Here is a 144,179-nt window from a genome sequence, read left to right as displayed (position 1 = left end):
GCGGAATTCCGAGAAAAATGGAAGAGTTCCGAAACATTTTTAAACTTCAGCCGAATTCCGAGAACAATAGAAGAGTTCCGAAGCATTTTTAAACTTCACGGAATTCCAAGAACAATGGAAGAGTTCCGAAGCATTTTTAAGCTTCAGCGGAATTCCGAGAAAAATGGACGAGTTCCGAAGCATTTTTAAACTTCAGAGAATTTCCGAGAACAATGGAAGAGTTCCGAAGCATTTTTAAATGTCAGCGGAATTCCGGGAACAATGGAAGAGTTCCGAAGCATTTTTAAACGTCAGCGGAATTTCGATAATAATGGAAGAGTTCCGATGCATTTTTAAACTTCAACGGAATTCCGAGAACAATGGAAGAGTTCCGAAGCATTTTTAAACTTCAGAGAAATTACGAGAAAAATGGAAGAGTTCCGAAGAATATTTAAACGTCAGCGGAATTCCGAGAACAATGGATGATTTCCGAAGCATTTTTAAACGTCAGCGGAATTCCGATAACAATGGAAAAGTTCCGAAGCATTTTTAAACATCAACGGAATTCCGAGACCAATGGAAGAGTTCCGAAGCATTTTTAAACTTCAGCAGAATTCCGAGAACAATGGAAGAGTTCCGAAGCATTTTTAAACTTCAGAGGAATTTTGAGAACAATGTAAGGGTTCCGAAGCATTTTTAAACTTCACTGAATTTCGAGAACAATGGAAGAGATCCAAAGCATTTTTTAGCTTCAGAGAAATTCTGAGAAAAATGGAAGTATTCCGAAGCACTTTTAAACATCAGCAGATTTCCGAGAACAATGGAAGAGTTCCGAAGCATTTTTAAACTTCAGTGGAATTCCAAGAACAATGGAAGCGTTCCAAAGCATTTATAAACTACAGCAGAATTCTGAGAACAATGGAATAGTTACGAAGCATTTTTAAATGTCAATGGAATTCCGAGAACAATGAAAGGGTTCCGAAGCATCTTTAAACTTCAGCGGAATTCCGAGAAAAATGGAAGAGTTCCGAAACATTTTTAAACTTCAGCAGAATTCCGAGAACAATGGAAGAGTTCCGAAGCATTTTTAAACTTCAACGGAATTCCGAGAACAATGGAAGAGTTCCGAAGCATTTTTAAACTTCAGCAGAATTCCAAGAACAATGGAAGAGTTCCGAAGCATTTTTAAATGAAAGCGGAATTCTGAGAACAATAGAAGAGTTCCGAAGCATTTTTAAACTTCATGGAATTCCAAGAACAATGGAAGAGTTCTGAAGCATTTTTAAGCTTCAGCGGAATTCCGAGAACAATGGACCAGTTCCGAAGGATTTTTAAACTACAGAGAAATTCCGAGAACAATAGAAGAGTTCCGAAGCATTTTTAAGCTTCAGCGGAATTCCGAGAACAATGGACGAGTTCCGAAGGATTTTTAAACTACAGAGAAATTCCGAGAACAATAGAAGAGTTCCGAAGCATTTTTAAACGTCAGCGGAATTCCTGGAACAATGGAAGTGTTCCGAAGCATTTTTAAACGTCAGCAGAATTTCAATAACAATGGAAGAGTTCCGATGCATTTTTAAGCTTCAACGGAATTCCGAGAACAATGGAAGAGTTCAGAAGCATTTTTAAACTTCAGCAGAATTCCGAGAGCAATGGAAGCGTTCCGAAGCATTTTTAAACTTCAGAGGAATTCTCAGAACAATGTAAGAGTTCCGAAGCATTTTTAAACTTCACTGAATTCCGAGAACAATGGAAGAGTTCCAAAGCATTTTTAAGCTTCAGAGAAATTCCGAGAACAATGCAAGAGTTCCGAAGCACTTTTAAACATCAGAAGATTTCCGAGAACAATTCAAGGGTTCCGAAGCATTTTTAAACTTCAGCGGAATTCCAAGAACAATGGAAGCGTTCCAAAGCATTTATAAACTTCAGCGGAATTCTGAGAACAATGGAAGAGTTCCGAAGCATTTTTAAATATAAACGGAATTCCGAGAACAATGAAAGTGTTCCGAAGCATTTTTAAACTTCAGCAGAATTCCGAGAAAAATGTAAGAGTTCCAAAACATTTTTAAACTTCAGTGGAATTCCGAGAACAAAAGAAGAGTTCCGAAGCATTTTTAAACTTCATGGAATTCCAAGAACAATGGAAGAGATCCGAAGCATTTTTAAGCTTCAGCGGAATTCCGAGAACAATGGACGAGTTCCGAAGGATTTTTAAACTTCAGAGAAATTCCGAGAACAATGGAAGAGTTCCGAAGCATTTTTAAACGTCAGCGGAATTCCGGTAACAATAAAAGAGTTCCGAAGCATTTTTAAACGTCAGCGGAATTTCAATAACAATGGAAGAGTTCCGATGCATTTTTAAGCTTCAACGGAATTCCGAGAACAATGGAAGAGTTCCGAAGCATTTTTAAACTTCAGCAGAATTCCAAGAACAATGGAAGAGTTCCGAAGCATTTTTAAATGAAAGCGGAATTCTGAGAACAATAGAAGAGTTCTGAAGCATTTTTAAACTTCATGGAATTCCAAGAACAATGGAAGAGTTCTGAAGCATTTTTAAGCTTCAGCGGAATTCCGAGAACAATGGACGAGTTCCGAAGGATTTTTAAACTACAGAGAAATTCCGAGAACAATAGAAGAGTTCCGAAGCATTTTTAAGCTTCAGCGGAATTCCGAGAACAATGGACGAGTTCCGAAGGATTTTTAAACTACAGAGAAATTCCAAGAACAATGGAAGAGTTCCGAAGCATTTTTAAGCTTCAGCGGAATTCCGAGAACAATGGACGAGTTCCGAAGGATTTTTAAACTACAGAGAAATTCCGAGAACAATAGAAGAGTTCCGAAGCATTTTTAAACGTCAGCGGAATTCCTGGAACAATGGAAGAGTTCAGAAGCATTTTTAAACTTCAGCAGAATTCCGAGAACAATGGAAGCGTTCCGAAGCATTTTTAAACTTCAGAGAAATTCCGAGAAAAATGGAAGAGTTCCGAAGAATATTTAAACGTCAGCAGAATTCCGAGAACAATGGATGAGTTCCGGAGCATTTTTAAACGTCAGCGGAATTCCGATAACAATGGAAATGTTCCGAAACATTTTTAAACATAAACGGAATTCCGAGTACATTGGAAGAGTTCCGAAGCATTTTTAAACGTCAGCGGAATTCTGAGAACAATGGAAGAGCTCCAAAGCATTTATAAACTTCAGCAGAAATCCGATAACAATGGAAGAGTTCCGGAGCATTTTTAAATGTCAACGGAATTCCGAGAACAATAGAAACGTTCCGAAGCATTTTTAAACTTCAGCGGAATTCCGAGAACAATGGAAGAGTTCCGAAGAATTTTTAAACATCAGCGGAATTCCGAGAACATTGCAAGCGTTCTGAAGCATTTTTAAACATCAGCAGAATTCTGAGTGCAATGGAAGAGTTCCGAAGCATTTTTAAACATCAGCAGAATTCCGAGAACAATGGATGAGTTCCGAAGCATTTTTAATCTTCAGAGGAATTCTGAGAACAATGGTACAGTTCCAAAGCATTTTTAAACTTCAGAGAAATTCTGAGAACAATGGAAGAGTTCCGAAGCATTTTTAAACTTTAGCAGAATTCCGAGAACAATGGAAGAGTTCCCAAGCATTTTTAAACGTCAGAGGAATTCCGATAACAATGGAAGAGTTCCGAAGCATATTTACACGTCAACGGAATTCCGAGAACAATGGAAAAGTTCCGAAGCATTTTTAAACTTCAGTGGAATTCCGAGAACAATGGAAGAGTTCCGAAGCATTTTAAAATGTTAGTGGAATTCTGAGTACAATGGAAGAGTTCCGAAGCATTTTTAAACTTCAGCAGAATTCCGAGAACAATGGAAGAGTTCAGAAGCATTTTTAAATGTCAGCGGAATTCTGAGTACAATGGAAGAGTTCCGAAGCATTTTTAAACTTCAGAGGAATTCTGAGAACAATGTAAGGGTTCCGAAGCATTTTTAAACTTCACTGAATTCCGAGAACAATAGAAGAGATCCAAAGCATTTTTTAGCTTCAGAGAAATTCTGAGAAAAATAGAAGTATTCCGAAGCACTTTTAAACATCAGCAGATTTCCGAGAACAATGGAAGAGTTCCGAAGCATTTTTAAACTTCAGTGGAATTCCAAGAACAATGGAAGCATTCCAAAGCATTTATAAACTACAGCAGAATTCTGAGAACAATGGAATAGTTACGAAGCATTTTTAAATGTCAACGGAATTCCGAGAACAATGAAAGGGTTCCGAAGCATCTTTAAACTTCAGCGGAATTCCGAGAAAAATGGAAGAGTTCCGAAACATTTTTAAACTTCAGCCGAATTCCGAGAACAATAGAAGAGTTCCGAAGCATTTTTAAACTTCACGGAATTCCAAGAACAATGGAAGAGTTCCGAAGCATTTTTAAGCTTCAGCGGAATTCCGAGAAAAATGGACGAGTTCCGAAGCATTTTTAAACTTCAGAGAATTTCCGAGAACAATGGAAGAGTTCCGAAGCATTTTTAAATGTCAGCGGAATTCCGGGAACAATGGAAGAGTTCCGAAGCATTTTTAAACGTCAGCGGAATTTCGATAATAATGGAAGAGTTCCGATGCATTTTTAAACTTCAACGGAATTCCGAGAACAATGGAAGAGTTCCGAAGCATTTTTAAACTTCAGAGAAATTACGAGAAAAATGGAAGAGTTCCGAAGAATATTTAAACGTCAGCGGAATTCCGAGAACAATGGATGATTTCCGAAGCATTTTTAAACGTCAGCGGAATTCCGATAACAATGGAAAAGTTCCGAAGCATTTTTAAACATCAACGGAATTCCGAGACCAATGGAAGAGTTCCGAAGCATTTTTAAACTTCAGCAGAATTCCGAGAACAATGGAAGAGTTCCGAAGCATTTTTAAACTTCAGAGGAATTTTGAGAACAATGTAAGGGTTCCGAAGCATTTTTAAACTTCACTGAATTTCGAGAACAATGGAAGAGATCCAAAGCATTTTTTAGCTTCAGAGAAATTCTGAGAAAAATGGAAGTATTCCGAAGCACTTTTAAACATCAGCAGATTTCCGAGAACAATGGAAGAGTTCCGAAGCATTTTTAAACTTCAGTGGAATTCCAAGAACAATGGAAGCGTTCCAAAGCATTTATAAACTACAGCAGAATTCTGAGAACAATGGAATAGTTACGAAGCATTTTTAAATGTCAATGGAATTCCGAGAACAATGAAAGGGTTCCGAAGCATCTTTAAACTTCAGCGGAATTCCGAGAAAAATGGAAGAGTTCCGAAACATTTTTAAACTTCAGCAGAATTCCGAGAACAATGGAAGAGTTCCGAAGCATTTTTAAACTTCAGAGGAATTCTGAGAACAATGTAAGAGTTCCGAAGCATTTTTAAACTTCACTGAATTCCGAGAACAATGGAAGAGTTCCAAAGCATTTTTAAGCTTCAGAGAAATTCCGAGAACAATGCAAGAGTTCCGAAGCACTTTTAAACATCAGAAGATTTCCGAGAACAATTCAAGGGTTCCGAAGCATTTTTAAACTTCAGCGGAATTCCAAGAACAATGGAAGCGTTCCAAAGCATTTATAAACTTCAGCGGAATTCTGAGAACAATGGAAGAGTTCCGAAGCATTTTTAAATATAAACGGAATTCCGAGAACAATGAAAGTGTTCCGAAGCATTTTTAAACTTCAGCAGAATTCCGAGAAAAATGTAAGAGTTCCAAAACATTTTTAAACTTCAGTGGAATTCCGAGAACAAAAGAAGAGTTCCGAAGCATTTTTAAACTTCATGGAATTCCAAGAACAATGGAAGAGATCCGAAGCATTTTTAAGCTTCAGCGGAATTCCGAGAACAATGGACGAGTTCCGAAGGATTTTTAAACTTCAGAGAAATTCCGAGAACAATGGAAGAGTTCCGAAGCATTTTTAAACGTCAGCGGAATTCCGGTAACAATAAAAGAGTTCCGAAGCATTTTTAAACGTCAGCGGAATTTCAATAACAATGGAAGAGTTCCGATGCATTTTTAAGCTTCAAGGGAATTCCGAGAACAATGGAAGAGTTCCGAAGCATTTTTAAACTTCAGCAGAATTCCAAGAACAATGGAAGAGTTCCGAAGCATTTTTAAATGAAAGCGGAATTCTGAGAACAATAGAAGAGTTCCGAAGCATTTTTAAACTTCATGGAATTCCAAGAACAATGGAAGAGTTCTGAAGCATTTTTAAGCTTCAGCGGAATTCCGAGAACAATGGACGAGTTCCGAAGGATTTTTAAACTACAGAGAAATTCCGAGAACAATAGAAGAGTTCCGAAGCATTTTTAAGCTTCAGCGGAATTCCGAGAACAATGGACGAGTTCCGAAGGATTTTTAAACTACAGAGAAATTCCGAGAACAATAGAAGAGTTCCGAAGCATTTTTAAACGTCAGCGGAATTCCTGGAACAATGGAAGTGTTCCGAAGCATTTTTAAACGTCAGCAGAATTTCAATAACAATGGAAGAGTTCCGATGCATTTTTAAGCTTCAACGGAATTCCGAGAACAATGGAAGAGTTCAGAAGCATTTTTAAACTTCAGCAGAATTCCGAGAGCAATGGAAGCGTTCCGAAGCATTTTTAAACTTCAGAGGAATTCTCAGAACAATGTAAGAGTTCCGAAGCATTTTTAAACTTCACTGAATTCCGAGAACAATGGAAGAGTTCCAAAGCATTTTTAAGCTTCAGAGAAATTCCGAGAACAATGCAAGAGTTCCGAAGCACTTTTAAACATCAGAAGATTTCCGAGAACAATTCAAGGGTTCCGAAGCATTTTTAAACTTCAGCGGAATTCCAAGAACAATGGAAGCGTTCCAAAGCATTTATAAACTTCAGCGGAATTCTGAGAACAATGGAAGAGTTCCGAAGCATTTTTAAATATAAACGGAATTCCGAGAACAATGAAAGTGTTCCGAAGCATTTTTAAACTTCAGCAGAATTCCGAGAAAAATGTAAGAGTTCCAAAACATTTTTAAACTTCAGTGGAATTCCGAGAACAAAAGAAGAGTTCCGAAGCATTTTTAAACTTCATGGAATTCCAAGAACAATGGAAGAGTTCCGAAGCATTTTTAAATGAAAGCGGAATTCTGAGAACAATAGAAGAGTACCGAAGCATTTTTAAACTTCATGGAATTTAAAGAACAATGGAAGAGTTCTGAAGCATTTTTAAGCTTCAGCGGAATTCCGAGAACAATGGACGAGTTCCGAAGGATTTTTAAACTACAGAGAAATTCCGAGAACAATAGAAGAGTTCCGAAGCATTTTTAAGCTTCAGCGGAATTCCGAGAACAATGGACGAGTTCCGAAGGATTTTTAAACTACAGAGAAATTCCAAGAACAATGGAAGAGTTCCGAAGCATTTTTAAGCTTCAGCGGAATTCCGAGAACAATGGACGAGTTCCGAAGGATTTTTAAACTACAGAGAAATTCCGAGAACAATAGAAGAGTTCCGAAGCATTTTTAAACGTCAGCGGAATTCCTGGAACAATGGAAGTGTTCCGAAGCATTTTTAAACTACAGAGAAATTCCAAGAACAATGGAAGAGTTCCGAAGCATTTTTAAGCTTCAACGGAATTCCGAGAACAATGGAAGAGTTCAGAAGCATTTTTAAACTTCAGCAGAATTCCGAGAACAATGGAAGCATTCCGAAGCATTTTTAAACTTCAGAGAAATTCCGAGAAAAATGGAAGAGTTCCGAAGAATATTTAAACGTCAGCAGAATTCCGAGAACAATGGATGAGTTCCGGAGCATTTTTAAACGTCAGCGGAATTCCGATAACAATGGAAATGTTCCGAAACATTTTTAAACATAAACGGAATTCCGAGTACAATGGAAGAGTTCCAAAGCATTTTTAAACGTCAGCGGAATTCTGAGAACAATGGAAGAGCTACAAAGCATTTATAAACTTCTGCAGAAATCCGATAACAATGGAAGAGTTCCGGAGCATTTTTAAACGTCAACGGAATTCCGAGAACAATAGAAACGTTCCGAAGCATTTTTAAACTTCAGCGGAATTCCGAGAACAATGGAAGAGTTCCGAAGAATTTTTAAACATCAGCGGAATTCCGAGAACATTGCAAGCGTTCTGAAGCATTTTTAAACATCAGCAGAATTCTGAGTACAATGGAAGAGTTCCGAAGCATTTTTAAACATCAGCAGAATTCCGAGAACAATGGATGAGTTCCGAAGCATTTTTAATCTTCAGAGGAATTCTGAGAACAATGGTACAGTTCCAAAGCATTTTTAAACTTCAGAGAAATTCTGAGAACAATGGAAGAGTTCCGAAGCATTTTTAAACTTTAGCAGAATTCCGAGAACAATGGAAGAGTTCCCAAGCATTTTTAAACTTCAGCGGAATTCTGAGAACAATGGAAGAGTTCCGAAGCATTTTTAAACGTCAGAGGAATTCCGATAACAATGGAAGAGTTCCGAAGCATATTTACACGTCAACGGAATTCCGAGAACAATGGAAAAGTTCCGAAGCATTTTTAAACTTCAGCGGAATTCCGAGAACAATGGAAGAGTTCCGAAGCATTTTAAAATGTTAGTGGAATTCTGAGTACAATGGAAGAGTTCCGAAGCATTTTTAAACTTCAGCAGAATTCCGAGAACAATGGAAGAGTTCAGAAGCATTTTTAAATGTCAGCGGAATTCTGAGTACAATGGAAGAGTTCCGAAGCATTTTTAAACTTCAGCAGAATTCCGAGAACAATGGAAGAGTTCCGAAGCATTTTTAAACTTCAGAGGAATTCTGAGAACAATGTAAGGGTTCCGAAGCATTTTTAAACTTCACTGAATTCCGAGAACAATAGAAGAGATCCAAAGCATTTTTTAGCTTCAGAGAAATTCTGAGAAAAATAGAAGTATTCCGAAGCACTTTTAAACATCAGCAGATTTCCGAGAACAATGGAAGAGTTCCGAAGCATTTTTAAACTTCAGTGGAATTCCAAGAACAATGGAAGCATTCCAAAGCATTTATAAACTACAGCAGAATTCTGAGAACAATGGTAGAGTTCCGGAGCATTTTTAAACGTCAAAAGAATACCGCGAACAATGGAAAAGTTCTGAAGCATTTTTAAACTTCAGCAGAATTCCGATAACAATGGAAGAGTTCCGAAGAATTTTTAAACGTCAGCGGAATTCCGAGAACAATGGAACAGTTCCGAAGCATTTTTAAACGTCAGCGGAATTCTGTGTACTATGGAAGAGTTCCGAAGCATTTTTAGACTTCAGAGGAATTCTTAGTACAATGTAAGAGTTCCAAAGCATTTTTAAACTTCACGGAATTCCGAGAACAATGGAAGAGTTCCAAAGCATTTTTAAACTTCACGGAATTCCAAGAACAATGGAAGAGTTCCGAAGCATTTTTAAGCTTCAGCGGAATTCCGAGAAAAATGGACGAGTTCCGAAGCATTTTTAAACTTCAGAGAATTTCCGAGAACAATGGAAGAGTTCCGAAGCATTTTTAAATGTCAGCGGAATTCCGGGAACAATGGAAGAGTTCCGAAGCATTTTTAAACGTCAGCGGAATTTCGATAATAATGGAAGAGTTCCGATGCATTTTTAAACTTCAACGGAATTCCGAGAACAATGGAAGAGTTCCGAAGCATTTTTAAACTTCAGAGAAATTCCGAGAAAAATGGAAGAGTTCCGAAGAATATTTAAACGTCAGCGGAATTCCGAGAACAATGGATGATTTCCGAAGCATTTTTAAACGTCAGCGGAATTCCGATAACAATGGAAAAGTTCCGAAGCATTTTTAAACATCAACGGAATTCCGAGACCAATGGAAGAGTTCTGAAGCATTTTTAAACTTCAGCGGAATTCCGAGAACAATGGAAGAGTTCCAAAGCATTTTTAAACTTCAGAGAAATTCCGAGAACGATGGAAGAGTTCCAAAGCATTTATAAACTTCAGCAGAAATCCGATAACAATGGTAGAGTTCCGGAGCATTTTTAAACGTCAAAAGAATACCGCGAACAATGGAAAAGTTCTGAAGCATTTTTAAACTTCAGCAGAATTCCGATAACAATGGAAGAGTTCCGAAGAATTTTTAAACGTCAGCGGAATTCCGAGAACAATGGAACAGTTCCGAAGCATTTTTAAACGTCAGCGGAATTCTGTGTACTATGGAAGAGTTCCGAAGCATTTTTAGACTTCAGAGGAATTCTTAGTACAATGTAAGAGTTCCAAAGCATTTTTAAACTTCACGGAATTCCGAGAACAATGGAAGAGTTCCAAAGCATTTTTAAACTTCAGAGAAATTCTGAGAACAATGGAAGAGTTCCGAATCACTTTTAAACATCAGCAGATTTCCGAGAACAATGGAAGAGTACCGAAGCATTTTTAAACTTCAGCGGAATTCCAAGAACAATGGAAGAGTTCCGAAGCATTTAAAAACGTCAGCAGAATTTCGATAACAATGGAAGGGTTCCGGAGCATTTTTAAACGTCAATGGAATTCCGAGAACAATGGAAAAGTTCCGAAGCATTTTTAAACTTCAGAGGAATTCTGAGAACAATGTAAGAGTTCCGAAGCATTTTTAAACTTCACTGAATTCCGAGAACAATGGAAGAGTTCCAAAGCATTTTTAAGCTTCAGAGAAATTCCGAGAACAATGCAAGAGTTCCGAAGCACTTTTAAACATCAGAAGATTTCCGAGAACAATTCAAGGGTTCCGAAGCATTTTTAAACTTCAGCGGAATTCCAAGAACAATGGAAGCATTCCAAAGCATTTATAAACTTCAGCGGAATTCTGAGAACAATGGAAGAGTTCCGAAGCATTTTTAAATATCAACGGAATTCCGAGAACAATGAAAGAGTTCCGAAGCATTTTTAAACTTCAGCAGAATTCCGAGAAAAATGTAAGAGTTCCAAAACATTTTTAAACTTCAGTGGAATTCCGAGAACAAAAGAAGAGTTCCGAAGCATTTTTAAACTTCATGGAATTCCAAGAACAATGGAAGAGATCCGAAGCATTTTTAAGCTTCAGCGGAATTCCGAGAACAATGGACGAGTTCCGAAGGATTTTTAAACTTCAGAGAAATTCCGAGAACAATGGAAGAGTTCCGAAGCATTTTTAAACGTCAGCGGAATTCCGGTAACAATAAAAGAGTTCCGAAGCATTTTTAAACGTCAGCGGAATTTCAATAACAATGGAAGAGTTCCGATGCATTTTTAAGCTTCAACGGAATTCCGAGAACAATGGAAGAGTTCCGAAGCATTTTTAAACTTCAGCAGAATTCCGAGAACAATGGAAGAGTTCCGAAGCATTTTTAAATGAAAGCGGAATTCTGAGAACAATAGAAGAGTTCCGAAGCATTTTTAAACTTCATGGAATTCCAAGAACAATGGAAGAGTTCTGAAGCATTTTTAAGCTTCAGCGGAATTCCGAGAACAATGGACGAGTTCCGAAGGATTTTTAAACTACAGAGAAATTCCGAGAACAATAGAAGAGTTCCGAAGCATTTTTAAGCTTCAGCGGAATTCCGAGAACAATGGACGAGTTCCGAAGGATTTTTAAACTACAGAGAAATTCCGAGAACAATAGAAGAGTTCCGAAGCATTTTTAAACGTCAGCGGAATTCCTGGAACAATGGAAGTGTTCCGAAGCATTTTTAAACGTCAGCAGAATTTCAATAACAATGGAAGAGTTCCGATGCATTTTTAAGCTTCAACGGAATTCCGAGAACAATGGAAGAGTTCAGAAGCATTTTTAAACTTCAGCAGAATTCCGAGAGCAATGGAAGCGTTCCGAAGCATTTTTAAACTTCAGAGGAATTCTCAGAACAATGTAAGAGTTCCGAAGCATTTTTAAACTTCACTGAATTCCGAGAACAATGGAAGAGTTCCAAAGCATTTTTAAGCTTCAGAGAAATTCCGAGAACAATGCAAGAGTTCCGAAGCACTTTTAAACATCAGAAGATTTCCGAGAACAATTCAAGGGTTCCGAAGCATTTTTAAACGTCAGCGGAATTCCAAGAACAATGGAAGCGTTCCAAAGCATTTATAAACTTCAGCGGAATTCTGAGAACAATGGAAGAGTTCCGAAGCATTTTTAAATATAAACGGAATTCCGAGAACAATGAAAGTGTTCCGAAGCATTTTTAAACTTCAGCAGAATTCCGAGAAAAATGTAAGAGTTCCAAAACATTTTTAAACTTCAGTGGAATTCCGAGAACAAAAGAAGAGTTCCGAAGCATTTTTAAACTTCATGGAATTCCAAGAACAATGGAAGAGATCCGAAGCATTTTTAAGCTTCAGCGGAATTCCGAGAACAATGGACGAGTTCCGAAGGATTTTTAAACTTCAGAGAAATTCCGAGAACAATGGAAGAGTTCCGAAGCATTTTTAAACGTCAGCGGAATTCCGGTAACAATAAAAGAGTTCCGAAGCATTTTTAAACGTCAGCGGAATTTCAATAACAATGGAAGAGTTCCGATGCATTTTTAAGCTTCAACGGAATTCCGAGAACAATGGAAGAGTTCCGAAGCATTTTTAAACTTCAGCAGAATTCCAAGAACAATGGAAGAGTTCCGAAGCATTTTTAAATGAAAGCGGAATTCTGAGAACAATAGAAGAGTTCCGAAGCATTTTTAAACTTCATGGAATTCCAAGAACAATGGAAGAGTTCTGAAGCATTTTTAAGCTTCAGCGGAATTCCGAGAACAATGGACGAGTTCCGAAGGATTTTTAAACTACAGAGAAATTCCGAGAACAATAGAAGAGTTCCGAAGCATTTTTAAGCTTCAGCGGAATTCCGAGAACAATGGACGAGTTCCGAAGGATTTTTAAACTACAGAGAAATTCCAAGAACAATGGAAGAGTTCCGAAGCATTTTTAAGCTTCAGCGGAATTCCGAGAACAATGGACGAGTTCCGAAGGATTTTTAAACTACAGAGAAATTCCGAGAACAATAGAAGAGTTCCGAAGCATTTTTAAACGTCAGCGGAATTCCTGGAACAATGGAAGTGTTCCGAAGCATTTTTAAACGTCAGCAGAATTTCAATAACAATGGAAGAGTTCCGATGCATTTTTAAGCTTCAACGGAATTCCGAGAACAATGGAAGAGTTCAGAAGCATTTTTAAACTTCAGCAGAATTCCGAGAACAATGGAAGCGTTCCGAAGCATTTTTAAACTTCAGAGAAATTCCGAGAAAAATGGAAGAGTTCCGAAGAATATTTAAACGTCAGCAGAATTCCGAGAACAATGGATGAGTTCCGGAGCATTTTTAAACGTCAGCGGAATTCCGATAACAATGGAAATGTTCCGAAACATTTTTAAACATAAACGGAATTCCGAGTACAATGGAAGAGTTCCGAAGCATTTTTAAACGTCAGCGGAATTCTGAGAACAATGGAAGAGCTCCAAAGCATTTATAAACTTCAGCAGAAATCCGATAACAATGGAAGAGTTCCGGAGCAATTTTAAACGTCAACGGAATTCCGAGAACAATAGAAACGTTCCGAAGCATTTTTAAACTTCAGCGGAATTCCGAGAACAATGGAAGAGTTCCGAAGAATTTTTAAACATCAGCGGAATTCCGAGAACATTGCAAGCGTTCTGAAGCATTTTTAAACATCAGCAGAATTCTGAGTACAATGGAAGAGTTCCGAAGCATTTTTAAACATCAGCAGAATTCCGAGAACAATGGATGAGTTCCGAAGCATTTTTAATCTTCAGAGGAATTCTGAGAACAATGGTACAGTTCCAAAGCATTTTTAAACTTCAGAGAAATTCTGAGAACAATGGAAGAGTTCCGAAGAATTTTTAAACTTTAGCAGAATTCCGAGAACAATGGAAGAGTTCCCAAGCATTTTTAAACTTCAGCGGAATTCTGAGAACAATGGAAGAGTTCCGAAGCATTTTTAAACGTCAGAGGAATTCCGATAACAATGGAAGAGTTCCGAAGCATATTTACACGTCAACGGAATTCCGAGAACAATGGAAAAGTTCCGAAGCATTTTTAAACTTCAGCGGAATTCCGAGAACAATGGAAGAGTTCCGAAGCATTTTAAAATGTTAGTGGAATTCTGAGTACAATGGAAGAGTTCCGAAGCATTTTTAAACTTCAGCAGAATTCCGAGAACAATGGAAGAGTTCCGAAGCATTTTTAAACTTCTGAGGAATTCTGAGAACAATGTAAGGGTTCCGAAGCATTTTTAAACTTCACTGAATTCCGAGAACAATAGAAGAGATCCAAAGCATTTTTAAACTTCAGTGGAATTCCAAGAACAATGGAAGCATTCCAAAGCATTTATAAACTACAGCAGAATTCTGAGAACAATGGAATAGTTACGAAGCATTTTTAAATGTCAACGGAATTCCGAGAACAATGAAAGGGTTCCGAAGCATCTTTAAACTTCAGCGGAATTCCGAGAAAAATGGAAGAGTTCCGAAACATTTTTAAACTTCAGCCGAATTCCGAGAACAATAGAAGAGTTAAGAAGCATTTTTAAACTTCACGGAATTCCAAGAACAATGGAAGAGTTCCGAAGCATTTTTAAGCTTCAGCGGAATTCCGAGAAAAATGGACGAGTTCCGAAGCATTTTTAAACTTCAGAGAATTTCCGAGAACAATGGAAGAGTTCCGAAGCATTTTTAAATGTCAGCGGAATTCCGGGAACAATGGAAGAGTTCCGAAGCATTTTTAAACGTCAGCGGAATTTCGATAATAATGGAAGAGTTCCGATGCATTTTTAAACTTCAACGGAATTCCGAGAACAACGGAAGAGTTCCGAAGCATTTTTAAACTTCAGAGAAATTCCGAGAAAAATGGAAGAGTTCCGAAGAATATTTAAACGTCAGCGGAATTCCGAGAACAATGGATGATTTCCGAAGCATTTTTAAACGTCAGCGGAATTCCGATAACAATGGAAAAGTTCCGAAGCATTTTTAAACATCAACGGAATTCCGAGACCAATGGAAGAGTTCTGAAGCATTTTTAAACTTCAGCGGAATTCCGAGAACAATGGAAGAGTTCCAAAGCATTTTTAAACTTCAGAGAAATTCCGAGAACGATGGAAGAGTTCCAAAGCATTTATAAACTTCAGCAGAAATCCGATAACAATGGTAGAGTTCCGGAGCATTTTTAAACGTCAAAAGAATACCGCGAACAATGGAAAAGTTCTGAAGCATTTTTAAACTTCAGCAGAATTCCGATAACAATGGAAGAGTTCCGAAGCATTTTTAAATGTTAGCGGAATTCCGGGAAAAATGGAAGAGTTCCGAAGCATTTTTAAATGTCAGCGGAATTTCGGTAATAATGGAAGAGTTCCGATGCATTTTTAAACTTCAACGGAATTCCGAGAACAATGGAAGAGTTCCAAAGCATTTTTAAGCTTCAGAGAAATTCCGAGAACAATGGAAGAGTTCCGAAGCACTTTTAAACATCAGAAGATTTCCGAGAACAATTCAAGAGTTCCGAAGCATTTTTAAGCTTCAGCGGAATTCTGAGAAAAATGGACGAGTTCCGAAGCATTTTTAAACTTCAGAGAAATTCCGAGAACAATGTAAGAGTTCCGAAGCATTTTTAAATGTTAGCGGAATTCCGGGAAAAATGGAAGAGTTCCGAAGCATTTTTAAATGTCAGCGGAATTTCGGTAATAATGGAAGAGTTCCGATGCATTTTTAAACTTCAACGGAATTCCGAGAACAATGGAAGAGTTCCAAAGCATTTTTAAGCTTCAGAGAAATTCCGAGAACAATGGAAGAGTTCCGAAGCACTTTTAAACATCAGAAGATTTCCGAGAACAATTCAAGAGTTCCGAAGCATTTTTAAACTTCAGCGGAATTCCAAGAACAATGGAAGCGTTCCAAAGCATTTATAAACTTCAGCGGAATTCTGAGAACAATGGAAGAGTTCCGAAGCATTTTTAAATGTCAACGGAATTCCGAGAACAATGAAGGAGTTCCGAAGCATTTTTAAACTTCAGCAGAATTCCTAGAAAAATGAAAGAGTTCCAAAACATTTTTAAACTTCAGTGGAATTCCGAGAAAAATAGAAGAGTTCCGAAGCATTTTTAAGCTTCAGCGGAATTCCGAGAACAATGGACGAGTTCCGAAGAATTTTTAAACTACAGAGAAATTCCGAGAACAATGGAAGAGTTCCGAAGCATTTTTAAACGTCAGCAGAATTCCGGGAACAATGGAAGTGTTCCGAAGCATTTTTAAACGTCAGCGGAATTTCTATAACAATGGAAGAGTTCCGATGCATTTTTAAGCTTCAACGGAATTCCGAGAACAATGGAAGAGTTCAGAAGCATTTTTAAACTTCAGCAGAATTCCGAGAACAATGGAAGTGTTCCGAAGCATTTTTAAACTTCAGAGAAATTCCGAGAAAAATGGAAGAGTTCCTAAGAATATTTAAACGTCAGCAGAATTCCGAGAACAATGGATGAGTTCCGGAGCATTTTTAAACGTCAGTGGAATTCCGATAACAATGGAAATGTTCCGAAACATTTTTAAACATAAACGGAATTCCGAGTACAATGGAAGAGTTCCGAAGCATTTTTAAACGTCAGCGGAATTCTGAGAACAATGGAAGACTTCCAAAGCATTTATAAACTTCAGCAGAAATCCGATAACAATGGAAGAGTTCCGGAGCATTTTTAAACGTCAGTGGAATTCCGATAACAATGGAAATGTTCCGAAACATTTTTAAACATAAACGGAATTCTGAGTACAATGGAAGAGTTCCGAAGCATTTTTAAACGTCAGCGGAATTCTGAGAACAATGGAAGAGCTTCAAAGCATTTATAAACTTCAGCAGAAATCCGATAACAATGGAAGAGTTCCGGAGCATTTTTAAATGTCAACGGAATTCCGAGAACAATAGAAACGTTCCAAAGCATTATTAAACTTCAGCGGAATTCCGAGAACAATGGAAGAGTTCCGAAGAATTTTTAAACATCAGCGGAATTCCAAGAACAATGCAAGCGTTCTGAAGCATTTTTAAACATCAGCAGAATTCTGAGTACAATGGAAGAGTTCCGAAGCATTTTTAAACATCAGCAGAATTCCGAGAACAATGGAAGAGTTCCGAAGCATTTTTAAACTTTAGCAGAATTCCGAGAACAATGGATGAGTTCCGAAGCATTTTTAAACTTCAGAGGAATTCTGAGAACAATGGTAAAGTTCCAAAGCATTTTTAAACTTCAGAGAAATTCTGAGAACAATGGAAGAGTTCCGAAGCATTTTTAAACTTTAGCAGAATTCCGAGAACAATGGAAGAGATCCGAAGCATTTTTAAACTTCAGCGGAATTCTGAGAACAATGGAAGAGTTCCGAAGCATTTTTAAACGTCAGAGGAATTCCGATAACAATGGAAGAGTTCCGAAGCATATTTACACGTCAACGGAATTCCGAGAACAATGGAAGAGTTCCGAAGCATTTTTAAACTTCAGCAGAATTCCGAGAACAATGGAAGAGTTCCGAAGCATTTTTAAATGTCAGCGGAATTCTGAGTACATTGGAAGAGTTCCGAAGCATTTCTAAACTTCAGCAGAATTCCGAGAACAATGGAAGAGTTCCGAAGCAATTTTAAACTTCAGAGGAATTTTGAGAACAATGTAAGGGTTCCGAAGCATTTTTAAACTTCACTGAATTTCGAGAACAATGGAAGAGATCCAAAGCATTTTTTAGCTTCAGAGAAATTCTGAGAAAAATGGAAGTATTCCGAAGCACTTTTAAACATCAGCAGATTTCCGAGAACAATGGAAGAGTTCCGAAGCATTTTTAAACTTCAGTGGAATTCCAAGAACAATGGAAGCGTTCCAAAGCATTTATAAACTACAGCAGAATTCTGAGAACAATGGAATAGTTCCGAAGCATTTTTAAACTTCAGTGGAATTCCAAGAACAATGGAAGCGTTCCAAAGCATTTATAAACTACAGCAGAATTCTGAGAACAATGGAATAGTTACGAAGCATTTTTAAATGTCAATGGAATTCCGAGAACAATGAAAGGGTTCCGAAGCATCTTTAAACTTCAGCGGAATTCCGAGAAAAATGGAAGAGTTCCGAAACATTTTTAAACTTCAGCAGAATTCCGAGAACAATGGAAGAGTTCCGAAGCATTTTTCAACTTCAGAGGAATTCTGAGAACAATGTAAGAGTTCCGAAGCAATTTTAAACTTCACTGAATTCCGAGAACAATGGAAGAGTTCCAAAGCATTTTTAAGCTTCAGAGAAATTCCGAGAACAATGCAAGAGTTCCGAAGCACTTTTAAACATCAGAAGATTTCCGAGAACAATTCAAGGGTTCTGAAGCATTTTTAAACTTCAGCAGAATTGCAAGAACAATGGAAGCGTTCCAAAGCATTTATAAACTTCAGCGGAATTCTGAGAACAATGGAAGAGTTCCGAAGCATTTTTAAATATCAACGGAATTCCGAGAACAATGAAAGAGTTCCGAAGCATTTTTAAACTTCAGCAGAATTCCGAGAAAAATGTAAGAGTTCCAAAACATTTTTAAACTTCAGTGGAATTCCGAGAACAAAAGAAGAGTTCCGAAGCATTTTTAAACTTCATGGAATTCCAAGAACAATGGAAGAGATCCGAATCATTTTTAAGCTTCAGCGGAATTCCGAGAACAATGGACGAGTTCCGAAGGATTTTTAAACTTCAGAGAAATTCCGAGAACAATGGAAGAGTTCCGAAGCATTTTTAAACGTCAGCGGAATTCCGGTAACAATGGAAGAGTTCCGAAGCATTTTTAAACGTCAGCGGAATTTCAATAACAATGGAAGAGTTCCGATGCATTTTTTAGCTTCAACGGAATTCCGAGAACAATGGAAGAGTTCCGAAGCATTTTTAAACTTCAGCAGAATTCCGAGAACAATGGAAGAGTTCCGAAGCATTTTTAAATGAAAGCGGAATTCTGAGAACAATAGAAGAGTTCCGAAGCATTTTTAAACTTCATGGAATTCCAAGAACAATGGAAGAGTTCTGAAGCATTTTTAAGCTTCAGCGGAATTCCGAGAACAATGGACGAGTTCCGAAGGATTTTTAAACTACAGAGAAATTCCGAGAACAATAGAAGAGTTCCGAAGCATTTTTAAGCTTCAGCGGAATTCCGAGAACAATGGACGAGTTCCGAAGGATTTTTAAACTACAGAGAAATTCCAAGAACAATGGAAGAGTTCCGAAGCATTTTTAAGCTTCAGCGGAATTCCGAGAACAATGGACGAGTTCCGAAGGATTTTTAAACTACAGAGAAATTCCGAGAACAATAGAAGAGTTCCGAAGCATTTTTAAACGTCAGCGGAATTCCTAGAACAATGGAAGTGTTCCGAAGCATTTTTAAACGTCAGCGGAATTTCAATAACAATGGAAGAGTTCCGATGCATTTTTAAGCTTCAACGGAATTCCGAGAACAATGGAAGAGTTCAGAAGCATTTTTAAACTTCAGCAGAATTCCGAGAACAATGGAAGCGTTCCGAAGCATTTTTAAACTTCAGAGAAATTCCGAGAAAAATGGAAGAGTTCCGAAGAATATTTAAACGTCAGCAGAATTCCGAGAACAATGGATGAGTTCCGGAGCATTTTTAAACGTCAGCGGAATTCCGATAACAATGGAAATGTTCCGAAACATTTTTAAACATAAACGGAATTCCGAGTACAATGGAAGAGTTCCGAAGCATTTTTAAACGTCAGCGGAATTCTGAGAACAATGGAAGAGCTCCAAAGCATTTATAAACTTCAGCAGAAATCCGATAACAATGGAAGAGTTCCGGAGCATTTTTAAACGTCAACGGAATTCCGAGAACAATAGAAACGTTCCGAAGCATTTTTAAACTTCAGCGGAATTCCGAGAACAATGGAAGAGTTCCGAAGAATTTTTAAACATCAGCGGAATTCCGAGAACATTGCAAGCGTTCTGAAGCATTTTTAAACATCAGCAGAATTCTGAGTACAATGGAAGAGTTCCGAAGCATTTTTAAACATCAGCAGAATTCCGAGAACAATGGATGAGTTCCGAAGCATTTTTAATCTTCAGAGGAATTCTGAGAACAATGGTACAGTTCCAAAGCATTTTTAATCTTCAGAGAAATTCTGAGAACAATGGAAGAGTTCCGAAGCATTTTTAAACTTTAGCAGAATTCCGAGAACAATGGAAGAGTTCCCAAGCATTTTTAAACTTCAGCGGAATTCTGAGAACAATGGAAGAGTTCCGAAGCATTTTTAAACGTCAGAGGAATTCCGATAACAATGGAAGAGTTCCGAAGCATATTTACACGTCAACGGAATTCCGAGAACAATGGAAAAGTTCCGAAGCATTTTTAAACTTCAGCGGAATTCCGAGAACAATGGAAGAGTTCCGAAGCATTTTAAAATGTTAGTGGAATTCTGAGTACAATGGAAGAGTTCCGAAGCATTTTTAAACTTCAGCAGAATTCCGAGAACAATGGAAGAGTTCAGAAGCATTTTTAAATGTCAGCGGAATTCTGAGTACAATGGAAGAGTTCCGAAGCATTTTTAAACTTCAGCAGAATTCCGAGAACAATGGAAGAGTTCCGAAGCATTTTTAAACTTCAGAGGAATTCTGAGAACAATGTAAGGGTTCCGAAGCATTTTTAAACTTCACTGAATTCCGAGAACAATAGAAGAGATCCAAAGCATTTTTTAGCTTCAGAGAAATTCTGAGAAAAATAGAAGTATTCCGAAGCACTTTTAAACATCAGCAGATTTCCGAGAACAATGGAAGAGTTCCGAAGCATTTTTAAACTTCAGTGGAATTCCAAGAACAATGGAAGCATTCCAAAGCATTTATAAACTACAGCAGAATTCTGAGAACAATGGAATAGTTACGAAGCATTTTTAAATGTCAACGGAATTCCGAGAACAATGAAAGGGTTCCGAAGCATCTTTAAACTTCAGCGGAATTCCGAGAAAAATGGAAGAGTTCCGAAACATTTTTAAACTTCAGCCGAATTCCGAGAACAATAGAAGAGTTCCGAAGCATTTTTAAACTTCACGGAATTCCAAGAACAATGGAAGAGTTCCGAAGCATTTTTAAGCTTCAGCGGAATTCCGAGAAAAATGGACGAGTTCCGAAGCATTTTTAAACTTCAGAGAATTTCCGAGAACAATGGAAGAGTTCCGAAGCATTTTTAAATGTCAGCGGAATTCCGGGAACAATGGAAGAGTTCCGATGCATTTTTAAACGTCAGCGGAATTTCGATAATAATGGAAGAGTTCCGATGCATTTTTAAACTTCAACGGAATTCCGAGAACAATGGAAGAGTTCCGAAGCATTTTTAAACTTCAGAGAAATTCCGAGAAAAATGGAAGAGTTCCGAAGAATATTTAAACGTCAGCGGAATTCCGAGAACAATGGATGATTTCCGAAGCATTTTTAAACGTCAGCGGAATTCCGATAACAATGGAAAAGTTCCGAAGCATTTTTAAACATCAACGGAATTCCGAGACCAATGGAAGAGTTCTGAAGCATTTTTAAACTTCAGCGGAATTCCGAGAACAATGGAAGAGTTCCAAAGCATTTTTAAACTTCAGAGAAATTCCGAGAACGATGGAAGAGTTCCGCAGCATTTTTAAACGTCAGCGGAATTCTGAGAACGATGGAAGAGTTCCAAAGCATTTATAAACTTCAGCAATAATCCGATAACAATGGTAGAGTTCCGGAGCATTTTTAAACGTCAAAAGAATACCGCGAACAATGGAAAAGTTCTGAAGCATTTTTAAACTTCAGCAGAATTCCGATAACAATGGAAGAGTTCCGAAGAATTTTTAAACGTCAGCGGAATTCCGAGAACAATTGAACAGTTCCGAAGCATTTTTAAACGTCAGCGGAATTCTGTGTACTATGGAAGAGTTCCGAAGCATTTTTAGACTTCAGAGGAATTCTTAGTACAATGTAAGAGTTCCAAAGCATTTTTAAACTTCACGGAATTCCGAGAACAATGGAAGAGTTCCAAAGCATTTTTAAACTTCAGAGAAATTCTGAGAACAATGGAAGAGTTCCGAATCACTTTTAAACATCAGCAGATTTCCGAGAACAATGGAAGAGTACCGAAGCATTTTTAAACTTCAGCGGAATTCCAAGAACAATGGAAGAGTTCCGAAGCATTTAAAAACGTCAGCAGAATTTCTATAACAATGGAAGGGTTCCGGAGCATTTTTAAACGTCAATGGAATTCCGAGAACAATGGAAAAGTTCCGAAGCATTTTTAAACTTCAGAAGAATTCCGAGAACAATGGAAATGATCCGAAGCATTGATAAACGTCAGCGGAATTCCGAGAACAATGGAAGAGTTCCGAAGCATTTTTAAACATCAGCGGAATTCTGAGTACAATGGAAGAGTTCCGAAGCATTTTTAAACTTCAGAAGAATTCAGAGAACAATGGAAGAGTTCCGAAGCATTTTTAAACTTCAGCGGAATTCCGAGAACAATGTAAGAGTTCCGAAGCATTTTTAAACTTCAGAGAAATTCTGAGAACAATGGAAGAGTTCCAAAGCACTTTTAAATGTCAGCAGAATTACGAGAACAATAGAAGAGTTCCGAAGCATTTTTAAGCTTCAGTGGAATTCCGAGAACAATGGAAGAGTTCCAAAGCATTTATAAACTTCAGCGGAATTCCGGGAACAATGGAAGAGTTCCGAAGCATTTTTAAATGTCAATGGAATTCCGAGAACAATGAAAGAGTTCCGAAGCATTTTTAAACTTCAGCGGAATTCCGAGAAAAATGGAAGAGTTCCGAAACATTTTTAAACTTCAGCGGAATTCCGAGAACAATAGAAGAGTTCCGAAGCATTTTTAAACTTCACGGAATTCCAAGAACAATGGAAGAGTTCCGAAGCATTTTTAAGCTTCAGCGGAATTCTGAGAAAAATGGACGAGTTCCGAAGCATTTTTAAACTTCAGAGAAATTCCGAGAACAATGTAAGAGTTCCGAAGCATTTTTAAATGTTAGCGGAATTCCGGGAAAAATGGAAGAGTTCCGAATCATTTTTAAATGTCAGCGGAATTTCGATAATAATGGAAGAGTTCCGATGCATTTTTAAACTTCAACGGAATTCCGAGAACAATGGAAGAGTTCCAAAGCATTTTCAAGCTTCAGAGAAATTCCGAGAACAATGGAAGAGTTCCGAAGCACTTTTAAACATCAGAAGATTTCCGAGAACAATTCAAGAGTTCCGAAGCATTTTTAAACTTCAGCGGAATTCCAAGAACAATGGAAGCGTTCCAAAGCATTTATATACTTCAGCGGAATTCTGAGAACAATGGAAGAGTTCCGAAGCATTTTTAAATGTCAACGGAATTCCGAAAACAATGAAGGAGTTCCGAAGCATTTTTAAACTTCAGCAGAATTCCGAGAAAAATGAAAGAGTTCCAAAACATTTTTAAACTTCAGTGGAATTCCGAGAAAAATAGAAGAGTTCCGAAGCATTTTTAAGCTTCAGCGGAATTCCGAGAACAATGGACGAGTTCCGAAGAATTTTTAAACTACAGAGAAATTCCGAGAACAATGGAAGAGTTCCGAAGCATTTTTAAACGTCAGCAGAATTCCGGGAACAATGGAAGTGTTCCGAAGCATTTTTAAACGTCAGCGAAATTTCTATAACAATGGAAGAGTTCCGATGCATTTTTAAGCTTCAACGGAATTCCGAGAACAATGGAAGAGTTCAGAAGCATTTTTAAACTTCAGCAGAATTCCGAGAACAATGGAAGCGTTCCGAAGTATTTTTAAACTTCAGAGAAATTCCGAGAAAAATGGAAGAGTTCCTAAGAATATTTAAACGTCAGCAGAATTCCGAGAACAATGGATGAGTTCCGGAGCATTTTTAAACGTCAGTGGAATTCCGATAACAATGGAAATGTTCCGAAACATTTTTAAACATAAACGGAATTCCGAGTACAATGAAAGAGTTCCGAAGCATTTTTAAACGTCAGCGGAATTCTGTGAACAATGGAAGACTTCCAAAGCATTTATAAATTTCAGCAGAAACCGATAACAATGGAAGAGTTCCGGAGCATTTTTAAACGTCAACGGAATTCCGAGAGCAATAGAAAAGTTCCGAAGCATTTTTAAACTTCAGCGGAATTCCGAGAACAATGGAAGAGTTCCGAAGCATTTTTAAACATCAGCGGAATTCCGAGAACAATGCAAGCGTTCTGAAGCATTTTTAAACATCAGCAGAATTCTGAGTACAATGGAAGAGTTCCGAAGCATTTTTAAACTTCAGCAGAATTCCGAGAACAATGGATGAGTTCCGAAGCATTTTTAAACTTCAGAGGAATTCTGAGAACAATGGAACAGTTCCAAAGCATTTTTAAACTTCAGAGAAATTCTGAGAACAATGGAAGAGTTCCGAAGCATTTTTAAACTTTAGCAGAATTCCGAGAACAATGGAAGAGTTCCGAAGCATTTTTAAACTTCAGCGGAATTCTGAGAACAATGGAAGAGTTCCGAAGCATTTTTAAACATCAGAGGAATTCCGATAACAATGGAAGAGTTCCGAAGCATTTTTACACGTCAACGGAATTCCGAGAGCAATGAAAAAGTTCCGAAGCCTTTTTAAACTTCAGCGGAATTCCGAGAACAATGGAAGAGTTCCGAAGCATTTTTAAATGTTAGTGGAATTCTGAGTACAATGGAAGAGTTCCGAAACATTTTTAAACTTTAGCAGAATTCTGAGAACAATGGAAGAGTTCCGAAGCATTTTTAAACTTCAGAGAAATTCTGAGAACAATGGAAGAGTTCCGAAGCACTTTTAAACGTCAGCAGAATTCCGAGAACAATAGAAGAGTTCCGAAGCATTTTTAAACTTCAGCAGCATTCCGAGAACAATGGAAGAGTTCCGAAGCATTTTTAAACTTCAGAGGAATTCTGAGAACAATGTAATGGTTCCGAAGCATTTTTCAACTTCACTGAATTCCGAGAACAATGGAAGAGTTCCAAGGCATTTTTAAGCTTCAGAGAAATTCTGAGAACAATGGAAGTGTTCCGAAGTACTTTTAAACATCAGCAGATTTCCGAGAACATTGGAAGAGTTCCGCAGAATTTTTAAACTTCAGTGGAATTCCAAGAACAATGGAAGTGTTCCAAAGCATTTATAAACTACAGCGGAATTCTGAGAACAATGGAAGAGTTTCGAAGCATTTTTAAATGTCAATGGAATTCCGAGAACAATGAAAGTGTTCCGAAGCATTTTTAAACTTCTCGGAATTCCAAGAACAATGGAAGAATTCCGAAGCATTTTTAAATGTTAGCGGAATTCCGGGAACAATGGAAGAGTTTCGAAGCATTTTTAAACGTCAGCGGAATTTCGATAATAATGGAAGCGTTCCGATGCATTTTTAAACTTCAACGGAATTCCGAGAACAATGGAAGAGTTCCAAAGCATTTTTAAGCTTCAGAGAAATTCCGAGAACAATGGAAGAGTTCCGAAGCACTTTTAAACATCAGAAGATTTCCGAGAACAATTCAAGAGTTCCGAAGCATTTTTAAACTTCAGCGGAATTCCAAGAACAATGGAAGCGTTCCAAAGCATTTATAAACTTCAGCGGAATTCTGAGAACAATGGAAGAGTTCCGAAGCATTTTTAAACTTCAGAGAAATTCTGAGAACAATGGAAGAGTTCCGAAGCACTTTTAAACATCAGCAGATTTCTGAGAACAATGGAAGAGTACCGAAGCATTTTTAAACTTCAGCACAATTCCAAGAACAATGGAAGAGTTCCGAAGCATTTAAAAACTTCAGCGAAATTCCGATAACAATGGAAGGGTTCCGGAGCATTTTTAAATGTCAATGGAATTCCAAGAACAATGGAAAAGTTTCGAAGCATTTTAAAACTTCAGAAGAATTCCGAGAACAATGGAAATGTTCCGAAGCATTGATAAACGTCAGCGGAATTCCAAGAACAATGGAAGAGTTCTGAAGCCTTTTTAAACTTCAGCGGAATTCCGAGAACAATGGAAGAGTTCCAAAGCATTTTTAAACTTCAGAGAAATTCCGAGAACGATGGAAGAGTTCCGAAGCATTTTTAAACGTCAGCGGAATTCTGAGAACAATGAAAGAGTTCCAAAACATTTATAAACATCAGCAGAAATCCCATAACAATGGTACAATGGTAGAGTTCCGGAGCATTTTTAAACGTCAAAAGAATACCGCGAACAATGGAAAAGTTCCGAAGCATTTTTAAACTTCAGCAGAATTCCGATAACAATGGAAGAGTTCCGAAGCATTTTTAAACATCAGCGGAATTCGAGAACAATGGAACAGTTCCGAAGCATTTTTAAACGCAGCGGAATTCTGAGTACAATGGAAGAGTTCCGAAGCATTTTTAAACTTCAGCAGAATTCCGAGAACAATGGAAGAGTTATGAAGTATTTTTAAACTTCAGAGGAATTCTGAGTACAATGTAAGAGTTCCAAAGCATTTTTAAACTTCACGGAATTCCGAGAACAATGGAAGAGTTCTAAAGCATTTTTAAACTTCAGAGAAATTCTGAGAACAATGGAAGAGTTCAGAAGCACTTTTAAACATCAGCAGATTTCCCAGAACAATGGAAGAGTACCGAAGCATTTTTAAACTTCAGCGGAATTCCAAGATCAATGGAAGAGTTCCGAAGCATTTAAAAACTTCAGCAGAATTCCGATAACAATGGAAGGGTTCCGGAGCATTTTTAAACGTCAATGGAATTCCGAGAACAATGGAAGAGTTCCGAAGCATTTTTAAACTTCAGAAGAATTCCGAGAACAATGGAAATGTTCCGAAGCATTGATAAACGTCAGCGGAATTCCGAGAACAGTGGAAGAGTTCCGAAGCATTTTTAAACGTCAGCGGAATTCTGAGTACAATGGAAGAGTTCCGAAGCATTTTTAAACTTCAGAAGAATTCCGAGAACAATGGAAGAGTTCCGAAGCATTTTTAAACTTCAGTGGAATTCCGAGAACAATGTAAGAGTTCCGAAGCATTTTTAAACTTCAGAGAAATTCTGAGAACAATGGAAGAGTTCCGTAGCATTTTTAAACTTCAGCTGAATTCCGAGAACAATGGAAGAGTTCCGAAGCATTTTTAACCTTCAGAGAAATTCTGAGAACAATGGAAATGTTCCGAAGCACTTTTAAACATCAGCAGATATCCGAGAACAATGGAAGAGTACCGAAGCATTTTTAAACTTCAGCGGAATTCCAAGAACAATGGAAGAGTTCCGAAGCATTTAAAAACTTCCGAAGAATTCCGATAACAATGAAGGGTTCCGGAGCATTTTTAAACGTCAATGGAATTCCAAGAACTATGGAAAAGTTTCGAAGCATTTTTAAACTTCAGAAGAATTCCGAGAACAATGCAAATGTTCCGAAGCATTGATAAACGTCAGCGGAATTCCAAGAACAATGGAAGAGTTCCAAAGCATTTTTAAACGTCAGCGGAATTCTGAGTACAATGGAAGAGTTCCGAAGCATTTTTAAACTTCAGAAGAATTCCGAGAACAATGGAAGAATTCCGAAGCATTTTTAAACTTCAGCGGAATTCCAAGATCAATGTAAGAGTTCCGAAGCATTTTTAAACTTCAGAGAAATTCTGTGAACAATGGAAGAGTTCCGAAGCACTTTTAAACATCAGCAGAATTCCGAGAACAATAGAAGAGTTCCGAAGCATTTTTAAACTTCAGCAGAATTCCGAGAACAATGGAAGAGTTCCGAAGCATTTTTAAACTTCAGAGGAATTCTGAGAACAATGTAAGGGTTCCGAAGCATTTTTAAACTTCACTGAATTCCGAGAACAATGGAAGAGTTCCAAAGCATTTATAAACTACAGCTGAATTCTGAGAACAATGGAAGAGTTCCGAAGCATTTTTAAATGTCAATGCAATTCCGAGAACAATGAAAGAGTTCCGAAGCATTTTTAAACTTCAGTGGAATTGCGAGAAAAATGGAAGAGTTCCGAAACATTTTTAAACTTCAGCGGAATTCCGAGAACAATAGAAGAGTTCCGAAGCATTTTTAAACTTCACGGAATTCCAAGAACAATGGAAGAGTTCCGAAGCATTTTTAAGCTTCAGCGGAATTACGAGAAAAATGGACGAGTTCCGTAGCATTTTTAAACTACAGAGAAATTCCGAGAACAATGGAAGATTTCCGAAGCATTTTTAAATGTCAGCGGAATTCCGGGAACAATGGAAGAGTTCCGAAGCATTTTTAAACGTCAGCGGAATTTCGATAATAATGGAAGAGTTCCGATGCATTTTTAAACTTCAACGGAATTCCGAGAACAATGGAAGAGTTCCGAAGCATTTTTAAACTTCAGCGGAATTCCGAGAACAATGGAAGCATTCCGAAGCATTTTTAAACTTCAGAGAAATTCCGAGAAAAATGTAAGAGTTCCGAAGAATATTTAAACGTCAGCGGAATTCCGAGAACAATGGATGAGTTCCGAAGCATTTTTAAACGTCAGCGGAATTCCGATAACAATGGAAAAGTTCCGAAACATTTTTAAACATCAACGGAATTCCGAGAACAATGGAAGAGTTCTGAAGCCTTTTTAAACTTCAGCGGAATTCCGAGAACAATGGAAGAGTTCCAAAGCATTTTTAAACTTCAGAGAAATTCCGAGAACGATGGAAGAGTTCCGCAGCATTTTTAAACGTCAGCAGAATTCTGAGAACAATGAAAGAGTTCCAAAGCATTTATAAACTTCAGCAGAAATCCCATAACAATGGTAGAGTTCCGGAGCATTTTTAAACGTCAAAAGAATACCGCGAACAATGGAAAATTTCCGAAGCATTTTTAAACTTCAGCAGAATTCCGATAACAATGGAAGAGTTCCGAAGCATTTTTAAACGTCAGCGGAATTCCGAGAACAATAGAACAGTTCCGAAGCATTTTTAAACGTCAGCGGAATTCTGAGTACAATGGAAGAGTTCCGAAGCATTTTTAAACTTCAGCAGAATTCCGAGAACAATGGAAGAGTTTTGAAGTATTTTTAAACTTCAGAGGAATTCTGAGTACAATGTAAGAGTTCCAAAGTATTTTTAAACTTCACGGAATTCCGAGAACAATGGAAGAGTTCCAAAGCATTTTTATACTTCAGAGAAATTCTGAGAACAATGGAAGAGTTCAGAAGCACTTTTAAACATCAGCAGATTTCCGAGAACAATGGAAGAGTACCGAAGCATTTTTAAACTTCAGCGGAATTCCAAGAACAATGGAAGAGTTCCGAAGTATTTAAAAACTTCAGCAGAATTCCGATAACAATGGAAGGGTTCCGGAGCATTTTTAAACGTCAATGGAATTCCGAGAACAATGGAAGAGTTCCGAAGCATTTTTAAACTTCAGAAGGATTCCGAGAACAATAGAAATGTTCCGAAGCATTGATAAACGTCAGCGGAATTCCGAGAACAGTGGAAGAGTTCCGAAGCATTTTTAAACGCCAGCGGAATTCTGAGTACAATGGAAGAGTTCCGAAGCATTTTTAAACTTCAGAAGAATTCCGAGAACAATGGAAGAGTTCCGAAGCATTTTTAAACTTCAGCGGAATTCCAAGAAAAATGTAAGAGTTCCGAAGTATTTTTAAACTTCAGAGAAATTCTGAGAACAATGGAAGAGTTCCGAAGCACTTTTAAACGTCAGCAGAATTCCGAGAAAAATAGAAGAGTTCTGAAGCATTTTTAAACTTCAGCGGAATTCCGAGAACAATAGAAGAGTTCCGAAGCATTTTTAAACTTCACGGAATTCCAAGAACAATGGAAGAGTTCCGAAGCATTTTTAAGCTTCAGCGGAATTACGAGAAAAATGGACGAGTTCCGAAGCATTTTTAAACTTCAGAGAAATTCCGAGAACAATGGAAGATTTCCGAAGCATTTTTAAATGTCAGCGGAATTCCGGGAACAATGGAAGAGTTCCGAAGCATTTTTAAACGTCAGCGGAATTTCGATAATAATGGAAGAGTTCCGATGCATTTTTAAACTTCAACGGAATTCCGAGAACAATGGAATAGTTCCGAAGCATTTTTAAACTTCAACGGAATTCCGAGAACAATGGAAGCATTCCGAAGCATTTTTAAACTTCAGAGAAATTCGGAGAAAAATGTAAGAGTTCCGAAGAATATTTAAACGTCAGCGGAATTCCGAGAACAATGGATGAGTTCCGAAGCATTTTTAAACGTCAGCGGAATTCCGATAACAATGGAAAAGTTCCGAAACATTTTTAAACATCAACGGAATTCCGAGAACAATGGAAGAGTTCTGAAGCCTTTTTAAACTTCAGCGGAATTCCGAGAACAATGGAAGAGTTCCAAAGCATTTTTAAACTTCAGAGAAATTCCGAGAACGATGGAAGAGTTCCGCAGCATTTTTAAACGTCAGCAGAATTCTGAGAACAATGAAAGAGTTCCAAAGCATTTATAAACTTCAGCAGAAATCCCATAACAATGGTAGAGTTCCGGATCATTTTTAAACGTCAAAAGAATACCGCGAACAATGGAAAATTTCCGAAGCATTTTTAAACTTCAGCAGAATTCCGATAACAATGGAAGAGTTCCGAAGCATTTTTAAACGTCAGCGGAATTCCGAGAACAATGGAACAGTTCCGAAGCATTTTTAAACCCAGCGGAATTCTGAGTACAATGGAAGAGTTCCGAAGCATTTTTAAACTTCAGCAGAATTCCGAGAACAATGGAAGAGTTATGAAGTATTTTTAAACTTCAGAGGAATTCTGAGTACAATGTAAGAGTTCCAAAGCATTTTTAAACTTCACGGAATTCCGAGAACAATGGAAGAGTTCTAAAGCATTTTTAAACTTCAGAGAAATTCTGAGAACAATGGAAGAGTTCCGAAGCACTTTTAAACATCAGCAGATTTCCCAGAACAATGGAAGAGTACCGAAGCATTTTTAAACTTCAGTGGAATTCCAAGATCAATGGAAGAGTTCCGAAGCATTTAAAAACGTCAGCAGAATTTCGATAACAATGGAAGGGTTCCGGAGCATTTTTAAACATCAATGGAATTCCGAGAACAATGGCAGAGTTCCGAAGCATTTTTAAACTTCAGAAGAATTCCGAGAACAATGGAAATGTTCCGAAGCATTGATAAACGTCAGCGGAATTCCGAGAACAGTGGAAGAGTTCCGAAGCATTTTTAAACATCAGCGGAATTCTGAGTACAATGGAAGAGTTCCGAAGCATTTTTAAACTTCAGAAGAATTCTGAGAACAATGGAAGAGTTCCGAAGCATTTTTAAACTTCAGTGGAATTCCGAGAACAATGTAAGAGTTCCGAAGCATTTTTAAACTTCAGAGAAATTCTGAGAACAATGGAAGAGTTCCGTAGCATTTTTAAACTTCAGCTGAATTCCGAGAACAATGGAAGAGTTCCGAAGCATTTTTAACCTTCAGAGAAATTCTGAGAACAATGGAAGAGTTCCAAAGCACTTTTAAACATCAGCAGATTTCCCAGAACAATGGAAGAGTACCGAAGCATTTTTAAACTTCACGGAATTCCGAGAACAATGGAAGAGTTCTAAAGCATTTTTAAACTTCAGCGGAATTCCAAGATCAATGGAAGAGTTCCGAAGTATTTAAAAACTTCAGCAGAATTCCGATAACAATGGAAGGGTTCCGGAGCATTTTTAAACGTCAATGGAATTCCGAGAACAATGGAAGAGTTCCGAAGCATTTTTAAACTTCAGAAGAATTCCGAGAACAATGGAAATGTTCCGAAGCATTGATAAACGTCAGCGGAATTCCGAGAACAGTGGAAGAGTTCCGAAGCATTTTTAAACTTCAGTGGAATTCTGAGAACAATGTAAGAGTTCCGAAGCATTTTTAAACTTCAGAGAAATTCTGAGAACAATGGAAGAGTTCCGTAGCATTTTTAAACTTCAGCTGAATTCCGAGAACAATGGAAGAGTTCCGAAGCATTTTTAACCTTCAGAGAAATTCTGAGAACAATGGAAGAGTTCCGAAGCACTTTTAAACATCAGCAGATATCCGAGAACAATGGAAGAGTACCGAAGCATTTTTAAACTTCAGCAGAATTCCAAGAAAAATGGAAGAGTTCCGAAGCATTTAAAAACTTCCGAAGAATTCCGATAACAATGGAAGGGTTCCGGAGCATTTTTAAACGTCAATGGAATTCCAAGAACTATGGAAAAGTTTCGAAGCATTTTAAAACTTCAGAAGAATTCCGAGAACAATAGAAATGTTCCGAAGCATTGATAAACGTCAGCGGAATTCCAAGAACAATGGAAGAGTTCCGAAGCATTTTTAAACGTCAGCGGAATTCTGAGTACAATGGAAGAGTTCCGAAGCATTTTTAAACTTCAGAAGAATTCCGAGAACAATGGAAGAATTCCGAAGCATTTTTAAACTTCAGCGGAATTCCAAGATCAATGTAAGAGTTCCGAAGCATTTTTAAACTTCAGAGAAATTCTGTGAACAATGAAAGAGTTCCGAAGCACTTTTAAACGTCAGCAGAATTCCGAGAACAATAGAAGAGTTCCGAAGCATTTTTAAACTTCAGCAGAATTCCGAGAACAATGGAAGAGTTCTGAAGCATTTTTAAACTTCAGAGGAATTCTGAGAACAATGTAAGGGTTCCGAAGCATTTTTAAACTTCACTGAATTCCGAGAACAATGGAAGAGTTCCAAAGCATTTATAAACTACAGCTGAATTCTGAGAACAATGGAAGAGTTCCGAAGCATTTTTAAATGTCAATGCAATTCCGAGAACAATGAAAGAGTTCCAAAGCATTTATAAACTTCAGCAGAAATCCCATAACAATGGTAGAGTTCCGGAGCATTTTTAAACGTCAAAAGAATACCGCGAACATTGGAAAATTTCCGAAGCATTTTTAAACTTCAGCAGAATTCCGATAACAATGGAAGAGTTCCGAAGCATTTTTAAACGTCAGCGGAATTCCGAGAACAATGGAAAAGTTCCGAAGCATTTTTAAACCCAGCGGAATTCTGAGTACAATGGAAGAGTTCCGAAGCATTTTTAAACTTCAGCAGAATTCCGAGAACAATGGAAGAGTTATGAAGTATTTTTAAACTTCAGAGGAATTCTGAGTACAATGTAAGAGTTCCAAAGCATTTTTAAACTTCACGGAATTCCGAGAACAATGGAAGAGTTCAGAAGCACTTTTAAACATCAGCAGATTTCCGAGAACAATGGAAGAGTACCGAAGCATTTTTAAACTTCAGCGAAATTCCAAGAACAATGGAAGAGTTCAGAAGCATTTAAAAACTTCAGCAGAATTCCGATAACAATGGAAGGGTTCCGGAGCATTTTTAAACGTCAATGGAATTCCGAGAACAATGGAAGAGTTCCGAAGCATTTTTAAACTTCAGAAGAATTCCGAGAACAATAGAAATGTTCCGAAGCATTGATAAACGTCAGCGGAATTCCGAGAACAGTGGAAGAGTTCCGAAGCATTTTTAAACGCCAGCGGAATTCTGAGTACAATGGAAGAGTTCCGAAGCATTTTTAAACTTCAGAAAAATTCCGAGAACAATGGAAGAGTTCCGAAGCATTTTTAAACTTCAGCGGAATTCCGAGAACAATGTAAGAGTTCCGAAGCATTTTTAAACTTCAGAGAAATTCTGAGAACAATGGAAGAGTTCCGAAGCACTTTTAAACGTCAGCAGAATTCCGAGAAAAATAGAAGAGTTCTGAAGCATTTTTAAACTTCAGCGGAATTCCGAGAGCATTGGAAGAGTTCCAAAGCATTTATAAACTTCAGCGGAATTCCGGGAACAATGGAAGAGGTCCGAAGCATTTTTTAACTTCAGCGGAATTCCGAGAACAATGGAAGAGTTCCGAAGCATTTTTAAACTTCAGTAGAATTCCGAGAACAATGGAAGAGTTCCGTAGCATTTTTAAACTTCAGCAGAATTCCGAGAACAATGTAAGAGTTCCGAAGAATTTTTAAACTTCAGAGAAATTCTGAGAACAATGGAAGAGTTCCGAAGCACTTTTAAACGTTAGCAGAATTCCGAGAAAAATAGAAGAGTTCTGAAGCATTTTTAAACTTCAGCGGAATTCCGAGAACATTGGAAGAGTTCCAAAGCATTTATAAACTTCAGCGGAATTCCGGGAACAATGGAAGAGGTCCGAAGCATTTTTTAACTTCAGCGGAATTCCGAGAACAATGGAAGAGTTCCGAAGCATTTTTAAACTTCAGTAGAATTCCGAGAACAATGGAAGAGTTCCGAAGCATTTTTAAACTTCAGAGAAATTCTGAGAACAATGGAAGAGTTCCGAAGCACTTTTAAACATCAGCAGAATTCCGAGAACAATGGAAGAGTTCCGAAGCATTTTTAAATGTCAGCAGAATTCCGAGAACAATGGAAGAGTTCCGAAGCATTTTTAAACGTCAAAAGAATACCGCGAACAATGGAAGTGTTCCGAAGCATTTTTAAACTTCAGCAGAATTCCGATAACAATGGAAGAGTTCCGAAGCATTTTTAAACGTCAGCGGAATTCTGAGTACAATGGAAGAGTTCCGAAGCATTTTTAAACTTCAGCAGAATTCCGAGAACAATGGAAGAGTTCCGAAGTATTTTTAAACTTCAGAGGAATTCTGAGTACAATGTAAGAGTTCCAAAGCATTTTTAAACTTCACGGAATTCCGAGAACAATGGAAGAGTTCCAAAGCATTTTTAAACTTCAGAGAAATTCTGAGAACAATGTAAGAGTTCCGAAGCACTTTTAAACATCAGCAGATTTCCGAGAACAATGGAAGAGTACCGAAGCATTTTTAAACTTCAGCAGAATTCCGATAACAATGGAAGGGTTCCGGAGCATTTTTAAACGTCAATGGAATTCCGAGAACAATGGAAAAGTTCCGAAGCATTTTTAAACTTCAGAAGAATTCCGAGAACAATGGAAATGTTCCGAAGCATTGATAAACATCAGCGGAATTCCGAGAACAATGGAAGAGTTCCGAAGCACTTTTAAACGTCAGCAGAATTCCGAGAACAATAGAAGAGTTCTGAAGCATTTTTAAACTTCAGCGGAATTCCGAGAACATTGGAAGAGTTCCAAAGCATTTATAAACTTTAGCGGAATTCCGGGAACAATGGAAGAGTTCCGAAGCATTTTTTAACTTCAGCGGAATTCCGAGAACAATGGAAGAGTTCCGAAGCATTTTTAAACTACAGTAGAATTCCGAGAACAATGGAAGAGTTCCGTAGCATTTTTAAACTTCAGCAGAATTCCGAGAACAATGGAAGAGTTCCGAAGCATTTTTAAACTTCAGCGGAATTCCAAGAACAGTGGAAGAGTTCCGAAGCATTTAAAAACTTCAGCAGAATTCCGATAACAATGGAAGGGTTCCGGAGCATTTTTAAACGTCAATGGAATTCAGAGAACAATGGAAAAGTTCCGAAGCATTTTTAAACTTCAGAAGAATTCCCAGAACAATGGAAATGTTCCGAAGCATTGATAAACGTCAGCGGAATTCCGAGAACAATGGAAGAGTTCTGAAGCATTTTTAAACGTCAGCGGATTTCTGAGTACAATGGAAGAGTTCCGAAGCATTTTTAAACTTCAGAAGAATTCTGAGAACAATAGAAGAGTTCCGAAGCATTTTTAAACTTCAGCGGAATTACGAGAACAATGTAAGAGTTCCGAAGCATTTTTAAACTTCAGCAGAATTCCGAGAACAATGGAAGAGTTCCTAAGCATTTTTAAACTTCATCAAAATTCCGAGAACAATGGAAGAGTTCCGAAACATTTTTAAACATCAGCAGAATTCCGAGAACAATGGAAGAGTTCCGAAGCATTTTTAAATGTCAGCAGAATTCCGAGAACAATGAAAGAGTTCCGAAGCATTTTTAAACGTCAAAAGAATACCGCGAACAATGGAAAAGTTCCGAAGCATTTTTAAACTTCAGCAGAATTCCGATAACAATGGAAGAGTTCCGAAGCATTTTTAAACGTCAGTGGAATTCCGAGAACAATGGAACAGTTCCGAAGCATTTTTAAACGTCAGCGTAATTCTGAGTACAATGGAAGAGTTCCGAAGTATTTTTAAACTTCAGAGGAATTCTGAGTACAATGTAAGAGTTCCAAAGCATTTTTAAACTTCACGGAATTCCGAGAACAATGGAAGAGTTCCAAAGCATTTTTAAACTTCAGAGAAATTCTGAGAACAATGGAAGAGTTCCGAAGCACTTTTAAACATCAGCAGATTTCCGAGAACAATGGAAGAGTACCGAAGCATTTTTAAACTTCAGCGGAATTCCAAGAACAATGGAAGAGTTCCGAAGCATTTAAAAACTTTAGCAAAATTCTGATAACAATGGAAGGGTTCCGGAGCATTTTTAAACGTCAATGGAATTCCGAGAACAATGGAAAAGTTCCGAAGCATTTTTAAACTTCAGAAGAATTCCGAGAACAATGGAAATGTTCCGAAGCATTGATAAACATCAGCGGAATTCCGAGAACAATGGAAGAATTCCGAAGCATTTTTAAAGGTCATCGGAATTCTGAGTACAATGGAAGAGTTCCGAAGCATTTTTAAACTTCAGAAGAATTCCGAGAACAATGGAAGATTTCCGAAGCATTTTTAAACTTCAGCGGAATTCCGAGAACAATGTAAGAGTTCCGAAGCATTTTTAAACTTCAGAGAAATTCTGAGAACAATGGAAGAGTTCCGAAGCACTTTTAAACGTCAGCAGAATTCCGAGAACAATAGAAGAGTTCCGAAGCATTTTTAAACTTCAGCGGAATTCCGAGAACATTGCAAGAGTTCCAAAGCATTTATAAACTTCAGCGGAATTCCGGGAAAAATGGAAGAGTTCCGAAGCATTTTTAAACTTCAGTAGATTTCCGAGAACAATGGAAGAGTTCCGTAGCATTTTTAAACTTCAGCAGAATTCCGAGAACAATGGAAGAGTTCCGAAGCATTTTTAAACTTCAGAGAAATTCTGAGAACAATGGAAGAGTTCCGAAGCACTTTTAAACATCAACAGATTTCCGAGAACAATGGAAGAGTACAGAAGCATTTTTAAACTTCAGCGGAATTCCAAGAACAATGGAAGAGTTCCGAAGCATTTAAAAACTTCAGCAGAATTCCGATAACAATGGAAGGGTTCCGGAGCATTTTTAAACGTCAATGGAATTCCGAGAACAATGGAAGAGTTCTGAAGCCTTTCTAAACTTCAGCGGAATTCCGAGAACAATGGAAGAGTTCCAAAGCATTTTTAAACTTCAGATAAATTCCGAGAACGATGGAAGAGTTCCGCAGCATTTTTAAACATCAGCGGAATTCTGAGAACAATGAAAGAGTTCCAAAGCATTTATAAACTTCAGCAGAAATCCCATAACAATGGTAGAGTTCCGGAGCATTTTTAAACGTCAGCGGAATTTCGATAATAATGGAAGAGTTCCGATGCAATTTTAAACTTCAACGGAATTCCGAGAACAATGGAAGAGTTCCGAAGCATTTTTAAACTTCAGCGGAATTCCGAGAACAATGGAAGCATTCCGAAGCATTTTTAAACTTCAGAGAAATTCCGAGAAAAATGTAAGAGTTCCGAAGAATATTTAAACGTCAGCGGAATTCCGAGAACAATGGATGAGTTCCGAAGCATTTTTAAACGTCAGCGGAATTCCGATAACAATGGAAAAGTTCCGAAACATTTTTAAACATCAACGGAATTCCGAGAACAATGGAAGAGTTCTGAAGCCTTTTTAAACTTCAGCGGAATTCCGAGAACAATGGAAGAGTTCCAAAGCATTTTTAAACTTCAGAGAAATTCCGAGAACGATGGAAGAGTTCCGCAGCATTTTTAAACGTCAGCAGAATTACTGAGAACAATGAAAGAGTTCCAAAGCATTTATAAACTTCAGCAGAAATCCCATAACAATGGTAGAATTCCGGAGCATTTTTAAACGTCAAAAGAATACCGCGAACAATGGAAAATTTCCGAAGCATTTTTAAACTTCAGCAGAATTCCGATAACAATGGAAGAGTTCCGAAGCATTTTTAAACGTCAGCGGAATTCCGAGAACAATGGAACAGTTCCGAAGCATTTTTAAACGTCAGCGGAATTCCGAGAACAATGGAACAGTTCCGAAGCATTTTTAAACTTCAGCGGAATTCCAAGAACAATGGAAGAGTTCCGAAGCATTTAAAAACTTCAGCAGAATTCCGAGAACAATGTAAGAGTTCCGAAGCATTTTTAAACTTCAGAAGAATTCCGAGAACAATGGAAGAGTTCCGAAGCATTTTTAAACGTCAGCGGAATTCCAAGAACAATGGAAGAGTTCCGAAGCATTTAAAAACTTCAGCAGAATTCCGAGAACAATGGAAGAGTTCCGAAGCATTTTTAAACGTCAGCGGAATTCTGAGTACAATGGAAGAGTTCCGAAGCATTTTTAAACTTCAGAAGAATTCCGAGAACAATGGAAGAGTTCCGAAGCATTTTTAAACTTCAGCAGAATTCCGAGAACAATGTAAGAGTTCTGAAGCATTTTTAAACTTCAGAGAAATTCTGAGAACAATGGAAGAGTTCCGAAGCACTTTTAAACGTCAGCAGAATTCCGAGAACAATAGAAGAGTTCTGAAGCATTTTTAAACTTCAGCGGAATTCCGAGAACATTGGAAGAATTACAAAGCATTTATAAACTTCAGCGGAATTCCGGGAACAATGGAAGAGTTCCGAAGCATTTTTTAACTTCAGCGGAATTCCGAGAACAATGGAAGAGTTCCGAAGCATTTTTAAACTTCAGTAGATTTCCGAGAACAAAGGAAGAGTTCCGTAGCATTTTTAAACTTCAGCAGAATTCCGAGAACAATGGAAGAGTTCCGAAGCATTTTTAAACGTCAGCAGAATTCCGGGAACAATGGAAGTGTTCCGAAGCATTTTTAAACGTCAGCGGAATTTCAATAACAATGGAAGAGTTCCGATGCATTTTTAAGCTTCAGCGGAATTCCGAGAACAATGGAAGAGTTCAGAATCATTTTTAAACTTCAGCAGAATTCCGAGAACAATGGAAGCGTTCCGAGGCATTTTTAAACTTCAGAGAAATTCCGAGAAAAATGGAAGAGTTCCTAAGAATATTTAAACGTCAGCAGAATTCCGAGAACAATGGATGAGTTCCGGAGCATTTTTAAACGTCAGTGGAATTCCGATAACAATGGAAATGTTCCGAAACATTTTTAAACATAAACGGAATTCCGAGAACAATGGAAGAGTTCCGAAGCATTTTTAAACGTCAGCGGAATTCTGAGAACAATGGAAGACTTCCAAAGCATTTATAAACTTCAGCAGAAATCCGATAACAATGGAAGAGTTCCGGAGCATTATTAAACGTCAACGGAATTCCGAGAACAATAGAAAAGTTCCGAAGCATTTTTAAACTTCAGCGGAATTCCGAGAACAATGGACGAGTTCCGAAGCATTTTTAAACTTCAGAGAAATTCCGAGAACAATGGAAGATTTCCGAAGCATTTTTAAATGTCAGCGGAATTCCGGGAACAATGGAAGAGTTCCAAAGCATTTTTAAACGTCAGCGGAATTTCGATAATAATGGAAGAGTTCCGATGCAATTTTAAACTTCAACGGAATTCCGAGAACAATGGAAGAGTTCCGAAGCATTTTTAAACTTCAGCGGAATTCCGAGAACAATGGAAGCATTCCGAAGCATTTTTAAACTTCAGAGAAATTCCGAGAAAAATGTAAGAGTTCCGAAGAATATTTAAACGTCAGCGGAATTCCGATAACAATGGAAAAGTTCCGAAACATTTTTAAACATCAACGGAATTCCGAGAACAATGGAAGAGTTCTGAAGCCTTTTTAAACTTCAGCGGAATTCCGAGAACAATGGAAGAGTTCCAAAGCATTTTTAAACTTCAGAGAAATTCCGAGAACGATGGAAGAGTTCCGCAGCATTTTTAAACGTCAGCAGAATTACTGAGAACAATGAAAGAGTTCCAAAGCATTTATAAACTTCAGCAGAAATCCCATAACAATGGTAGAATTCCGGAGCATTTTTAAACGTCAAAAGAATACCGCGAACAAAGGAAAATTTCCGAAGCATTTTTAAACTTCAGCAGAATTCCGATAACAATGGAAGAGTTCCGAAGCATTTTTAAACGTCAGCGGAATTCCGAGAACAATGGAACAGTTCCGAAGCATTTTTAAACCCAGCGGAATTCTGAGTACAATGGAAGAGTTCCGAAGCATTTTTAAACTTCAGCAGAATTCCGAGAACAATGGAAGAGTTATAAAGTATTTTTAAACTTCAGAGGAATTCTGAGTACAATGTAAGAGTTCCAAAGCATTTTTAAACTTCACGGAATTCCGATAACAATGGAAGAGTTCCAAAGCATTTTTATACTTCAGAGAAATTCTGAGAACAATGGAAGAGTTCCGAAGCACTTTTAAACATCAGCAGATTTCCGAGAACAATGGAAGAGTACCGAAGCATTTTTAAACTTCAGCGGAATTCCAAGAACAATGGAAGAGTTCCGAAGCATTTAAAAACTTCAGCAGAATTCCGATAACAATGGAAGGTTTCCGGAGCATTTTTAAACGTCAATGGAATTCCGAGAACAGTGGAAGAGTTCCGAAGCATTTTTAAACTTCAGAAGAATTCCGAGAACAATGGAAATGTTCCGAAGCATTGATAAACGTCAACGGAATTCCGAGAACAGTGGAAGAGTTCCGAAGCATTTTTAAACGCCAGCGGAATTCTGAGTACAATAGAAGAGTTTCGAAGCATTTTTAAACTTCAGAAGAATTCCGAGAACAATGGAAGAGTTCCGAAGCATTTTTAAACTTCAGCGGAATTCCGAGAAAAATGTAAGAGTTCCGAAGCATTTTTAAACTTCAGAGAAATTCTGAGCACAATGGAAGAGTTCCGAAGCACTTTTAAACGTCAGCAGAATTCCGAGAAAAATAGAAGAGTTCTGAAGCATTTTTAAACTTCAGCGGAATTCCGAGAACATTGGAAGAGTTCCAAAGCATTTATAAACTTCAGCGGAATTCCGGGAACAATGGAAGAGGTCCGAAGCATTTTTTAACTTTAGCGGAATTCCGAGAACAATGGAAGAGTTCCGAAGCATTTTTAAACTTCAGTAGAATTCCGAGAACAATGGAAGAGTTCCGTAGCATTTTTAAACTTCAGCAGAATTCCGAGAACAATGGAAGAGTTCCGAAGCATTTTTAAACTTCAGAGAAATTCTGAGAACAATGGAAGAGTTCCGAAGCACTTTTAAACATCAGCAGATTTCCGAGAACAATGGAAGAGTACCGAAGCATTTTTAAACTTCAGTGGAATTCCAAGAACAGTGGAAGAGTTCCGAAGCATTTAAAAACTTCAGCAGAATTCCGATAACAATGGAAGGGTTCCGGAGCATTTTTAAACGTCAATGGGATTCCGAGAACAATGGAAAAGTTCCGAAGCATTTTTAAACTTCAGAAGAATTCCCAGAACAATGGAAATGTACCGAAGCATTGATAAACGTCAGCGGAATTCCGAGAACAATGGAAGAGTACCGAAGCATTTTTAAACGTCAGCGGAATTCTGAGTACAATGGAAGAGTTCCGAAGCATTTTTAAACTTCAGAAGAATTCTGAGAACAATAGAAGAGTTCCGAAGCATTTTTAAACTTCAGCGGAATTACGAGAACAATGTAAGAGTTCCGAAGCATTTTTAAACTTCAGCAGAATTCCGAGAACAATGGAAGAGTTCCTAAGCATTTTTAAACTTCATCAAAATTCCGAGAACAATGGAAGAGTTCCGAAACATTTTTAAACATCAGCAGAATTCCAACAACAATGGAAGAGTTCCGAAGCATTTTTAAATGTCAGCAGAATTCCGAGAACAATGGAAGAGTTCCGAAGCATTTTTAAACGTCAAAAGAATACCGCGAACAATGGAAAAGTTCCGAAGCATTTTTAAACCTCAGCAGAATTCCGATAACAATGGAAGAGTTCCGAAGCATTTTTAAACGTCAGTGGAATTCCGAGTACAATAGAACAGTTCCGAAGCATTTTTAAACGTCAGCGGAATTCTGAGTACAATGGAAGAGTTCCGAAGCATTTTTAAACTTCAGCAGAATTCCGAGAACAATGGAAGAGTTCCGAAGTATTTTTAAACTTCAGAGGAATTCTGAGTACAATGTAAGAGTTCCAAAGCATTTTTAAACTTCACGGAATTCCGAGAACAATGGAAGAGTTCCAAAGCATTTTTAAAGTTCAGAGAAATTCTGAGAACAATGGAAGAGTTCCGAAGCACTTTTAAACATCAGCAGATTTCCGAGAACAATGGAAGAGTACCGAAGCATTTTTAAACTTCAGCGGAATTCCGAGAACAATGTAAGAGTTCCGAAGCATTTTTAAACTTCAGAGAAATTCTGAGAACAATGGAAGAGTTCCGAAGCACTTTTAAACGTCAGCAGAATTCCGAGAACAATAGAAGAGTTCCGAAGCATTTTTAAACTTCAGCGGAATTCCGAGAACATTGCAAGAGTTCCAAAGCATTTATAAACTTCAGCGGAATTCCGGGAAAAATGGAAGAGTTCCGAAGCATTTTTAAACTTCAGTAGATTTCCGAGAACAATGGAAGAGTTCCGTAGCATTTTTAAACTTCAGCAGAATTCCGAGAACAATGGAAGAGTTCCGAAGCATTTTTAAACTTCAGAGAAATTCTGAGAACAATGGAAGAGTTCCGAAGCACTTTTAAACATCAGCAGATTTCCGAGAACAATGGAAGAGTACAGAAGCATTTTTAAACTTCAGCGGAATTCCAAGAACAATGGAAGAGTTCCGAAGCATTTAAAAACTTCAGCAGAATTCCGATAACAATGGAAGGGTTCCGGAGCATTTTTAAACGTCAATGGAATTCCGAGAACAATGGAAGAGTTCTGAAGCCTTTCTAAACTTCAGCGGAATTCCGAGAACAATGGAAGAGTTCCAAAGCATTTTTAAACTTCAGATAAATTCCGAGAACGATGGAAGAGTTCCGCAGCATTTTTAAACGTCAGCGGAATTCTGAGAACAATGAAAGAGTTCCAAAGCATTTATAAACTTCAGCAGAAATCCCATAACAATGGTAGAGTTCCGGAGCATTTTTAAACGTCAGCGGAATTTCGATAATAATGGAAGAGTTCCGATGCAATTTTAAACTTCAACGGAATTCCGAGAACAATGGAAGAGTTCCGAAGCATTTTTAAACTTCAGCGGAATTCCGAGAACAATGGAAGCATTCCGAAGCATTTTTAAACTTCAGAGAAATTCCGAGAAAAATGTAAGAGTTCCGAAGAATATTTAAACGTCAGCGGAATTCCGAGAACAATGGATGAGTTCCGAAGCATTTTTAAACGTCAGCGGAATTCCGATAACAATGGAAAAGTTCCGAAACATTTTTAAACATCAACGGAATTCCGAGAACAATGGAAGAGTTCTGAAGCCTTTTTAAACTTCAGCGGAATTCCGAGAACAATGGAAGAGTTCCAAAGCATTTTTAAACTTCAGAGAAATTCCGAGAACGATGGAAGAGTTCCGCAGCATTTTTAAACGTCAGCAGAATTACTGAGAACAATGAAAGAGTTCCAAAGCATTTATAAACTTCAGCAGAAATCCCATAACAATGGTAGAATTCCGGAGCATTTTTAAACGTCAAAAGAATACCGCGAACAATGGAAAATTTCCGAAGCATTTTTAAACTTCAGCAGAATTCCGATAACAATGGAAGAGTTCCGAAGCATTTTTAAACGTCAGCGGAATTCCGAGAACAATGGAACAGTTCCGAAGCATTTTTAAACGTCAGCGGAATTCCGAGAACAATGGAACAGTTCCGAAGCATTTTTAAACTTCAGCGGAATTCCAAGAACAATGGAAGAGTTCCGAAGCATTTAAAAACTTCAGCAGAATTCCGAGAACAATGTAAGAGTTCCGAAGCATTTTTAAACTTCAGAAGAATTCCGAGAACAATGGAAGAGTTCCGAAGCATTTTTAAACGTCAGCGGAATTCCAAGAACAATGGAAGAGTTCCGAAGCATTTAAAAACTTCAGCAGAATTCCGAGAACAATGGAAGAGTTCTGAAGCATTTTTAAACTTCAGAGAAATTCTGAGAACAATGGAAGAGGTCCGAAGCATTTTTAAACTTCAGAAGAATTCCGAGAACAATGGAAGAGTTCCGAAGCATTTTTAAACTTCAGCAGAATTCCGAGAACAATGTAAGAGTTCTGAAGCATTTTTAAACTTCAGAGAAATTCTGAGAACAATGGAAGAGTTCCGAAGCACTTTTAAACGTCAGCAGAATTCCGAGAACAATAGAAGAGTTCTGAAGCATTTTTAAACTTCAGCGGAATTCCGAGAACATTGGAAGAATTACAAAGCATTTATAAACTTCAGCGGAATTCCGGGAACAATGGAAGAGTTCCGAAGCATTTTTTAACTTCAGCGGAATTCCGAGAACAATGGAAGAGTTCCGAAGCATTTTTAAACTTCAGTAGATTTCCGAGAACAAAGGAAGAGTTCCGTAGCATTTTTAAACTTCAGCAGAATTCCGAGAACAATGGAAGAGTTCCGAAGCATTTTTAAACGTCAGCAGAATTCCGGGAACAATGGAAGTGTTCCGAAGCATTTTTAAACGTCAGCGGAATTTCAATAACAATGGAAGAGTTCCGATGCATTTTTAAGCTTCAGCGGAATTCCGAGAACAATGGAAGAGTTCAGAATCATTTTTAAACTTCAGCAGAATTCCGAGAACAATGGAAGCGTTCCGAGGCATTTTTAAACTTCAGAGAAATTCCGAGAAAAATGGAAGAGTTCCTAAGAATATTTAAACGTCAGCAGAATTCCGAGAACAATGGATGAGTTCCGGAGCATTTTTAAACGTCAGTGGAATTCCGATAACAATGGAAATGTTCCGAAACATTTTTAAACATAAACGGAATTCCGAGAACAATGGAAGAGTTCCGAAGCATTTTTAAACGTCAGCGGAATTCTGAGAACAATGGAAGACTTCCAAAGCATTTATAAACTTCAGCAGAAATCCGATAACAATGGAAGAGTTCCGGAGCATTATTAAACGTCAACGGAATTCCGAGAACAATAGAAAAGTTCCGAAGCATTTTTAAACTTCAGCGGAATTCCGAGAACAATGGACGAGTTCCGAAGCATTTTTAAACTTCAGAGAAATTCCGAGAACAATGGAAGATTTCCGAAGCATTTTTAAATGTCAGCGGAATTCCGGGAACAATGGAAGAGTTCCAAAGCATTTTTAAACGTCAGCGGAATTTCGATAATAATGGAAGAGTTCCGATGCAATTTTAAACTTCAACGGAATTCCGAGAACAATGGAAGAGTTCCGAAGCATTTTTAAACTTCAGCGGAATTCCGAGAACAATGGAAGCATTCCGAAGCATTTTTAAACTTCAGAGAAATTCCGAGAAAAATGTAAGAGTTCCGAAGAATATTTAAACGTCAGCGGAATTCCGATAACAATGGAAAAGTTCCGAAACATTTTTAAACATCAACGGAATTCCGAGAACAATGGAAGAGTTCTGAAGCCTTTTTAAACTTCAGCGGAATTCCGAGAACAATGGAAGAGTTCCAAAGCATTTTTAAACTTCAGAGAAATTCCGAGAACGATGGAAGAGTTCCGCAGCATTTTTAAACGTCAGCAGAATTACTGAGAACAATGAAAGAGTTCCAAAGCATTTATAAACTTCAGCAGAAATCCCATAACAATGGTAGAATTCCGGAGCATTTTTAAACGTCAAAAGAATACCGCGAACAATGGAAAATTTCCGAAGCATTTTTAAACTTCAGCAGAATTCCGATAACAATGGAAGAGTTCCGAAGCATTTTTAAACGTCAGCGGAATTCCGAGAACAATGGAACAGTTCCGAAGCATTTTTAAACCCAGCGGAATTCTGAGTACAATGGAAGAGTTCCGAAGCATTTTTAAACTTCAGCAGAATTCCGAGAACAATGGAAGAGTTATAAAGTATTTTTAAACTTCAGAGGAATTCTGAGTACAATGTAAGAGTTCCAAAGCATTTTTAAACTTCACGGAATTCCGATAACAATGGAAGAGTTCCAAAGCATTTTTATACTTCAGAGAAATTCTGAGAACAATGGAAGAGTTCCGAAGCACTTTTAAACATCAGCAGATTTCCGAGAACAATGGAAGAGTACCGAAGCATTTTTAAACTTCAGCGGAATTCCAAGAACAATGGAAGAGTTCCGAAGCATTTAAAAACTTCAGCAGAATTCCGATAACAATGGAAGGTTTCCGGAGCATTTTTAAACGTCAATGGAATTCCGAGAACAGTGGAAGAGTTCCGAAGCATTTTTAAACTTCAGAAGAATTCCGAGAACAATGGAAATGTTCCGAAGCATTGATAAATGTCAACGGAATTCCGAGAACAATGGAAGAGTTCCAAAGCATTTTTAAACTTCAGATAAATTCCGAGAACGATGGAAGAGTTCCGCAGCATTTTTAAACGTCAGCGGAATTCTGAGAACAATGAAAGAGTTCCAAAGCATTTATAAACTTCAGCAGAAATCCCATAACAATGGTAGAGTTCCGGAGCATTTTTAAACGTCAGCGGAATTTCGATAATAATGGAAGAGTTCCGATGCAATTTTAAACTTCAACGGAATTCCGAGAACAATGGAAGAGTTCCGAAGCATTTTTAAACTTCAGCGGAATTCCGAGAACAATGGAAGCATTCCGAAGCATTTTTAAACTTCAGAGAAATTCCGAGAAAAATGTAAGAGTTCCGAAGAATATTTAAACGTCAGCGGAATTCCGAGAACAATGGATGAGTTCCGAAGCATTTTTAAACGTCAGCGGAATTCCGATAACAATGGAAAAGTTCCGAAACATTTTTAAACATCAACGGAATTCCGAGAACAATGGAAGAGTTCTGAAGCCTTTTTAAACTTCAGCGGAATTCCGAGAACAATGGAAGAGTTCCAAAGCATTTTTAAACTTCAGAGAAATTCCGAGAACGATGGAAGAGTTCCGCAGCATTTTTAAACGTCAGCAGAATTACTGAGAACAATGAAAGAGTTCCAAAGCATTTATAAACTTCAGCAGAAATCCCATAACAATGGTAGAATTCCGGAGCATTTTTAAACGTCAAAAGAATACCGCGAACAATGGAAAATTTCCGAAGCATTTTTAAACTTCAGCAGAATTCCGATAACAATGGAAGAGTTCCGAAGCATTTTTAAACGTCAGCGGAATTCCGAGAACAATGGAACAGTTCCGAAGCATTTTTAAACGTCAGCGGAATTCCGAGAACAATGGAACAGTTCCGAAGCATTTTTAAACTTCAGCGGAATTCCAAGAACAATGGAAGAGTTCCGAAGCATTTAAAAACTTCAGCAGAATTCCGAGAACAATGTAAGAGTTCCGAAGCATTTTTAAACTTCAGAAGAATTCCGAGAACAATGGAAGAGTTCCGAAGCATTTTTAAACGTCAGCGGAATTCCAAGAACAATGGAAGAGTTCCGAAGCATTTAAAAACTTCAGCAGAATTCCGAGAACAATGGAAGAGTTCCGAAGCATTTTTAAACGTCAGCGGAATTCTGAGTACAATGGAAGAGTTCCGAAGCATTTTTAAACTTCAGAAGAATTCCGAGAACAATGGAAGAGTTCCGAAGCATTTTTAAACTTCAGCAGAATTCCGAGAACAATGTAAGAGTTCTGAAGCATTTTTAAACTTCAGAGAAATTCTGAGAACAATGGAAGAGTTCCGAAGCACTTTTAAACGTCAGCAGAATTCCGAGAACAATAGAAGAGTTCTGAAGCATTTTTAAACTTCAGCGGAATTCCGAGAACATTGGAAGAATTACAAAGCATTTATAAACTTCAGCGGAATTCCGGGAACAATGGAAGAGTTCCGAAGCATTTTTTAACTTCAGCGGAATTCCGAGAACAATGGAAGAGTTCCGAAGCATTTTTAAACTTCAGTAGATTTCCGAGAACAAAGGAAGAGTTCCGTAGCATTTTTAAACTTCAGCAGAATTCCGAGAACAATGGAAGAGTTCCGAAGCATTTTTAAACGTCAGCAGAATTCCGGGAACAATGGAAGTGTTCCGAAGCATTTTTAAACGTCAGCGGAATTTCAATAACAATGGAAGAGTTCCGATGCATTTTTAAGCTTCAGCGGAATTCCGAGAACAATGGAAGAGTTCAGAATCATTTTTAAACTTCAGCAGAATTCCGAGAACAATGGAAGCGTTCCGAGGCATTTTTAAACTTCAGAGAAATTCCGAGAAAAATGGAAGAGTTCCTAAGAATATTTAAACGTCAGCAGAATTCCGAGAACAATGGATGAGTTCCGGAGCATTTTTAAACGTCAGTGGAATTCCGATAACAATGGAAATGTTCCGAAACATTTTTAAACATAAACGGAATTCCGAGAACAATGGAAGAGTTCCGAAGCATTTTTAAACGTCAGCGGAATTCTGAGAACAATGGAAGACTTCCAAAGCATTTATAAACTTCAGCAGAAATCCGATAACAATGGAAGAGTTCCGGAGCATTATTAAACGTCAACGGAATTCCGAGAACAATAGAAAAGTTCCGAAGCATTTTTAAACTTCAGCGGAATTCCGAGAACAATGGACGAGTTCCGAAGCATTTTTAAACTTCAGAGAAATTCCGAGAACAATGGAAGATTTCCGAAGCATTTTTAAATGTCAGCGGAATTCCGGGAACAATGGAAGAGTTCCAAAGCATTTTTAAACGTCAGCGGAATTTCGATAATAATGGAAGAGTTCCGATGCAATTTTAAACTTCAACGGAATTCCGAGAACAATGGAAGAGTTCCGAAGCATTTTTAAACTTCAGCGGAATTCCGAGAACAATGGAAGCATTCCGAAGCATTTTTAAACTTCAGAGAAATTCCGAGAAAAATGTAAGAGTTCCGAAGAATATTTAAACGTCAGCGGAATTCCGATAACAATGGAAAAGTTCCGAAACATTTTTAAACATCAACGGAATTCCGAGAACAATGGAAGAGTTCTGAAGCCTTTTTAAACTTCAGCGGAATTCCGAGAACAATGGAAGAGTTCCAAAGCATTTTTAAACTTCAGAGAAATTCCGAGAACGATGGAAGAGTTCCGCAGCATTTTTAAACGTCAGCAGAATTACTGAGAACAATGAAAGAGTTCCAAAGCATTTATAAACTTCAGCAGAAATCCCATAACAATGGTAGAATTCCGGAGCATTTTTAAACGTCAAAAGAATACCGCGAACAATGGAAAATTTCCGAAGCATTTTTAAACTTCAGCAGAATTCCGATAACAATGGAAGAGTTCCGAAGCATTTTTAAACGTCAGCGGAATTCCGAGAACAATGGAACAGTTCCGAAGCATTTTTAAACCCAGCGGAATTCTGAGTACAATGGAAGAGTTCCGAAGCATTTTTAAACTTCAGCAGAATTCCGAGAACAATGGAAGAGTTATAAAGTATTTTTAAACTTCAGAGGAATTCTGAGTACAATGTAAGAGTTCCAAAGCATTTTTAAACTTCACGGAATTCCGATAACAATGGAAGAGTTCCAAAGCATTTTTATACTTCAGAGAAATTCTGAGAACAATGGAAGAGTTCCGAAGCACTTTTAAACATCAGCAGATTTCCGAGAACAATGGAAGAGTACCGAAGCATTTTTAAACTTCAGCGGAATTCCAAGAACAATGGAAGAGTTCCGAAGCATTTAAAAACTTCAGCAGAATTCCGATAACAATGGAAGGTTTCCGGAGCATTTTTAAACGTCAATGGAATTCCGAGAACAGTGGAAGAGTTCCGAAGCATTTTTAAACTTCAGAAGAATTCCGAGAACAATGGAAATGTTCCGAAGCATTGATAAATGTCAACGGAATTCCGAGAACAGTGGAAGAGTTCCGAAGCATTTTTAAACGCCAGCGGAATTCTGAGTACAATAGAAGAGTTTCGAAGCATTTTTAAACTTCAGAAGAATTCCGAGAACAATGGAAGAGTTCCGAAGCATTTTTAAACTTCAGCGGAATTCCGAGAAAAATGTAAGAGTTCCGAAGCATTTTTAAACTTCAGAGAAATTCTGAGAACAATGGAAGAGTTCCGAAGCACTTTTAAACGTCAGCAGAATTCCGAGAAAAATAGAAGAGTTCTGAAGCATTTTTAAACTTCAGCGGAATTCCGAGAACATTGGAAGAGTTCCAAAGCATTTATAAACTTCAGCGGAATTCCGGGAACAATGGAAGAGGTCCGAAGCATTTTTTAACTTTAGCGGAATTCCGAGAACAATGGAAGAGTTCCGAAGCATTTTTAAACTTCAGTAGAATTCCGAGAACAATGGAAGAGTTCCGTAGCATTTTTAAACTTCAGCAGAATTCCGAGAACAATGGAAGAGTTCCGAAGCATTTTTAAACTTCAGAGAAATTCTGAGAACAATGGAAGAGTTCCGAAGCACTTTTAAACATCAGCAGATTTCCGAGAACAATGGAAGAGTACCGAAGCATTTTTAAACTTCAGTGGAATTCCAAGAACAGTGGAAGAGTTCCGAAGCATTTAAAAACTTCAGCAGAATTCCGATAACAATGGAAGGGTTCCGGAGCATTTTTAAACGTCAATGGGATTCCGAGAACAATGGAAAAGTTCCGAAGCATTTTTAAACTTCAGAAGAATTCCCAGAACAATGGAAATGTACCGAAGCATTGATAAACGTCAGCGGAATTCCGAGAACAATGGAAGAGTACCGAAGCATTTTTAAACGTCAGCGGAATTCTGAGTACAATGGAAGAGTTCCGAAGCATTTTTAAACTTCAGAAGAATTCTGAGAACAATAGAAGAGTTCCGAAGCATTTTTAAACTTCAGCGGAATTACGAGAACAATGTAAGAGTTCCGAAGCATTTTTAAACTTCAGCAGAATTCCGAGAACAATGGAAGAGTTCCTAAGCATTTTTAAACTTCATCAAAATTCCGAGCACAATGGAAGAGTTCCGAAACATTTTTAAACATCAGCAGAATTCCAACAACAATGGAAGAGTTCCGAAGCATTTTTAAATGTCAGCAGAATTCCGAGAACAATGGAAGAGTTCCGAAACATTTTTAAACGTCAAAGAATACCGCGAACAATGGAAAAGTTCCGAAGCATTTTTAAACCTCAGCAGAATTCCGATAACAATGGAAGAGTTCCGAAGCATTTTTAAACGTCAGTGGAATTCCGAGTACAATAGAACAGTTCCGAAGCATTTTTAAACGTCAGCGGAATTCTGAGTACAATGGAAGAGTTCCGAAGCATTTTTAAACTTCAGCAGAATTCCGAGAACAATGGAAGAGTTCCGAAGTATTTTTAAACTTCAGAGGAATTCTGAGTACAATGTAAGAGTTCCAAAGCATTTTTAAACTTCACGGAATTCCGAGAACAATGGAAGAGTTCCAAAGCATTTTTAAAGTTCAGAGAAATTCTGAGAACAATGGAAGAGTTCCGAAGCACTTTTAAACATCAGCAGATTTCCGAGAACAATGGAAGAGTACCGAAGCATTTTTAAACTTCAGCGGAATTCCAAGAACAATGGAAGAGTTCCGAAGCATTTAAAAACTTCAGCAGAATTCCGATAACAATGGAATGGTTCCGGAGCATTTTTAACCGTCAATGGAATTCCGAGAACAATGGAAAAGTTCCGAAGCATTTTTAAACTTCAGAAGAATTCCGAGAACAATGGAAATGTTCCGAAGCATTGATAAACATCAGTGGAATTCCGAGAACAATGGAAGAGTTCCGAAGCACTTTTAAACGTCAGCAGAATTCCGAGAACAATAGAAGAGTTCTGAAGCATTTTTAAACTTCAGCGGAATTCCGAGAACATTGGAAGAGTTCCAAAGCATTTATACACTTTAGCGGAATTCCGGGAACAATGGAAGAGTTTCGAAGCATTTTTTAACTTCAGCGGAATTCCGAGAACAATGGAAGAGTTCCGAAGCATTTTTAAACTACAGTAGAATTCCGAGAACAATGGAAGAGTTCTGAAGCATTTTTAAACTTCAGCGGAATTCCGAGAACAATGGAAGAGTTCCAAAGCATTTATAAACTTTTGCGGAATTCCGGGATCAATGGAAGAGTTCCGAAGCATTTTTTAACTTCAGCGGAATTCCGAGAACAATGGAAGAGTTCCGATGCATTTTTAAACTACAGTAGAATTCCGAGAACAATGGAAGAGTTCCGTAGCATTTTTAAACGTCAGCAGAATTCCGAGAACAATAGAAGAGTTCCGAAGCATTTTTAAACTTCAGCGGAATTCCAAGAACAGTGGAAGAGTTCCGAAGCATTTAAAAACTTCAACAGAATTCCGATAACAACGGAAGGGTTCCGGAGCATTTTTAAACGTCAATGGAATTCAGAGAACAATGGAAAAGTTCCGAAGCATTTTTAAACCCAGCGGAATTCTGAGTACAATGGAAGAGTTCCGAAGCATTTTTAAACTTCAGCAGAATTCCGAGAACAATGGAAGAGTTATGAAGTATTTTTAAACTTCAGAGGAATTCTGAGTACAATGTAAGAGTTCCAAAGCATTTTTAAACTTCACGGAATTCCGATAACAATGGAAGAGTTCCAAAGCATTTTTAAACTTCAGAGAAATTCTGAGAACAATGGAAGAGTTCCGAAGCACTTTTAAACATCAGCAGATTTCCGAGAACAATGGAAGAGTACCGAAGCATTTTTAAACTTCAGCGGAATTCCAAGAACAATGGAAGAGTTCCGAAGCATTTAAAAACTTCAGCAGAATTCCGATAACAATGGAAGGGTTCCGGAGCATTTTTAAACGTCAATGGAATTCCGAGAACAATGGAAGAGTTCCGAAGCATTTTTAAACTTCAGAAGAATTCCGAGAACAATGGAAATGTTCCGAAGCATTGATAAACGTCAACGGAATTCCGAGAACAGTGGAAGAGTTCCGAAGCATTTTTAAACGCCAGCGGAATTCTGAGTACAATGGAAGAGTTTCGAAGCATTTTTAAACTTCAGAAGAATTCCGAGAACAATGGAAGAGTTCCGAAGCATTTTTAAACTTCAGCGGAATTCCGAGAAAAATGTAAGAGTTCCGAAGCATTTTTAAACTTCAGAGAAATTCTGAGAACAATGGAAGAGTTCCGAAGCACTTTTAAACGTCAGCAGAATTCCGAGAAAAATAGAAGAGTTCTGAAGCATTTTTAAACTTCAGCAGAATTCCGAGAACATTGGAAGAGTTCCAAAGCATTTATAAACTTCAGCGGAATTCCGGGAACAATGGAAGAGGTCCGAAGCATTTTTTAACTTCAGCGGAATTCCGAGAACAATGGAAGAGTTCCGAAGCATTTTTAAACTTCAGTAGAATTCCGAGAACAATGGAAGAGTTCCGTAGCATTTTTATACTTCAGCAGAATTCCGAGAACAATGGAAGAGTTCCGAAGCATTTTTAAACTTCAGAGAAATTCTGAGAACAATGGAAGAGTTCCGAAGCACTTTTAAACATCAGCAGATTTCCGAGAACAATGGAAGAGTACCGAAGCATTTTTAAACTTCAGTGGAATTCCAAGAACAGTGGAAGAGTTCCGAAGCATTTAAAAACTTCAGCAGAATTCCGATAACAATGGAAGGGTTCCGGAGCATTTTTAAACGTCAATTGGATTCCGAGAACAATGGAAAAGTTCCGAAGCATTTTTAAACTTCAGAAGAATTCCCAGAACAATGGAAATGTTCCGAAGCATTGATAAACGTCAGCGGAATTCCGAGAACAATGGAAGAGTTCCGAAGCATTTTTAAACGTCAGCGGAATTCTGAGTACAATGGAAGAGTTCCGAAGCATTTTTAAACTTCAGAAGAATTCTGAGAACAATAGAAGAGTTCCGAAGCATTTTTAAACTTCAGCGGAATTACGAGAACAATGTAAGAGTTCCGAAGCATTTTTAAACTTCAGCAGAATTCCGAGAACAATGGAAGAGTTCCTAAGCATTTTTAAACTTCATCAAAATTCCGAGAACAATGGAAGAGTTCCGAAACATTTTTAAACATCAGCAGAATTCCGAGAACAATGGAAGAGTTCCGAAGCATTTTTAAATGTCAGCAGAATTCCGAGAACAATGGAAGAGTTCCGAAGCATTTTTAAACGTCAAAAGAATACCGCGAACAATGGAAAAGTTCCGAAGCATTTTTAAACCTCAGCAGAATTCCGATAACAATGGAAGAGTTCCGAAGCATTTTTAAACGTCAGTGGAATTCCGAGTACAATAGAACAGTTCCGAAGCATTTTTAAACGTCAGCGGAATTCTGAGTACAATGGAAGAGTTCCGAAGCATTTTTAAACTTCAGCAGAATTCCGAGAACAATGGAAGAGTTCCGAAGTATTTTTAAACTTCAGAGGAATTCTGAGTACAATGTAAGAGTTCCAAAGCATTTTTAAACTTCACGGAATTCCGAGAACAATGGAAGAGTTCCAAAGCATTTTTAAACTTCAGAGAAATTCTGAGAACAATGGAAGAGTTCCGAAGCACTTTTAAACATCAGCAGATTTCCGAGAACAATGGAAGAGTACCGAAGCATTTTTAAACTTCAGCGGAATTCCAAGAACAATGGAAGAGTTCCGAAGCATTTAAAAACTTCAGCAGAATTCCGATACCAATGGAAGGGTTCCGGAGCATTTTTAAACGTCAATGGAATTCCGAGAACAATGGAAAAGTTCCGAAGCATTTTTAAACTTCAGAAGAATTTCGAGAACAATGGAAATGTTCCGAAGCATTGATAAACATCAGTGGAATTCCGAGAACAATGGAAGAGTTCCGAAGCACTTTTAAACGTCAGCAGAATTCCGAGAACAATAGAAGAGTTCTGAAGCATTTTTAAACTTCAGCGGAATTCCGAGAACATTGGAAGAGTTCCAAAGCATTTATAAACTTTAGCGGAATTCCGGGAACAATGGAAGAGTTCCGAAGCATTTTTTAACTTCAGCAGAATTCCGAGAACAATGGAAGAGTTCCGAAGCATTTTTAAACTACAGTAGAATTCCGAGAACAATGGAAGAGTTCTGAAGCATTTTTAAACTTCAGCGGAATTCCGAGAACATTGGAAGAGTTCCAAAGCATTTATAAACTTTAGCGGAATTCCGGGAACAATAGAAGAGTTCCGAAGCATTTTTTAACTTCAGCGGAATTCCGAGAACAATGTAAGAGTTCCGAAGCATTTTTAAACTACAGTAGAATTCCGAGAACAATGGAAGAGTTCCGTAGCATTTTTAAACTTCAGCAGAATTCCGAGAACAATGGAAGAGTTCCGAAGCATTTTTAAACTTCAGCGGAATTCCAAGAACAGTGGAAGAGTTCCGAAGCATTTAAAAACTTCAGCAGAATTCCGATAACAATGGAAGGGTTCCGGAGCATTTTTAAACGTCAATGGAATTCAGAGAACAATGGAAAAGTTCCGAAGCATTTTTAAACTTCAGAAGAATTCCCAGAACAATGGAAATGTTCCGAAGCATTGATAAACGTCAGCGGAATTCCGAGAACAATGGAAGAGTTCTGAAGCATTTTTAAACGTCAGCGGATTTCTGAGTACAATGGAACAGTTACGAAGCATTTTTAAACTTCAGAAGAATTCTGAGAACAATAGAAGAGTTCCGAAGCATTTTTAAACTTCAGCGGAATTACGAGAACAATGTAAGAGTTCCGAAGCATTTTTAAACTTCAGCAGAATTCCGAGAACAATGGAAGAGTTCCTAAGCATTTTTAAACTTCATCAAAATTCCGAGAACAATGGAAAAGTTCCGAAACATTTTTAAACATCAGCAGATTTCCGAGAACAATGGAAGAGTTCCGAAGCATTTTTAAATGTCAGCAGAATTCCGAGAACAATGGAAGAGTTCCGAAGCATTTTTAAACGTCAAAAGAATACCGCGAACAATGGAAAAGTTCCGAAGCATTTTTAAACTTCAGCAGAATTCCGATAACAATGGAAGAGTTCCGAAGCATTTTTAAACGTCAATGGGATTCCGAGAACAATGGAAAAGTTCCGAAGCATTTTTAAACTTCAGAAGAATTCCCAGAACAATGGAAATGTTCCGAAGCATTGATAAACGTCAGCGGAATTCCGAGAACAATGGAAGAGTTCCGAAGCATTTTTAAACGTCAGCGGAATTCTGAGTACAATGGAAGAGTTCCGAAGCATTTTTAAACTTCAGAAGAATTCTGAGAACAATAGAAGAGTTAAGAAGCATTTTTAAACTTCAGCGGAATTACGAGAACAATGTAAGAGTTCCGAAGCATTTTTAAACTTCAGCAGAATTCCGAGAACAATGGAAGAGTTCCTAAGCATTTTTAAACTTCATCAAAATTCCGAGAACAATGGAAGAGTTCCGAAACATTTTTAAACATCAGCAGAATTCCGAGAACAATGGAAGAGTTCCGAAGCATTTTTAAATGTCAGCAGAATTCCGAGAACAATGGAAGAGTTCCGAAGCATTTTTAAACGTCAAAAGAATACCGCGAACAATGGAAAAGTTCCGAAGCATTTTTAAACCTCAGCAGAATTCCGATAACAATGGAAGAGTTCCGAAGCATTTTTAAACGTCAGTGGAATTCCGAGTACAATAGAACAGTTCCGAAGCATTTTTAAACGTCAGCGGAATTCTGAGTACAATGGAAGAGTTCCGAAGCATTTTTAAACTTCAGCAGAATTCCGAGAACAATGGAAGAGTTCCGAAGTATTTTTAAACTTCAGAGGAATTCTGAGTACAATGTAAGAGTTCCAAAGCATTTTTAAACTTCACGGAATTCCGAGAACAATGGAAGAGTTCCAAAGCATTTTTAAACTTCAGAGAAATTCTGAGAACAATGGAAGAGTTCCGAAGCACTTTTAAACATCAGCAGATTTCCGAGAACAATGGAAGAGTACCGAAGCATTTTTAAACTTCAGCGGAATTCCAAGAACAATGGAAGAGTTCCGAAGCATTTAAAAACTTCAGCAGAATTCCGATACCAATGGAAGGGTTCCGGAGCATTTTTAAACGTCAATGGAATTCCGAGAACAATGGAAAAGTTCCGAAGCATTTTTAAACTTCAGAAGAATTTCGAGAACAATGGAAATGTTCCGAAGCATTGATAAACATCAGTGGAATTCCGAGAACAATGGAAGAGTTCCGAAGCACTTTTAAACGTCAGCAGAATTCCGAGAACAATAGAAGAGTTCTGAAGCATTTTTAAACTTCAGCGGAATTCCGAGAACATTGGAAGAGTTCCAAAGCATTTATAAACTTTAGCGGAATTCCGGGAACAATGGAAGAGTTCCGAAGCATTTTTTAACTTCAGCAGAATTCCGAGAACAATGGAAGAGTTCCGAAGCATTTTTAAACTACAGTAGAATTCCGAGAACAATGGAAGAGTTCTGAAGCATTTTTAAACTTCAGCGGAATTCCGAGAACATTGGAAGAGTTCCAAAGCATTTATAAACTTTAGCGGAATTCCGGGAACAATAGAAGAGTTCCGAAGCATTTTTTAACTTCAGCGGAATTCCGAGAACAATGTAAGAGTTCCGAAGCATTTTTAAACTACAGTAGAATTCCGAGAACAATGGAAGAGTTCCGTAGCATTTTTAAACTTCAGCAGAATTCCGAGAACAATGGAAGAGTTCCGAAGCATTTTTAAACTTCAGCGGAATTCCAAGAACAGTGGAAGAGTTCCGAAGCATTTAAAAACTTCAGCAGAATTCCGATAACAATGGAAGGGTTCCGGAGCATTTTTAAACGTCAATGGAATTCAGAGAACAATGGAAAAGTTCCGAAGCATTTTTAAACTTCAGAAGAATTCCCAGAACAATGGAAATGTTCCGAAGCATTGATAAACGTCAGCGGAATTCCGAGAACAATGGAAGAGTTCTGAAGCATTTTAAAACGTCAGCGGATTTCTGAGTACAATGGAACAGTTACGAAGCATTTTTAAACTTCAGAAGAATTCTGAGAACAATAGAAGAGTTCCGAAGCATTTTTAAACTTCAGCGGAATTACGAGAACAATGTAAGAGTTCCGAAGCATTTTTAAACTTCAGCAGAATTCCGAGAACAATGGAAGAGTTCCTAAGCATTTTTAAACTTCATCAAAATTCCGAGAACAATGGAAAAGTTCCGAAACATTTTTAAACATCAGCAGATTTCCGAGAACAATGGAAGAGTTCCGAAGCATTTTTAAATGTCAGCAGAATTCCGAGAACAATGGAAGAGTTCCGAAGCATTTTTAAACGTCAAAAGAATACCGCGAACAATGGAAAAGTTCCGAAGCATTTTTAAACTTCAGCAGAATTCCGATAACAATGGAAGAGTTCCGAAGCATTTTTAAACGTCAATGGGATTCCGAGAACAATGGAAAAGTTCCGAAGCATTTTTAAACTTCAGAAGAATTCCCAGAACAATGGAAATGTTCCGAAGCATTGATAAACGTCAGCGGAATTCCGAGAACAATGGAAGAGTTCTGAAGCATTTTTAAACGTCAGCGGATTTCTGAGTACAATGGAAGAGTTCCGAAGCATTTTTAAACTTCAGAAGAATTCTGAGAACAATAGAAGAGTTCCGAAGCATTTTTAAACTTCAGCGGAATTACGAGAACAATGTAAGAGTTCCGAAGCATTTTTAAACTTCAGCAGAATTCCAAGAACAATGGAAGAGTTCCTAAGCATTTTTAAACTTCATCAAAATTCCGAGAACAATGGAAGAGTTCCGAAACATTTTTAAACATCAGCAGAATTCCGAGAACAATGGAAGAGTTCCGAAGCATTTTTAAATGTCACCAGAATTCCGAGAACAATGGAAGAGTTCCGAAGCATTTTTAAACGTCAAAAGAATACCGCGAACAATGGAAAAGTTCCGAAGCATTTTTAAACTTCAGCAGAATTCCGATAACAATGGAAGGGTTCCGGAGCATTTTTAAACATCAGCAGATTTCCGAGAACAATGGAAGAGTACCGAAGTATTTTTAAACTTCAGCGGAATTCCAAGAACATTGGAAGAGTTCCGAAGCATTTAAAAACTTCAGTAGAATTCCGAGAACAATGGAAGAGTTCCGTAGCATTTTTAAACTTCAGCAGAATTCCGAGAACAATGGAAGAGTTCCGAAGCATTTTTAAACTTCAGCGGAATTCCAAGAACAGTGGAAGAGTTCCGAAGCATTTAAAAACTTCAGCAGAATTCCGATAACAATGGAAGGGTTCCGGAGCATTTTTAAACGTCAATGGAATTCAGAGAACAATGGAAAAGTTCCGAAGCATTTTTAAACTTCAGAAGAATTCCCAGAACAATGGAAATGTTCCGAAGCATTGATAAACGTCAGCGGAATTCCGAGAACAATGGAAGAGTTCCGAAGCATTTTTAAACGTCAGCGGAATTCTGAGTACAATGGAAGAGTTCCGAAGCATTTTTAAACTTCAGAAGAATTCTGAGAACAATAGAAGAGTTCCGAAGCATTTTTAAACTTCAGCGGAATTACGAGAACAATGTAAGAGTTCCGAAGCATTTTTAAACTTCAGCAGAATTCCGAGAACAATGGAAGAGTTCCTAAGCATTTTTAAACTTCATCAAAATTCCGAGAACAATGGAAGAGTTCCGAAACATTTTTAAACATCAGCAGAATTCCGAGAACAATGGAAGAGTTCCGAAGCATTTTTAAATGTCAGCAGAAATCCGAGAACAATGGAAGAGTTCCGAAGCATTTTTAAACGTCAAAAGAATACCGCGAACAATGGAAAAGTTCCGAAGCATTTTTAAACTTCAGCAGAATTCCGATAACAATGGAAGACTTCCGAAGCATTTTTAAACGTCAGTGGGATTCCGAGAACAATGGAAAAGTTCCGAAGCATTTTTAAACTTCAGAAGAATTCCCAGAACAATGGAAATGTTCCGAAGCATTGATAAACGTCAGCGGAATTCCGAGAACAATGGAAGAGTTCCGAAGCATTTTTAAACGTCAGCGGAATTCTGAGTACAATGGAAGAGTTCCGAAGCATTTTTAAACTTCAGAAGAATTCTGAGAACAATAGAAGAGTTGCGAAGCATTTTTAAACTTCAGCGGAATTACGAGAACAATGTAAGAGTTCCGAAGCATTTTTAAACTTCAGCAGAATTCCGAGAACAATGGAAGAGTTCCTAAGCATTTTTAAACTTCATCAAAATTCCGAGAACAATGGAAGAGTTCCGAAACATTTTTAAACATCAGCAGAATTCCGAGAACAATGGAAGAGTTCCGAAGCATTTTTAAATGTCAGCAGAAATCCGAGAACAATGGAAGAGTTCCGAAGCATTTTTAAACGTCAAAAGAATACCGCGAACAATGGAAAAGTTCCGAAGCATTTTTAAACTTCAGCAGAATTCCGATAACAATGGAAGACTTCCGAAGCATTTTTAAACGTCAGTGGAATTCCGAGTACAATAGAACAGTTCCGAAGCATTTTTAAACGTCAGCGGAATTCTGAGTACAATGGAAGAGTTCCGAAGCATTTTTAAACTTCAGCAGAATTCCGAGAACAATGGAAGAGTTCCGAAGTATTTTTAAACTTCAGAGGAATTCTGAGTACATTGTAAGAGTTCCAAAGCATTTTTAAACTTCACGGAATTCCGAGAACAATGGAAGAGTTCCAAAGCATTTTTAAACTTCAGAGAAATTCTGAGAACAATGGAAGAGTTCCGAAGCACTTTTAAACATCAGCAGATTTCCGAGAACAATGGAAGAGTACCGAAGTATTTTTAAACTTCAGCGGAATTCCAAGAACATTGGAAGAGTTCCGAAGCATTTAAAAACTTCAGTAGAATTCCGAGAACAATGGAAGAGTTCCGTAGCATTTTTAAACTTCAGCAGAATTCCGAGAACAATGGAAGAGTTCCGAAGCATTTTTAAACTTCAGCGGAATTCCAAGAACAGTGGAAGAGTTCCGAAGCATTTAAAAACTTCAGCAGAATTCCGATAACAATGGAAGGGTTCCGGAGCATTTTTAAACGTCAATGGAATTCAGAGAACAATGGAAAAGTTCCGAAGCATTTTTAAACTTCAGAAGAATTCCCAGAACAATGGAAATGTTCCGAAGCATTGATAAACGTCAGCGGAATTCCGAGAACAATGGAAGAGTTCTGAAGCATTTTTAAACGTCAGCGGATTTCTGAGTACAATGGAAGAGTTCCGAAGCATTTTTAAACTTCAGAAGAATTCTGAGAACAATAGAAGAGTTCCGAAGCATTTTTAAACTTCAGCGGAATTACGAGAACAATGTAAGAGTTCCGAAGCATTTTTAAACTTCAGCAGAATTCCGAGAACAATGGAAGAGTTCCTAAGCATTTTTAAACTTCATGAAAATTCCGAGAACAATGGAAGAGTTCCGAAACATTTTTAAACATCAGCAGAATTCCGAGAACAATGGAAGAGTTCCGAAGCATTTTTAAATGTCAGCAGAAATCCGAGAACAATGGAAGAGTTCCGAAGCATTTTTAAACGTCAAAAGAATACCGCGAACAATGGAGAAGTTCCGAAGCATTTTTAAACTTCAGCAGAATTCCGATAACAATGGAAGACTTCCGAAGCATTTTTAAACGTCAGTGGAATTCCGAGTACAATAGAACAGTTCCGAAGCATTTTTAAACTTCAGCGGAATTCTGAGTACAATGGAAGAGTTCCGAAGCATTTTTAAACTTCAGCAGAATTCCGAGAACAATGGAAGAGTTCCGAAGTATTTTTAAACTTCAGAGGAATTCTGAGTACATTGTAAGAGTTCCAAAGCATTTTTAAACTTCACGGAATTCCGAGAACAATGGAAGAGTTCCAAAGCATTTTTAAACTTCAGAGAAATTCTAAGAACAATGGAAGAGTTCCGAAGCACTTTTAAACATCAGCAGATTTCCGAGAACAATGGAAGAGTACCGAAGTATTTTTAAACTTCAGCGGAATTCCAAGAACATTGGAAGAGTTCCGAAGCATTTAAAAACTTCAGTAGAATTCCGAGAACAATGGAAGAGTTCCGTAGCATTTTTAAACTTCAGCAGAATTCCGAGAACAATGGAAGAGTTCCGAAGCATTTTTAAACTTCAGCGGAATTCCAAGAACAGTGGAAGAGTTCCGAAGCATTTAAAAACTTCAGCAGAATTCCGATAACAATGGAAGTGTTCCGGAGCATTTTTAAACGTCAATGGAATTCAGAGAACAATGGAAAAGTTCCGAAGCATTTTTAAACTTCAGAAGAATTCCCAGAACAATGGAAATGTTCCGAAGCATTGATAAACGTCAGCGGAATTCCGAGAACAATGGAAGAGTTCTGAAGCATTTTTAAACGTCAGCGGATTTCTGAGTACAATGGAAGAGTTCCGAAGCATTTTTAAACTTCAGAAGAATTCTGAGAACAATAGAAGAGTTCCGAAGCATTTTTAAACTTCAGCGGAATTACGAGAAAAATGTAAGAGTTCCGAAGCATTTTTAAACTTCAGCAGAATTCCGAGAACAATGGAAGAGTTCCTAAGCATTTTTAAACTTCATGAAAATTCCGAGAACAATGGAAGAGTTCCGAAACATTTTTAAACATCAGCAGAATTCCGAGAACAATGGAAGAGTTCCGAAGCATTTTTAAACGTCAAAAGAATACCGCGAACAATGGAAAAGTTCCGAAGCATTTTTAAACTTCAGCAGAATTCCGATAACAATGGAAGAGTTCCGAAGCATTTTTAAACGTCAATGGGATTCCGAGAACAATGGAAAAGTTCCGAAGCATTTTTAAACTTCAGAAGAATTCCCAGAACAATGGAAATGTTCCGAAGCATTGATAAACGTCAGCGGAATTCCGAGAACAATGGAAGAGTTCCGAAGCATTTTTAAACGTCAGCGGAATTCTGAGTACAATGGAAGAGTTCCGAAGCATTTTTAAACTTCAGAAGAATTCTGAGAACAATAGAAGAGTTCCGAAGCATTTTTAAACTTCAGCGGAATTACGAGAACAATGTAAGAGTTCCGAAGCATTTTTAAACTTCAGCAGAATTCCGAGAACAATGGAAGAGTTCCTAAGCATTTTTAAACTTCATCAAAATTCCGAGAACAATGGAAGAGTTCCGAAACATTTTTAAACATCAGCAGAATTCCGAGAACAATGGAAGAGTTCCGAAGCATTTTTAAATGTCAGCAGAATTCCGAGAACAATGGAAGAGTTCCGAAGCATTTTTAAACGTCAAAAGAATACCGCGAACAATGGAAAATTTCCGAAGCATTTTTAAACTTCAGCAGAATTCCGATAACAATGGAAGAGTTCCGAAGCATTTTTAAACGTCAGCGGAATTCCGAGAACAATGGAACAGTTCCGAAGCATTTTTAAACGTCAGCGGAATTCCGAGAACAATGGAACAGTTCCGAAGCATTTTTAAACTTCAGCGGAATTCCAAGAACAATGGAAGAGTTCCGAAGCATTTAAAAACTTCAGCAGAATTCCGAGAACAATGTAAGAGTTCCGAAGCATTTTTAAACTTCAGAAGAATTCCGAGAACAATGGAAGAGTTCCGAAGCATTTTTAAACGTCAGCGGAATTCCAAGAACAATGGAAGAGTTCCGAAGCATTTAAAAACTTCAGCAGAATTCCGAGAACAATGGAAGAGTTCCGAAGCATTTTTAAACGTCAGCGGAATTCTGAGTACAATGGAAGAGTTCCGAAGCATTTTTAAACTTCAGAAGAATTCCGAGAACAATGGAAGAGTTCCGAAGCATTTTTAAACTTCAGCAGAATTCCGAGAACAATGTACGAGTTCTGAATCATTTTTAAACTTCAGAGAAATTCTGAGAACAATGGAAGAGTTCCGAAGCACTTTTAAACGTCAGCAGAATTCCGAGAACAATAGAAGAGTTCTGAAGCATTTTTAAACTTCAGCGGAATTCCGAGAACATTGGAAGAATTACAAAGCATTTATAAACTTCAGCGGAATTCCGGGAACAATGGAAGAGTTCCGAAGCATTTTTTAACTTCAGCGGAATTCCGAGAACAATGGAAGAGTTCCGAAGCATTTTTAAACTTCAGTAGATTTCCGAGAACAAAGGAAGAGTTCCGTAGCATTTTTAAACTTCAGCAGAATTCCGAGAACAATGGAAGAGTTCCGAAGCATTTTTAAACGTCAGCAGAATTCCGGGAACAATGGAAGTGTTCCGAAGCATTTTTAAACGTCAGCGGAATTTCAATAACAATGGAAGAGTTCCGATGCATTTTTAAGCTTCAGCGGAATTCCGAGAACAATGGAAGAGTTCAGAATCATTTTTAAACTTCAGCAGAATTCCGAGAACAATGGAAGCGTTCCGAGGCATTTTTAAACTTCAGAGAAATTCCGAGAAAAATGGAAGAGTTCCTAAGAATATTTAAACGTCAGCAGAATTCCGAGAACAATGGATGAGTTCCGGAGCATTTTTAAACGTCAGTGGAATTCCGATAACAATGGAAATGTTCCGAAACATTTTTAAACATAAACGGAATTCCGAGAACAATGGAAGAGTTCCGAAGCATTTTTAAACGTCAGCGGAATTCTGAGAACAATGGAAGACTTCCAAAGCATTTATAAACTTCAGCAGAAATCCGATAACAATGGAAGAGTTCCGGAGCATTATTAAACGTCAACGGAATTCCGAGAACAATAGAAAAGTTCCGAAGCATTTTTAAACTTCAGCGGAATTCCGAGAACAATGGACGAGTTCCGAAGCATTTTTAAATGTCAGCGGAATTCCGGGAACAATGGAAGAGTTCCAAAGCATTTTTAAACGTCAGCGGAATTTCGATAATAATGGAAGAGTTCCGATGCAATTTTAAACTTCAACGGAATTCCGAGAACAATGGAAGAGTTCCGAAGCATTTTTAAACTTCAGCGGAATTCCGAGAACAATGGAAGCATTCCGAAGCATTTTTAAACTTCAGAGAAATTCCGAGAAAAATGTAAGAGTTCCGAAGAATATTTAAACGTCAGCGGAATTCCGATAACAATGGAAAAGTTCCGAAACATTTTTAAACATCAACGGAATTCCGAGAACAATGGAAGAGTTCTGAAGCCTTTTTAAACTTCAGCGGAATTCCGAGAACAATGGAAGAGTTCCAAAGCATTTTTAAACTTCAGAGAAATTCCGAGAACGATGGAAGAGTTCCGCAGCATTTTTAAACGTCAGCAGAATTACTGAGAACAATGAAAGAGTTCCAAAGCATTTATAAACTTCAGCAGAAATCCCATAACAATGGTAGAATTCCGGAGCATTTTTAAACGTCAAAAGAATACCGCGAACAATGGAAAATTTCCGAAGCATTTTTAAACTTCAGCAGAATTCCGATAACAATGGAAGAGTTCCGAAGCATTTTTAAACGTCAGCGGAATTCCGAGAACAATGGAACAGTTCCGAAGCATTTTTAAACCCAGCGGAATTCTGAGTACAATGGAAGAGTTCCGAAGCATTTTTAAACTTCAGCAGAATTCCGAGAACAATGGAAGAGTTATAAAGTATTTTTAAACTTCAGAGGAATTCTGAGTACAATGTAAGAGTTCCAAAGCATTTTTAAACTTCACGGAATTCCGATAACAATGGAAGAGTTCCAAAGCATTTTTATACTTCAGAGAAATTCTGAGAACAATGGAAGAGTTCCGAAGCACTTTTAAACATCAGCAGATTTCCGAGAACAATGGAAGAGTACCGAAGCATTTTTAAACTTCAGCGGAATTCCAAGAACAATGGAAGAGTTCCGAAGCATTTAAAAACTTCAGCAGAATTCCGATAACAATGGAAGGTTTCCGGAGCATTTTTAAACGTCAATGGAATTCCGAGAACAGTGGAAGAGTTCCGAAGCATTTTTAAACTTCAGAAGAATTCCGAGAACAATGGAAATGTTCCGAAGCATTGATAAATGTCAACGGAATTCCGAGAACAGTGGAAGAGTTCCGAAGCATTTTTAAACGCCAGCGGAATTCTGAGTACAATAGAAGAGTTTCGAAGCATTTTTAAACTTCAGAAGAATTCCGAGAACAATGGAAGAGTTCCGAAGCATTTTTAAACTTCAGCGGAATTCCGAGAAAAATGTAAGAGTTCCGAAGCATTTTTAAACTTCAGAGAAATTCTGAGAACAATGGAAGAGTTCCGAAGCACTTTTAAACGTCAGCAGAATTCCGAGAAAAATAGAAGAGTTCTGAAGCATTTTTAAACTTCAGCGGAATTCCGAGAACATTGGAAGAGTTCCAAAGCATTTATAAACTTCAGCGGAATTCCGGGAACAATGGAAGAGGTCCGAAGCATTTTTTAACTTTAGCGGAATTCCGAGAACAATGGAAGAGTTCCGAAGCATTTTTAAACTTCAGTAGAATTCCGAGAACAATGGAAGAGTTCCGTAGCATTTTTAAACTTCAGCAGAATTCCGAGAACAATGGAAGAGTTCCGAAGCATTTTTAAACTTCAGAGAAATTCTGAGAACAATGGAAGAGTTCCGAAGCACTTTTAAACATCAGCAGATTTCCGAGAACAATGGAAGAGTACCGAAGCATTTTTAAACTTCAGTGGAATTCCAAGAACAGTGGAAGAGTTCCGAAGCATTTAAAAACTTCAGCAGAATTCCGATAACAATGGAAGGGTTCCGGAGCATTTTTAAACGTCAATGGGATTCCGAGAACAATGGAAAAGTTCCGAAGCATTTTTAAACTTCAGAAGAATTCCCAGAACAATGGAAATGTACCGAAGCATTGATAAACGTCAGCGGAATTCCGAGAACAATGGAAGAGTACCGAAGCATTTTTAAACGTCAGCGGAATTCTGAGTACAATGGAAGAGTTCCGAAGCATTTTTAAACTTCAGAAGAATTCTGAGAACAATAGAAGAGTTCCGAAGCATTTTTAAACTTCAGCGGAATTACGAGAACAATGTAAGAGTTCCGAAGCATTTTTAAACTTCAGCAGAATTCCGAGAACAATGGAAGAGTTCCTAAGCATTTTTAAACTTCATCAAAATTCCGAGCACAATGGAAGAGTTCCGAAACATTTTTAAACATCAGCAGAATTCCAACAACAATGGAAGAGTTCCGAAGCATTTTTAAATGTCAGCAGAATTCCGAGAACAATGGAAGAGTTCCGAAGCATTTTTAAACGTCAAAAGAATACCGCGAACAATGGAAAAGTTCCGAAGCATTTTTAAACCTCAGCAGAATTCCGATAACAATGGAAGAGTTCCGAAGCATTTTTAAACGTCAGTGGAATTCCGAGTACAATAGAACAGTTCCGAAGCATTTTTAAACGTCAGCGGAATTCTGAGTACAATGGAAGAGTTCCGAAGCATTTTTAAACTTCAGCAGAATTCCGAGAACAATGGAAGAGTTCCGAAGTATTTTTAAACTTCAGAGGAATTCTGAGTACAATGTAAGAGTTCCAAAGCATTTTTAAACTTCACGGAATTCCGAGAACAATGGAAGAGTTCCAAAGCATTTTTAAAGTTCAGAGAAATTCTGAGAACAATGGAAGAGTTCCGAAGCACTTTTAAACATCAGCAGATTTCCGAGAACAATGGAAGAGTACCGAAGCATTTTTAAACTTCAGCGGAATTCCAAGAACAATGGAAGAGTTCCGAAGCATTTAAAAACTTCAGCAGAATTCCGATAACAATGGAATGGTTCCGGAGCATTTTTAACCGTCAATGGAATTCCGAGAACAATGGAAAAGTTCCGAAGCATTTTTAAACTTCAGAAGAATTCCGAGAACAATGGAGATGTTCCGAAGCATTGATAAACATCAGTGGAATTCCGAGAACAATGGAAGAGTTCCGAAGCACTTTTAAACGTCAGCAGAATTCCGAGAACAATAGAAGAGTTCTGAAGCATTTTTAAACTTCAGCGGAATTCCGAGAACATTGGAAGAGTTCCAAAGCATTTATACACTTTAGCGGAATTCCGGGAACAATGGAAGAGTTTCGAAGCATTTTTTAACTTCAGCGGAATTCCGAGAACAATGGAAGAGTTCCGAAGCATTTTTAAACTACAGTAGAATTCCGAGAACAATGGAAGAGTTCTGAAGCATTTTTAAACTTCAGCGGAATTCCGAGAACAATGGAAGAGTTCCAAAGCATTTATAAACTTTAGCGGAATTCCGGGATCAATGGAAGAGTTCCGAAGCATTTTTTAACTTCAGCGGAATTCCGAGAACAATGGAAGAGTTCCGATGCATTTTTAAACTACAGTAGAATTCCGAGAACAATGGAAGAGTTCCGTAGCATTTTTAAACGTCAGCAGAATTCCGAGAACAATAGAAGAGTTCCGAAGCATTTTTAAACTTCAGCGGAATTCCAAGAACAGTGGAAGAGTTCCGAAGCATTTAAAAACTTCAACAGAATTCCGATAACAACGGAAGGGTTCCGGAGCATTTTTAAACGTCAATGGAATTCAGAGAACAATGGAAAAGTTCCGAAGCATTTTTAAACCCAGCGGAATTCTGAGTACAATGGAAGAGTTCCGAAGCATTTTTAAACTTCAGCAGAATTCCGAGAACAATGGAAGAGTTATGAAGTATTTTTAAACTTCAGAGGAATTCTGAGTACAATGTAAGAGTTCCAAAGCATTTTTAAACTTCACGGAATTCCGATAACAATGGAAGAGTTCCAAAGCATTTTTAAACTTCAGAGAAATTCTGAGAACAATGGAAGAGTTCCGAAGCACTTTTAAACATCAGCAGATTTCCGAGAACAATGGAAGAGTACCGAAGCATTTTTAAACTTCAGCGGAATTCCAAGAACAATGGAAGAGTTCCGAAGCATTTAAAAACTTCAGCAGAATTCCGATAACAATGGAAGGGTTCCGGAGCATTTTTAAACGTCAATGGAATTCCGAGAACAATGGAAGAGTTCCGAAGCATTTTTAAACTTCAGAAGAATTCCGAGAACAATGGAAATGTTCCGAAGCATTGATAAACGTCAACGGAATTCCGAGAACAGTGGAAGAGTTCCGAAGCATTTTTAAACGCCAGCGGAATTCTGAGTACAATGGAAGAGTTTCGAAGCATTTTTAAACTTCAGAAGAATTCCGAGAACAATGGAAGAGTTCCGAAGCATTTTTAAACTTCAGCGGAATTCCGAGAAAAATGTAAGAGTTCCGAAGCATTTTTAAACTTCAGAGAAATTCTGAGAACAATGGAAGAGTTCCGAAGCACTTTTAAACGTCAGCAGAATTCCGAGAAAAATAGAAGAGTTCTGAAGCATTTTTAAACTTCAGCAGAATTCCGAGAACATTGGAAGAGTTCCAAAGCATTTATAAACTTCAGCGGAATTCCGGGAACAATGGAAGAGGTCCGAAGCATTTTTTAACTTCAGCGGAATTCCGAGAACAATGGAAGAGTTCCGAAGCATTTTTAAACTTCAGTAGAATTCCGAGAACAATGGAAGAGTTCCGTAGCATTTTTATACTTCAGCAGAATTCCGAGAACAATGGAAGAGTTCCGAAGCATTTTTAAACTTCAGAGAAATTCTGAGAACAATGGAAGAGTTCCGAAGCACTTTTAAACATCAGCAGATTTCCGAGAACAATGGAAGAGTACCGAAGCATTTTTAAACTTCAGTGGAATTCCAAGAACAGTGGAAGAGTTCCGAAGCATTTAAAAACTTCAGCAGAATTCCGATAACAATGGAAGGGTTCCGGAGCATTTTTAAACGTCAATTGGATTCCGAGAACAATGGAAAAGTTCCGAAGCATTTTTAAACTTCAGAAGAATTCCCAGAACAATGGAAATGTTCCGAAGCATTGATAAACGTCAGCGGAATTCCGAGAACAATGGAAGAGTTCCGAAGCATTTTTAAACGTCAGCGGAATTCTGAGTACAATGGAAGAGTTCCGAAGCATTTTTAAACTTCAGAAGAATTCTGAGAACAATAGAAGAGTTCCGAAGCATTTTTAAACTTCAGCGGAATTACGAGAACAATGTAAGAGTTCCGAAGCATTTTTAAACTTCAGCAGAATTCCGAGAACAATGGAAGAGTTCCTAAGCATTTTTAAACTTCATCAAAATTCCGAGAACAATGGAAGAGTTCCGAAACATTTTTAAACATCAGCAGAATTCCGAGAACAATGGAAGAGTTCCGAAGCATTTTTAAATGTCAGCAGAATTCCGAGAACAATGGAAGAGTTCCGAAGCATTTTTAAACGTCAAAAGAATACCGCGAACAATGGAAAAGTTCCGAAGCATTTTTAAACCTCAGCAGAATTCCGATAACAATGGAAGAGTTCCGAAGCATTTTTAAACGTCAGTGGAATTCCGAGTACAATAGAACAGTTCCGAAGCATTTTTAAACGTCAGCGGAATTCTGAGTACAATGGAAGAGTTCCGAAGCATTTTTAAACTTCAGCAGAATTCCGAGAACAATGGAAGAGTTCCGAAGTATTTTTAAACTTCAGAGGAATTCTGAGTACAATGTAAGAGTTCCAAAGCATTTTTAAACTTCACGGAATTCCGAGAACAATGGAAGAGTTCCAAAGCATTTTTAAACTTCAGAGAAATTCTGAGAACAATGGAAGAGTTCCGAAGCACTTTTAAACATCAGCAGATTTCCGAGAACAATGGAAGAGTACCGAAGCATTTTTAAACTTCAGCGGAATTCCAAGAACAATGGAAGAGTTCCGAAGCATTTAAAAACTTCAGCAGAATTCCGATACCAATGGAAGGGTTCCGGAGCATTTTTAAACGTCAATGGAATTCCGAGAACAATGGAAAAGTTCCGAAGCATTTTTAAACTTCAGAAGAATTTCGAGAACAATGGAAATGTTCCGAAGCATTGATAAACATCAGTGGAATTCCGAGAACAATAGAAGAGTTCTGAAGCATTTTTAAACTTCAGCGGAATTCCGAGAACATTGGAAGAGTTCCAAAGCATTTATAAACTTTAGCGGAATTCCGGGAACAATGGAAGAGTTCCGAAGCATTTTTTAACTTCAGCAGAATTCCGAGAACAATGGAAGAGTTCCGAAGCATTTTTAAACTACAGTAGAATTCCGAGAACAATGGAAGAGTTCTGAAGCATTTTTAAACTTCAGCGGAATTCCGAGAACATTGGAAGAGTTCCAAAGCATTTATAAACTTTAGCGGAATTCCGGGAACAATAGAAGAGTTCCGAAGCATTTTTTAACTTCAGCGGAATTCCGAGAACAATGTAAGAGTTCCGAAGCATTTTTAAACTACAGTAGAATTCCGAGAACAATGGAAGAGTTCCGTAGCATTTTTAAACTTCAGCAGAATTCCGAGAACAATGGAAGAGTTCCGAAGCATTTTTAAACTTCAGCGGAATTCCAAGAACAGTGGAAGAGTTCCGAAGCATTTAAAAACTTCAGCAGAATTCCGATAACAATGGAAGGGTTCCGGAGCATTTTTAAACGTCAATGGAATTCAGAGAACAATGGAAAAGTTCCGAAGCATTTTTAAACTTCAGAAGAATTCCCAGAACAATGGAAATGTTCCGAAGCATTGATAAACGTCAGCGGAATTCCGAGAACAATGGAAGAGTTCTGAAGCATTTTTAAACGTCAGCGGATTTCTGAGTACAATGGAACAGTTCCGAAGCATTTTTAAACTTCAGAAGAATTCTGAGAACAATAGAAGAGTTCCGAAGCATTTTTAAACTTCAGCGGAATTACGAGAACAATGTAAGAGTTCCAAAGCATTTTTAAACTTCAGCAGAATTCCGAGAACAATGGAAGAGTTCCTAAACATTTTTAAACTTCATCAAAATTCCGAGAACAATGGAAAAGTTCCGAAACATTTTTAAACATCAGCAGATTTCCGAGAACAATGGAAGAGTTCCGAAGCATTTTTAAATGTCAGCAGAATTCCGAGAACAATGGAAGAGTTCCAAAGCATTTTTAAACGTCAAAAGAATACCGCGAACAATGGAAAAGTTCCGAAGCATTTTTAAACTTCAGCAGAATTCCGATAACAATGGAAGAGTTCCGAAGCATTTTTAAACGTCAATGGGATTCCGAGAACAATGGAAAAGTTCCGAAGCATTTTTAAACTTCAGAAGAATTCCCAGAACAATGGAAATGTTCCGAAGCATTGATAAACGTCAGCGGAATTCCGAGAACAATGGAAGAGTTCTGAAGCATTTTTAAACGTCAGCGGATTTCTGAGTACAATGGAAGAGTTCCGAAGCATTTTTAAACTTCAGAAGAATTCTGAGAACAATAGAAGAGTTCCGAAGCATTTTTAAACTTCAGCGGAATTACGAGAACAATGTAAGAGTTCCGAAGCATTTTTAAACTTCAGCAGAATTCCAAGAACAATGGAAGAGTTCCTAAGCATTTTTAAACTTCATCAAAATTCCGAGAACAATGGAAGAGTTCCGAAACATTTTTAAACATCAGCAGAATTCCGAGAACAATGGAAGAGTTCCGAAGCATTTTTAAATGTCACCAGAATTCCGAGAACAATGGAAGAGTTCCGAAGCATTTTTAAACGTCAAAAGAATACCGCGAACAATGGAAAAGTTCCGAAGCATTTTTAAACTTCAGCAGAATTCCGATAACAATGGAAGAGTTCCGAAGCATTTTTAAACGTCAATGGGATTCCGAGAACAATGGAAAAGTTCCGAAGCATTTTTAAACTTCAGAAGAATTCCCAGAACAATGGAAATGTTCCGAAGCATTGATAAACGTCAGCGGAATTCCGAGAACAATGGAAGAGTTCCGAAGCATTTTTAAACGTCAGCGGAATTCTGAGTACAATGGAAGAGTTCCGAAGCATTTTTAAACTTCAGAAGAATTCTGAGAACAATAGAAGAGTTCCGAAGCATTTTTAAACTTCAGCGGAATTACGAGAACAATGTAAGAGCTCCGAAGCATTTTTAAACTTCAGCAGAATTCCGAGAACAATGGAAGAGTTCCTAAGCATTTTTAAACTTCATCAAAATTCCGAGAACAATGGAAGAGTTCCGAAACATTTTTAAACATCAGCAGAATTCCGAGAACAATGGAAGAGTTCCGAAGCATTTTTAAATGTCAGCAGAAATCCGAGAACAATGGAAGAGTTCCGAAGCATTTTTAAACGTCAAAAGAATACCGCGAACAATGGAAAAGTTCCGAAGCATTTTTAAACTTCAGCAGAATTCCGATAACAATGGAAGACTTCCGAAGCATTTTTAAACGTCAGTGGGATTCCGAGAACAATGGAAAAGTTCCGAAGCATTTTTAAACTTCAGAAGAATTCCCAGAACAATGGAAATGTTCCGAAGCATTGATAAACGTCAGCGGAATTCCGAGAACAATGGAAGAGTTCCGAAGCATTTTTAAACGTCAGCGGAATTCTGAGTACAATGGAAGAGTTCCGAAGCATTTTTAAACTTCAGCAGAATTCCGAGAACAATGGAAGAGTTCCGAAGTATTTTTAAACTTCAGAGGAATTCTGAGTACATTGTAAGAGTTCCAAAGCATTTTTAAACTTCACGGAATTCCGAGAACAATGGAAGCGTTCCAAAGCATTTTTAAACTTCAGAGAAATTCTGAGAACAATGGAAGAGTTCCGAAGCACTTTTAAACATCAGCAGATTTCCGAGAACAATGGAAGAGTACCGAAGTATTTTTAAACTTCAGCGGAATTCCAAGAACATTGGAAGAGTTCCGAAGCATTTAAAAACTTCAGTAGAATTCCGAGAACAATGGAAGAGTTCCGTAGCATTTTTAAACTTCAGCAGAATTCCGAGAACAATGGAAGAGTTCCGAAGCATTTTTAAACTTCAGCGGAATTCCAAGAACAGTGGAAGAGTTCCGAAGCATTTAAAAACTTCAGCAGAATTCCGATAACAATGGAAGGGTTCCGGAGCATTTTTAAACGTCAATGGAATTCAGAGAACAATGGAAAAGTTCCGAAGCATTTTTAAACTTCAGAAGAATTCCCAGAACAATGGAAATGTTCCGAAGCATTGATAAACGTCAGCGGAATTCCGAGAACAATGGAAGAGTTCCGAAGCATTTTTAAACGTCAGCGGAATTCTGAGTACAATGGAAGAGTTCCGAAGCATTTTTAAACTTCAGAAGAATTCTGAGAACAATAGAAGAGTTCCGAAGCATTTTTAAACTTCAGCGGAATTACGAGAACAATGTAAGAGTTCCGAAGCATTTTTAAACTTCAGCAGAATTCCGAGAACAATGGAAGAGTTCCTAAGCATTTTTAAACTTCATCAAAATTCCGAGAACAATGGAAGAGTTCCGAAACATTTTTAAACATCAGCAGAATTCCGAGAACAATGGAAGAGTTCCGAAGCATTTTTAAATGTCAGCAGAAATCCGAGAACAATGGAAGAGTTCCGAAGCATTTTTAAACGTCAAAAGAATACCGCGAACAATGGAAAAGTTCCGAAGCATTTTTAAACTTCAGCAGAATTCCGATAACAATGGAAGACTTCCGAAGCATTTTTAAACGTCAGTGGGATTCCGAGAACAATGGAAAAGTTCCGAAGCATTTTTAAACTTCAGAAGAATTCCCAGAACAATGGAAATGTTCCGAAGCATTGATAAACGTCAGCGGAATTCCGAGAACAATGGAAGAGTTCCGAAGCATTTTTAAACGTCAGCGGAATTCTGAGTACAATGGAAGAGTTCCGAAGCATTTTTAAACTTCAGAAGAATTCTGAGAACAATAGAAGAGTTCCGAAGCATTTTTAAACTTCAGCGGAATTACGAGAACAATGTAAGAGTTCCGAAGCATTTTTAAACTTCAGCAGAATTCCGAGAACAATGGAAGAGTTCCTAAGCATTTTTAAACTTCATCAAAATTCCGAGAACAATGGAAGAGTTCCGAAACATTTTTAAACATCAGCAGAATTCCGAGAACAATGGAAGAGTTCCGAAGCATTTTTAAATGTCAGCAGAAATCCGAGAACAATGGAAGAGTTCCGAAGCATTTTTAAACGTCAAAAGAATACCGCGAACAATGGAAAAGTTCCGAAGCATTTTTAAACTTCAGCAGAATTCCGATAACAATGGAAGACTTCCGAAGCATTTTTAAACGTCAGTGGAATTCCGAGTACAATAGAACAGTTCCGAAGCATTTTTAAACGTCAGCGGAATTCTGAGTACAATGGAAGAGTTCCGAAGCATTTTTAAACTTCAGCAGAATTCCGAGAACAATGGAAGAGTTCCGAAGTATTTTTAAACTTCAGAGGAATTCTGAGTACATTGTAAGAGTTCCAAAGCATTTTTAAACTTCACGGAATTCCGAGAACAATGGAAGAGTTCCAAAGCATTTTTAAACTTCAGAGAAATTCTGAGAACAATGGAAGAGTTCCGAAGCACTTTTAAACATCAGCAGATTTCCGAGAACAATGGAAGAGTACCGAAGTATTTTTAAACTTCAGCGGAATTCCAAGAACATTGGAAGAGTTCCGAAGCATTTAAAAACTTCAGTAGAATTCCGAGAACAATGGAAGAGTTCCGTAGCATTTTTAAACTTCAGCAGAATTCCGAGAACAATGGAAGAGTTCCGAAGCATTTTTAAACTTCAGCGGAATTCCAAGAACAGTGGAAGAGTTCCGAAGCATTTAAAAACTTCAGCAGAATTCCGATAACAATGGAAGGGTTCCGGAGCATTTTTAAACGTCAATGGAATTCAGAGAACAATGGAAAAGTTCCGAAGCATTTTTAAACTTCAGAAGAATTCCCAGAACAATGGAAATGTTCCGAAGCATTGATAAACGTCAGCGGAATTCCGAGAACAATGGAAGAGTTCTGAAGCATTTTTAAACGTCAGCGGATTTCTGAGTACAATGGAAGAGTTCCGAAGCATTTTTAAACTTCAGAAGAATTCTGAGAACAATAGAAGAGTTCCGAAGCATTTTTAAACTTCAGCGGAATTACGAGAACAATGTAAGAGTTCCGAAGCATTTTTAAACTTCAGCAGAATTCCGAGAACAATGGAAGAGTTCCTAAGCATTTTTAAACTTCATGAAAATTCCGAGAACAATGGAAGAGTTCCGAAACATTTTTAAACATCAGCAGAATTCCGAGAACAATGGAAGAGTTCCGAAGCATTTTTAAATGTCAGCAGAAATCCGAGAACAATGGAAGAGTTCCGAAGCATTTTTAAACGTCAAAAGAATACCGCGAACAATGGAAAAGTTCCGAAGCATTTTTAAACTTCAGCAGAATTCCGATAACAATGGAAGACTTCCGAAGCATTTTTAAACGTCAGTGGAATTCCGAGTACAATAGAACAGTTCCGAAGCATTTTTAAACGTCAGCGGAATTCTGAGTACAATGGAAGAGTTACGAAGCATTTTTAAACTTCAGCAGAATTCCGAGAACAATGGAAGAGTTCCGAAGTATTTTTAAACTTCAGAGGAATTCTGAGTACATTGTAAGAGTTCCAAAGCATTTTTAAACTTCACGGAATTCCGAGAACAATGGAAGAGTTCCAAAGCATTTTTAAACTTCAGAGAAATTCTAAGAACAATGGAAGAGTTCCGAAGCACTTTTAAACATCAGCAGATTTCCGAGAACAATGGAAGAGTACCGAAGTATTTTTAAACTTCAGCGGAATTCCAAGAACATTGGAAGAGTTCCGAAGCATTTAAAAACTTCAGTAGAATTCCGAGAACAATGGAAGAGTTCCGTAGCATTTTTAAACTTCAGCAGAATTCCGAGAACAATGGAAGAGTTCCGAAGCATTTTTAAACTTCAGCGGAATTCCAAGAACAGTGGAAGAGTTCCGAAGCATTTAAAAACTTCAGCAGAATTCCGATAACAATGGAAGTGTTCCGGAGCATTTTTAAACGTCAATGGAATTCAGAGAACAATGGAAAAGTTCCGAAGCATTTTTAAACTTCAGAAGAATTCCCAGAACAATGGAAATGTTCCGAAGCATTGATAAACGTCAGCGGAATTCCGAGAACAATGGAAGAGTTCTGAAGCATTTTTAAACGTCAGCGGATTTCTGAGTACAATGGAAGAGTTCCGAAGCATTTTTAAACTTCAGAAGAATTCTGAGAACAATAGAAGAGTTCCGAAGCATTTTTAAACTTCAGCGGAATTACGAGAACAATGTAAGAGTTCCGAAGCATTTTTAAACTTCAGCAGAATTCCGAGAACAATGGAAGAGTTCCTAAGCATTTTTAAACTTCATGAAAATTCCGAGAACAATGGAAGAGTTCCGAAACATTTTTAAACATCAGCAGAATTCCGAGAACAATGGAAGAGTTCCGAAGCATTTTTAAACGTCAAAAGAATACCGCGAACAATGGAAAAGTTCCGAAGCATTTTTAAACTTCAGCAGAATTCCGTTAACAATGGAAGAGTTCCGAAGCATTTTTAAACGTCAATGGGATTCCGAGAACAATGGAAAAGTTCCGAAGCATTTTTAAACTTCAGAAGAATTCCCAGAACAATGGAAATGTTCCGAAGCATTGATAAACGTCAGCGGAATTCCGAGAACAATGGAAGAGTTCCGAAGCATTTTTAAACGTCAGCGGAATTCTGAGTACAATGGAAGAGTTCCGAAGCATTTTTAAACTTCAGAAGCATTCTGAGAACAATAGAAGAGTTCCGAAGCATTTTTAAACTTCAGCGGAATTACGAGAACAATGTAAGAGTTCCGAAGCATTTTTAAACTTCAGCAGAATTCCGAGAACAATGGAAGAGTTCCTAAGCATTTTTAAACTTCATCAAAATTCCGAGAACAATGGAAGAGTTCCGAAACATTTTTAAACATCAGCAGAATTCCGAGAACAATGGAAGAGTTCCGAAGCATTTTTAAATGTCAGCAGAATTCCGAGAACAATGGAAGAGTTCCGAAGCATTTTTAAACGTCAAAAGAATACCGCGAACAATGGAAAAGTTCCGAAGCATTTTTAAACTTCAGCAGAATTCCGATAACAATGGAAGAGTTCCGAAGCATTTTTAAACGTCAGTGGAATTCTGAGTACAATAGAACAGTTCCGAAGCATTTTTAAACGTCAGCGGAATTCTGAGTACAATGGAAGAGTTCCGAAGCATTTTTAAACTTCAGCAGAATTCCGAGAACAATGGAAGAGTTCCGAAGTATTTTTAAACTTCAGAGGAATTCTGAGTACAATGTAAGAGTTCCAAAGCATTTTTAAACTTCACGGAATTCCGAGAACAATGGAAGAGTTCCAAAGCATTTTTAAACTTCAGAGAAATTCTGAGAACAATGGAAGAGTTCCAAAGCATTTATAAACTTTAGCAGAATTCCGATAACAATGGAAGGGTTCCGTAGCATTTTTAAACGTCAATGGAATTCCGAGAACAATGGAAAAGTTCCGAAGCATTTTTAAACTTCAGAAGAATTCCGAGAACAATGGAAATGTTCCGAAGCATTGATAAACATCAGCGGAATTCCGAGAACAATGGAAGAGTTCCGAAGCACTTTTAAACGTCAGCAGAATTCCGAGAACAATAGAATAGTTCTGAAGCATTTTTAAACTTCAGCGGAATTCCGAGAACATTGGAAGAGTTCCAAAGCATTTATAAACTTTAGCGGAATTCCGGGAACAATGGAAGAGTTCCGAAGCATTTTTTAACTTCAGCGGAATTCCGAGAGCAATGGAAGAGTTCCGAAGCATTTTTAAACTACAGTAGAATTCCGAGAACAATGGAAGAGTTCTGAAGCATTTTTAAACTTCAGCGGAATTCCGAGAACATTGGAAGAGTTCCAAAGCATTTATAAAATTTAGCGGAATTCTGGGAACAATGGAAGAGTTCCGAAGCATTTTTTAACTTCAGCGGAATTCCGAGAACAATGGAAGAGTTCCGAAGCATTTTTAAACTACAGTAGAATTCCGAGAACAATGGAAGAGTTCCGTAGCATTTTTAAACTTCAGCAGAATTCCGAGAACAATGGAAGAGTTCCGAAGCATTTTTAAACTTCAGCGGAATTCCAAGAACAGTGGAAGAGTTCCGAAGCATTTAAAAACTTCAGCAGAATTCCGATAACAATGGAAGGGTTCCGGAGCATTTTTAAACGTCAATGGAATTCAGAGAACAATGGAAAAGTTCCGAAGCATTTTTAAACTTCAGAAGAATTCCCAGAACAATGGAAATGTTCCGAAGCATTGATAAACGTCAGCGGAATTCCGAGAACAATGGAAGAGTTCTGAAGCATTTTTAAACGTCAGCGGATTTCTGAGTACAATGGAAGAGTTCCGAAGCATTTTTAAACTTCAGAAGAATTCTGAGAACAATAGAAGAGTTCCGAAGCATTTTTAAACTTCAGCGGAATTACGAGAACAATGTAAGACTTCCGAAGCATTTTTAAACTTCAGCAGAATTCCGAGAACAATGGAAGAGTTCCTAAGCATTTTTAAACTTCATCAAAATTCCGAGAACAATGGAAGAGTTCCGAAACATTTTTAAACATCAGCAGAATTCCGAGAACAATGGAAGAGTTCCGAAGCATTTTTAAATATCAGCAGAATTCCGAGAACAATGGAAGAGTTCCGAAGCATTTTTAAACGTCAAAAGAATACCGCGAACAATGGAAAAGTTCCGAAGCATTTTTAAACTTCAGCAGAATTCCGATAACAATGAAAGAGTTCCGAAGCATTTTTAAACGTCAGTGGAATTCCGAGAACAATGGAACAGTTCCGAAGCATTTTTAAACGTCAGCGGAATTCTGAGTACAATGGAAGAGTTCCGAAGTATTTTTAAACTTCAGAGGAATTCTGAGTACAATGTAAGAGTTCCAAAGCAATTTTAAACTTCACGGAATTCCGAGAACAATGGAAGAGTTCCAAAGCATTTTTAAACTTCAGAGAAATTCTGAGAACAATGGAAGAGTTCCGAAGCACTTTTAAACATCAGCAGATTTCCGAGAACAATGGAAGAGTACCGAAGCATTTTTAAACTTCAGCGGAATTCCAAGAACAATGGAAGAGTTCCGAAGCATTTAAAAACTTCAGCAAAATTCCGATAACAATGGAAGGGTTCCGGAGCATTTTTAAACGTCAATGGAATTCCGAGAACAATGGAAAAGTTCTGAAGCATTTTTAAACTTCAGGAGAATTCCGAGAACAATGGAAATGTTCCGAAGCATTGATAAACATCAGCGGAATTCCGGGAACAATGGAAGAGTTCCGAAGCATTTTTTAACTTCAGCGGAATTCCGAGAACAATGGAAGAGTTCTGAAGCATTTTTAAACTTCAGTAGATTTCCGAGAACAAAGGAAGAGTTCCGTAGCATTTTTAAACTTCAGCAGAATTCCGAGAACAATGGAAGAGTTCCGAAGCATTTTTAAACGTCAGCAGAATTCCGGGAACAATGGAAGTGTTCCGAAGCATTTTTAAACGTCAGCGGAATTTCAATAACAATGGAAGAGTTCCGATGCATTTTTAAGCTTCAACGGAATTCCGAGAACAATGGAAGAGTTCAGAAGCATTTTTAAACTTCAGCAGAATTCCGAGAACAATGGAAGCGTTCCGAAGCATTTTTAAACTTCAGAGAAATTCCGAGAAAAATGGAAGAGTTCCTAAGAATATTTAAACGTCAGCAGAATTCCGAGAACAATGGATGAGTTCCGGAGCATTTTTAAACGTCAGTGGAATTCCGATAACAATGGAAATGTTCCGAAACATTTTTAAACATAAACGGAATTCCGAGTACAATGGAAGAGTTCCGAAGCATTTTTAAACTTTAGCGGAATTCCGGGAACAATGGAAGAGTTCCGAAGCATTTTTTAACTTCAGCGGAATTCCGAGAACAATGGAAGAGTTCCGAAGCATTTTTAAACTACAGTAGAATTCCGAGAACAATGGAAGAGTTCCGTAGCATTTTTAAACTTCAGCAGAATTCCGAGAACAATGGAAGAGTTCCGAAGCATTTTTAAACCTCAGCGGAATTCCAAGAACAGTGGAAGAGTTCCGAAGCATTTAAAAACTTCAGCAGAATTCCGATAACAATGGAAGGGTTCCGGAGCATTTTTAAACGTCAATGGAATTCAGAGAACAATGGAAAAGTTCCGAAGCATTTTTAAACTTCAGAAGAATTCCCAGAACAATGGAAATGTTCCGAAGCATTGATAAACGTCAGCGGAATTCCGAGAACAATGGAAGAGTTCTGAAGCATTTTTAAACGTCAGCGGATATCTGAGTACAATGGAAGAGTTCCGAAGCATTTTTAAACTTCAGAAGAATTCTGAGAACAATAGAAGAGTTCCGAAGCATTTTTAAACTTCAGCGGAATTACGAGAACAATGTAAGAGTTCCGAAGCATTTTTAAACTTCAGCAGAATTCCGAGAACAATGGAAGAGTTCCTAAGCATTTTTAAACTTCATCAAAATTCCGAGAACAATGGAAGAGTTCCGAAACATTTTTAAACATCAGCAGAATTCCGAGAACAATGGAAGAGTTCCGAAGCATTTTTAAATATCAGCAGAATTCCGAGAACAATGGAAGAGTTCCGAAGCATTTTTAAACGTCAAAAGAATACCGCGAACAATGGAAAAGTTCCGAAGCATTTTTAAACTTCAGCAGAATTCCGATAACAATGAAAGAGTTCCGAAGCATTTTTAAACGTCAGTGGAATTCCGAGAACAATGGAACAGTTCCGAAGCATTTTTAAACGTCAGCGGAATTCTGAGTACAATGGAAGAGTTCCGAAGTATTTTTAAACTTCAGAGGAATTCTGAGTACAATGTAAGAGTTCCAAAGCATTTTTAAACTTCACGGAATTCCGAGAACAATGGAAGAGTTCCAAAGCATTTTTAAACTTCAGAGAAATTCTGAGAACAATGGAAGAGTTCCGAAGCACTTTTAAACATCAGCAGATTTCCGAGAACAATGGAAGAGTACCGAAGCATTTTTAAACTTCAGCGGAATTCCAAGAACAATGGAAGAGTTCCGAAGCATTTAAAAACTTCAGCAAAATTCCGATAACAATGGAAGGGTTCCGGAGCATTTTTAAACGTCAATGGAATTCCGAGAACAATGGAAAAGTTCTGAAGCATTTTTAAACTTCAGAAGAATTCCGAGAACAATGGAAATGTTCCGAAGCATTGATAAACATCAGCGGAATTCCGGGAACAATGGAAGAGTTCCGAAGCATTTTTTAACTTCAGCGGAATTCCGAGAACAATGGAAGAGTTCTGAAGCATTTTTAAACTTCAGTAGATTTCCGAGAACAAAGGAAGAGTTCCGTAGCATTTTTAAACTTCAGCAGAATTCCGAGAACAATGGAAGAGTTCCGAAGCATTTTTAAACGTCAGCAGAATTCCGGGAACAATGGAAGTGTTCCGAAGCATTTTTAAACGTCAGCGGAATTTCAATAACAATGGAAGAGTTCCGATGCATTTTTAAGCTTCAACGGAATTCCGAGAACAATGGAAGAGTTCAGAAGCATTTTTAAACTTCAGCAGAATTCCGAGAACAATGGAAGCGTTCCGAAGCATTTTTAAACTTCAGAGAAATTCCGAGAAAAATGGAAGAGTTCCTAAGAATATTTAAACGTCAGCAGAATTCCGAGAACAATGGATGAGTTCCGGAGCATTTTTAAACGTCAGTGGAATTCCGATAACAATGGAAATGTTCCGAAACATTTTTAAACATAAACGGAATTCCGAGTACAATGGAAGAGTTCCGAAGCATTTTTAAACTTTAGCGGAATTCCGGGAACAATGGAAGAGTTCCGAAGCATTTTTTAACTTCAGCGGAATTCCGAGAACAATGGAAGAGTTCCGAAGCATTTTTAAACTACAGTAGAATTCCGAGAACAATGGAAGAGTTCCGTAGCATTTTTAAACTTCAGCAGAATTCCGAGAACAATGGAAGAGTTCCGAAGCATTTTTAAACTTCAGCGGAATTCCAAGAACAGTGGAAGAGTTCCGAAGCATTTAAAAACTTCAGCAGAATTCCGATAACAATGGAAGGGTTCCGGAGCATTTTTAAACGTCAATGGAATTCAGAGAACAATGGAAAAGTTCCGAAGCATTTTTAAACTTCAGAAGAATTCCCAGAACAATGGAAATGTTCCGAAGCATTGATAAACGTCAGCGGAATTCCGAGAACAATGGAAGAGTTCTGAAGCATTTTTAAACGTCAGCGGATTTCTGAGTACAATGGAAGAGTTCCGAAGCATTTTTAAACTTCAGAAGAATTCTGAGAACAATAGAAGAGTTCCGAAGCATTTTTAAACTTCAGCGGAATTACGAGAACAATGTAAGAGTTCCGAAGCATTTTTAAACTTCAGCAGAATTCCGAGAACAATGGAAGAGTTCCTAAGCATTTTTAAACTTCATCAAAATTCCGAGAACAATGGAAGAGTTCCGAAACATTTTTAAACATCAGCAGAATTCCGAGAACAATGGAAGAGTTCCGAAGCATTTTTAAATATCAGCAGAATTCCGAGAACAATGGAAGAGTTCCGAAGCATTTTTAAACGTCAAAAGAATACCGCGAACAATGGAAAAGTTCCGAAGCATTTTTAAACTTCAGCAGAATTCCGATAACAATGAAAGAGTTCCGAAGCATTTTTAAACGTCAGTGGAATTCCGAGAACAATGGAACAGTTCCGAAGCATTTTTAAACGTCAGCGGAATTCTGAGTACAATGGAAGAGTTCCGAAGTATTTTTAAACTTCAGAGGAATTCTGAGTACAATGTAAGAGTTCCAAAGCATTTTTAAACTTCACGGAATTCCGAGAACAATGGAAGAGTTCCAAAGCATTTTTAAACTTCAGAGAAATTCTGAGAACAATGGAAGAGTTCCGAAGCACTTTTAAACATCAGCAGATTTCCGAGAACAATGGAAGAGTACCGAAGCATTTTTAAACTTCAGCGGAATTCCAAGAACAATGGAAGAGTTCCGAAGCATTTAAAAACTTCAGCAAAATTCCGATAACAATGGAAGGGTTCCGGAGCATTTTTAAACGTCAATGGAATTCCGAGAACAATGGAAAAGTTCTGAAGCATTTTTAAACTTCAGAAGAATTCCGAGAACAATGGAAATGTTCCGAAGCATTGATAAACATCAGCGGAATTCCGGGAACAATGGAAGAGTTCCGAAGCATTTTTTAACTTCAGCGGAATTCCGAGAACAATGGAAGAGTTCTGAAGCATTTTTAAACTTCAGTAGATTTCCGAGAACAAAGGAAGAGTTCCGTAGCATTTTTAAACTTCAGCAGAATTCCGAGAACAATGGAAGAGTTCCGAAGCATTTTTAAACGTCAGCAGAATTCCGGGAACAATGGAAGTGTTCCGAAGCATTTTTAAACGTCAGCGGAATTTCAATAACAATGGAAGAGTTCCGATGCATTTTTAAGCTTCAACGGAATTCCGAGAACAATGGAAGAGTTCAGAAGCATTTTTAAACTTCAGCAGAATTCCGAGAATAATGGAAGCGTTCCGAAGCATTTTTAAACTTCAGAGAAATTCCGAGAAAAATGGAAGAGTTCCTAAGAATATTTAAACGTCAGCAGAATTCCGAGAACAATGGATGAGTTCCGGAGCATTTTTAAACGTCAGTGGAATTCCGATAACAATGGAAATGTTCCGAAACATTTTTAAACATAAACGGAATTCCGAGTACAATGGAAGAGTTCCGAAGCATTTTTAAACGTCAGCGGAATTCTGAGAACAATGGAAGACTTCCAAAGCATTTATAAACTTCAGCAGAAATCCGATAACAATGGAAGAGTTCCGGAGCATTTTTAAACGTCAACGGAATTCCGAGAACAATAGAAAAGTTCCGAAGCATTTTTAAACTTCAGCGGAATTCCGAGAACAATGGACGAGTTCCGAAGCATTTTTAAACTTCAGAGAAATTCCGAGAACAAAGGAAGATTTCCGAAACATTTTTAAATGTCAGCGGAATTCCGGGAACAATGGAAGAGTTCCGAAGCATTTTTAAACGTCAGCGGAATTCCGATAACAATGGAAAAGTTCCGAAACATTTTTAAACATCAACGGAATTCCGAGAACAATGGAAGAGTTCTGAAGCCTTTTTAAACTTCAGCGGAATTCAGAGAAAAATGGAAGAGTTCCAAAGCATTTTTAAACTTCAGAGAAATTCCGAGAACGATGGAAGAGTTCCGCAGCATTTTTAAACGTCAGCAGAATTCTGAGAACAATGAAAGAGTTCCAAAGCATTTATAAACTTCAGCAGAAATCCCATAACAATGGTAGAATTCCGGAGCATTTTTAAACGTCAAAAGAATACCGCGAACAATGGAAAATTTCCGAAGCATTTTTAAACTTCAGCAGAATTCCGATAACAATAGAAGAGTTCCGAAGCATTTTTAAACGTCAGCGGAATTCCGAGAACAATGGAACAGTTCCGAAGCATTTTTAAACCCAGCGGAATTCTGAGTACAATGGAAGAGTTCCGAAGCATTTTTAAACTTCAGCAGAATTCCGAGAACAATGGAAGAGTTATGAAGTATTTTTAAACTTCAGAGGAATTCTGAGTACAATGTAAGAGTTCCAAAGCATTTTTAAACTTCACGGAATTCCGAGAACAATGGAAGAGTTCCAAAGCATTTTTATACTTCAGAGAAATTCTGAGAACAATGGAAGAGTTCCGAAGCACTTTTAAACATCAGCAGATTTCCGAGAACAATGGAAGAGTAACGAAGCATTTTTAAACTTCAGCGGAATTCCAAGAACAATGGAAGAGTTCCGAAGCATTTAAAAACTTCAGCAGTATTCCGATAACAATGGAAGGGTTCCGGAGCATTTTTAAACTTCAATGGAATTCCGAGAACAATGGAAGAGTTCCGAAGCATTTTTAAACTTCAGAAGAATTCCGAGAACAATGGAAATGTTCCGAAGCATTGATAAACGTCAGCGGAATTCCGAGAACAGTGGAAGAGTTCCGAAGCATTTTTAAATGCCAGCGGAATTCTGAGTACAATGGAAGAGTTTCGAAGCATTTTTAAACTTCAGAAGAATTCCGAGAACAATGGAAGAGTTCCGAAGCATTTTTAAACTTCAGCGGAATTCCGAGAAAAAAGTAAGAGTTCCGAAGCATTTTTAAACTTCAGAGAAATTCTGAGAACAATGGAAGAGTTCCGAAGCACTTTTAAACGTCAGCAGAATTCCGAGAAAAATAGAAGAGTTCTGAAGCATTTTTAAACTTCAGCGGAATTCCGAGAACATTGGAAGAGTTCCAAAGCATTTATAAACTTCAGCAGAAATCCGATAACAATGGAAGAGTTCCAAAGCATTTTTAAACTTCACGGAATTCCGAGAACAATGGAAGAGTTCCAAAGCATTTTTATACTTCAGAGAAATTCTGAGAACAATGGAAGAGTTCCGAAGCACTTTTAAACATCAGCAGATTTCCGAGAACAATGGAAGAGTACCAAAGCATTTTTAAACTTCAGCGGAATTCCAAGAACAATGGAAGAGTTCCGAAGCATTTAAAAACTTCAGCAGAATTCCGATAACAATGGAAGGGTTCCGGAGCATTTTTAAACGTCAATGGAATTCCGAGAACAATGGAAAAGTTCCGAAGCATTTTTAAACTTCAGAAGAATTCCGAGAACAATGGAAATGTTCCGAAGCATTGATAAACATCAGCGGAATTCCGAGAACAATGGAAGAATTCCGAAGCATTTTTAAACTTCAGAGAAATTCTGAGAACAATGGAAGAGTTCCGAAGCACTTTTTAACGTCAGCAGAATTCCGAAAACAATAGAAGAGTTCCGAAGCATTTTTAAACTTCAGCGGAATTCCGAGAACATTGGAAGAGTTCCAAAGCATTTATAAACTTCAGCGGAATTCCGGGAAAAATGGAAGAGTTCCGAAGCATTTTTTAACTTCAGCGGACTTCCGAGAACAATGGAAGAGTTCCGAAGCATTTTTAAACTTCAGTAGATTTCCGAGAACAATGGAAGAGTTCCGTAGCATTTTTAAACTTCAGCAGAATTCCGAGAACAATGGAAGAGTTCCGAAGCATTTTTAAACTTCAGAGAAATTCTGAGAACAATGGAAGAGTTCCGAAGCACTTTTAAACATCAGCAGATTTCCGAGAACAATGGAAGAGTACCGAAGCATTTTTAAACTTCAGCTGAATTCCAAGAACAATGGAAGAGTTCCGAAGCATTTAAAAACTTCAGCAGAATTCCGATAACAATGGAAGGGTTCCGGAGCATTTTTAAACGTCAATGGAATTCCGAGAACAATGGAAGAGTTCTGAAGCCTTTTTAAACTTCAGCGGAATTCCGAGAACAATGGAAGAGTTCCGAAGCACTTTTAAACGTCAGCAGAATTCCGAGAACAATAGAAGAGTTCTGAAGCATTTTTAAACTTCAGCGGAATTCCGAGAACATTGGAAGAGTTACAAAGCATTTATAAACTTCAGCGGAACTCCGGGAACAATGGAAGAGTTCCGAAGCATTTTTTAACTTCAGCGGAATTCCGAGAACAATGGAAGAGTTCCGAAGCATTTTTAAACTTCAGTAGATTTCCGGGAACAAAGGAAGAGTTCCGTAGCATTTTTAAACTTCAGCAGAATTCCGAGAACAATGGAAGAGTTCCGAAGCATTTTTAAACGTCAGCAGAATTCCGAGAACAATGGAAGAGTTCAGAAGCATTTTTAAACTTCAGCAGAATTCCGAGAACAATGGAAGCGTTCCGAAGCATTTTTAAACTTCAGAGAAATTCCGAGAAAAATGGAAGAGTTCCTAAGAATATTTAAACGTCAGCAGAATTCCGAGAACAATGGATGAGTTCCGGAGCATTTTTAAACGTCAGTGGAATTCCGATAACAATGGAAATGTTCCGAAACATTTTTAAACATAAACGGAATTCCGAGTACAATGGAAGAGTTCCGAAGCATTTTTAAACGTCAGCGGAATTCTGAGAACAATGGAAGACTTCCAAAGCATTTATAAACTTCAGCAGAAATCCGATAACAATGGAAGAGTTCCGGAGCATTTTTAAACGTCAACGGAATTCCGAGAACAATAGAAAAGTTCCGAAGCATTTTTAAACTTCAGCGGAATTCCGAGAACAATGGACGAGTTCCGAAGCATTTTTAAACTTCAGAGAAATTCCGAGAACAAAGGAAGATTTCCTAAACATTTTTAAATGTCAGCGGAATTCCGGGAACAATGTAAGAGTTCCGAAGCATTTTTAAACGTCAGCGGAATTTCGATAATAATGGAAGAGTTCCGATGCATTTTTAAACTTCAACGGAATTCCGAGAACAATGGAAGAGTTCCGAAGCATTTTTAAACTTCAGCGGAATTCCGAGAACAATGGAAGCATTCCGAAGCATTTTTAAACTTCAGAGAAATTCCGAGAAAAATGTAAGAGTTCCGAAGAATATTTAAACGTCAGCGGAATTCCGAGAACAATGGATGAGTTCCGAAGCATTTTTAAACGTCAGCGGAATTCCGATAACAATGGAAAAGTTCCGAAACATTTTTAAACATCAACGGAATTCTTAGAACAATGGAAGAGTTCTGAAGCCTTTTTAAACTTCAGCGGAATTCCGAGAACAATGGAAGAGTTCCAAAGCATTTTTAAACTTCAGAGAACTTCCGAGAACGATGGAAGAGTTCCGCAGCATTTTTAAACGTCAGCAGAATTCTGAGAACAATGAAAGAGTTCCAAAGCATTTATAAACTTCAGCAGAAATCCCATAACAATGGTAGAATTCCGGAGCATTTTTAAACGTCAAAAGAATACCGCGAACAATGGAAAATTTCCGAAGCATTTTTAAACTTCAGCAGAATTCCGATAACAATGGAAGAGTTCCGAAGCATTTTTAAACGTCAGCGGAATTCCGAGAACAATGGAACAGTTCCGAAGCATTTTTAAACCCAGCGGAATTCTGAGTACAATGGAAGAGTTCCGAAGCATTTTTAAACTTCAGAAGAATTCCGAGAACAATGGAAGAGTTCCGAAGCATTTTTAAACTTCAGTGGAATTCCGAGAAAAACGTAAGAGTTCCGAAGCATTTTTAAACTTCAGAGAAATTCTGAGAACAATGGAAGAGTTCCGAAGCACTTTTAAACGTCAGCAGAATTCCGAGAAAAATAGAAGAGTTCTGAAGCATTTTTAAACTTCAGCGGAATTCCGAGAACATTGGAAGAGTTCCAAAGCATTTATAAACTTCAGCGGAATTCCGGGAACAATGGAAGAGGTCCGAAGCATTTTTTAACTTCAGCGGAATTCCGAGAACAATGGAAGAGTTCCGAGGCATTTTTAAACTTCAGTAGAATTCCGAGAACAATGGAAGAGTTCCGTAGCATTTTTAAACTTCAGCAGAATTCCGAGAACAATGGAAGAGTTCCGAAGCATTTTTAAACTTCAGAGAAATTCTCAGAACAATGGAAGAGTTCCGAAGCACTTTTAAACATCAGCAGATTTCCGAGAACAATGGAAGAGTACCGAAGCATTTTTAAACTTCAGTGGAATTCCAAGAACAGTGGAAGAGTTCCGAAGCATTTAAAAACTTCAGCAGAATTCCGATAACAATGGAAGGGTTCCGGAGCATTTTTAAACGTCAATGGGTTTCCGAGAACAATGGAAAAGTTCCGAAGCATTTTTAAACTTCAGAAGAATTCCCAGAACAATGGAAATGTTCCAAAGCATTGATAAACGTCAGCGGAATTCCGAGAACAATGGAAGAGTTCCGAAGCATTTTTAAACGTCAGCGGAATTCTGAGTACAATGGAAGAGTTCCGAAGCATTTTTAAACTTCAGAAGAATTCTGAGAACAATGGAAGAGTTCCGAAGCATTTTTAAACTTCAGCGGAATTCCGAGAACAATGTAGGAGTTCCGAAGCATTTTTAAACTTCAGCAGAATTCCGAGAACAATGGAAGAGTTCCTAAGCATTTTTAAACTTCAGCAAAATTCCGAGAACAATGGAAGAGTTCCGAAACATTTTTAAACATCAGCAGAATTCCGAGAACAATGGAAGAGTTCCGAAGCATTTTTCAATTTCAGCAGAATTCCGAGAACAATGGAAGAGTTCCGAAGCATTTTTAAACGTCAAAAGAATACCGCGAACAATGGAAAAGTTCCGAAGCATTTTTAAACTTCAGCAGAATTCCGATAACAATGGAAAAGTTCCGAAACATTTTTAAACATCAACGGAATTCTTAGAACAATGGAAGAGTTCTGAAGCCTTTTTAAACTTCAGCGGAATTCCGAGAACAATGGAAGAGTTCCAAAGCATTTTTAAACTTCAGAGAACTTCCGAGAACGATGGAAGAGTTCCGCAGCATTTTTAAACGTCAGCAGAATTCTGAGAACAATGAAAGAGTTCCAAAGCATTTATAAACTTCAGCAGAAATCCCATAACAATGGTAGAATTCCGGAGCATTTTTAAACGTCAAAAGAATACCGTGAACAATGGAAAATTTCCGAAGCATTTTTAAACTTCAGCAGAATTCCGATAACAATGGAAGAGTTCCGAAGCATTTTTAAACGTCAGCGGAATTCCGAGAACAATGGAAGAGTTCCGAAGCATTTTTAAACCCAGCGGAATTCTGAGTACAATGGAAGAGTTCCGAAGCATTTTTAAACTTCAGAAGAATTCCGAGAACAATGGAAGAGTTCCGAAGCATTTTTAAACTTCAGCGGAATTCCGAGAAAAACGTAAGAGTTCCGAAGCATTTTTAAACTTCAGAGAAATTCTGAGAACAATGGAAGAGTTCCGAAGCACTTTTAAACGTCAGCAGAATTCCGAGAAAAATAGAAGAGTTCTGAAGCATTTTTAAACTTCAGCGGAATTCCGAGAACATTGGAAGAGTTCCAAAGCATTTATAAACTTCAGCGGAATTCCGGGAACAATGGAAGAGGTCCGAAGCATTTTTTAACTTCAGCGGAATTCCGAGAACAATGGAAGAGTTCCGAAGCATTTTTAAACTTCAGTAGAATTCCGAGAACAATGGAAGAGTTCCGTAGCATTTTTAAACTTCAGCAGAATTCCGAGAACAATGGAAGAGTTCCGAAGCATTTTTAAACTTCAGAGAAATTCTCAGAACAATGGAAGAGTTCCGAAGCACTTTTAAACATCAGCAGATTTCCGAGAACAATGGAAGAGTACCGAAGCATTTTTAAACTTCAGTGGAATTCCAAGAACAGTGGAAGAGTTCCGAAGCATTTAAAAACTTCAGAAGAATTCCGATAACAATGGAAGGGTTCCGGAGCATTTTTAAACGTCAATGGGATTCCGAGAACAATGGAAAAGTTCCGAAGCATTTTTAAACTTCAGAAGAATTCCCAGAACAATGGAAATGTTCCGAAGCATTGATAAACGTCAGCGGAATTCCAAGAAAAATGGAAGAGTTCCGAAGCATTTTTAAACGTCAGCGGAATTCTGAGTACAATGGAAGAGTTCCGAAACATTTTTAAACTTCAGAAGAATTCTGAGAACAATGGAAGAGTTCCGAAGCATTTTTAAACTTCAGCGGAATTCCGAGAACAATGTAGGAGTTCCGAAGCATTTTTAAACTTCAGCAGAATTCCGAGAACAATGGAAGAGTTCCTAAGCATTTTTAAACTTCAGCAAAATTCCGAGAACAATGGAAGAGTTCCGAAACATTTTTAAACATCAGCAGAATTCCGAGAACAATGGAAGAGTTCCGAAGCATTTTTAAATTTCAGCAGAATTCCGAGAACAATGGAAGAGTTCCGAAGCATTTTTAAACGTCAAAAGAATACCGCGAACAATGGAAAAGTTCCGAAGCATTTTTAAACTTCAGCAGAATTCCGATAACAATGGAAGAGTTCCGAAGCATTTTTAAACGTCAGTGGAATTCCGAGAACAATGGAACAGTTCCGAAGCATTTTTAAACGTCAGCGGAATTCTGAGTACAATGGAAGAGTTCCGAAGCATTTTTAAACTTCAGCAGAATTCCGAGAACAATGGAAGAGTTCCGAAGTATTTTTAAACTTCAGAGGAATTCTGAGTACAATGTAAGAGTTCCAAAGCATTTTTAAACTTCATGGAATTCCGAGAACAATGGAAGAGTTCCAAAGCATTTTTAAACTTCAGAGAAATTCTGAGAACAATGGAAGAGTTCCGAAGCACTTTTAAACATCAGCAGATTTCCGAGAACAATGGAAGAGTACCGAAGCATTTTTAAACTTCAGCGGAATTCGAAGAACAATGGAAGAGTTCCGAAGCAATTAAAAACTTCAGCAGAATTCCGATAACAATGGAAGGGTTCCGGAGCATTTTTAAACGTCAATGGAATTCCGAGAACAATGGAAAAGTTCCGAAGCATTTTTAAACTTCAGAAGAATTCAGAGAACAATGGAAATGTTCCGAAGCATTGATAAACATCAGCGGAATTCCGAGAACAATGGAAGAGTTCCGAAGCACTTTTAAACGTCAGCAGAATTCCGAGAACAATAGAAGAGTTCTGAAGCATTTTTAAACTTCAGCGGAATTCCGAGAACATTGGAAGAGTTCCAAAGCATTTATAAACTTTAGCGGAATTCCGGGAACAATGGAAGAGTTCCGAAGCATTTTTTAACTTCAGCGGAATTCCGAGAACAATGGAAGAGTTCCGAAGCATTTTTAAACTACAGTAGAATTCCGAGAACAATGGAAGAGTTCCGTAGCATTTTTAAACTTCAGCAGAATTCCGAGAACAATGGAAGAGTTCCGAAGCATTTTTAAACTTCAGAGAAATTCTGAGAACAATGGAAGAGTTCCGAAGCACTTTTAAACATCAGCAGATTTCCGAGAACAATGGAAGAGTACCGAAGCATTTTTAAACTTCAGCGTAATTCCAAGAAAAGTGGAAGAGTTCCGAAGCATTTTTAAACTTCAGCAGAATTCCGAGAACAATGGAAGAGTTCCGAAGTATTTTTAAACTTCAGAGGAATTCTGAGTACAATGTAAGAGTTCCAAAGCATTTTTAAACTTCATGGAATTCCGAGAACAATGGAAGAGTTCCAAAGCATTTTTAAACTTCAGAGAAATTCTGAGAACAATGGAAGAGTTCCGAAGCACTTTTAAACATCAGCAGATTTCCGAGAACAATGGAAGAGTACCGAAGCATTTTTAAACTTCAGCGGAATTCGAAGAACAATGGAAGAGTTCCGAAGCAATTAAAAACTTCAGCAGAATTCCGATAACAATGGAAGGGTTCCGGAGCATTTTTAAACGTCAATGGAATTCCGAGAACAATGGAAAAGTTCCGAAGCATTTTTAAACTTCAGAAGAATTCAGAGAACAATGGAAATGTTCCGAAGCATTGATAAACATCAGCGGAATTCCGAGAACAATGGAAGAGTTCCGAAGCACTTTTAAACGTCAGCAGAATTCCGAGAACAATAGAAGAGTTCTGAAGCATTTTTAAACTTCAGCGGAATTCCGAGAACATTGGAAGAGTTCCAAAGCATTTATAAACTTTAGCGGAATTCCGGGAACAATGGAAGAGTTCCGAAGCATTTTTTAACTTCAGCGGAATTCCGAGAACAATGGAAGAGTTCCGAAGCATTTTTAAACTACAGTAGAATTCCGAGAACAATGGAAGAGTTCCGTAGCATTTTTAAACTTCAGCAGAATTCCGAGAACAATGGAAGAGTTCCGAAGCATTTTTAAACTTCAGAGAAATTCTGAGAACAATGGAAGAGTTCCGAAGCACTTTTAAACATCAGCAGATTTCCGAGAACAATGGAAGAGTACCGAAGCATTTTTAAACTTCAGCGTAATTCCAAGAAAAGTGGAAGAGTTCCGAAGCATTTAAAAACTTCAGCAAAATTCCGATAACAATGGAAGGGTTCCGGAGCATTTTTAAACGTCAATGGAATTCCGAGAACAATGGAAAAGTTCCGAAACATTTTTAAACTTCAGAAGAATTCCCAGAACAATGGAAATGTTCCGAAGCATTGATAAACGTCAGCGGAATTCCGAGAACAATGGAAGAGTTCTGAAGCATTTTTAAACGTCAGCGGATTTCTGAGTACAATGGAAGAGTTCCGAAGCATTTTTAAACTTCAGAAGAATTCTGAGAACAATAGAAGAGTTCCGAAGCATTTTTAAACTTCAGCGGAATTACGAGAACTATGTAAGAGTTCCGAAGCATTTTTAAACTTCAGCAGAATTCCGAGAACAATGGAAGAGTTCCTAAGCATTTTTAAACTTCATCAAAATTCCGAGAACAATGGAAGAGTTCCGAAACATTTTTAAACATCAGCAGAATTCCGAGAACAATGGAAGAGTTCCGAAGCATTTTTAAACGTCAAAAGAATACCGCGAACAATGGAAAAGTTCCGAAGCATTTTTAAACTTCAGCAGAATTCCGATAACAATGGAAGAGTTCCGAAGCATTTTTAAACGTCAGTGGAATTCCGAGAACAATGGAACAGTTCCGAAGCATTTTTAAACGTCAGCGGAATTCTGAGTACAATGAAAGAGTTCCGAAGTATTTTTAAACTTCAGAGGAATTCTGAGTACAATGTAAGAGTTCCAAAGCATTTTTAAACTTCACGGAATTCCAAGAACAATGGAAGAGTTCCAAAGCATTTTTAAACTTCAGAGAAATTCTGAGAACAATGGAAGAGTTCCGAAGCACTTTTAAACATCAGCAGATTTCCGAGAACAATGGAAGAGTACCGAAGCATTTTGAAACTTCAACGGAATTCCAAGAACAATGGAAGAGTTCCGAAGCATTTAAAAACTTCAGCAGAATTCCGATAACAATGGAAGGGTTCCGGAGCATTTTTAAACGTCAATGGAATTCCGAGAACAATGGAAAAGTTCCGAAGCATTTTTAAACTTCAGAAGAATTCCGAGAACAATGGAAATGTTCCGAAGCATTGATAAACATCAGCGGAATTCCGAGAACAATGGAAGAATTCCGAAGCATTTTTAAACGTCATCGGAATTCTGAGTACAATGGAAGAGTTCTGAAGCATTTTTAAACTTCAGAAGAATTCCGAGAACAATGGAAATGTTCCGAAGCATTGATAAACATCAGCGGAATTCCGGGAACAATGGAAGAGTTCCGAAGCATTTTTTAACTTCAGCGGAATTCCGAGAACAATGGAAGAGTTCCGAAGCATTTTTAAACTTCACTAGATTTCCGAGAACAAAGGAAGAGTTCCGTAGCATTTTTAAACTTCAGCAGAATTCCGAGAACAATGGAAGAGTTCCGAAGCATTTTTAAACGTCAGCAGAATTCCGGGAACAATGGAAGTGTTCCGAAGCATTTTTAAACGTCAGCGGAATTTCAATAACAATGGAAGAGTTCCGATGCATTTTTAAGCTTCAACGGAATTCCGAGAACAATGGAAGAGTTCAGAAGCATTTTTAAACTTCAGCAGAATTCCGAGAACAATGGAAGCGTTCCGAAGCATTTTTAAACTTCAGAGAAATTCCGAGAAAAATGGAAGAGTTCCTAAGAATATTTAAACGTCAGCAGAATTCCGAGAACAATGGATGAGTTCCGGAGCATTTTTAAACGTCAGTGGAATTCCGATAACAATGGAAATGTTCCGAAACATTTTTAAACATAAACGGAATTCCGAGTACAATGGAAGAGTTCCGAAGCATTTTTAAACGTCAGCGGAATTCTGAGAACAATGGAAGACTTCCAAAGCATTTATAAACTTCAGCAGAAATCCGATAACAATGGAAGAGTTCCGGAGCATTTTTAAACGTCAACGGAATTCCGAGAACAATAGAAAAGTTCCGAAGCATTTTTAAACTTCAGCGGAATTCCGAGAACAATGGACGAGTTCCGAAGCATTTTTAAACTTCAGAGAAATTCCGAGAACAAAGGAAGATTTCCGAAACATTTTTAAATGTCAGCGGAATTCCGGGAACAATGGAAGAGTTCCGAAGCATTTTTAAACGTCAGCGGAATTCCGAAAACAATGGAAAAGTTCCGAAACATTTTTAAACATCAACGGAATTCCGAGAACAATGGAAGAGTTCTGAAGCCTTTTTAAACTTCAGCGGAATTCCGAGAAAAATGGAAGAGTTCCAAAGCATTTTTAAACTTCAGAGAAATTCCGAGAACGATGGAAGAGTTCCGCAGCATTTTTAAACGTCAGCAGAATTCTGAGAACAATGAAAGAGTTCCAAAGCATTTATAAACTTCAGCAGAAATCCCATAACAATGGTAGAATTCCGGAGCATTTTTAAACGTCAAAAGAATACCGCGAACAATGGAAAATTTCCGAAGCATTTTTAAACTTCAGCAGAATTCCGATAACAATAGAAGAGTTCCGAAGCATTTTTAAACGTCAGCGGAATTCCGAGAACAATGGAACAGTTCCGAAGCATTTTTAAACCCAGCGGAATTCTGAGTACAATGGAAGAGTTCCGAAGCATTTTTAAACTTCAGCAGAATTCCGAGAACAATGGAAGAGTTATGAAGTATTTTTAAACTTCAGAGGAATTCTGAGTACAATGTAAGAGTTCCAAAGCATTTTTAAACTTCACGGAATTCCGAGAACAATGGAAGAGTTCCAAAGCATTTTTATACTTCAGAGAAATTCTGAGAACAATGGAAGAGTTCCGAAGCACTTTTAAACATCAGCAGATTTCCGAGAACAATGGAAGAGTAACGAAGCATTTTTAAACTTCAGCGGAATTCCAAGAACAATGGAAGAGTTCCGAAGCATTTAAAAACTTCACCAGAATTCCGATAACAATGGAAGGGTTCCGGAGCATTTTTAAACTTCAATGGAATTCCGAGAACAATGGAAGAGTTCCGAAGCATTTTTAAACTTCAGAAGAATTCCGAGAACAATGGAAATGTTCCGAAGCATTGATAAACGTCAGCGGAATTCCGAGAACAGTGGAAGAGTTCCGAAGCATTTTTAAATGCCAGCGGAATTCTGAGTACAATGGAAGAGTTTCGAAGCATTTTTAAACTTCAGAAGAATTCCGAGAACAATGGAAGAGTTCCGAAGCATTTTTAAACTTCAGCGGAATTCCGAGAAAAAAGTAAGAGTTCCGAAGCATTTTTAAACTTCAGAGAAATTCTGAGAACAATGGAAGAGTTCCGAAGCACTTTTAAACGTCAGCAGAATTCCGAGAAAAATAGAAGAGTTCTGAAGCATTTTTAAACTTCAGCGGAATTCCGAGAACATTGGAAGAGTTCCAAAGCATTTATAAACTTCAGCAGAAATCCGATAACAATGGAAGAGTTCCAAAGCATTTTTAAACTTCACGGAATTCCGAGAACAATGGAAGAGTTCCAAAGCATTTTTATACTTCAGAGAAATTCTGAGAACAATGGAAGAGTTCCGAAGCACTTTTAAACATCAGCAGATTTCCGAGAACAATGGAAGAGTACCAAAGCATTTTTAAACTTCAGCGGAATTCCAAGAACAATGGAAGAGTTCCGAAGCATTTAAAAACTTCAGCAGAATTCCGATAACAATGGAAGGGTTCCGGAGCATTTTTAAACGTCAATGGAATTCCGAGAACAATGGAAAAGTTCCGAAGCATTTTTAAACTTCAGAAGAATTCCGAGAACAATGGAAATGTTCCGAAGCATTGATAAACATCAGCGGAATTCCGAGAACAATGGAAGAATTCCGAAGCATTTTTAAACTTCAGAGAAATTCTGAGAACAATGGAAGAGTTCCGAAGCACTTTTTAACGTCAGCAGAATTCCGAAAACAATAGAAGAGTTCCGAAGCATTTTTAAACTTCAGCGGAATTCCGAAAACATTGGAAGAGTTCCAAAGCATTTATAAACTTCAGCGGAATTCCGGGAAAAATGGAAGAGTTCCGAAGCATTTTTTAACTTCAGCGGACTTCCGAGAACAATGGAAGAGTTCCGAAGCATTTTTAAACTTCAGTAGATTTCCGAGAACAATGGAAGAGTTCCGTAGCATTTTTAAACTTCAGCAGAATTCCGAGAACAATGGAAGAGTTCCGAAGCATTTTTAAACTTCAGAGAAATTCTGAGAACAATGGAAGAGTTCCGAAGCACTTTTAAACATCAGCAGATTTCCGAGAACAATGGAAGAGTACCGAAGCATTTTTAAACTTCAGCTGAATTCCAAGAACAATGGAAGAGTTCCGAAGCATTTAAAAACTTCAGCAGAATTCCGATAACAATGGAAGAGTTCCGAAGCATTTTTAAACGTCAGCAGAATTCCGAGAACAATGGAAGAGTTCAGAAGCATTTTTAAACTTCAGCAGAATTCCGAGAACAATGGAAGCGTTCCGAAGCATTTTTAAACTTCAGAGAAATTCCGAGAAAAATGGAAGAGTTCCTAAGAATATTTAAACGTCAGCAGAATTCCGAGAACAATGGATGAGTTCCGGAGCATTTTTAAACGTCAGTGGAATTCCGATAACAATGGAAATGTTCCGAAACATTTTTAAACATAAACGGAATTCCGAGTACAATGGAAGAGTTCCGAAGCATTTTTAAACGTCAGCGGAATTCTGAGAACAATGGAAGACTTCCAAAGCATTTATAAACTTCAGCAGAAATCCGATAACAATGGAAGAGTTCCGGAGCATTTTTAAACGTCAACGGAATTCCGAGAACAATAGAAAAGTTCCGAAGCATTTTTAAACTTCAGCGGAATTCCGAGAACAATGGACGAGTTCCGAAGCATTTTTAAACTTCAGAGAAATTCCGAGAACAAAGGAAGATTTCCTAAACATTTTTAAATGTCAGCGGAATTCCGGGAACAATGGAAGAGTTCCGAAGCATTTTTAAACGTCAGCGGAATTTCGATAATAATGGAAGAGTTCCGATGCATTTTTAAACTTCAACGGAATTCCGAGAACAATGGAAGAGTTCCGAAGCATTTTTAAACTTCAGCGGAATTCCGAGAACAATGGAAGCATTCCGAAGCATTTTTAAACTTCAGAGAAATTCCGAGAAAAATGTAAGAGTTCCGAAGAATATTTAAACGTCAGCGGAATTCCGAGAACAATGGATGAGTTCCGAAGCATTTTTAAACGTCAGCGGAATTCCGATAACAATGGAAAAGTTCCGAAACATTTTTAAACATCAACGGAATTCTTAGAACAATGGAAGAGTTCTGAAGCCTTTTTAAACTTCAGCGGAATTCCGAGAACAATGGAAGAGTTCCAAAGCATTTTTAAACTTCAGAGAACTTCCGAGAACGATGGAAGAGTTCCGCAGCATTTTTAAACGTCAGCAGAATTCTGAGAACAATGAAAGAGTTCCAAAGCATTTATAAACTTCAGCAGAAATCCCATAACAATGGTAGAATTCCGGAGCATTTTTAAACGTCAAAAGAATACCGCGAACAATGGAAAATTTCCGAAGCATTTTTAAACTTCAGCAGAATTCCGATAACAATGGAAGAGTTCCGAAGCATTTTTAAACGTCAGCGGAATTCCGAGAACAATGGAACAGTTCCGAAGCATTTTTAAACCCAGCGGAATTCTGAGTACAATGGAAGAGTTCCGAAGCATTTTTAAACTTCAGAAGAATTCCGAGAACAATGGAAGAGTTCCGAAGCATTTTTAAACTTCAGCGGAATTCCGAGAAAAACGTAAGAGTTCCGAAGCATTTTTAAACTTCAGAGAAATTCTGAGAACAATGGAAGAGTTCCGAAGCACTTTTAAACGTCAGCAGAATTCCGAGAAAAATAGAAGAGTTCTGAAGCATTTTTAAACTTCAGCGGAATTCCGAGAACATTGGAAGAGTTCCAAAGCATTTATAAACTTCAGCGGAATTCCGGGAACAATGGAAGAGGTCCGAAGCATTTTTTAACTTCAGCGGAATTCCGAGAACAATGGAAGAGTTCCGAAGCATTTTTAAACTTCAGTAGAATTCCGAGAACAATGGAAGAGTTCCGTAGCATTTTTAAACTTCAGCAGAATTCCGAGAACAATGGAAGAGTTCCGAAGCATTTTTAAACTTCAGAGAAATTCTCAGAACAATGGAAGAGTTCCGAAGCACTTTTAAACATCAGCAGATTTCCGAGAACAATGGAAGAGTACCGAAGCATTTTTAAACTTCAGTGGAATTCCAAGAACAGTGGAAGAGTTCCGAAGCATTTAAAAACTTCAGCAGAATTCCGATAACAATGGAAGGGTTCCGGAGCATTTTTAAACGTCAATGGGTTTCCGAGAACAATGGAAAAGTTCCGAAGCATTTTTAAACTTCAGAAGAATTCCCAGAACAATGGAAATGTTCCAAAGCATTGATAAACGTCAGCGGAATTCCGAGAACAATGGAAGAGTTCCGAAGCATTTTTAAACGTCAGCGGAATTCTGAGTACAATGGAAGAGTTCCGAAGCATTTTTAAACTTCAGAAGAATTCTGAGAACAATGGAAGAGTTCCGAAGCATTTTTAAACTTCAGCGGAATTCCGAGAACAATGTAGGAGTTCCGAAGCATTTTTAAACTTCAGCAGAATTCCGAGAACAATGGAAGAGTTCCTAAGCATTTTTAAACTTCAGCAAAATTCCGAGAACAATGGAAGAGTTCCGAAACATTTTTAAACATCAGCAGAATTCCGAGAACAATGGAAGAGTTCCGAAGCATTTTTAAATTTCAGCAGAATTCCGAGAACAATGGAAGAGTTCCGAAGCATTTTTAAACGTCAAAAGAATACCGCGAACAATGGAAAAGTTCCGAAGCATTTTTAAACTTCAGCAGAATTCCGATAACAATGGAAAAGTTCCGAAACATTTTTAAACATCAACGGAATTCTTAGAACAATGGAAGAGTTCTGAAGCCTTTTTAAACTTCAGCGGAATTCCGAGAACAATGGAAGAGTTCCAAAGCATTTTTAAACTTCAGAGAACTTCCGAGAACGATGGAAGAGTTCCGCAGCATTTTTAAACGTCAGCAGAATTCTGAGAACAATGAAAGAGTTCCAAAGCATTTATAAACTTCAGCAGAAATCCCATAACAATGGTAGAATTCCGGAGCATTTTTAAACGTCAAAAGAATACCGCGAACAATGGAAAATTTCCGAAGCATTTTTAAACTTCAGCAGAATTCCGATAACAATGGAAGAGTTCCGAAGCATTTTTAAACGTCAGCGGAATTCCGAGAACAATGGAACAGTTCCGAAGCATTTTTAAACCCAGCGGAATTCTGAGTACAATGGAAGAGTTCCGAAGCATTTTTAAACTTCAGAAGAATTCCGAGAACAATGGAAGAGTTCCGAAGCATTTTTAAACTTCAGCGGAATTCCGAGAAAAACGTAAGAGTTCCGAAGCATTTTTAAACTTCAGAGAAATTCTGAGAACAATGGAAGAGTTCCGAAGCACTTTTAAACGTCAGCAGAATTCCGAGAAAAATAGAAGAGTTCTGAAGCATTTTTAAACTTCAGCGGAATTCCGAGAACATTGGAAGAGTTCCAAAGCATTTATAAACTTCAGCGGAATTCCGGGAACAATGGAAGAGGTCCGAAGCATTTTTTAACTTCAGCGGAATTCCGAGAACAATGGAAGAGTTCCGAAGCATTTTTAAACTTCAGTAGAATTCCGAGAACAATGGAAGAGTTCCGTAGCATTTTTAAACTTCAGCAGAATTCCGAGAACAATGGAAGAGTTCCGAAGCATTTTTAAACTTCAGAGAAATTCTCAGAACAATGGAAGAGTTCCGAAGCACTTTTAAACAGCAGCAGATTTCCGAGAACAATGGAAGAGTACCGAAGCATTTTTAAACTTCAGTGGAATTCCAAGAACAGTGGAAGAGTTCCGAAGCATTTAAAAACTTCAGCAGAATTCCGATAACAATGGAAGGGTTCCGGAGCATTTTTAAACGTCAATGGGATTCCGAGAACAATGGAAAAGTTCCGAAGCATTTTTAAACTTCAGAAGAATTCCCAGAACAATGGAAATGTTCCGAAGCATTGATAAACGTCAGCGGAATTCCGAGAAAAATGGAAGAGTTCCGAAGCATTTTTAAACGTCAGCGGAATTCTGAGTACAATGGAAGAGTTCCGAAGCATTTTTAAACTTCAGAAGAATTCTGAGAACAATGGAAGAGTTCCGAAGCATTTTTAAACTTCAGCGGAATTCCGAGAACAATGTAGGAGTTCCGAAGCATTTTTAAACTTCAGCAGAATTCCGAGAACAATGGAAGAGTTCCTAAGCATTTTTAAACTTCAGCAAAATTCCGAGAACAATGGAAGAGTTCCGAAACATTTTTAAACATCAGCAGAATTCCGAGAACAATGGAAGAGTTCCGAAGCATTTTTAAATTTCAGCAGAATTCCGAGAACAATGGAAGAGTTCCGAAGCATTTTTAAACGTCAAAAGAATACCGCGAACAATGGAAAAGTTCCGAAGCATTTTTAAACTTCAGCAGAATTCCGATAACAATGGAAGAGTTCCGAAGCATTTTTAAACGTCAGTGGAATTCCGAGAACAATGGAACAGTTCCGAAGCATTTTTAAACGTCAGCGGAATTCTGAGTACAATGGAAGAGTTCCGAAGCATTTTTAAACTTCAGCAGAATTCCGAGAACAATGGAAGAGTTCCGAAGTATTTTTAAACTTCAGAGGAATTCTGAGTACAATGTAAGAGTTCCAAAGCATTTTTAAACTTCATGGAATTCCGAGAACAATGGAAGAGTTCCAAAGCATTTTTAAACTTCAGAGAAATTCTGAGAACAATGGAAGAGTTCCGAAGCACTTTTAAACATCAGCAGATTTCCGAGAACAATGGAAGAGTACCGAAGCATTTTTAAACTTCAGCGGAATTCGAAGAACAATGGAAGAGTTCCGAAGCAATTAAAAACTTCAGCAGAATTCCGATAACAATGGAAGGGTTCCGGAGCATTTTTAAACGTCAATGGAATTCCGAGAACAATGGAAAAGTTCCGAAGCATTTTTAAACTTCAGAAGAATTCAGAGAACAATGGAAATGTTCCGAAGCATTGATAAACATCAGCGGAATTCCGAGAACAATGGAAGAGTTCCGAAGCACTTTTAAACGTCAGCAGAATTCCGAGAACAATAGAAGAGTTCTGAAGCATTTTTAAACTTCAGCGGAATTCCGAGAACATTGGAAGAGTTCCAAAGCATTTATAAACTTTAGCGGAATTCCGGGAACAATGGAAGAGTTCCGAAGCATTTTTTAACTTCAGCGGAATTCCGAGAACAATGGAAGAGTTCCGAAGCATTTTTAAACTACAGTAGAATTCCGAGAACAATGGAAGAGTTCCGTAGCATTTTTAAACTTCAGCAGAATTCCGAGAACAATGGAAGAGTTCCGAAGCATTTTTAAACTTCAGAGAAATTCTGAGAACAATGGAAGAGTTCCGAAGCACTTTTAAACATCAGCAGATTTCCGAGAACAATGGAAGAGTACCGAAGCATTTTTAAACTTCAGCGTAATTCCAAGAAAAGTGGAAGAGTTCCGAAGCATTTAAAAACTTCAGCAAAATTCCGATAACAATGGAAGGGTTCCGGAGCATTTTTAAACGTCAATGGAATTCAGAGAACAATGGAAAAGTTCCGAAACATTTTTAAACTTCAGAAGAATTCCCAGAACAATGGAAATGTTCCGAAGCATTGATAAACGTCAGCGGAATTCCGAGAACAATGGAAGAGTTCTGAAGCATTTTTAAACGTCAGCGGATTTCTGAGTACAATGGAAGAGTTCCGAAGCATTTTTAAACTTCAGAAGAATTCTGAGAACAATAGAAGAGTTCCGAAGCATTTTTAAACTTCAGCGGAATTACGAGAACTATGTAAGAGTTCCGAAGCATTTTTAAACTTCAGCAGAATTCCGAGAACAATGGAAGAGTTCCTAAGCATTTTTAAACTTCATCAGAATTCCGATAACAATGGAAGAGTTCCGAAGCATTTTTAAACGTCAGTGGAATTCCGAGAACAATGGAACAGTTCCGAAGCATTTTTAAACGTCAGCGGAATTCTGAGTACAATGAAAGAGTTCCGAAGTATTTTTAAACTTCAGAGGAATTCTGAGTACAATGTAAGAGTTCCAAAGCATTTTTAAACTTCACGGAATTCCAAGAACAATGGAAGAGTTCCAAAGCATTTTTAAACTTCAGAGAAATTCTGAGAACAATGGAAGAGTTCCGAAGCACTTTTAAACATCAGCAGATTTCCGAGAACAATGGAAGAGTACCGAAGCATTTTGAAACTTCAACGGAATTCCAAGAACAATGGAAGAGTTCCGAAGCATTTAAAAACTTCAGCAGAATTCCGATAACAATGGAAGGGTTCCGGAGCATTTTTAAACGTCAATGGAATTCCGAGAACAATGGAAAAGTTCCGAAGCATTATTAAACTTCAGAAGAATTCCGAGAACAATGGAAATGTTCCGAAGCATTGATAAACATCAGCGGAATTCCGAGAACAATGGAAGAATTCCGAAGCATTTTTAAACGTCATCGGAATTCTGAGTACAATGGAAGAGTTCCGAAGCATTTTTAAACTTCAGAAGAATTCCGAGAACAAAGGAAGATTTCCGAAGCATTTTTAAACTTCAGCGGAATTCCGAGAACAATGTAAGAGTTCCGAAGCATTTTTAAACTTCAGAGAAATTCTGAGAACAATGGATGAGTTCCGAAGCACTTTTAAACGTCAGCAGAATTCCGAGAACAATAGAAGAGTTCCGAAGCATTTTTAAACTTCAGCGGAATTCCGAGAACATTGGAAGAGTTCCAAAGCATTTATAAACTTCAGCGGAATTCCGGGAAAAATGGAAGAGTTCCGAAGCATTTTTTAACTTCAGCGGACTTCCGAGAACAATGGAAGAGTTCCGAAGCATTTTTAAACTTCAGTAGATTTCCGAGAACAATGGAAGAGTTCCGTAGCATTTTTAAACTTCAGCAGAATTCCGAGAACAATGGAAGAGTTCCGAAGCATTTTTAAACTTCAGAGAAATTCTGAGAACAATGGAAGAGTTCCGAAGCACTTTTAAACATCAGCAGATTTCCGAGAACAATGGAAGAGTACCGAAGCATTTTTAAACTTCAGCAGAATTCCGATAACAATGGAAGGGTTCCGGAGCATTTTTAAACGTCAATGGAATTCCAAGAACAATGGAAGAGTTCTGAAGCCTTTTTAAACTTCAGCGGAATTCCGAGAACAATGGAAGAGTTCCAAAGCATTTTTAAACTTCAGATAAATTCCGAGAACGATGGAAGAGTTCCGCAGCATTTTTAAACGTCAGCGGAATTCTGAGAACAATGAAAGAGTTCAAAAGCATTTATAAACTTCAGCAGAAATCCCATAACAATGGTAGAGTTCCGGAGCATTTTTAAACGTCAAAAGAATACCGCGAACAATGGAAAAGTTCCGAAGCATTTTTAAACTTCAGCAGAATTCCGATAACAATGGAAGAGTTCCGAAGCATTTTTAAACGTCAGCGGAATTCCGAGAACAATAGAAGAGTTCCGAAGCATTTTTAAACTTCAGCAGAATTCTGAGAACAATGGAACAGTTCCAAAGCATTTTTAAACTTCAGAGAAATTCTGAGAACAATGGAAGAGTTCCGAAGCATTTTTAAACTTCAGCAGAATTCCGAGAACAATGGAAGAGTTCCGAAGTATTTTTAAACTTCAGAGGAATTCTGAGTACAATGTAAGAGTTCCAAAGCATTTTTAAACTTCATGGAATTCCGAGAACAATGGAAGAGTTCCAAAGCATTTTTAAACTTCAGAGAAATTCTGAGAACAATGGAAGAGTTCCGAAGCACTTTTAAACATCAGCAGATTTCCGAGAACAATGGAAGAGTACCGAAGCATTTTTAAACTTCAGCGGAATTCGAAGAACAATGGAAGAGTTCCGAAGCAATTAAAAACTTCAGCAGAATTCCGATAACAATGGAAGGGTTCCGGAGCATTTTTAAACGTCAATGGAATTCCGAGAACAATGGAAAAGTTCCGAAGCATTTTTAAACTTCAGAAGAATTCAGAGAACAATGGAAATGTTCCGAAGCATTGATAAACATCAGCGGAATTCCGAGAACAATGGAAGAGTTCCGAAGCACTTTTAAACGTCAGCAGAATTCCGAGAACAATAGAAGAGTTCTGAAGCATTTTTAAACTTCAGCGGAATTCCGAGAACATTGGAAGAGTTCCAAAGCATTTATAAACTTTAGCGGAATTCCGGGAACAATGGAAGAGTTCCGAAGCATTTTTTAACTTCAGCGGAATTCCGAGAACAATGGAAGAGTTCCGAAGCATTTTTAAACTACAGTAGAATTCCGAGAACAATGGAAGAGTTCCGTAGCATTTTTAAACTTCAGCAGAATTCCGAGAACAATGGAAGAGTTCCGAAGCATTTTTAAACTTCAGAGAAATTCTGAGAACAATGGAAGAGTTCCGAAGCACTTTTAAACATCAGCAGATTTCCGAGAACAATGGAAGAGTACCGAAGCATTTTTAAACTTCAGCGTAATTCCAAGAAAAGTGGAAGAGTTCCGAAGCATTTAAAAACTTCAGCAAAATTCCGATAACAATGGAAGGGTTCCGGAGCATTTTTAAACGTCAATGGAATTCAGAGAACAATGGAAAAGTTCCGAAACATTTTTAAACTTCAGAAGAATTCCCAGAACAATGGAAATGTTCCGAAGCATTGATAAACGTCAGCGGAATTCCGAGAACAATGGAAGAGTTCTGAAGCATTTTTAAACGTCAGCGGATTTCTGAGTACAATGGAAGAGTTCCGAAGCATTTTTAAACTTCAGAAGAATTCTGAGAACAATAGAAGAGTTCCGAAGCATTTTTAAACTTCAGCGGAATTACGAGAACTATGTAAGAGTTCCGAAGCATTTTTAAACTTCAGCAGAATTCCGAGAACAATGGAAGAGTTCCTAAGCATTTTTAAACTTCATCAGAATTCCGATAACAATGGAAGAGTTCCGAAGCATTTTTAAACGTCAGTGGAATTCCGAGAACAATGGAACAGTTCCGAAGCATTTTTAAACGTCAGCGGAATTCTGAGTACAATGAAAGAGTTCCGAAGTATTTTTAAACTTCAGAGGAATTCTGAGTACAATGTAAGAGTTCCAAAGCATTTTTAAACTTCACGGAATTCCAAGAACAATGGAAGAGTTCCAAAGCATTTTTAAACTTCAGAGAAATTCTGAGAACAATGGAAGAGTTCCGAAGCACTTTTAAACATCAGCAGATTTCCGAGAACAATGGAAGAGTACCGAAGCATTTTGAAACTTCAACGGAATTCCAAGAACAATGGAAGAGTTCCGAAGCATTTAAAAACTTCAGCAGAATTCCGATAACAATGGAAGGGTTCCGGAGCATTTTTAAACGTCAATGGAATTCCGAGAACAATGGAAAAGTTCCGAAGCATTATTAAACTTCAGAAGAATTCCGAGAACAATGGAAATGTTCCGAAGCATTGATAAACATCAGCGGAATTCCGAGAACAATGGAAGAATTCCGAAGCATTTTTAAACGTCATCGGAATTCTGAGTACAATGGAAGAGTTCCGAAGCATTTTTAAACTTCAGAAGAATTCCGAGAACAAAGGAAGATTTCCGAAGCATTTTTAAACTTCAGCGGAATTCCGAGAACAATGTAAGAGTTCCGAAGCATTTTTAAACTTCAGAGAAATTCTGAGAACAATGGATGAGTTCCGAAGCACTTTTAAACGTCAGCAGAATTCCGAGAACAATAGAAGAGTTCCGAAGCATTTTTAAACTTCAGCGGAATTCCGAGAACATTGGAAGAGTTCCAAAGCATTTATAAACTTCAGCGGAATTCCGGGAAAAATGGAAGAGTTCCGAAGCATTTTTTAACTTCAGCGGACTTCCGAGAACAATGGAAGAGTTCCGAAGCATTTTTAAACTTCAGTAGATTTCCGAGAACAATGGAAGAGTTCCGTAGCATTTTTAAACTTCAGCAGAATTCCGAGAACAATGGAAGAGTTCCGAAGCATTTTTAAACTTCAGAGAAATTCTGAGAACAATGGAAGAGTTCCGAAGCACTTTTAAACATCAGCAGATTTCCGAGAACAATGGAAGAGTACCGAAGCATTTTTAAACTTCAGCAGAATTCCGATAACAATGGAAGGGTTCCGGAGCATTTTTAAACGTCAATGGAATTCCAAGAACAATGGAAGAGTTCTGAAGCCTTTTTAAACTTCAGCGGAATTCCGAGAACAATGGAAGAGTTCCAAAGCATTTTTAAACTTCAGATAAATTCCGAGAACGATGGAAGAGTTCCGCAGCATTTTTAAACGTCAGCGGAATTCTGAGAACAATGAAAGAGTTCAAAAGCATTTATAAACTTCAGCAGAAATCCCATAACAATGGTAGAGTTCCGGAGCATTTTTAAACGTCAAAAGAATACCGCGAACAATGGAAAAGTTCCGAAGCATTTTTAAACTTCAGCAGAATTCCGATAACAATGGAAGAGTTCCGAAGCATTTTTAAACGTCAGCGGAATTCCGAGAACAATAGAAGAGTTCCGAAGCATTTTTAAACTTCAGCAGAATTCTGAGAACAATGGAACAGTTCCAAAGCATTTTTAAACTTCAGAGAAATTCTGAGAACAATGGAAGAGTTCCGAAGCACTTTTAAACATCAGCAGATTTCCGAGAACAATGGAAGAGTACCGAAGCATTTTTAAACTTCAGCGGAATTCCAAGAACAATGGAGGAGTTCCGAAGCATTTAAAAACTTCAGCAGAATTCCGATAACAATGGAAGGATTCCGGAGCATTTTTAAACGTCAATGGAATTCCGAGAACAATGGAAAAGTTCCGAAGCATTTTTAAACTTCAGAAGAATTCCGAGAACAATGGAAATGTTCCGAAGCATTGATAAACGTCAGCGGAATTCAGAGAACAATGGAAGAGTTCCGAAGCATTTTTAAACGTCAGCGGAATTCTGAGTACAATGGAAGAGTTCCGAAGCATTTTTCAACTTCAGAAGAATTCCGAGAACAATGGAAGAGTTCCGAAGCATTTTTAAACTTCAGCGGAGTTCCGAGAACAATGTAAGAGTTCCGAAGCATTTTTAAACTTCAGAGAAATTCTGAGAACAATGGAAGAGTTCCGAAGCAGTTTTAAACGTCAGCAGAATTCCGAGAACAATAGAAGAGTTCTGAAGCATTTTTAAACTTCAGCGGAATTCCGAGAACATTGGAAGAGTTACAAAGCATTTATAAACTTTAGCGGAATTCCGGGAACAATGGAAGAGTTCCGAAGCATTTTTTAACTTCAGCGGAATTCCGAGAACAATGGAAGAGTTCCGAAGCATTTTTAAACTACAGTAGAATTCCGAGAACAATGGAAGAGTTCCGTAGCATTTTTAAACTTCAGCAGAATTCCGAGAACAATGGAAGAGTTCCGAAGCATTTTTAAACTTCAGAGAAATTCTGAGAACAATGGAAGAGTTCCGAAGCACTTTTAAACATCAGCAGATTTCCGAGAACAATGGAAGAGTACCGAAGCATTTTTAAACTTCAGCGTAATTCCAAGAAAAGTGGAAGAGTTCCGAAGCATTTAAAAACTTCAGCAAAATTCCGATAACAATGGAAGGGTTCCGGAGCATTTTTAAACGTCAATGGAATTCAGAGAACAATGGAAAAGTTCCGAAACATTTTTAAACTTCAGAAGAATTCCCAGAACAATGGAAATGTTCCGAAGCATTGATAAACGTCAGCGGAATTCCGAGAACAATGGAAGAGTTCTGAAGCATTTTTAAACGTCAGCGGATTTCTGAGTACAATGGAAGAGTTCCGAAGCATTTTTAAACTTCAGAAGAATTCTGAGAACAATAGAAGAGTTCCGAAGCATTTTTAAACTTCAGCGGAATTACGAGAACTATGTAAGAGTTCCGAAGCATTTTTAAACTTCAGCAGAATTCCGAGAACAATGGAAGAGTTCCTAAGCATTTTTAAACTTCATCAAAATTCCGAGAACAATGGAAGAGTTCCGAAACATTTTTAAACATCAGCAGAATTCCGAGAACAATGGAAGAGTTCCGAAGCATTTTTAAACGTCAAAAGAATACCGCGAACAATGGAAAAGTTCCGAAGCATTTTTAAACTTCAGCAGAATTCCGATAACAATGGAAGAGTTCCGAAGCATTTTTAAACGTCAGTGGAATTCCGAGAACAATGGAACAGTTCCGAAGCATTTTTAAACGTCAGCGGAATTCTGAGTACAATGAAAGAGTTCCGAAGTATTTTTAAACTTCAGAGGAATTCTGAGTACAATGTAAGAGTTCCAAAGCATTTTTAAACTTCACGGAATTCCAAGAACAATGGAAGAGTTCCAAAGCATTTTTAAACTTCAGAGAAATTCTGAGAACAATGGAAGAGTTCCGAAGCACTTTTAAACATCAGCAGATTTCCGAGAACAATGGAAGAGTACCGAAGCATTTTGAAACTTCAACGGAATTCCAAGAACAATGGAAGAGTTCCGAAGCATTTAAAAACTTCAGCAGAATTCCGATAACAATGGAAGGGTTCCGGAGCATTTTTAAACGTCAATGGAATTCCGAGAACAATGGAAAAGTTCCGAAGCATTTTTAAACTTCAGAAGAATTCCGAGAACAATGGAAATGTTCCGAAGCATTGATAAACATCAGCGGAATTCCGAGAACAATGGAAGAATTCCGAAGCATTTTTAAACGTCATCGGAATTCTGAGTACAATGGAAGAGTTCTGAAGCCTTTTTAAACTTCAGCGGAATTCCGAGAAAAATGGAAGAGTTCCAAAGCATTTTTAAACTTCAGAGAAATTCCGAGAACGATGGAAGAGTTCCGCAGCATTTTTAAACGTCAGCAGAATTCTGAGAACAATGAAAGAGTTCCAAAGCATTTATAAACTTCAGCAGAAATCCCATAACAATGGTAGAATTCCGGAGCATTTTTAAACGTCAAAAGAATACCGCGAACAATGGAAAATTTCCGAAGCATTTTTAAACTTCAGCAGAATTCCGATAACAATAGAAGAGTTCCGAAGCATTTTTAAACGTCAGCGGAATTCCGAGAACAATGGAACAGTTCCGAAGCATTTTTAAACCCAGCGGAATTCTGAGTACAATGGAAGAGTTCCGAAGCATTTTTAAACTTCAGCAGAATTCCGAGAACAATGGAAGAGTTATGAAGTATTTTTAAACTTCAGAGGAATTCTGAGTACAATGTAAGAGTTCCAAAGCATTTTTAAACTTCACGGAATTCCGAGAACAATGGAAGAGTTCCAAAGCATTTTTATACTTCAGAGAAATTCTGAGAACAATGGAAGAGTTCCGAAGCACTTTTAAACATCAGCAGATTTCCGAGAACAATGGAAGAGTAACGAAGCATTTTTAAACTTCAGCGGAATTCCAAGAACAATGGAAGAGTTCCGAAGCATTTAAAAACTTCACCAGAATTCCGATAACAATGGAAGGGTTCCGGAGCATTTTTAAACTTCAATGGAATTCCGAGAACAATGGAAGAGTTCCGAAGCATTTTTAAACTTCAGAAGAATTCCGAGAACAATGGAAATGTTCCGAAGCATTGATAAACGTCAGCGGAATTCCGAGAACAGTGGAAGAGTTCCGAAACATTTTTAAATGCCAGCGGAATTCTGAGTACAATGGAAGAGTTTCGAAGCATTTTTAAACTTCAGAAGAATTCCGAGAACAATGGAAGAGTTCCGAAGCATTTTTAAACTTCAGCGGAATTCCGAGAAAAAAGTAAGAGTTCCGAAGCATTTTTAAACTTCAGAGAAATTCTGAGAACAATGGAAGAGTTCCGAAGCACTTTTAAACGTCAGCAGAATTCCGAGAAAAATAGAAGAGTTCTGAAGCATTTTTAAACTTCAGCGGAATTCCGAGAACATTGGAAGAGTTCCAAAGCATTTATAAACTTCAGCAGAAATCCGATAACAATGGAAGAGTTCCAAAGCATTTTTAAACTTCACGGAATTCCGAGAACAATGGAAGAGTTCCAAAGCATTTTTATACTTCAGAGAAATTCTGAGAACAATGGAAGAGTTCCGAAGCACTTTTAAACATCAGCAGATTTCCGAGAACAATGGAAGAGTACCAAAGCATTTTTAAACTTCAGCGGAATTCCAAGAACAATGGAAGAGTTCCGAAGCATTTAAAAACTTCAGCAGAATTCCGATAACAATGGAAGGGTTCCGGAGCATTTTTAAACGTCAATGGAATTCCGAGAACAATGGAAAAGTTCCGAAGCATTTTTAAACTTCAGAAGAATTCCGAGAACAATGGAAATGTTCCGAAGCATTGATAAACATCAGCGGAATTCCGAGAACAATGGAAGAATTCCGAAGCATTTTTAAACTTCAGAGAAATTCTGAGAACAATGGAAGAGTTCCGAAGCACTTTTTAACGTCAGCAGAATTCCGAAAACAATAGAAGAGTTCCGAAGCATTTTTAAACTTCAGCGGAATTCCGAAAACATTGGAAGAGTTCCAAAGCATTTATAAACTTCAGCGGAATTCCGGGAAAAATGGAAGAGTTCCGAAGCATTTTTTAACTTCAGCGGACTTCCGAGAACAATGGAAGAGTTCCGAAGCATTTTTAAACTTCAGTAGATTTCCGAGAACAATGGAAGAGTTCCGTAGCATTTTTAAACTTCAGCAGAATTCCGAGAACAATGGAAGAGTTCCGAAGCATTTTTAAACTTCAGAGAAATTCTGAGAACAATGGAAGAGTTCCGAAGCACTTTTAAACATCAGCAGATTTCCGAGAACAATGGAAGAGTACCGAAGCATTTTTAAACTTCAGCTGAATTCCAAGAACAATGGAAGAGTTCCGAAGCATTTAAAAACTTCAGCAGAATTCCGATAACAATGGAAGAGTTCCGAAGCATTTTTAAACGTCAGCAGAATTCCGAGAACAATGGAAGAGTTCAGAAGCATTTTTAAACTTCAGCAGAATTCCGAGAACAATGGAAGCGTTCCGAAGCATTTTTAAACTTCAGAGAAATTCCGAGAAAAATGGAAGAGTTCCTAAGAATATTTAAACGTCAGCAGAATTCCGAGAACAATGGATGAGTTCCGGAGCATTTTTAAACGTCAGTGGAATTCCGATAACAATGGAAATGTTCCGAAACATTTTTAAACTTCAGCAGAATTCCGAGTACAATGGAAGAGTTCCGAAGCATTTTTAAACGTCAGCGGAATTCTGAGAACAATGGAAGACTTCCAAAGCATTTATAAACTTCAGCAGAAATCCGATAACAATGGAAGAGTTCCGGAGCATTTTTAAACGTCAACGGAATTCCGAGAACAATAGAAAAGTTCCGAAGCATTTTTAAACTTCAGCGGAATTCCGAGAACAATGGACGAGTTCCGAAGCATTTTTAAACTTCAGAGAAATTCCGAGAACAAAGGAAGATTTCCTAAACATTTTTAAATGTCAGCGGAATTCCGGGAACAATGGAAGAGTTCCGAAGCATTTTTAAACGTCAGCGGAATTTCGATAATAATGGAAGAGTTCCGATGCATTTTTAAACTTCAACGGAATTCCGAGAACAATGGAAGAGTTCCGAAGCATTTTTAAACTTCAGCGGAATTCCGAGAACAATGGAAGCATTCCGAAGCATTTTTAAACTTCAGAGAAATTCCGAGAAAAATGTAAGAGTTCCGAAGAATATTTAAACGTCAGCGGAATTCCGAGAACAATGGATGAGTTCCGAAGCATTTTTAAACATCAGCGGAATTCCGATAACAATGGAAAAGTTCCGAAACATTTTTAAACATCAACGGAATTCTTAGAACAATGGAAGAGTTCTGAAGCCTTTTTAAACTTCAGCGGAATTCCGAGAACAATGGAAGAGTTCCAAAGCATTTTTAAACTTCAGAGAACTTCCGAGAACGATGGAAGAGTTCCGCAGCATTTTTAAACGTCAGCAGAATTCTGAGAACAATGAAAGAGTTCCAAAGCATTTATAAACTTCAGCAGAAATCCCATAACAATGGTAGAATTCCGGAGCATTTTTAAACGTCAAAAGAATACCGCGAACAATGGAAAATTTCCGAAGCATTTTTAAACTTCAGCAGAATTCCGATAACAATGGAAGAGTTCCGAAGCATTTTTAAACGTCAGCGGAATTCCGAGAACAATGGAACAGTTCCGAAGCATTTTTAAACCCAGCGGAATTCTGAGTACAATGGAAGAGTTCCGAAGCATTTTTAAACTTCAGAAGAATTCCGAGAACAATGGAAGAGTTCCGAAGCATTTTTAAACTTCAGCGGAATTCCGAGAAAAACGTAAGAGTTCCGAAGCATTTTTAAACTTCAGAGAAATTCTGAGAACAATGGAAGAGTTCCGAAGCACTTTTAAACGTCAGCAGAATTCCGAGAAAAATAGAAGAGTTCTGAAGCATTTTTAAACTTCAGCGGAATTCCGAGAACATTGGAAGAGTTCCAAAGCATTTATAAACTTCAGCGGAATTCCGGGAACAATGGAAGAGGTCCGAAGCATTTTTTAACTTCAGCGGAATTCCGAGAACAATGGAAGAGTTCCGAAGCATTTTTAAACTTCAGTAGAATTCCGAGAACAATGGAAGAGTTCCGTAGCATTTTTAAACTTCAGCAGAATTCCGAGAACAATGGAAGAGTTCCGAAGCATTTTTAAACTTCAGAGAAATTCTCAGAACAATGGAAGAGTTCCGAAGCACTTTTAAACATCAGCAGATTTCCGAGAACAATGGAAGAGTACCGAAGCATTTTTAAACTTCAGTGGAATTCCAAGAACAGTGGAAGAGTTCCGAAGCATTTAAAAACTTCAGCAGAATTCCGATAACAATGGAAGGGTTCCGGAGCATTTTTAAACGTCAATGGGATTCCGAGAACAATGGAAAAGTTCCGAAGCATTTTTAAACTTCAGAAGAATTCCCAGAACAATGGAAATGTTCCGAAGCATTGATAAACGTCAGCGGAATTCCGAGAAAAATGGAAGAGTTCCGAAGCATTTTTAAACGTCAGCGGAATTCTGAGTACAATGGAAGAGTTCCGAAGCATTTTTAAACTTCAGAAGAATTCTGAGAACAATGGAAGAGTTCCGAAGCATTTTTAAACTTCAGCGGAATTCCGAGAACAATGTAGGAGTTCCGAAGCATTTTTAAACTTCAGCAGAATTCCGAGAACAATGGAAGAGTTCCTAAGCATTTTTAAACTTCAGCAAAATTCCGAGAACAATGGAAGAGTTCCGAAACATTTTTAAACATCAGCAGAATTCCGAGAACAATGGAAGAGTTCCGAAGCATTTTTAAATTTCAGCAGAATTCCGAGAACAATGGAAGAGTTCCGAAGCATTTTTAAACGTCAAAAGAATACCGCGAACAATGGAAAAGTTCCGAAGCATTTTTAAACTTCAGCAGAATTCCGATAACAATGGAAGAGTTCCGAAGCATTTTTAAACGTCAGTGGAATTCCGAGAACAATGGAACAGTTCCGAAGCATTTTTAAACGTCAGCGGAATTCTGAGTACAATGGAAGAGTTCCGAAGCATTTTTAAACTTCAGCAGAATTCCGAGAACAATGGAAGAGTTCCGAAGTATTTTTAAACTTCAGAGGAATTCTGAGTACAATGTAAGAGTTCCAAAGCATTTTTAAACTTCATGGAATTCCGAGAACAATGGAAGAGTTCCAAAGCATTTTTAAACTTCAGAGAAATTCTGAGAACAATGGAAGAGTTCCGAAGCACTTTTAAACATCAGCAGATTTCCGAGAACAATGGAAGAGTACCGAAGCATTTTTAAACTTCAGCGGAATTCGAAGAACAATGGAAGAGTTCCGAAGCAATTAAAAACTTCAGCAGAATTCCGATAACAATGGAAGGGTTCCGGAGCATTTTTAAACGTCAATGGAATTCCGAGAACAATGGAAAAGTTCCGAAGCATTTTTAAACTTCAGAAGAATTCAGAGAACAATGGAAATGTTCCGAAGCATTGATAAACATCAGCGGAATTCCGAGAACAATGGAAGAGTTCCGAAGCACTTTTAAACGTCAGCAGAATTCTGAGAACAATAGAAGAGTTCTGAAGCATTTTTAAACTTCAGCGGAATTCCGAGAACATTGGAAGAGTTCCAAAGCATTTATAAACTTTAGCGGAATTCCGGGAACAATGGAAGAGTTCCGAAGCATTTTTTAACTTCAGCGGAATTCCGAGAACAATGGAAGAGTTCCGAAGCATTTTTAAACTACAGTAGAATTCCGAGAACAATGGAAGAGTTCCGTAGCATTTTTAAACTTCAGCAGAATTCCGAGAACAATGGAAGAGTTCCGAAGCATTTTTAAACTTCAGAGAAATTCTGAGAACAATGGAAGAGTTCCGAAGCACTTTTAAACATCAGCAGATTTCCGAGAACAATGGAAGAGTACCGAAGCATTTTTAAACTTCAGCGTAATTCCAAGAAAAGTGGAAGAGTTCCGAAGCATTTAAAAACTTCAGCAAAATTCCGATAACAATGGAAGGGTTCCGGAGCATTTTTAAACGTCAATGGAATTCAGAGAACAATGGAAAAGTTCCGAAACATTTTTAAACTTCAGAAGAATTCCCAGAACAATGGAAATGTTCCGAAGCATTGATAAACGTCAGCGGAATTCCGAGAACAATGGAAGAGTTCTGAAGCATTTTTAAACGTCAGCGGATTTCTGAGTACAATGGAAGAGTTCCGAAGCATTTTTAAACTTCAGAAGAATTCTGAGAACAATAGAAGAGTTCCGAAGCATTTTTAAACTTCAGCGGAATTACGAGAACTATGTAAGAGTTCCGAAGCATTTTTAAACTTCAGCAGAATTCCGAGAACAATGGAAGAGTTCCTAAGCATTTTTAAACTTCATCAGAATTCCGATAACAATGGAAGAGTTCCGAAGCATTTTTAAACGTCAGTGGAATTCCGAGAACAATGGAACAGTTCCGAAGCATTTTTAAACGTCAGCGGAATTCTGAGTACAATGAAAGAGTTCCGAAGTATTTTTAAACTTCAGAGGAATTCTGAGTACAATGTAAGAGTTCCAAAGCATTTTTAAACTTCACGGAATTCCAAGAACAATGGAAGAGTTCCAAAGCATTTTTAAACTTCAGAGAAATTCTGAGAACAATGGAAGAGTTCCGAAGCACTTTTAAACATCAGCAGATTTCCGAGAACAATGGAAGAGTACCGAAGCATTTTGAAACTTCAACGGAATTCCAAGAACAATGGAAGAGTTCCGAAGCATTTAAAAACTTCAGCAGAATTCCGATAACAATGGAAGGGTTCCGGAGCATTTTTAAACGTCAATGGAATTCCGAGAACAATGGAAAAGTTCCGAAGCATTATTAAACTTCAGAAGAATTCCGAGAACAATGGAAATGTTCCGAAGCATTGATAAACATCAGCGGAATTCCGAGAACAATGGAAGAATTCCGAAGCATTTTTAAACGTCATCGGAATTCTGAGTACAATGGAAGAGTTCCGAAGCATTTTTAAACTTCAGAAGAATTCCGAGAACAAAGGAAGATTTCCGAAGCATTTTTAAACTTCAGCGGAATTCCGAGAACAATGTAAGAGTTCCGAAGCATTTTTAAACTTCAGAGAAATTCTGAGAACAATGGATGAGTTCCGAAGCACTTTTAAACGTCAGCAGAATTCCGAGAACAATAGAAGAGTTCCGAAGCATTTTTAAACTTCAGCGGAATTCCGAGAACATTGGAAGAGTTCCAAAGCATTTATAAACTTCAGCGGAATTCCGGGAAAAATGGAAGAGTTCCGAAGCATTTTTTAACTTCAGCGGACTTCCGAGAACAATGGAAGAGTTCCGAAGCATTTTTAAACTTCAGTAGATTTCCGAGAACAATGGAAGAGTTCCGTAGCATTTTTAAACTTCAGCAGAATTCCGAGAACAATGGAAGAGTTCCGAAGCATTTTTAAACTTCAGAGAAATTCTGAGAACAATGGAAGAGTTCCGAAGCACTTTTAAACATCAGCAGATTTCCGAGAACAATGGAAGAGTACCGAAGCATTTTTAAACTTCAGCAGAATTCCGATAACAATGGAAGGGTTCCGGAGCATTTTTAAACGTCAATGGAATTCCAAGAACAATGGAAGAGTTCTGAAGCCTTTTTAAACTTCAGCGGAATTCCGAGAACAATGGAAGAGTTCCAAAGCATTTTTAAACTTCAGATAAATTCCGAGAACGATGGAAGAGTTCCGCAGCATTTTTAAACGTCAGCGGAATTCTGAGAACAATGAAAGAGTTCAAAAGCATTTATAAACTTCAGCAGAAATCCCATAACAATGGTAGAGTTCCGGAGCATTTTTAAACGTCAAAAGAATACCGCGAACAATGGAAAAGTTCCGAAGCATTTTTAAACTTCAGCAGAATTCCGATAACAATGGAAGAGTTCCGAAGCATTTTTAAACGTCAGCGGAATTCCGAGAACAATAGAAGAGTTCCGAAGCATTTTTAAACTTCAGCAGAATTCTGAGAACAATGGAACAGTTCCAAAGCATTTTTAAACTTCAGAGAAATTCTGAGAACAATGGAAGAGTTCCGAAGCACTTTTAAACATCAGCAGATTTCCGAGAACAATGGAAGAGTACCGAAGCATTTTTAAACTTCAGCGGAATTCCAAGAACAATGGAGGAGTTCCGAAGCATTTAAAAACTTCAGCAGAATTCCGATAACAATGGAAGGATTCCGGAGCATTTTTAAACGTCAATGGAATTCCGAGAACAATGGAAAAGTTCCGAAGCATTTTTAAACTTCAGAAGAATTCCGAGAACAATGGAAATGTTCCGAAGCATTGATAAACGTCAGCGGAATTCAGAGAACAATGGAAGAGTTCCGAAGCATTTTTAAACGTCAGCGGAATTCTGAGTACAATGGAAGAGTTCCGAAGCATTTTTCAACTTCAGAAGAATTCCGAGAACAATGGAAGAGTTCCGAAGCATTTTTAAACTTCAGCGGAGTTCCGAGAACAATGTAAGAGTTCCGAAGCATTTTTAAACTTCAGAGAAATTCTGAGAACAATGGAAGAGTTCCGAAGCAGTTTTAAACGTCAGCAGAATTCCGAGAACAATAGAAGAGTTCTGAAGCATTTTTAAACTTCAGCGGAATTCCGAGAACATTGGAAGAGTTACAAAGCATTTATAAACTTCAGAGGAATTTCGGGAACAATGGAAGAGTTCCGAAGCATTTAAAAACTTCAGCAGAATTCCGATAACAATGGAAGGGTTCCGGAGCATTTTTAAACGTCAATGGAATTCCGAGAACAATGGAAAAGTTCCGAAGCATGTTTAAACTTCAGAAGAATTCAGAGAACAATGGAAATGTTCCGAAGCATTGATAAACGTCAGCGGAATTCCGAGAACAATGGAAGAGTTCCGAAGCATATTTAAACGTCAGCGGAATTCTGAGTACAATGGAAAAGTTCCGAAGAATTTTTAAACTTCAGAAGAATTCTGAGAACAATGGAAGAGTTCCGAAGCATTTTTAAACTTCAGCGGAACTCCGAGAACAATGTAAGAGTTCCGAAGCATTTTTAAACTTCAGAGAAATTCCGAGAACAATGGAAGAGTTCCGAAACATTTTTAAACATCAGCAGAATTCCGAGAACAATGGAAGAGTTCCAAAGCATTTTTAAATGTCAGCAGAATTCCGAGAACAATGGAAGAGTTCCGAAGCATTTTTAAACGTCAAAAGAATACCGCGAACAATGGAAAAGTTCCGAAGCATTTTTAAACTTCAGCAGAATTCCGATAACAATGGAAGAGTTCCGAAGCATTTTTAAACGTCAGCGGAATTCCGAGAACAATGGAACAGTTCCGAAGCATTTTTAAACGTCAGCGGAATTCTGAGTACAATGGAAGAGTTCTGAATCATTTTTAAACTTCAGCAGAATTCCGAGAACAATGGAAGAGTTCCGAAGTATTTTTAAACTTCAGAGGAATTCTGAGTACAATGTAAGAGTTCCAAAGCATTTTTAAACTTCACGGAATTCCGAGAACAATGGAAGAGTTCCAAAGCATTTTTAAACTTCAGAGAAATTCTGAGAACAATGGAACAGTTCCGAAGCACTTTTAAACATCAGCAGATTTCCGAGAACAATGGAAGAGTACCGAAGCATTTTTAAACTTCAGCGGAATTCCAAGAACAATGGAAGAGTTCCGAAGCATTTAAAAACTTAAGCAGAATTCCGATAACAATGGAAGGGTTCCGGAGCATTTTTAAACGTCAATGGAATTCCGAGAACAATGGAAGAGTTCTGAAGCCTTTTTAAACTTCAGCGGAATTCCGAGAACAATGGAAGAGTTCCAAAGCATTTTTAAACTTCAGATAAATTCCGAGAACGATGGAAGAGTTCCGCAGCATTTTTAAACGTCAGCGGAATTCTGAGAACAATGAAAGAGTTCCAAAGCATTTATAAACTTCAGCAGAAATCCCATAACAATGGTAGAGTTCCGGAGCATTTTTAAACGTCAAAAGAATACCGCGAACAATGGAAAAGTTCCGAAGCATTTTTAAACTTCAGCAGAATTCCGATAACAATGGAAGAGTTCCGAAGCATTTTTAAACGTCAGCGGAATTCTGAGAACAATGGAACAGTTCCGAAGCATTTTTAAATGCAGCGGAATTCTGAGTACAATGGAAGAGTTCCGAAGCATTTTTAAACTTCAGCAGAATTCTGAGAACAATGGAAGAGTTCCAAAGCATTTTTAAACTTCAGAGAAATTCTGAGAACAATGGAAGAGTTCCGAAGCATTTTTAAACTTCAGAGAAATTCTGAGAACAATGGAAGAGTTCCGAAGCACTTTTAAACGTCAGCAGAATTCCGAGAACAATAGAAGAGTTCTGAAGCATTTTTAAACTTCAGCGGAATTCCGAGAACATTGGAAGAGTTACAAAGCATTTATAAACTTCAGCGGAATTCCGGGAACAATGGAAGAGTTCCGAAGCATTTTTTAACTTCATCGGAATTCCGAGAACAATGGAAGAGTTCCGAAGCATTTTTAAACTTCAGTAGATTTCCGAGAACAAAGGAAGAGTTCCGTAGCATTTTTAAACTTCAGCAGAATTCCGAGAACAATGGAAGAGTTCCGAAGCATTTTTAAACTTCAGAGAAATTCTGAGAACAATGGAAGAGTTCCGAAGCACTTTTAAACATCAGCAGATTTCCGGGAACAATGGAAGAGTACCGAAGCATTTTTAAACTTCAGCGGAATTCCAAGAACAATGGAAGAGTTCCGAAGCATTTAAAAACTTCAGCAGAATTCCTATAACAATGGAAGAGTTCCAGAGCATATTTAAACGTCAATGGAATTCCGAGAACAATGGAACAGTTCCGAAGCATTTTTAAACGTCAGCGGAATTCTGAGTACAATGGAAGAGTTCTGAATCATTTTTAAACTTCAGCAGAATTCCGAGAACAATGGAAGAGTTCCGAAGTATTTTTAAACTTCAGAGGAATTCTGAGTACAATGTAAGAGTTCCAAAGCATTTTTAAACTTCACGGAATTCCGAGAACAATGGAAGAGTTCCAAAGCATTTTTAAACTTCAGAGAAATTCTGAGAACAATGGAACAGTTCCGAAGCACTTTTAAACATCAGCAGATTTCCGAGAACAATGGAAGAGTACCGAAGCATTTTTAAACTTCAGCGGAATTCCAAGAACAATGGAAGAGTTCCGAAGCATTTAAAAACTTAAGCAGAATTCCGATAACAATGGAAGGGTTCCGGAGCATTTTTAAACGTCAATGGAATTCCGAGAACAATGGAAGAGTTCTGAAGCCTTTTTAAACTTCAGCGGAATTCCGAGAACAATGGAAGAGTTCCAAAGCATTTTTAAACTTCAGATAAATTCCGAGAACGATGGAAGAGTTCCGCAGCATTTTTAAACGTCAGCGGAATTCTGAGAACAATGAAAGAGTTCCAAAGCATTTATAAACTTCAGCAGAAATCCCATAACAATGGTAGAGTTCCGGAGCATTTTTAAACGTCAAAAGAATACCGCGAACAATGGAAAAGTTCCGAAGCATTTTTAAACTTCAGCAGAATTCCGATAACAATGGAAGAGTTCCGAAGCATTTTTAAACGTCAGCGGAATTCTGAGAACAATGGAACAGTTCCGAAGCATTTTTAAATGCAGCGGAATTCTGAGTACAATGGAAGAGTTCCGAAGCATTTTTAAACTTCAGCAGAATTCTGAGAACAATGGAAGAGTTCCAAAGCATTTTTAAACTTCAGAGAAATTCTGAGAACAATGGAAGAGTTCCGAAGCATTTTTAAACTTCAGAGAAATTCTGAGAACAATGGAAGAGTTCCGAAGCACTTTTAAACGTCAGCAGAATTCCGAGAACAATAGAAGAGTTCTGAAGCATTTTTAAACTTCAGCGGAATTCCGAGAACATTGGAAGAGTTACAAAGCATTTATAAACTTCAGCGGAATTCCGGGAACAATGGAAGAGTTCCGAAGCATTTTTTAACTTCATCGGAATTCCGAGAACAATGGAAGAGTTCCGAAGCATTTTTAAACTTCAGTAGATTTCCGAGAACAAAGGAAGAGTTCCGTAGCATTTTTAAACTTCAGCAGAATTCCGAGAACAATGGAAGAGTTCCGAAGCATTTTTAAACTTCAGAGAAATTCTGAGAACAATGGAAGAGTTCCGAAGCACTTTTAAACATCAGCAGATTTCCGGGAACAATGGAAGAGTACCGAAGCATTTTTAAACTTCAGCGGAATTCCAAGAACAATGGAAGAGTTCCGAAGCATTTAAAAACTTCAGCAGAATTCCTATAACAATGGAAGAGTTCCAGAGCATATTTAAACGTCAATGGAATTCCGAGAACAATGGAAAAGTTCCGAAGCATTTTTAAACTTCAGAAGAATTCAGAGAACAATGGAAATGTTCCGAAGCATTGATAAACGTCAGCGGAATTCCGAGAACAATGGAAGAGTTCCGAAGCATATTTAAACGTCAGCGGAATTCTGAGTACAATGGAAGAGTTCCGAAGCATTTTTAAACTTCAGAAGAATTCTGAGAACAATGGAAGAGTTCCGAAGCATTTTTAAACTTCAGCGGAACTCCGAGAACAATGTAAGAGTTCCGAAGCATTTTTAAACTTCAGAGAAATTCCAAGAACAATGGAAGAGTTCCGAAACATTTTTAAACATCAGCAGAATTCCGAGAACAATGTAAGAGTTCCGAAGCATTTTTAGATGTCAGCAGAATTCCGAGAACAATGGAAGAGTTCCGAAGCATTTTTAAACGTCAAAAGAATACCGCGAACAATGGAAAAGTTCCGAAGCATTTTTAAACTTCAGCAGAATTCCGATAACAATGGAAGAGTTCCGAAGCATTTTTAAACGTCAGCGGAATTCCGAGAACAATGGAACAGTTCCGAAGCATTTTTAAACGTCAGCGGAATTCTGAGTACAATGGAAGAGTTCCGAAGCATTTTTAAACTTCAGCAGAATTCCGAGAACAATGGAAGAGTTCCGAAGTATTTTTAAACTTCAGAGGAATTCTGAGTACAATGTAAGAGTTCCAAAGCATTTTTAAACTTCACGGAATTCCGAGAACAATGGAAGAGTTCCAAAGCATTTTTAAACTTCAGAGAAATTCTGAGAACAATGGAAGAGTTCCGAAGCACTTTTAAACATCAGCAGATTTCCGAGAACAATGGAAGAGTACCGAAGCATTTTTAAACTTCAGCGGAATTCCAAGAACAATGGAAGAGTTCCGAAGCATTTAAAAACTTCAGCAGAATTCCGATAACAATGGAAGGGTTCCGGAGCATTTTTAAACGTCAATGGAATTCAGAGAACAATGGAAAAGTTCCGAAGCATTTTTAAACTTCAGAAGAATTCCGAGAACAATGGAAATGTTCCGAAGCATTGATAAACGTCAGCGGAATTCCGAGAACAATGGAAGAGTTCCGAAGCATTTTTAAACATCAGCGGAATTCTGAGTACAATGGATGAGTTCCGAAGCATTTTTAAACTTCAGAAGAATTCCGAGAACAATGGAAGAGTTCCGAAGCATTTTTAAACTTCAGCGGAATTCCGAGAACAATGTAAGAGTTCCGAAGCATTTTTAAACTTCAGAGAAATTCTGAGAACAATGGAAGAGTTCCGAAGCACTTTTAAACGTCAGCAGAATTCCGAGAACAATAGAAGAGTTCCGAAGCATTTTTAAACTTCAGCGGAATTCCGAGAACATTGGAAGAGTTCCAAAGCATTTATAAACTTCAGCGGAATTCCGGGAACAATGGAAGAGTTCTGAAGCATTTTTTAACTTCATCGGACTTCCGAGAACAATGGAAGAGTTCCGAAGCATTTTTAAACTTCAGTAGAATTCCGAGAACAATGGAAGAGTTCCGTAGCATTTTTAAACTTCAGCAGAATTCCGAGAACAATGGAAGAGTTCCGAAGCATTTTTATTCTTCAGAGAAATTCTGAGAACAATGGAAGAGTTCCGAAGCACTTTTAAACATCACCAGATTTCCGAGAACAATGGAAGAGTACCGAAGCATTTTTAAACTTCAGCAGAATTCCAAGAACAATGGAAGAGTTCCGAAGCATTTAAAAATTTCAGCAGAATTCCGATAACAATGGAAGGGTTCTGGAGCATTTTTAAACGTCAATGGAATTCCGAGAACAATGGAAAAGTTCCGAAACATTTTTAAACTTCAGAAGAATTCCGAGAACAATGGAAATGTTCCGAAGCATTGATAAATGTCAGCGGAATTCCGAGAACAATGGAAGAGTTCTGAAGCATTTTTAAACGTCAGCGGAATTCTGAGTACAATGGAAGAGTTCCGAAGCATTTTTAAACTTCAGAAGAATTCTGAGAACAATGGAAGAGTTCCAAAGCATTTTTAAACTTCAGCAGAATTCCGAGAACAATGTAAGAGTTCCGAAGCATTTTTAAACTTCAGAGAAATTCTGAGAACAATGGAAGAGTTCCGAAGCACTTTTAAACGTCAGCAGAGTTCCGAGAACAATAGAAGAGTTCCGAAGCATTTTTAAACTTCAGCAGAATTCCGAGAACAATGGAAGATTTCCTAAGCATTTTTAAACTTCAGCAAAATTCCGAGAACAATGGAAGAGTTCCGAAGCATTTTTAAACATCAGCAGAATTCCGAGAACAATGGAAGAGTTCCGAAGCATTTTTAAATGTCAGCAGAATTCCGAGAACATTGGAAGAGTTCCGAAGCATTTTTAAACTTCAGCGGTATTCCGATAACAATGGCAGAGGTCCGAGCCATTTTTAAACTTCAGCGGAATTTCGGGAACAATCGAAGCATTTTTAATAATAAAAAAGGAGTCATTAAATGCCATAATAAAAAATGCTGCTGCTGTAAAATTGTCGATAATAATGCCGACTCCATATTGTCAAATAATGCGGGAGAACGAATCCAAATTACACAGAGCCTTTCCTGTGATAGCAACTTTGTAGTATATGTTATTACTTTTATCTGTGGCCTTCAATACATGGGTCGTACCACACAGACGCTCAGAACACGTATGAATGGCCACAGGCACAACGCAAAAAATGGATTCTTGAAGCACAGTCTATCTAGACATTTATGCTTTAAACATAACAAAAAATTTCATATAACTGTGACACCAGTCGAACAAATACCAGCTGATTGCTCAACTCGTGTGGAAAGATTGAACCAAAAAGAATCCTTCTGGATATTTAGACTAGGGATGCTGTACCCTGACGGGTTGAATGATATTATAGAAGGTGAATAAGAAAACATGCAAAGGTTACTCTGAAATAAAAAAAAGTCTTATATTTATATATAAAAATAATTTTTAATAGGGTTTCATAAGTGTAGTTTTCTAGTGTTTTAAAATTAAGGTATTTATTGTGTGGTTTTTTTTTCGTCCTTTTTGGGACATTCATTTTTATAGGTTTGGACAATATTCATTTACATATCTTTTATCAAAGTATTTAACATAACATAAGCGTTATGAACTAGTATATTTTATACTTTTAAGACTTTTTGTGGATTGAAGAATTGGATTTTATAGCATTACTGATGTCTAAGGGAATGGGTGTGTCTGCTTTGTGTGAAACACATCCCCCTCACAAAACTGTGCTTTTGCTTCCTTTAAGAAGTAGTTGTATCTTAAAAATTTCTGAGAATATACCTGAGGAAGACATAATCTTGTCGAAACACGTTGTATTTACTTGAGTAATAAAGATTGTTTGGAGAATATATACCCACAGTATTCACTGGCTTCTTGGGAGCGCATTTGGCCTGGATGAACATTATTGTCAAAAACGGATTATAGCGGCTGACACTTAGGAGAGGTGAGTATAAGGATTTTTTTTATTTTATTCCTATTTTTACAGTTTACACGGCGAGAGTAGACTACTACTCACATCATTGACCCTGCTGCTACTGATTGCAGTGCCAGCAGGGATCTATGATGAGGGCAGCGCTCAGCACCCAGTGCTTGGGAACAGCGCTAACTGTCATCAGTGTGCGGGACATTTTGCGGGAGGTGCAGCAGGTAAAAATCAGACATGTCAGCGTGTTTTGCCCAAGGACACCACATGGTCTGTCTGTGGAAAGTGGACCCACACTGACATGTGCACATTCATTTGAGTGGGTCTACGTGTACCAATGTCTCTGGTACTTGTGGAAACTGTCACAGCACGTACTGACGTGTGAAAGAACCCTTAGTATGGGTCTGTGTGCGCTTGTTTTCGTGTATGTAAGCGCACTTCTGCATGTCTGTGTGCTCTTCTGAAGATTTATTATATTTCGGGAGAGATGGGAGAGAAATTTTAGGAGACAGAATGGGGAAATGTGTGAAGAAACAGTATGGTGAACTAGGGGAGGGGTGGGAATGGGTGCGGGAACAGATTGGGGAAGGGGGATGTATGAGGAAACAGTATGGAGAGTGGGGGAATAGTGTGAGGAGACAGTATGAAGGGAGAAAAGTGTGAGGTGACACCAGGGGTGGATTAAGAGTATCAAGGGCCCCGGGCCGTTTAGAAGGTGTGCCCCCACCCCCCCACATACACACACACACACACACACACCCGATGTATCACGTGACTTGTCACATGATCCCCCTTTGATAGATCATGTGATAGTTCATGTGAAATTAATTCTGCACAATATTAATATATTAATTATAATTTTTTTTTATATTAATTGTATGACTTAATATTGAGCACAATTAAGTATGCTGACATCCCCCTGTGTATGTAGGGTCTCATACTGTATAATATGAGCTTTCACATAATCCTCCAACACAGCCAGAGGCTGCACGGCGCCCCCCAGACACGGCCGGAGGCCGCACGGCGCCCCCCCAGACACGGCCGGAGGCCGCACGGCGCCCATCCAGATACAGCATGAGGCCGCACAGTGCCCCCCCCAGATACAGCAGGAGGCCACACACACACAAACAAATATATACAGACATAAACAAAGACAAATACATTCCTGCATAGGCTGGGGGCCCACTATGCATCTTTCAAGTGTTTTTGCAGCGGAATTTCCGCAGCGAAAATGCTTAAAAAACACTTGGTAATACGTGCCCCATGTTCCCCAATGATAATCTGCATGTGCTGTGGACATGCTATGGAAATTTCCGCTGCGGATTATCATTGCGGAAAAATACGCAGCATGTCCATTAATTTTGCGGACACACAGCGTAATTGCCGCCATTGACTTGCATTGAAGCGCATAATATCCTTATGAGCATATGTGCACATGTGGATATTATGCTATTCTATGTGCAGATGGTACCTGGGTTTGGAGAAGAGGAGACTCTCCTCCAGACCCAGGTACCATAGTACCTGTTAAAAAAAGAATTTAAAATAAAAAAATAAAGATTATACTTACCTTCTGATGGCCCCTGGTCTTCTCAGCGATGCGTCCGGTGTGTTGTATGGGTCGCAGTGGTGTGAAAGGACCTGCCATGACGTCATTTAGTCATGTGACAGGTCACACAACCGATGACGTCGGCTGTTGCGTGACCTGTCACATGACTAAATGATGTCATGAAAGGTCCTTTCACACCACCGCGAGCCGCCCAACACACCGTACGCATCGCTGAGGGGGCCATCGGAAGGCAAGTATAATCTTTATTTTGTATTTTTTACCATTCTTATTTTTTTTTTTGAACTATCACTTGGTCACACTATAGAAATCCATTCCAGTTGCATAGATTTATATAGTGTGACTACACTGTGTTCCAAATTATTATGCAAATAAATTTTTCTCAGATTTTCCCAAATTACCTATATGAATTGCAGTCATTGTAATTTTCCAGTCAAATAACTATTAGAGTACAATTGAAAGGTTTTTGTACAAACTGCCTATGATAACAGTATATTTTTAAAAAAATAAAAAACTCAAACTGCACTCAAAATGCATGTTCCAAATTATTATGCACAGCAGAGTTTTCAATCTTTTCATTTTAATAAAGAACAAAAAATGGTCATTTTTGAAATTATAAGCATTAGCAGGTTATTACAAACTGAAATCAAACAGTTTTCAACTCAAAACTTTATTCTAGGTGATGTTACATTTGCACATAGGACCGCTTGTTCGAAAGGAGCTTCTGAACTCTCTCGTCCATTGAATTTGTCAGGTTTTGGATGGTTTCTGCTTCAATTGTTTTCAATTGTCTCATGCTGCACATAACACATCTGCATCTCTGGCTGCTATGGGCATAAAAGGGGACAAACTTATGGTGTGGCACCCATGCTCCCCTGACCTCAACCCCATTGAGAACCTCTGGAGCATCATCAAAAGGAGTGTCTATGATGGCGGGAGGCAGTTCACATCTAAGCAAAAGCTCTGGGAGGGTATTCTGTCCTCATGCAAAACAATTGAAGCAGAAACCATCCAAAACCTGACAAATTCAATGTACGAGAGAGTTCAGAAGCTCCTTTCGAACAAGGGGTCCTATGTGCAAATGTAACATCACCTAGAATAAAGTTTTGAGTTGAAAACTGTTTGATTTCAGTTTGTAATAACCTGCTAATGCTTATAATTTCAAAAATGACCATTTTTTTGTTCTTTATTAAAATGAAAAGGTTGAAAACTCTGCTGTGCATAATAATTTGGAACATGCATTTTGAGTGCAGTTTGAGTTTTTTATTTTTTTAAAAATATACTGTTATCATAGACAGTTTGTGCAAAAACCGTTCAATTGTACTCTAATAGTTATTTGACTGGAAAATTACAATGACTGCAATTCATATAGGTAATTTGGGAAAATCTGAGAAAATATTATTTGCATAATAATTTGGAACACAGTGTAAGTTGTCAAGCACTTTTCCAAGTGATGCTAAAATGGCTTGGAAAAGCGCTTGATAACCCGCATGCAGAAATTCATGCAAAAACGCTTGACAAACGCTTCTACCTGGCAGGAAAAATGCATGTAAAATCCGCATGCGTTTTTCCTGCCAGGGAGAAGCGGAAAAAATATGCAGCATTTCTGCATCGTGGGCACATAGCCATAAACACATTTCAAACACAAAAATACATATAAACAGACATATCACACAATGATATCTGCACGCACTGTGCCACACACACACACACATCACTCACCATTCTCCTGCTCGGCTCCCATCATCCAACTCCTCTCTGGTGGTAAGAAGCAATGCAGGGCGCACTGCATGACGTCACGCTAGCAGACACTGCCGCGCACAGAGCCGTGTCTTCTAGCTGTGATGCAGCCGGGCCAGCACACGCACGGTACGCAGACATGCGCACACGGTACGCAGATATGCGCACAGACACATGCATACATACATATCTTATAAACACATAAAACTGTCCTGTCCAGCAGCTCCTCAGGCATGTCTCAGTGCAGGGCTGCCGGCATGTCACAGACATGGCTGTGGACCATCAGAGGGGCCCACTTGCCGTTGGGGCCTGAGCTGCTTCCACAGCATCTGTGTAGGGCCTCTGGTGCTGCTTGATTGCCGGAACTTCACCTGACATGGCCGTGCGCTGTGCATTTGTGTCTGGTAGTAATGACGAGGCAGGGCAATACACAAGCACAATTATAGGCGCAGTGTCGTCCCTGCCATGTCTTTAATACCAGACACAGCCACACAGCTCACGGCCATGTCAGATGAAGTGACGGCGGTCCTGCACAGATGCCGGGGAAGCGGCCGGGGCCACGACAGCGAGTGAGCCCCTCTGATGGTCCACAAATACCTAGACATAGATACATACACACATACATATACATACATACACATATATGTATATATATATATGTATATACACACACACATTCCACATGGACTTACCCTTTCTATACATGATGCAGGTTCTTCCATCTTCTCTGTGAGGCAGCTTCCCCTCCTCTTGGGGCCCGACTGCAGAGCTCTGGTGTAATTGCAGGGCAGGAGGGGGAGAGCGGAGAGGTAACATTCAGAGCAGGGGAGGGGGCAGGGAGAGCAGTGGCCATGCTGTAAGCTGGTTCTGTGCTCTGCTGGAGGCCGGAGCAGGTGGGCGGAGCCTCCTCTCCTGCACTTACACAGTCAGCAGCTGGCGAGTCATCCTCGCAGCGCCGCCTCACACAGCAGTTTTACAGAGCAGATTGCATCTTCCGACTCCCGGGCCCTCCTGTCACACATTATAATGAGGCCAATCTGGCCCTGGGAGCCCAGGGCCACATGGCAGACCCGGGCCCCGGGTGGTAGCCCAGATTGACCTCATTATAATCCGCCTATGGGTGACAAAGCACAGAGACTAGGTAGTGTGGGGGAAGGTATAGAGATGCGGCAGTATAGGGGAAACAGTGTGAGGGCACAGCAAGGAGGGAACAGTATGCTGAGGAGGGGAGTGTGATGAAGGGGCACAGTATAGAGACTGGGCAGTATAGGAAAAGTTCTTACCACCAAGCATGCAGGTGAGGAGAGGGAAAGAGTACAGAAGCTAGGCCTAGTTTTAGGCTGGTCAGAAGTTTCAGAGAGAGAGGAAGAAACAGATCAGGAGGTCTTATACCCACTCACTGGGGAGAGTCCAGAAGTGCACCCTTCCTATCAAGTACCCTGGACCATACCTGCCGTCTACACCAGTAAAGGTACTGAAGCGAACCCCCTGGGTGCGTGTCTGTTATTCTCCCCTGGCCCGGCTGGGCCACCTCTCACCTGCATCCCTTCCATCAACCCTGCCCCGGGGGCCCACTCTGCCTGTGGGGAGCAGAAAACATCCCAGCTGCCATCCCATCACCCCCAGAGGTCTGCAACAGCGCCGGTTCTCATTACCGGGAACCACAGGTGGCGTCACGAATCAAAACTGTTAACAAACCCCCCTTTTAAAGAGTGATCCCAGGGTACGTGCCTGGGAGCCGACTGCCGTGACATCCCACAGAAGGTCAAGGCCCGGGTATGGAGTTTCCCCCATATTCCCCTGGGCGAGTCATACTCTTCCTGGCGTCACGAATAGGTTTTCGTGCCCGTTATCACCGGGTACTGTGTGCCGTATTTGAACTGTTTTTCTTCACTGAATGTGGCGACCGCCAAAGAAGAACGGGCGCCATTATGTGCATACTCAAAGACAACAAGGAATCACCTCCCATCGTGGGCCGGCTTCCAGAATGGCGCCAAAAGCAAGGCCCGCCCCAAGCAACAGTGACCTTGTATGTAGATGTGTCTGTCAAAGTGGGAAGGCCGCTCCTAGGAGTGACCAACAACAGGCTGCCAAGGAACCACCCCCGAAAGAGGAGAGGAGAAGGAGAAAAGCAGTGGAGACAGGGTGTGGTCTTGACCAGTATAGACAGACCGCACCCGGCAGCCAGCATGGAAGGAAGCCAGGATCAATCCTCCGCCTCTGGCCTGCAACGACAGGTGCCCCCCCTCACCCTGGAATGAGCGACAAGGAAGCTGTCCCTGGAGGATGCCGAATTCCTCCAGGCCAAGGTGCAGGAGCTGAGCCAGCGAGTGGAGCAGGACCAGCAAGCGGCGGTCGCGCAGTCAAAGAAGAAGCTGCTGGCAAAGATCACAGCCCGGCGGCAGTCAGCACTGCGTGCCACCATCGGCACCCCAGCCCTGGCGGAGCCTTATGAGCTCCAGGAGGCCAAGTCCAGCACAGGAGTAGGTAGGAGAATTTCCCCTGTCCCGGGCACTGAAAGCGCCGACCTGCTCCTGGGCCTCCTGCAGCACCCTCCATCCCCGGCCGCGTATGCCCTGGAGCACCTCCTGAGCCCAGAACCTCCACCCCCGGGTGCTGACTCTGCATACCTGCTGCTCGGCTCCCTCCCGGAACCACCAGCCCAGATACCCGAATGGGTGTATGAAGCGCCCTCTTACGATTGGTCCGCAAGATACGAGGACCAGCAACAACCTCCTCTACTCCCCGCACCAGCGCCCCCGGCTGCCCGCCATGAAGGAGAAGAATAAAGGTGGGACAACCGGGGGGGACCTGATGGGGTTCCCGCAGGAGACCCAAGCCCAAGCTCTGCAGAGGGAGGAGTTCTGCAGACAGGAGCTCCTGCAGCTGGCAAGGGAATGGCGCACCCGGCGGGTGCGCTGGGAACAGATGGAGGCCAAGAACAAGGAAGTCAAAGCCTAAGTTCGCCAAACAGAGTCCATCCGGCCTAGTCCCCGTGCAGAGAGACTAATCGTCAAATTTGATTTAGAGGCCGGATGGGGCTTTATCCGCGACCCCCAGTTCGACAGAGACATTTTTGTAAATAGGCGGGATATCGAGCCCCACCTGGAACAGGGCCATCCTGACCGGAACTTGTACCCTGGTGATCATATCACCTACACCAGGCACCACGGGGAATACGGGTGGTATGCCCTCCAAGTGCATCGTGAGGTCGAGGAGAAGGAGGACATGTCCCTGCAGCCTGAGGCTGATGACCCGGCCGGGTCAGTCGGCAAGAATCAGGCGTATCCCCGGCGGGAACACCACCACTAAGCCAAAGTGAGTGGCCAAACTGTAAAATAGTTACCCATAAGAGTACATAAAGAGAGTTTAAGAGTTAAAACTTGTTTTTATTGTGTGAACTAAAAATAATTATGTGTGCATTTAGTTACCCGTGAGGGTATAAAGACTTGTAAGCTGAGGACTGTGAGCAGCCAAAAAACTTTCCCTTGTACATAGTTGCACTTATTAAAGTGCCCTCTATTGGTTTATATCTGCAACCAAAGACCTCAGAACAAAAACCCGTTTGGCGTGGCCGAAGACGTGGTCCAACACCTGGATCACCTAAGCCCTGCAGCCAAGCCCAGGGCCTAAGTTGAGGGTTTTCGGATTGGGTCCCTCATGCTATTCATTTTGCACCTCCACCAGTGAGATGGACACCTGGTTACGGGACTCAATGTAACTTTGAAAATTTTCTATGTGTTATTGTAATTGTTGTTGTTACCTGTTTTACAAAAATGCTTCAGTCCAGGAGTACTGAGTTGTACTACGGGGGTTGTGGCACCCTGCTACCACAGGTACCACAGAACCCAAAAAGGGTGATTGTACGGACTTCCCCACAAGAGGCTCTCATTACATAACAGACACCTCCACCCTTCCACCTCATACCACCAGAGGGAGACTGTTAGGGATATATATACTGGAGGGTGGAGTTAGGTAGTCAGAGAGTGTGCTGGCACTTTAGTTCAGTGAAGAAGCAGCATGTGAGCTGCTGTGCTGAGGGACAGCCAGGGCCTAAAGCACGTGCTGAAGCCTGAGGGCCTAGAGCGTGGTTGGAGGCATGGAGAAGAGTGAGAGGAGTTTTGTGGGCAGAGGAGCATCTTAGGCTCACCCCAGAACGCAAGCTGGACACCGGGTCAACGTCTACAGGGTCCTCTACACCCAGTAGGAATAACCGGTATACCAGGAGGATTTTAAACCCCTGGTCAACCTGAAGCTACCATGATTTAAAGAACTAGGAACCACGAAGGCCCAAGCGTCCTGGGCTAGTGGTAACCAGAAGAAAGTTCTTACCACCAAGCATGCAGGTGAGGAGAGGGAAAGAGTACAGAAGCTAGACCTAGTTTCAGGCTGGTCAGAAGCTTCAGAGAGAGAGGAAGAAACAGATCAGGAGGCCTTATATCCGCTCACTGGGGAGAGTCCTAAAGTGCACCCTTCCTATCAAGTACCCTGGATCGTACCTGCCGTTTACACCAGTAAAGGTACTGAAACGAACCCCATGTGTGCATTTCTGTTTTTCTCCCCTGGCCCGGCTGGGCCACCTCTCACCTGCATCCCTTCCATCAACCCTGCCCCGGGGACCCACTCCGCCTGTGGGGAGCAGAAAACATCCCAGCTGCCATCCCATCACCCCCAGAGGTCTGCAACAGCGCCGGTTCTCATTACCGGGAACCACAGGTGGCGTCACGAAACAAAACTGTTAACAAACCCCCCTTTTAAAGTGTGATCCCAGGGTACGGGCCCGGGAGCCGACTGCCGTGACATCCCATAGAAGGTCAAGGCCCAGGTACGGAGTTTCCCCCATATTCCCCTGGGCGAGTCATACTCTTCCTGGCATCACGAATAGGTTTTCGTGCCCGTTATCACCGGGTACTGTGTGCCGTATTTGAACTGTTTTTCTTCACTAAATGTGGCGCCCGCCACAGAAGAACGGGCGCCATTATGTGCATACTCAAAGACAACAAGGAATCACCTCCCATCGTGGGCCGGCTTCCAGAATGGCGCCAAAAGCAAGGCCCGCCCCAAGCAACAGTGACCTTGTATGTAGATGTGTCTGTCAAAGTGGGAAGGCCGCTCCTAGGAGTGACCAACAACAGGCTGCCAAGGAACCACCCCCGAAAGAGGAGAGGAGAAGGAGAAAAGCAGTGGAGACAGGGTGTGGTCTTGACCAGTATAGACAGACCGCACCCGGCAGCCAGCATGGAAGGAAGCCAGGATCAATCCTCCGCCTCTGGCCTGCAACGACAGGTGCCCCCCCTCACCCTGGAATGAGCAACAAGTAAGCTGTCCCTGGAGGATGCCGAATTCCTCCAGGCCGAGGTGCAGGAGCTGAGCCAGCGAGTGGAGCAGGACCAGCAAGCGGCGGTCACTCGGTCGAAGAAGAAGCTGCTGGCAAAGATCACAGCCCGGCGGCAGTCAGCACTGCGTGCCACCATCGGCACCCCAGCCCCGGCGGAGCCTTATGAGCTCCAGGAGAACACGTCCAGCACAGGAGCAGGTAGGAGAATTTCCCCTGTCCCGGGCACTGAAAGCGCCGACCTGCTCCTGGGCCTCCTGCAGCACCCTCCATCCCCGGCCGCGTATGCCCTGGAGCACCTCCTGAGCCCAGAACCTCCACCCCCGGGTGCTGACTCTGCAGACCTGCTGCTAGGCTCCCTCCCTGAACCACCAGCCCAGATACCCGAATGGGTGTATGAAGCGCCCTCTTACGATTGGTCCGCAAGATACGAGGACCAGCAACAACTTCCTCTACTCCCCGCACCAGCGCCCCCGGCTGCCCGCCATTAAGGAGAAGAATAAAGGTGGGACAACCGGGGGGGGACCTGATGGGGTTCCCGCAGGAGACCCAAGCCCAAGCTCTGCAGAGGGAGGAGTTCTGCAGACAGGAGCTCCTGCAGCTGGCAAGGGAATGGCGCACCCGGCGGGTGCGCTGGGAACAGATGGAGGCCAGGACCAAGGAAGTCAAAGCCTAAGTTCGCCAAACAGAGTCGATCCGGCCTAGTCCCCGTGCAGAGAGACTAATCGTCAAATTTGATTTAGAGGCCGGATGGGGCTTTATCCGCGACCCCCAGTTCGACAGAGACATTGTTGTAAATAGGCGGGATATCGAGCCCCACCTGGAACAGGGCCATCCTGACCGGAACTTGTACCCTGGTGATCATATCACCTACACCAGGCACCACGGGGAATACGGGTGGTATGCCCTCCAAGTGCATCGTGAGGTCGAGGAGAAGGAGGACATGTCCCTGCAGCCTGAGGCTGATGACCCGGCCGGGTCAGTCGGCAAGAATCAGGCGTATTCCCGGCGGGGACACCACCACTAAGCCAAAGTGAGTGACCAAACTGTAAAATAGTTACCCATAAGAGTACATAAAGAGAATTTAAGAGTTAAAACTTGTTTTTATTGTGTGAACTAAAAATAATTATGTGTGCATTTAGTTACCCGTGAGGGTATAAAGACTTGTAAGCTGAGGACTGTGAGCAGCCAAAAAACTTTCCCTTGTACATAGTTGCACTTATTAAAGTGACCTCTATTGGTTTATATCTGCAACCAAAGACCTCAGAACAAAAACCCGTTTGGCGTGGCCGAAGACGTGGTCCAACACCTGGATCACCTAAGCCCTGCAGCCAAGCCCAGGGCCTAAGTTGAGGGCTTTCGGACGGGTCCCTCATGCTATTCATTTTGCACCTCCACCAGTGAGATGGACACCTGGTTACGGGACTCACTGTAACTTTGAAAATTTTCTATGTGTTATTGTAATTGTTGTTGTTACCTGTTTTACAAAAATGCTTCAGTCCAGGAGTACTGAGTTGTACTAGGGGGGATGTGGCACCCTGCTACCACAGGTACCACAGAACCCAAAAAGGGTGATTGTACGGACTTCCCCACAAGAGGCTCTCATTACATAACAGACACCTCCACCCTTCCACCTCATACCACCAGAGGGAGCCTGTTAGGGATATATATACTGGAGGGTGGAGTTAGGTAGTCAGAGAGTGTGCTGGCACTTTAGTTCAGTGAAGAAGCAGCATGTGAGCTGCTGTGCTGAGGGCCAGCCAGGGCCTAAAGCACGTGCTGAAGCCTGAGGGCCTAGAGCGTGATTGGAGGCATGGAGAAGAGTGAGAGGAGTTTTGGGGGCAGAGGAGCATCTTAGGCTCACCCCAGAACGCAAGCTGGACACCGGGTCAACGTCTACAGGGTCCTCTACACCCAGTAGGAATAACCGGTATACCAGGAGGATTCTAAACCCCTGGTCAACCTGAAGCTACCATGATTTAAAGAACTAGGAACCACGAAGGCCCCAGCGTCCTGGGATAGTGGTAACCAGAAGAAAGTTCTTACCACCAAGCATGCAGGTGAGGAGAGGGAAAGAGTACAGAAGCTAGGCCTAGTTTCAGGCTGGTCAGAAGCTTCAGAGAGAGAGGAAGAAACAGATCAGGAGGCCTTATATCCACTCACTGGGGAGAGTCCAGAAGTGCACCCTTCCTATCAAGTACCCTGGATCGTACCTGCCGTCTACACCAGTAAAGGTACTGAAACGAACCCCCTGTGTGCGTGTCTGTTATTCTCCCCTGGCCCGGCTGGGCCACTTCTCGCCTGCATCCCTTCCATCAACCCTGCCCCGGGGCCCACTCCGCCTGTGGGGAGCAGAAAACATCCCAGCTGCCATCCCATCACCCCCGGAGGTCTGCAGCAGCGCCAGTACTCATTACCGGGAACCACAGGTGGCGTCATGAAACAAAACTGTTAACAAACCCCCTTTTAAAGAGTGACCCCAGGGTACGGGCCCAGGAGCTGACTGCCGTGACTTCCCATAGAAGGTCAAGGCCCGGGTTCCGACTTTCCCCCATATCCCCCTGGGCGAGTCATACTCTTCCTGGCATCACGAACAGGATTTCATGCCCGTTATCACCGGGTACTGTGTGCCGTATTTGAGCTGTTTTCTTCACTGAATGTGGCGCCCGCCCCAGAAGAACCGGTGCCATTATGTGCATACTCAAAGACAACAAGGAATCACCTCCCATCATGGGCCGGCTTCCAGAATGGTGCCAAAAGCAAGGCCCACCCAAAGCAACAGTGACAGATGTGTCTGTTAAAGTGGTGGTGCCGCTCCTAGGAGTGACCGACAACAAGCTGCCAAGGAACCGCCCCCGAAAGGGGAGAGGAGGAGGAGAAAAGCAGTGGAGACAGGGTGTTACGCTTGCGCCCGGACTGACTGGCGTGAGCGTGATTAGTGATCCCATTGTACCATGAACCGAGGAGTGCCTGGAGGGGCGTAACTAAGTATAAACCCGATCCGACCAAGGTCGCACGGCGGCTTAGTCGACTCCGTGGACCAAGGAGGAACCGAGCAGAGGGACCAGGTGCGACTCCAGGCCAGACCCCGGTCACAGTTGTTGACCCACTCCGGGGAATGCAGGAACAGTCAGGTTAGACTGGCATACAGGCAGGTGGGTATCGGTAAGTACGGCTGGTGTGCAGACAGGTGGGTACTGGCAAGTACGGCTGGTATGCAGACAGGTGGGCACTGGCAAGCACAGCTGGTATGCAGACAGGTGGGCACTGGCAAGCACAGCTGGTATGCAGACAGGGAGATACTGGCAAGCACGGCTGGAGTGCAGACAGGGAGGTACTAGCAGGTTGGAGCGCAGGCTGGATAGGGTCCAGTACAGACTGGGAGACAGGAACAGAGCCGCAGATGCGGTAGACAAGCAGAGTAAAGTGAAACCACCGGAGCGGAGGACAAGGCAGAGCAGAGAGGAACTGCTGGTGCGGTGAACAAGCAGAACGGAGCGAAAACCGCAGGTGCAGTGGGCAAGGCAGAGCAGAGCGGAACCGCCGGAGCGGTGGGCAAGGCAGAGCAGAGAGAAACCGCTGGTGCGGTGAGTAAGGCAGAGCAGAGAGAAGCCGCCGGAGCGGTGGGCAAGACAGAGCAGAGAGAAACCGCTGGTGCGGTGAGTAAGGCAGAGCAGAGAGAAGCCGCCGGAGCGGTGGGCAAGTCAGAGCAGAGCGAAACTGCAGGTGCGGTGGACAAGGCAGAGAGTACAAGGCTCTGTTCACCTGGAACAGACTGGAAAATACAGGAAGATGGCTAGAACACAGGAGGAAGATACGGAGGAAGGGAAAAGGGACAAGCAGAACCAGATACACACAAGGTACTTCCTATGAAGTAGCAAGTGGACACAAAACTCACAAACAGAAGTACAGAGACAACGAGCGGGAAAAGGGAAGGTACGGACATAGAGACAAACAGGTAACAGGCTAGGATTCAGTTGAGACAGGAACTGCTACTGCAATGAGATACAAGAACGAGCCTGGGTATACAGCCCACAGAGTGGCGGAAACAGACTAGAAGTCAGAGATAATGTGTGACACTCACAGCCCACCTTGGGAGATGGGGGGTATTCGAAGCCAGGTCAGATGTTGTGGGTTTCAGTCGTGGTCTGAACCCTTTCCGTGCCCTGGGCCGTCACAATTAAAAGATTTAATGGGCTTTCGGAGTTAGGTGTTAATCGAGTGGTTGTATTGACTACGCCACCTGCGGTTTCTGGTGATCCTCCACCAGCGTTGCATTCAGTCCTCTGAGGCGGGATGTGGTGGTAACAGAAGATGGTACTACTCCCCACAGGCGGAGCAGGGCCTCAGGGCAGAGAGAACAGGAGGATTGAAATTGTAGCGGGAGATGTGGTGCGGTGTCGTGCCTTGCCGCATTGCAATTAGAAACGGGAGGCCATAGGGGTAGTCTTCCAAGCTTTACTCACGGTAGAATGCACAGCTGCAAGGCTTCTCCCTGCTCCTCACGGCGCGCTGTGGCCACCAGGGTACGACAACCTCCGGGTAGTTCAGGTGCTTTGGTCAGGACCCCACACCAGAGTGTTGCTAGACTTTCCCACTAGGTCCTCTCCTGTCCGTATGTGGTGCATGTACTAAGGCCGGGTCTTCCTCTGGACTATGCACAGAACAAGGGTACGGATGGTGACTCCGCTCCGTCCGTTACCCGGTGGGATTCACTGAGCCTCCGGGCTTCTCCGACTAAGACTTGAAGTGAAAGAGTCAGATATCGGGGGCCGGTACCCCTCTTGCAGCAGGAATCCCTCTGACTAGGCCAGAATAGTGAGGACAGGTGGCGTATAACTAGTGTTGAGCATTCCGATACTGAAATATATTGGTTATCGGCCGATATTCGCGGTATCGGAATTCCGATACTTTTGCAATATCGTATACCGGATTCGGAAGCTCCCATAATGCAATAAGCCAGTTTCATTTTATTCAGCCAATGAGGATCCTATGTGTGAGCACATCCTGTTAGGCATGTAGGCATCTTAACTAATGGCATGGCTGTGATTGGCTGCTGAAATGATGTCATGATGCACTATAAAAGCCGCCGCCGCCATTTTCAGCTCACTCTGCTGGGAATTCAGTTAGGGATAGGATGCTGTTGTTCTGAGGGAAAGTTTAAGCTACCTATTTGGTCTATTCTGCTTTACCCAAGCTACTTTATAAATCGCTGTGCCTTGCAGCGCTAGTGCACAGTTCTCTGTGCTGTTCACCGCTGTCTGCAAGGTCTGTGTGTGTGAGTGCAGCTCACCCTGTAGTGTGTGCTTCAGCCACGTCTGGTCGTAGTGCACTCAGTGTGTGTCACTGCCTCATACATTGTCCTTTTTTGCCAATTCATAATTTTCCTGATATCTCCTATTAGTGTGGTGGTTCCATCCGTATTCAGCTAAATTGGTTCCAAACACACTATATAGGAGTAGATAGAGAATTTTTTTTGGTCTTGCAGCGCTAGTGCACAGTGCTCTGCATCTGCACTGTTCACCGCTGTCTGCAAGGTCTGTGTGTGTGAGTGCAGCTCATCCAGTAGTGTGTGCTTCAGCCACGTCTGGTTGTAGTGCACTCAGTGTGTGTCACTGCCTCATACATTGTCCTTTTTTGCCAATTCATAATTTTTCCTGATTTGTCCTATTAGTGTGGTGGTTCCATCCGTATTCAGCTAAATTGGTTCCAAACATACTATATAGGAGTAGTTAGAGGAGACTTTCTGCAGCATTGTGCCCTGCAGCCCCAGCCAGATTAGTATTAGCCAACTTTTTGTAGCCTCATCTATTGCATTGTAGGTTACCTTCCTACATTGTAATAGCTGCAAAAAGTTTGTGATACTATTGGTATTACATCTTTGGGCACATCCAGTGTCTTTTTGTGACAAAAAAAAATAAAGTTCACCAAACACTCCACTTTACAGTTGTGTAGGCCACATTAGCTCATATTAAAGTCTAGTCCACACTTTATAAAATTAGTGTTTCTTATACCTGTTAGCAGCTGTTCAGGAATAAGCACACTAAGCCCTTAGTACTTTTCTGCCTATCTTTATCAGTCTACCAAGATGAAGAAGGCAGGGAGTAAGGCATGTGGTCGTGGTCGTGGTCGTGGGCGTGGGCGTGGAGTTTCTGCAGGGAGAGGACGTGAGGATTCTGTGCCTGCAGGGAGAGGACGTGGGGATTCTGTGCCTGCTGCGGGCACCAGTAAATCAGCATCCCCAAGTTTTACAAGGGAACAGTCCTTTATGCGCAGCTTTGTAGGAGCTAGCCGTACCCCACTGCTGCGGGAGGTCCAAATTGAAGCCGTTGTCGGATGGATGGCAGCTAACGCATCGACTTCAATTAATTCCAGATCCTCTCAGGTCCTGAGCACTGAAGAGCACCCATCTGTCTCTTCACCACCTGCCAAATTGCCCAGGCAGTCAGAGAGCCCTGGACAGGAGCCATCTCTACTTCTGTTCTCTGAATCTCTTGGCTTGGAAAGAGGGGGCCAGCCAAGCAGAATTCGAGAATTTGAAGAAGAGGTAGTATGCAGTGATACGCAACCGTTTTGTCTCTCTGAATCTGAAGAGGCGGGTGGGCCAGTGCCTATGGTCAGCAGCACACCTCAGTACGCATCTGATGATGAGACTCAGGTGCCACTTTCTGGTGCGTACTGTGCTGTCGAGACTACCCAGGAGAAGCAGTTGTTTGAAGAGGGCGGTGTAGATGATGAGGTCCTTTACCCATCATGGCGTGAGGGACAGGAAGGTGGTGGGAGCAGCTCTGAGGAAGATATTCCCCGAACGGCCCAAAAAGGAGGGAGAGGGAGGGGGCAGACTTGCTTGCCTGTAGCCTCCACTTCGGCACCCATTAGGAGCATGGCTCTTCCAAAATCAAAAGCGGGCGCTTCCAAGATTTGCAGTGCCTGGTCCTTTTTTGACACAGTTGCAGATGACATTTGCTTTTTCAAATGCAAGCTGTGTAATCAGAAGGTGAAAAGAGGGAAAAGTGTCAGAAACCTCAATACCACAAAACATTGTGGAAACATGTGTGGACCAAGCACGTGGTGGAGTTACAAAAACACACTGAAGACCTAGGCCAGCCTACAGCGCCACCTACCACCTCTTCAGCTCGTGTTGTAGCCTCTTCCTCCAGCTCACACACAGCTGGTTCGGCTTCCTCACAGGATCGCCATGGAAGAATCTCTGGCACTGTTGTACAGAGACACAGTGTAATTCCACCCACAGCACCACTTTCCCTGTCATCCTCACACTCCCAGGCCAGTCAACAGCCATCGTTAGCACCGGCATGGGAGAAAAGGCGCCCATACTCAGCAAACCACCCCCAAGCACAGGCTCTGAATGCTGGCATTGCTAAACTACTGGCCCTTGAAATGCTATCATTCAGGCTGGTGGAGACTGACACCTTCCATAACTTTATGGCATTGGCAGTCCCACAATACAACGTGCCCAGCCGCTTTTATTTCAGCAGGCAAGCCGTCCCTGCCCTGCAACAGCATGTGGAGGGAAAAATTAAACATGCGCTACAAAACGCCGTCAGTAGCAAGGTCCACCTGACCACCGATGCGTGGACCAGTAAGCATGGACAGGGACGATACCTTTCCCTCACTGCCCATTGGGTAAATGTTGTGGAGCCAGGTACAGATCTTGAGAGTGGCGCTGTACGTGTTCTGCCAACTCCAAGGATTGCAGGAATCCAGTCTGTACACATTGACTCCTCCTCATACTCCAGTTCCTCTGAATCAGCGCTGCAGGAGCCGTCACGGTCTACCTCCACATCGACCCGTGAACGGGTTACCTGTTATGATGACCGATATGAGCACAGCCATGGCCAAACGTCAACAGGCCGTATTAAAATTAATTTCTTTGGGGAATCGAAGCCACACAGCGCAGGAGCTCTGGAATGCCATCAAGCAGCAGAGCGACGTGTGGTTTGTGCCAGCGAATCTCCAGCCAGGCATGGTAGTGTGTGACAATGGCCGAAATCTGGTGGCAGCTCTCGGCCTAGGCAACCTCACTCACATCCCATGTCTGGCACATGTGCTCAACTTAGTCGTGCAGAGTTTTTTGAGGGACTATCCGGATCTTGATGCACTGCTTCACAAGGTCCGCATAGAGTGCGCTCACTTGCGGCGTTCCAGCAACGCAAGATCACGCATTGCAGCTCTGCAGCGCCGATTACATCTTCCGGAACATCGCATCATATGTGACCTACCCACCAGGTGGAATTCAATGTTACATATGTTGGAGAGGTTGTGTGAGCAGCAGGCAGCAGTAATGGAGTACCAGCTGCAGCAGGCACAAACAAGTCGCAGTGCGCGCCGTTCACACTTCACCACCACTGAGTGGGCCTCTATGAAGGACATTTGCCACGTTTTGCGTGCCTTCGATTATTCCACGCGGTTGGCGAGTGCCGATGATGCACTAGTCAGTATGACTATCCCCCTTATCTGCCTGCTTGAAAAAACACTGAAAGCACTAAGGGAGGAGGTTTTGGATGAGGTGGAGGATGAGGAGTCACAAATGCCATCTGCTTCTGTACAGTGTGCGCAACGTGGTTCCTCACAAAGGCCTAGGCAGGGGACACTTTGTGAGGAGGATGAGGAGGAGTCAATGGAGGAGGAAGACATCTGTCCAGAGGAGGGAGGTACACAATGCTCTAGTAGTCAGTATCTAGAGCGAGGGTGGGGTGATGCAGAGCAGGCAGAGATCACGCCTCAAGCAGGGGACAGCGTTTCTTGGCCAGTTGGCAGTCTGCAGCACATGGTTGATTTCATGCTGCAGTGCCTGAGAAACGACCGCCGCATCCCCACATTCTCAACACGGCTGATTATTGGGTGTCCACACTCCTAGATCCTCGTTACCGGGACAACTTACAAAGCCTCATAACACCATTGAACCGGGAGCGTAAAATGCGGGAGTACCAAGACGCACTGGTGTATTCCATCATGTTCTCCATTCCAACCGAGAGCAGTGCTGCTAGTGCTTTACAAAGCAGCTCAGTGCGTTGAGGCAGTGGAGGAAGCTCTGCACAAAGAGGGAGCAGAAGCAGGGCCTCAGCACAAGGCAAGACCAGTATGGCCGAAATGTGGCAAAGTTTTGTGTCCCCACCGCCACAAAAGTCTACACCATCACAGACGGCTCCAGTCAGCAGGAGGCAACGTTTCCGTCAGATGGTGACAGACTACATGTCTTGCCCTCTCAGTGTACTCCCAGACGGATCTTCTCCCTTCAAGTTTTGGGTCTGTAAGCTGGATACATGGCCACAGCTTAGCCAGTATGCATTGGAGGTGCTAGCTTGCCCTCCTGCTAGTGTACTATCAGAACGCGTCTTTATTGCCGCAGGTGGTGTACTAACAGACCGTCGCATGCGACTATCCTCCGATAACGTTGACCGGCTTACTTTTCTCAAAATGAACAAAGCCTGGATCTCTCATGAATTTGCCAGTCCTCTTCCAGAATAAATAATTGGTTGGCAACAGTATCCAGGTC

The sequence above is a fragment of the Phyllobates terribilis genome, unplaced genomic scaffold (genome assembly GCF_046119375.1).
Source record: "Phyllobates terribilis strain yellow unplaced genomic scaffold, ASM4611937v1 Scaffold_13__5_contigs__length_258822181, whole genome shotgun sequence".
Lineage (NCBI taxonomy): Eukaryota > Metazoa > Chordata > Amphibia > Anura > Dendrobatidae > Phyllobates > Phyllobates terribilis.
The sequence above is the reverse complement of the archived record's forward strand: the minus strand, read 5'-3'. Positions refer to the sequence as shown.